The following is a 140,174-nucleotide window of genomic DNA, read 5'->3' as shown; positions in this document are numbered from 1 at the left end:
GGGCTTTAGTTACAGCTCACACCTTAACATTCACTGTAGAATCCACACGGGTGAAAAGCCCTATCAGTGTGAAGAGTGTGGGAAAGGCTTCAGCCAGGCCTCCAACCTCCTGGCCCATCAGCGCGGCCACACTGGCGAGAAGCCATACCAGTGCGATGCTTGTGGGAAGGGCTTCAGTCGTATCTCTGATTTTAACATTCACATTAGAGTCCACACGGGTGAGAAGCCTTATAAGTGTGAGGAGTGTGGGAAAGGCTTCAGCCAGGCCTCAAATCTTCTGGCCCATCAGAGAGGCCACACTGGAGAGAAACCCTACAAATGCAACACGTGTGGGAAGTCCTTCCGTAGGAGTTCAGACCTTAACGTTCATTGTAGAATCCACACAGGAGAGAAACCCTATAGATGTGAGAAATGTGACAAAGTCTTCAGCCAGTTCTCAAGTCTCCAAGTGCATCAGAGGGTCCACACAGGAGAGAAACCATATCAGTGCTCAGAGTGTGGGAAGGGCTTCAGTGTAGGTTCTCAACTTCAAGCCCACCAGAGGTGCCACACTGGAGAGAGACCCTATCAATGTGAGGAGTGTGGGAAGGGCTTCTGTCGGGCCTCCAACTTTCTAGCTCATCATGGGGTCCACACAGGAGAGAAACCATACCGATGTGACATGTGTGGGAAACACTTCCGGCAGAGGTCCTACCTCCAGGCCCACCATAGGGTCCACACGGGAGAGAAACAGTTCCGATGTGAGGAGTGCGGGAAGGGCTTCAGTTGGAGCTCATACCTCCAAGCCCACCAGAGAGTCCACATGGGAGAGAAACCATACAAGTGTGAGGAGTGTGGGAAGGGCTTCAGCTGGAGCTCAAGTCTCCTGACACACCAGCGAGTGCATGCCGAGGACGAGGGGCAGAAGGACCTTTCTTCATCAGGGGGTTCGTACAGGAAATAGGCTCTACAAACTTAGGTTTTGACATTTCAAGAGGGCGCCGAAATATCTAATCTGAGCTGTTGCGGGGCATGGAAAAGTTAACATAGCTGGGCTTGTGTGTTAGAGCTGTACTGGGCTGCTACATGGTTTGGGGCACCAGAGTGAACTGGGAAGAATGGATCTGTGATCATTTCATCCAGAAACCCGACCCTTATCAGACTGATGCAAATAAGGTGTCCAGGAAGTTGAACCTGGCCTGGAACCAATTCAGAGCATGGTCTACTCTGTGGAATTTAACCCCCCCTCAGAAGGAAGAAGGAAGACATCATCTGCAGCTCAATTTGCCTGCCTTCCCAGTGCCCGACACATCATACACCTTTGGCCATTGTTAAGTATCAAGAAAGGCAGTCACGGCAGCTCACGGTTGTTCTTGCAGCCCTCAGGAGGCTGAGGAAGGTTTTCTGTAGGATCAGCCTAGATTAAGCAGGGGAGCCCATCTCAGCACACCAATAGGGACAGGGAGCAGAGGAGGAGCAATCATTTGGAAGGTGGTTTGTTGTAAAAATATAAAAAAAAAAAAAGTATGGCGGTCTTTTACCTCACTAGGTCCAACACCGCGGTGCCCCAAGATATCTGCTAGATATCTTGCCAGAAGCACACATTCTTATTCCATGGCGGCCCAGACCAGCCGCCCCACACTCCATTACACTTAAATCTACACATGAAAGAACATACAACACAATAACCTTAGAGCCAATTGATAAGATATAATTGCCCACCTAAACATACAAAGCCCAATACACATCCATCCCTTAAAAACATTTTAACAACCTGTGAAGGCACAGCATGGAATCTTAACGTCACCGGCCATATTCTCCTGCCACGGCTTCTCTCCCCCTCCCTCCTGTCTCTTCCCTTTTCCATTCCCATTCCCGTCTTCTCTTCACCCTTCAAACTTCTCTCCTGCCCATTCTTCCTTCTCCTCCAATAACAGGCCTCCTTCTCTCCTGTACTTGCCCCTCACCTGTATTTACAAATTCAATGGGGAGAAGGTTCTGGTGAAGTCACCTGAGTCCTGAGTAGGCAGCTGTCTTTGGGGCAGTGGAATTAGCATCAAGATACAGATAATGCCGGGGCAAACCCCTACAGAAGGTTTTTATTTGGTTTTCTGTAAAAATGCCCTCAGAAGTGTTCCAGAGGCTTGAAGGGCTTATGAATTAGGTGTCTGTGTACATTTCTCAACCCTATAGGAAATATCTGTAAAATTCTATGCAGAATCTGTGCTTTGGACAGGACTTCAGTGTGCGTCATGCGCAAAAGTCATTTGTGCACTCTTGACAAGTATGTGACTCCCTCCAACACAAGGTCTGTAGGGATGCTCTCTTGTGCACTGTATGGAAGCGTCCTCTGTAGATAAAAAGCCTATGGCCAATGAGCTGAGGCAGGATTAGAAGGCAGGACATCTGGTGGGGAGAGGGGGATTCTGGGAAAGTCAGGCACAGCAGAGGGAGATTCGCCCCGAACCATGATGGAGACAGACACAGGAAGCTAAGAGGTAAGCAGGCATGTGACACTCATGGAATAAAATGAATGGCCTAGGCGTTTATCCATATATAATTTAGTCTCAGAGTCGTTATTTTGGGAACTTGGGCACTGGTAGTAAAGCTTGCAGTCAGAGGTCTGTGATGCTGCTACTAAGACAATGCTTCCAGCCTGTCTGCAGTGAGTCTGCCTCCCCCCCCACTCCTGTCAGTGCCAGCGAGTGCACTTCCTGTGTTGCACAGTGCTAACATTTGTGAGCTTCATGTGGATGTAAATATGGACCCTTGGTTCTTATATCAATAGATGCAGGAGACATTTAACAGAAATTTCCATCTAGTTTTTATAATAAAAGTTCTCAGAGAAACTTCTACATACGGTAAGTTCTACCCAAACATGGATGCCCACCTACCCTTATAATCTCAGCTCTCAGGAGGCAGGATCAGGGGTTCAAGACCAACACTGACTACATAGTGAATCTGAGGCCAGCCTGGGCCTTGTCTCACAGAAACCAAATGGGGCTGCTGAGATTGGCTTGGTGGGGAAGGAAAGGTTCCTGCTGCTGGATGACCTGAGTTCTGTCCGTCCCAGCACTCACATGGTGGAGAGGGTTGACTCCCCTAGGTTGTCCTCTGACCTGCGCCATGGCGCACGTAATCCAACCCCTTAAATGAAAAGGTAATTGAAGAATTGGGCGGGAGGTTGGGTCTCACTGTGTCTCTGGCTGGCCTGGAACTCGAATTTGTCTGCCTCCCAAATGTTGAGTAAAGAGGTGCACCACACCCCCTCACAATAAAGGACTCTTTTTGACAGACCAAGAGAACTTCTGCCATTTAAAATAACTCTAAATGAATAATTTATTTACAGTGGAATTGATTTTTTTAAATTTATTATATGTAAGTACACTGTAGCTGTTTTCAGACATACCAGAAGAGGGCATTGGATCCCAGTACAGATGGTTGTGAGCCACCATGTGGTTGCTGGGAATTGAACTCAGGACCTCTGGAAGAGCAGCCAGTACTCTTAACCACTGAGCCATCCTGCCAGCCCCAAACAATTATTTTTCTTTTTCTTTTTTTTTTTTTTTTTTTTTTTTTTCCGGAGCTGGGGCCCGAACCCAGGGACTCGCGCTTGCTAGGCAAGTGCTCTACCACTGAGCTAAATCCCCAACCCCGGAACTGATTTTTATATGTCATTCTAAGTTTTGAAAAATGCTGCCGGCCAGCCGGCACAGTTAGGCTTTTGAACAGCTCCAGGACTTTCTCCAGAGCCTCTCTAGTCCCCGTTCTTACCCATAGCAAACACTGATCTGGCTTCTTTCTAATAGTTTACCTCTTCCAAGATGTAAATGGAGTCCTGTAGTAAGTGGCCTTTTGAATCTAAGGTTTTCACTTTGTGGAGTTCTTTAGTTCATCTATGTTGTTGTTTATGTGTCTTTTGGGGGAGGGTAACTAGGGATGGAACCCCAAGTTTCACATACTAAGCAAACGTTCTACACTGAGTTCACCCCCTCTCATTCCTTTGCTGCTGAACAGCATTCCTTTGTGTGGCTATGCCACGACCATATACTCTTTCACTACTTGGGTAATGTTTGGATTTCTAGATTTGGTGATTTATGAAGAAGACGGCTATGAGTGTGTCATACTGTTTTCTATGTAATATAACAGTGCATTTAGATCCATAAATATCTATTCCTGGGTTATAGAGTAGGGCTATGCTTTGCAGAAAGCTTTACAAATTGAAGTTATGTATATGTGTCTGTCTCCATGCATATGATCGATCACGAGCAGGTGCCACACTGCCAGTCCTCGGGTCCTGTGGAGTTGTGGTTACAGATGGGTGTGAGTTGCTGGACATGGGGCTTGGCAGCTGATCTGGGTTTTGTTTGTCCATTTGTCCCTGCTGCCTTTGAAGTTTCTCATCGACGACTGGTCCGTTTCGGCTAACTTTGCATCAGTGTGAGGTCATACGGACATCCAGTTCACTGCCCTTTCAGTACTGAATTCTGTCACACTTGTATGACAAATCCGTGTGTTCATCTTTTCCTGGCCTCTGCGTCCCCAGATGCTCCTGTGGGTCATTCTGCCTGATACTGTGTGATCAGAGCTGTTCCAAAGGCGTAGCTTCATGATTGATGGGAGTCAGTGTGAGTCTTCCAGTTCCAGTCTTTCTCATGGAGTTCTCTTTGGTTTTGTTTTATTGGGTTTTGGTTTTAAACGGGATAGCTCTGTGTAACCCTGGCTGTCCTGGAATCCAGTCTTTCTCAAAATGAACTTGACCATTTTTTCTTTTCGTTTTTGGATAACAAAAAAATTTTTTTATTAAAACATAAGATTTACAGAAGTTTCCAGGCAAGCCATACAAAATGGTCACAAGCTAGCTTCCTTTCTCTTCCTCCTCTTCATCTTCTTCCTCCTCCTTCTTCTTGGGGTAGGGTGGGGGCAGTGAATCTGCACTTGACAGCAAAGCCACAGTGTTATTAGTGAAGGCTGTAATGTTTAATGTTCCCACTTTGATTCTGCTAATTAGGCTTGTCTATCTAGACTTGGCAGAGAACATATTCCAAACAAGCCGGCTAGCTGTGTTTAATCACTGCAGTTAGGTCTCATCATAGGAGGGCGGGGGGTGGGGGGGAGAAAGGAACCAATGAAATAAAACTACCCCCTCCCAAGAAAAGGTAAAACCACTCAAACCCTTGGCAGCTAACCTGCTTCCTTCTTGGTGCCTTGTACTTAAACTACAATGGGGAGAGTCAAAGCAGAGTCACTGCTTTCCAACATCTCAGAAGAACCGGGATGAGGTTTCCAGCCTCTGCTCATGCTCTGCAGTGGTGAACCAGGACAAGGCAGGTTTGCTAAAGACGCCAGGGCCTGGGCTTTTAATCTGGAATGAATCTAAGCCTGTGTTCACTGAATGTAAACAACAAAAGTAAGAACTGTTGGCAGAACAGGAGTGATGCACACTTGATGATCTCTCTGATCGACTTAAATGTCATTCGTGTCCATGCTCTCACTGTTTCACGGCTTGGGCTTTGTGGCTCTTCCATGGCTGCACCATCTGCTAATGGATCAGTTGGATTAGGAGAGCTTAGAGCCTGCATTGATGGCAGAACTGCGGATCTGCAATGCCAGGGACCACTTCTCTTTCAAAATATCCCGTCATATTCTTCCTCGTATTAGGGTGGTGAATATTGGTGCTTTAGGTGCTGCCATTGGGTGGCATTCTGGAAGGAATGGTTACATCTAAAAGTCCCTCCCTCAAAAGCAGAATCCTGGGGCCCCTGAAGTGCCCGCATGAAGACCACAGGTGCTGCTCTTACTCGGTTCTGCTTTAACGTCAGGAGCCGACCAGTTTTCGTGTTTGCGTTTCAGTGCCTTTTAGAATCAGTTTTTCGACTTTTAAAAAGGTAACTCTGGTTTTGTTTGGGACTGCACTGAATATATAACTCAGTTTCTGGGCAGTTGACATCTTGAAGCAGTCAGTGTGGGACGATTTCCCCAGGACTCCAGGTTTCCTTCCCAGAGATGTGAAGCTTTCAGCAGAGCTTCTGCACACATTATTCAAGTTAGACATAGACTCCCATGGGATTCTTCTATGATAAATAAGGGATGCCATTTCTCTAACTTCACTTTCCGGTTGTTCACTGCTGTAACGTCGAGCTCCACTGGACTGTAGTGAACTCATGTGCCACAGTCTCAGCTGACTTCATGGCTGAATTGTGGGGCCTTTCCCTATGGGCAACTGTAGCCGTCTTTTGCTACATTGTTGGTTCTTTTTTTTTTTTTTTTTTTTTTTTCTTTTCGGAGCTGGGGACCAAACCCAGGGCCTTGCACTTGCTAGGCAAGCGCTCTACCACTGAGCTAAATCCCCAACCCTTACATTGTTGGTTCTTTCCTCTACCCTTCTCCATCTTTTCAACCCCCTAATACTAGATAAGAGAGAAAAAAGGAGAGGAGAGATCCCTGAATAAGGTGTGTTGGGGTGTGTGTGTGAAAGAGTGGATGTTATTGATTGACTACTTTCTTCTGATCAGGGGCATCAAGTTTCTTGGGGGCAAGTTTGATCCTTGCTGTTCTCGCTGTTTCTTCTTTGCATGCGACCACTTAACAAACTGCAGCCAACAGCAATCAGCAACCACCAACCAACGAACCACCCACAGCCCCACTGAACAACCAGCAACCACCAACCAACGAACCACCCACAGCCCCACTGAACAACCAGCAACAACCAAACAACACCCACCCCTCTTGGGGCCCCAGCATTCTGAAAAGTCCCCAGAAGTCCAAATGTCAGGCCATCCACAAAGTCTCCGCAGCTGGTAAAATCACACCGATGCCGGAGCACGAGGCAAATCACAGCAGCTGTGGACAATCTGAAGCGGCCACAAATTCCACACCTGGGGTTAAAAAAAAAAACAAACCTATACTATTTCTGTGTTTTTCAAAGAAGCCAAAATTCCAAAATTGTCACGACAGTCATATATAAAAACTAGTCTTTTCCCCAGCTATTCCGTGCACCTGTTACAACATCTCCTCTGTGCCACACACATACACTGGAGATTTGGTTTGGATGAAAAAAACTTTTGACAGTGGTCCTTTGAGATAAATAAAAACAAAGAAAACCAAACTTGTTCATCCTGTGGATTAATTACCAGAAGATCTAGAAGGGAGCGAGGCAGGAGAGAGGCAGGGACAAGGAGGAGGAGAATATGAATTATCAGTGTAGCTGTGTTTTTAAAGCAGCAGCCCAGCAGAAGGCTTAAGGTGGCTGGATTGTATGGCTGTGATGTGCAATTTTGGTTTCTTTGAGAAACAAAGAAATATGTATAAATATACTTAAGTATATAAGGACAACAGTCAGGCCAAATTGCCGCCTATGGGGTGAGGGCTCTTAATTTTCCAGGGTCCTCTGGGACGTGTCACGTTCAGGGGCAGCGTGGTGTTATGACACACGTTAGCTCAGCATTTGAAGGTGAGGCAGGAGGACCAATCAGTATGGATTGTATAGTGCGCACCAGTATCTCGCAGATCACATAAAAAGTTCCGCAGGGGACTAGGAAATACATGCGTGGCACGCACCCACTCCACAGAGTTGCTATATACTAGATGAAACGAGTATAAGACCCACTTTTTCTCACCCACTACCAGAAGTGTTCTTCAACTGTTCCACAACATCTAGCACACAGGGATGCCGCGAGCTGACGCGGAGACTTCTGGGAAGTGTGGTCCAGGGTCTCTGTGCTATGAGCGTTCTTCAGTTGAGGCCGGCGGGAGCGGAGCATTCTGGGAAGTGTAGTTCAAATTCTCTGTGCGTTGCGCGTGATTCTGTTGTGTGGCTGATGCGAAGCATTCTGGGAAGTGTCTCCCAGGTGGTTTCTGTTAGCATCTGCTCCCCTGGTCCTCCCTTGAGTCTCTTCTCTCCCATACCTTCCTCGACTGATCCCTGGATCTGGAGGTTTGCCGGGTCGGCGGCGGGCGGCCATAGGGGAGTTGGTTCTAAGCTGGCGAAACGGAAGCACAGGGCTTCCAGTGAGCCTGCCTCCAATCCCACAGATACTATCGCACTGGTAGGGTCTCAGCGCGTAGCTCAGTCATCCTCCTGCCTCAGCCTCCGGTGTGTTGCGATAACAGGTGTGGGGCATCACACCTTGTTTCGCTGCTGTCTGGAATTGGGATAGGAGGACCATGCTGATAGAGTTGTTTTGGAGGATTGATGTAGCTAGTGTCACCCTGTCCCGAAGGTTCTATGTTCACACTGCAGGGAACTGGGATGGGTGGAGGAGATTTGCCGGGAGCCTGTCTTGTAGAAGGATAAATGGACACATCTGTGGCTTTCCACGATGTCAGATTTTACTGAACGATGAGAAAGTCATAAGCTGTGTCAGTTGGCTGCAATTTGCCAAGGAATCTCGATTTCCCTTGGTAGTTGGCCATTAACCACGGCTTCTTTTATTCCAAGCTTAATATAACTAATGATAAACCACGCGTCACTCTGCACACAGTTATACATGCACGCATGCGTACAGGTTATGGAGGTGCTTGGAGGGTTAAAGATGCTTTAGCATTCAGACATGTTCCCCGGAGTCGCAGGCAGAGAGCTGATACAGGTGCAGAGAAGAGCCCAGGAGAGGACTAGATACAGATCTTCAGGGGAAAATCCGATGATACGCACATCTGTGGGTAGGGGGTGTTGAGCGGGGTGGGGGTGGAGTGGGAATGGGGAGCGTGTCTTAACGGTGAGAAAGTCACAAGTGTGTCAGTTTCATTGGCTGCAACTTACCAAGGAATCTCGATTTTGCTTGGTATTGGCCATTAATCATGGGTTCTTTTATTCTAAGCTTAACATAACAGAGCACCTGTCACTCCGCATACAGTTATACACGCACATGACTTTATTGTCACAGGTTGGATCAGGGGAACTGGACTTGGGAACAAAGATAGGAGTCTGGAGTCCGTCACTGAACAAGGTTCCTGTCACGTGACCAGGCCACTGAGTAGTGTGCCTGCCACATACGGGTCCTTTGGTGAGGTAGTTACACGTGATATGGTGGATGAGCTTATGTTTTCTGTTCCAGGCTGGCTTTGTGAACTTACAGAGATCTGCTGGCCTCTGACTCCTGAGTGCTGGGACTAAAGGCCAGCCGATATCTTTTTTTTTCCTTTTCTTTTTTTTTTTTCGGAGCTGGGGACCGAACCCAGGGCCTTGCGCTTGCTAGGCAAGCGCCCTACCACTGAGCTAAATCCCCAACCCCAGCCGATATCTTTTAATAGCACTTAAAATAAGTTGCTTGGCTGTGGCTGTTTTGATGGAAACAAGACATAGGTTCCTTCTCTGCACTTTGATCCAAAATGGAGAAACTCAGATCAAGACTGTTACCCCATAAAATTCAAAACTACACAGCCTGAAAGCTGATAGCTGATAGTCCAAACAACAGAGCTCCCAGCCCCAGCCCAGCATGCTCTCAAGGTGGTTTGATCAAGTGCAGCCCCCCCCCCCCCCCCAACTCCTACCCCCTTTACAGATTCAGGGGAGGAAGGAGGAAGCAGTGGTGGTCTGTTGACCATGCATATGCAGGCACAGCAAGCCAAGTGTGTTTCCTCCTGTAAAGGTGTAGCCATTTAAAATACATGTTCGTTTATTCTTTCTCTTTCTATGACTTAGTGATGGGTCATAGATGTGTGCTAGTGCATGCATGTGCTGATATGTTCATGCTTATATGTATTTGTGTGAAGGCCAAAGGTCAATACCAAGTGTCTTCCATGATCACTCTCCACCTCTATCTATCATCTATATCTATCATCTATTATCTATCTATCATCTATCTATCTATCATATCTACCTATCATCTATCTATCATCTCTATCTATCATCTATTATCTATCTATCATCTATCTATCTATCATATCTATCTATCTATCATCTATTATCTATCTATCTATCTATCTATCTATCTACTATCTATCTTTCTTCTTTGAGGTATTGTCTCTCATGGACCCTGCAGACTTGCTGTGGAGGGAAGCTAGTGACCCTCCGGTCTCTGCCTCCTCAGTGCCAGGATTACAGGTGCAGAGGCCATGCCTAGCTTTGTACACAAGTACTGGGGATCCAAATTCAGGTTCTCAAGCTCCTCTTTAATAATTTTTTTCACAATGATAATTTGTGGTATGTGTGTGTTTGTGTTTGTGTGTACTCTCACACGACACATTGTGCATGTGCAGGGCAGAGGAAGACTCACAGGAAGAGTCAGTCCTAAGGACTGAACTCAGGTCATCACTTTGGTGACAAGCACCTTTCCCCAGAGGTCTGTCATCAGATGGGTTCTTTACCTCTTCCCCAACCACCAACCCCCTTCCCACCCACTTTGAGACAGTCTCCGTGTAATCCTGGCTGTCCTGGAATTTGCTATGTTAACCAGGCTGGCTTCAAACCCACAGCAATCCTCCTGCCTCCACTCCGCCTCCACCTCCTGAATTCTGGGTTAAAGGCCTGGGCCTCCACACTTGGCCCTCTCATTAGCTGTTGGGTCTTCTCTGTTAGAGTAGACACGGCAGCCTTGGACCACTCTTTTCAGGAGATCGCAATCTCTTCTTGTGGGTACTAATATCTCGCCAGCAGTCCAGCCTCTCACTGGGGGAAGCCAGGTGCTCCTGGCCTTCCTTTCTGTCCCCATCAATCCTGGTTAGCCCTGGACACCTTCTCTGTTCTCTTTAGGAAGGAGAAGATTGTCTCCAGCTTGGTGTCAAGGATGACTGTCCTATTTCATGGCTTCTCTCCTTCCACAGCCTGACCTCTCGACAAGGACTGAGTGGAAGGTGAGGTCGTGACTCCTTCATTCAGCAAGGCTCCTGGTGAGTGTGGCCTGGATGCTGCTGCTGCTGCTGTTGTTGTTGTTGTTGTTGTTGTTGTTGTTGTTTTGAGGTGGAGTCTCACCACATGGCCCTGGCTGTCCTGGAACTCCCTCTGTAGACCAGGCTGGCCTCAAACTCAGGGAGTCACTCTCCTCTCCTTCCTGTCAATCTCAGTGATGGGATTAAAGATGTCACCACATTTAGCATATTTTTCATATTTGAATGATGAAGTGTTAGTATCAGGGTCATGAGGGAACAATCAAAGAAAGAGGGCCACTCCAGGATAGAATAAGGCCTTGCCGCAGCAGGGAGGTCTGGCCTCTGATGGACGGAACCTCAGACAGCCACGCAGAAGCATATTTATTGACTGTCACACAACAGTTATTTTTAGAGTAAAGCAAGTTGATCATACTAAAACCCAGATCTGCTCTCCGTGTTTCCTGAAGGAACTCCTCACCCTGCAGTCTCAGTCAGTACTCAAGAGTGCAAGATGCTGAACTAGACTGTTGGGGGGAGGGCGGCAATGGGGGGAGGTTGGGAGGGGAACACCCATAAGGAAGGGGAGGGGGGGATGTTTGCCCGGAAACCGGGAAAGGGAATAACACTCGAAATGTATATAAGAAATACTCAAGTTAATAAAAAAAAAAAAAAAAAAAGAGTGCAAGATGCTCCAGGTTTGCCAGGACTGGCTTGTGACCTAAGTCATACAAAGGCTGTTAAGCTCCCTCAGAAAAACAACTTTAAAAAAAAAAAAAAAGATTTATTTGTTTATTTCATGTATATGAGTACACTGTTGCTGTCTTCAGACACACCAGAAGAAGGCTTCCGATCCCATTACAGGCGGTTGTGAGCCACCATGCGGTTGCTGGGAATTGAACTCAGGACCTCTGGAAGAGCAGTCCTTAACCGCTGAACCACCTCTCCAGCCCCAACAACTCTTATAGATAACAAAAAACATTCACTTTTTCCTACAATGATTTCTTCAAGGTCCAAGACCTTGTAAAATACAACCATTTCATTCTGATGTTTACCCTAGATACAATGACTCTGCTAATTTTTCCCTCTACAATGAAGGGCTTGAGGCAGGGTCGATTAATGTTTATAAGTTGGGTTAGAACTTATACAGCCCAGACCCATGGCCTCGAGTCATACCTTCCTGGATATAGTCTCACTAAGGTTCAGAACTGCCTGCAATTTAGAGCCAGAGTCCTCAGGAAACCCGAATAGACCTGGCTCAGTCACCTGTCCCAAACCGACCAGAGAAAAGAAATGGCTAGGAGAAAGGTGATCAAACCACGGTGGTTGCATTGGGACTTACTACACTTGATCTTAGCCAAAAGGCTGAGAAGCGATGCATTGGGACTTACAAAGGAAGGGATACAGTGAGTTCCTGCTCTGACTTTGTGGTACCAACTGAACTTTAGGTTCAAATAGAGGAACAGAGGCCTGCAAGATGCGGGACTTGTAGGAGTCCTTGCTGCCAAGCTTGGCGACCAGTGCTCCACCCCCAGAGTGTATGTGGCGAGAGGAACCAACTCCTGCTGCAGGTGGTCTTCTGGTGACCCCCACATGTGCCCTGCAAGCACACACTACAAAAGAAAGAAAGAAAGAAAGAAAGAAAGAAAGAAAGAAAGAAAGAAAGAAAGAAAGAAAGAGAAATAAGAGAGGAAGGAAGGAAATAAGGAAGAAAAGGAAGGAAGGGAGGAAGGAAGAAACCTTGTTAAGTCTTGCCATTCTTGTTTTGACCCAGATCCCTAAAAGTAACTTGATACATAGCTAATGCCTGGCATTGCCTGTGGGACCCCTAATTAGTTACAGGGTATCCCTTCTCTATCATAGCTAACTTCCTGTCTTAGAGGCGGTCTGTCTATCTACAGTCAAGGTGATGGCTGGTTTGGGATAGTGACTCATCTCGATGCCTTCAGATGAGAGTGCTGGCACCCAGTACCCTGTGTAGGTTTCCTCGGAGTATTTCCTTTAACTCTGACCTCTCTCTGCTCTGACCTGTATCTGCCTCTCACCACTTTCTGCCAGTGCCTGCTTCTTTCTCTGACTCCTGTCCGTCTCTTTTTGTCTTTAGAAGCAACAGAGAGATAAGGCTTGGGATGCCGGCTGTGGAATGAGTCTGGGTGCTGGGACCCCCACCTGCCTCTGCCCTCACCGGTGCGTGGGTACAACAGCTGCCATCTTTGTTGGTAAGAGTGCCCTAAAATACCAGGCACCTCACCGAGGGAGCCGCTTGCCTGTGTTCATTTGCTTCCCACCTTAATCGTGGGACCGGCATTCTATTCCTGTCCTTTCGATAGCCAAGGAAGCACACAGCAGGTTAGGTGTTGGGACCGAGGCCACACAGTAGCTTCTCCTTTGCAGGTACATGTGAGGAACCTTCATGGAGCAGTGTGCTAGCGTGCATGTGCTGCTCAGGGTCCCCGGTGTGCCAAACACTAGCCCATTTCTAGCTCTTATAATGATTTTTGAGATAGGGTCTCACTGTATAATCCAGGCCAACTTGAACTGATAGCAATCCTCCTGCCTCAGTCTCTCCTGAAGGCCAGAATTGCAGGTGTGTGACACCATAGCATCCCATTTCTGGTCCCGCAATGAAGACTCGTGTAGTCTGTTAATCCCAGTATCATTGATTATAGCACTGTGATTACCTACATCTCTCAGAGGCGGGGACTTCATTCAGTTGTCTCTGTTTCTACGGCAAAGTCTCTCATGGCTTTCCTCTTAGCTTGGCGAATGTGCAAATTCTTATGTCTTCGAGAAGCTGGCCACCCATGCAGCCTGCTTTTTAGAGTACCGATGTGAGCACCATTTTCTACTGTCCCAGGATGACAGGCAGATTCGGAGGCGAAAGGGAAGGGTGTCTGCTTGAAACACAGTAGTCGCGTGTGTAGCCAGGCAGGTCACTCGTGGCCAGGGGCTTGAAGCTGCAGGGTCGTGTACTGTTTGAGTCAGGCTCCCTGAGGAAGGGCACAGTTGCTGTCCATGGAGGGCAGCCACCTGAGCTAGTCACACCCCGGCCGGGCTCTCTTTTCCCCTCTTCTTTCATTGCACCTTCTTAAGACCCAGCCATTCCCCAGGAGGACAGTGACCAAGGTGAAGGGGAGTTGGGCTCCTACACTTCCATTTCCTGGTTCACTTGCTGAGTGGATGTGGCTGGTAGAGGCACACGCACGTGCGCCACAGCCTGGCGTGCGTGTGGGGCTCGGAGGACATCTTGTGAATCTTTCTTCTCCCACCCGGTGGGGCCTGGAGATGGAATCAGTTTATGAGGCTTTGTGGCAAGAGCACCTTCACCCCTAAGCTGGCTCACCGCCTCAGCTTCTCATCTCAAAGCCAGCGTGGCTCTCACCGTTCCTATCGCTGCCACCCTGTAATACAGCTCCTCACGCTGTGGTGACCCCATCCATAAAGTTACTCTCATCGCTGTTTTATTTTTTTATTTTTTGGTTCTTTTTTTCGGAGCTGGGGACCGAACCCAGGGCCTTGCGCTTCCTAGGTAAGCGCTCTAACCACTGAGCTAAATCCCCAGCCCCTCATCGCTGTTTTATAACTGTAATTTTGTCACTGTTATGAACCGCCATGTAAATATCTGATACGCAGGATATCTGATATGTGACCACTGTGAAAGGGCTGTTCAGTCCCCAAAGGGGTCGCGACCCACAGGTTGAGAACCACAGCCCAAAGGTTCCACTTCCCTTCTTTTAGGAAGAATTAAGGAGAGTTGTTGACATTTGAGAAATTCTTGGATGCCAGACATCAATCACCCCTGTTTTCATTGTTACTGTCACTTTATAATTGGATGAACGAAACAATAAAATCAAGGGCTGGTAAGATGGCTCGGTGCTTCAGAATACTTCAGAATATCGGCTGCCCTTCCAGAGGATCCATGTCGGATCCTAACACCTACATCAGATGGCTCAAGTGAGCCTGTGACTGCAGCTCCAGGGGATCTGACGTCCTCTTCTGGCCTCTGAGGACTCCAGCATCTACCTGTACATAACATAGCCACACATACAGATAATTAAAAATATTTAAAGATTTAAAAAAAATAACAAAAATGCTGGGCATTTTTAATCCTAGCACCTGGAAAGTAGAGGCAGGGGGATCTCTGTGAGTTCAAGGCCAGCCTGGTCTACATAGTGAGTTTCAGGACTGTCAAAGCTATACAGAGAAACCCTGTCTTAAAAAAATAAAACGGGGTTGGGGATTTAGCTCAGTGGTAGAGCGCTTGCCTAGCAAGCACAAGGCCCTGGGTATGGTCCCCAGCTCCGAAAAAAAGAAAAGAAAAAAAAAATAATACAAAATACAAACTATTCACTACATGGATGCTAAGGAGTGGAAATGCAGGCCAGCGATTACCTTGGGCAGAGCACTTGCCTCACTGATTCAGCTTTGGTCCCCAGCACTGCAGAACCAACACTTACGAAGCTAGTTAAAACATGAGAAAGGTACATAGAGTACCAAAGAGAAACAAACACAGGGCTGGGGACATAGCTTAACGGGTAGAGTGCTTGCCTTGCATGCATGAGGCCCCAGGTCCAATTCCCAGCCCCACACCCTTGTGATCCCTGCACCCAGGAAATGGAGGCAGGAAGATTAGAGAAGTGCAGGGTCATCCTTGGCTACCCAGCAAGTGTGAAGCTAGCCTAAGCTACGAGACCCTGTCTATTAGATAGATAGATAGATAGATAGATAGATAGATAGATAGATAGATAGATAGAAAATAAACATGGTTAGTAAATATTTGACAAATATTTTAGTGATCACAAAATATCAAGTTGTTTTCACTGATTTAGTTGTTTTTAACACTTAATTTCTTTAGCATTGGAGTGTACTTCGAGAACAGCCCATACAAGTCGGTTTTCTTCTTCCATCAGGTGGCCCCCAGGATTTGAACTTGGGATGTCTGGCTTGTCAGCAAACTCCTTCACCCACTGAGCTGCCTGTTACTAGCCCAGATTTATGTCATGGGTTCAGTGTTGTCTATGGCATGAAGAACCAAGAATCTTTGTGTTCATTTTGGGGAAAGAATACTGATAAAAGAAAAACACAGAAGAAAAATTGCGTATTTGTTGACGTGGCATTTTTAACATAAAAGAATAGGGACTTTATGTAAAAAGTGGTCTTTCTGTGACATTTCTTTTTTGTTTTATGCTTTTAAGACAGGGCTCCATCCTGTCCTGGAAGTCGATGTGACTTCCAACTGACAAGTCATCCTCCTGTCTCAGCCTCCCGTGTGCTGGAATTACAAGCATTGTACGGGGCAGGGGGGAGTATGTGTGGTCCAGTGTATGTGGCACTGGGGTGGGACTCAGGGCTTTGTGGATGCCGGGCAGATACTCCATGGCCCAAGCCCCACCTCAGCCATAGCTACCCTCAGTCGAAAGATTTAGATGTCATGTATTTGCTGTCACAGGAGATGGTGACCTTTAGGGACGTGGCCGTGGTCTTCAGCGAGGAGGAGCTGGGGCTGCTGGATGCTGCCCAGAGGAAGCTGTACGGAGAGGTGATGCTGGAGAACTTCAGGATGCTGCTCTCAGTGGGTGAGGATGGGTGCGTAGCAAGCGGTGGTTGCCATAAAGTCTCTGTGGCCCTGGCTGTGCACGCAGCTCTTGAAGGGCCTCAGGGTTTTAATCTTTGCGAGGCACAGAGCTGGGTCATTGTAGTGCCCCAGCCCCGCCCCCTCCGCTAATTCCTGTGGTTTGTACATGGACCACAGTGGGCAGTGTGCTTTCTCTGATCGTAATCCCCTCCACACATGTCGTGGATGTAGGAACAGTTTTTTTAACATTAAAAATCTTTACGTTGGGGTTGGGGATTTAGCTCAGTGGTAGAGCGCTTGCCTAGGAAGCACAAGGCCCTGGGTTTGGTCCCCAGCTCCGAGAAAAAAAAAAAAATCTTTACTTTGTAGGGCTAGAGGGATGGCTCAGGGTTAAGAGCTCTGGCTGCTCCTTCAGAGAAGCCAAGTTTGGTTCCTAGCACCCACATGGCAGCTCCCAGGTTCCTGTAACTCCAGTTCCATGGAGATCTGACTCCCTCGTCTTCCCCCTACAGGCACTGCATGCACACGGTGCATAGACATACATGCAGGCAAAACACTCATACACATAAAATAAATAAACCGTAAATTAAAACAATCACTGTGTGTGTGTGTGTGTTTGTATGTGCGTGGATGCATATGTGCTGTGGCATGCATAGGGAGGTCAGAGGTCAACTCGTGGGGTGGGTTCTCTCCTTCCACCATGTGGGTCCTGGGAATTGAACTCAGGTCTTTGGGCGTGGCAGCAGGAGCCTTTCCACTGAAAGCTGACTTGCTGGCATATGAACAATTTTTACCAAAATAAAGGGCAGAAAAGCCACGCATGGTGCTTCACAACTTTAATCCCAGCACTTGAGAGGCAGAGGCAGAGGCAGACAGGTTTCTGTGACTGTAAGGCTATCCTGGCCTATAACATAACAAGCTCCAAGACAGCCTGGGCTACACAGAGAGACCCTGTCTCAAAGGGTCAGTGGGAGGGGCAATAATCAGAGCCCTTGGTGGTAACTTCTCATTGCAGTAAAAAGTATAGCTTGTTGCCAAATGAAAATGGTATGTTTGTCTGCGAGTGTGTGTGAACATGTGTGTGAGTGTATGATGTGTGAGTGTGAATATGTATGTAAGTGTATATGTGAGAGTGTGTGACTGGGGGGGTTGGGTGAGTGTGTGTATGTGTGAGTGTGTATGTGCGTGAGTGTATATGAGTGTATGTGTGTGTGTGTATGTGTATATGTTTGTGTGTGTATATGTGTGAGTGTATGAATGTATGTGTGTGTACATATGTGTGATGTGTGAGTGTGTATGTATGTATATGTTTATGTGTGAGTGTGTATGTGTGTATATATGTGTATATGAGAGTGTGTGTATGTGCGTGTATATGTATTTGAGTATGTATATATGTGTGTATGTATGTATGTGTATGTGAGAGTGCATTTGTGTGTATATATACATGTGAGTGTATATATGTGTGAGTGTATGAATGTGTGTGTGTGTGTGTGTGTGTGTGTGTGTGTGTCTAGTGATGGAGATTGAATCTAGAGCCTTGTGTGTGCTTGGCAAGCACTCTGCCATGAAGATATATTCCTAAAACTGTTTTTACCTTTTTCTGGGACAAGGGCTCCATAGCAATCAATCAATCAGGCTGATCTAGAACTGTTTCCTGGGCAGGCTTTGAACCTGTAACCCTCCTACCTCAGTTTCCCCAATGCTGGGATTACAGGCCTGACCAGTCATGGTGAAAATGAACCTTTCTAACATTCATGCTAATGTCTGCATCTTTTGTGTCTTTTACATAAAACACATTTCTTATGACACAGAATATTAGAAAGCTGGGCAGAGATGGGTGGATCTCTGTGAGTTTGAGGCCAGCCTGGTCTACAGAGCGAGTTCCAGGGAAGCCAGCATACACACCCTGTTTTGTGAAACAGAACAGACAAAAACATCAAGTTTGGCAAACACACTGGTGTGTGTCTGTGCACACGAGTGTGCATGTGCAGTGTGTATGGTGTGTGGCGAGGGTGGGCACGTGTGCCACAATATGCTTGTTGAAGTCAGAGGACAACTTGTGGGTGTCGCTTCTCTGCTTCCCCCATGTAGGTCCCAGGGGTAGACTACCTGTGGCGAGCCACCCATGGCGGTGACCCTGCAGGTGCAGACATGGAGGCTCTGAGTCTGTCCTGTGTAGTTGTCATCTTGGGCACAGTGTTGGTGCCAAGGCCACAGAGAGACTTGTCCGGGTCTGTACTATTCTGGTGCTACTGTCCTGGGCTTTTATCGTCAGTTTTCCACTCTCACTGGCTCCTCTGCACGTCAGCCACATCACAGCTTCCTGTGACTGATGTACCTACTGACTTAGAACTCAGCGAAGTCAAATCTGGGGCTTACGGTGGCCCGTGTGTCTGTCCCTCCATCCTCCCACTATGTAGACATGGCCTGCGACTCCTTACCCTCCCAGCCTTACCCACACTGGTGTCCTTGCTGTATCCACACGTGCTCTTGCTTCCTCGCCTGCTTTTAAACTGGCAAGAGCGTTCTTAACCTGAGACCCTCCTGAGCCCTCCGGGATCATGATGGTCTCGTCTAAGCTCTTACATCACACCAGGGGCCTTTTCGTCCTCTTCCCTTCCCTTCCCCTGTTCTGTTGTCTGTCTGGCCGCTGATGGCTGTGTGCGCTCCTACCATGCCCTTATCTCACTGTATTCCCAGCGCAGTGCCGTCTGCTGTGGAGGGCAGCTGTGCTGTGAATCCCCACTGAGTGAACGGATGAGCTAATGAATGGGTGAGTTAATGGACGAATGAGTTAATGATGGCTGTGTTAGATGGGAAGATACATAATGGTTGGCAAATTTAAAATGACTAATCAAAGCACTGTGTAGAAAGGTTTTTTTTCTTTCGACAACTTATCATCAAGACATTTTTAAGATATCTAATTTAAATTTTCTAGGTGCCTTTACAGATAGATAAGTAGATAATCAGACAGACAGACAGACAGACAGACAGATAGAAGTTAATGTTCATTATCTGAACTCTGTAGCCTCTAGCACCTGTAACAAAAGATCGTGAGCACAAACTCTGTGTTTAGTTCCCTGCACTACCACCACCACCACCAATAATAATAATAATAATAATAATAATAATAATAATAATAATAATAGGGGGCTGGGGATTTAACTCAGTGGTAGAGCGCTTACCTAGGAAGCGCAAGGCCCTGGGTTCGGTCCCCAGCTCCGAAAAAAAGAACCAAAAAAAAAATAGTAATAATAGTAATAATAAACAACCCATGGGCTTAAGTGACCTATAAGCAACGGGGTCCTGGGTCTGGAGAAGTGATGAGCCCGGCTGCTCGTGCAGAAGACCGGAGTTTGGTTCCTACCCACATCGCGTGGCTCATGTCTGTACTTCAGGCTCCAAGGAATCCAGTGCTCTATTCTGATCTCAGGCACACGCACTTACATGTGCACACACTCACACACACACACACACACACACACGCAAGCACACGCACATACACATGTTCTTTTCTCAAAACAGCTGAGATGGAGAGGTGGCCCAGCGGTTAAGCGGCCTGGTTTTGTTCTCAGCACACACATGGCGACTCACCACTGACTGTAACTCCAGTTGTGGGGGACATGATGACAACTCTCTTCTGGCCTCTGTGGGTACTAGGGACATATGTGGTGGACAGACACGCATGCAGGCAGGCACTTACATACATAAAATAAAAAAGAAACACATGCAGAACTATGTCTCACTGTTGTAGAAGCATGGAAGTCCAAGTTCAAGGCATCAGGAGATCTGATGCCTGATAGGGACTGTTCCCAGGGTTACCCACACCTCTTTGCTGTGTCTCCTTGGGTTGAAGGTCAAGGAGCCTCTTTAATAGTCACTAACCTATTCTTGGGGTCTCCACCCACATGACCTAGTTGCCTCCCGGCAGCATTGACCTTTGCTTCTGGGCACATCATGAGATGACAAGATCCTGGATGTTAAAAAGAGGGGAGCCTTTCTCCAGCTCAGTGAAGCCTTAGGCTGTGATCTTTAAAAGAATTGTTTATCTTATGTATGCTATAGCTGTCTGCTGCACACTGTTGCTCTCTTCAGACACACCAGAAAAGGGCATTGCATCCCATTACAGATGATTGCTGGGAACTGAACTCAGGACCTCTGGAAGAGCAGTCAGTGCTCTTAACCACTGAGCCGTCTCTCCAGCCCCAGGCTGTGGTCTTAACTGTATCACTCCAGCATTAGACAACAGAGCATTCACACACCCTCCCTCTCTCTGAATTCTCTTTATGTTTTTAGGAGGCAAGAATCTAGAAGACACGGAGTCTCTCGAGGAGGTGGGACTGAGGCACCTGCCACACGAGGAACTTTTCTGCTCACAGATCTGGCAGCGAGTTATAAGGGAGTTAGCCAAGGCTCGAGATTGCAGAGTACGTGTCGGAGAACATGGCTCTCCGGTGAAACGAGACAATCGTGACGACGAGGAGTACAGCAAACATTCCAGTCAGAAATCACGGCTCCGACTCCACTGCGGACTAAATGGTGGTGAAGAACCTGACAGAGAGGAGAGGAGTGAGAAAGACTCCTGGGACTCTCGCCGTCAGGCCGATGGGCGATCCCCTGTGGGAGAGAAGAGGTATAGATGTGAAAAATGTGACCTGTCCTTCTGTCGGTTATCGGGTCTCCAAGCCCATCAGGTGAGGCACACTGGAGAGAAACCCTACAAATGTGAGGAGTGTGGCAAGGGCTTCACTCGGGCCTCCACTCTTCTGGACCATCAGAGAGGCCACACTGGAAACAAGCCCTATCAGTGTGGCGCTTGCTGGAAGAGTTTCTGTCACAGCTCGGAGTTTAACAATCACATACGAGTCCACACGGGAGAGAAACCCTATGTATGTGAGGAGTGTGGGAAAGGCTTCAGCCAGGCCTCCCATCTTCTGGCCCATCAGAGAGGCCACACGGGAGAGAAACCCTACAAATGTAGCACGTGTGGGAAGGGATTCAGCCGGAGTTCAGATCTTAACGTTCATTGTAGAATCCACACAGGAGAGAAACCCTATAAATGTGAGAGGTGTGGTAAAGCCTTCAGTCGAGTCTCAATTCTCCAAGTGCATCAGAGGGTCCACAGTGAAGACAAACCGTATCAGTGCTCAGAGTGTGGGAAGGGCTTCAGTGTAGAGTCTCACCTTCAAGCCCACCAGAGGTCCCACACTGGAGAGAGACCCTATCAGTGTGAGGAGTGTGGGAGAGGCTTCTGTCGGGCGTCCAACTTTCTAGCTCATCGTGGAGTTCACACAGGAGAGAAACCGTATCAATGTGACGTGTGTGGGAAACGCTTCCGGCAGAGGTCCTACCTCCACGACCACCACAGGATCCACACGGGAGAGAAACCGTACAGATGCGAGGAGTGTGGGAAAGTCTTCAGTTGGAGCTCATACCTCAAAGCCCACCAGAGAGTCCACACGGGAGAGAAACCGTACAAGTGTGAGGAGTGTGGGAAAGGCTTCAGCTGGAGCTCAAGCCTCCTGATTCACCAGCGAGTCCATGCTGAGGACGAGGGACGCAGAGATTTCCCTGCGTCAGAAGGCTCACAGGGGAAACAAACTCTATGATGTTTTATATTTTGGAATTTCAAATTGGAAGCTGAAAGGTCCCAATTCTTAGAGTTCTCAAGGCAGACAAAGGAGTTGTAGGATCCGTATTTGATTGGAATGGGAGGCTTGGGAGACCACACATAGAGAAGCCTTGTAAGTTGGAGCTATGTAGACTTTGGTCAGAACCTTGACCTTTAATCCACGGAGACAGGAACTGTGGGAAGGTGGAGTGTGACCTGCAGGTCCCTCAACGGAAGGGACCGGATCTGTTCCACAGGAGCAACGTTCTTACACTGCTGATTGCGGCCACACGTGGGGCTTCATAACTGTAAGCGACAGTCACGGGATATTTAGGGACGCTACAAGCTTTCTGCACATCCAGTGACCAAAACCTCAGAATTCATCAGGTAAGAAATCCGAGGGGCTTCTGGCAGCTCTTACCCATGCCGCACCTGTGTGACCTCACTGTAGCCTTCCTCAGAACACACGGTGTGAACCCTTACATGTCACAGTCGCCACACACAGGGCCCACGGGCGCTGCCTGAAGTCTCTCCGCTCAGGGCCAGCGTCGTCGCCTGTTCTAAACCGCACTGCTTTGCTCTTCCTGAAGCACAGCGCCGTACTTACGGTCCTTTCCCATTCTCGTTCTTCAGTGCTCACGCATCAAGCTAGTCTGCTGCGGATTGCGTTGCGTCTCGGCGTGATTTCACCCGTCCCCATTCCTCCCCTTAACACAACGTGTTCCACGGCACTACTATGCAAATTTGGTTTTGTGGTTAATAAATTATCACTTATTGAAATTGTTTCAAAATACATTTCTTTCTGATTAATAGTAAACGTTTGAGTTGTATATCTACACTGTGCACCTATACACCCAAGGACTACCTCCATACCGAAGCATCCCTTCCCCCTGAGGGACCAGCCACACAGTGGTATAGTATAGAATAGAGTTTATTCAGGGCACGGGGAGGGGAGTTAGGAGGTTAATAGAGGCAGAGAAAGGCAGAGAGACAGAGTAGAGAAGTAGAGGCTGGCCATGAGCACCTTGAGGGGTGGCGGGGGAGGATAAGAGGACAGAACAGTAGCAGGAAGGCAAGAACAAGAGAGAGAGGGTGGAGGAGGCAAGCAGCCCCTTTTATAGTGAGTCAGGCATACCTGGCTGTTACCAGGTAGCTGTGGGGTGGAGCATAGACAAAATGCTAACATTCCCCTGATCTGGTTTAATTAAAAAGGAAAAAGTTAGAAAGAGGTGGTGGTGAAAAGTTTATTCAATCTGTCTCTGACTAAAGTTCCTATAAATTGTTCCTACGGGGTTGGCAGACATTTAAGTCATCTAAACAGGCTAATTTCCCCACCGAGTGGAGCCTGTCTACTGATGTCTATTAGAGTCTTAGTGCACTGGTGGCTTCCGAGAGCAGTGGGTTGTGGCCGTCTTACTTGGATGCTCGCCCTGCACTGATTTACGTATATTTGTATGCAGTCAGACAGGCTCAGACCTCAGTTTTATTCCTGAATTGTGACTAATGCATACACTCCCGAGGTTCTCAGTGCCAGCTGCATACACTGCTTCTGACAAACAGAAGCACGACTTACGGCCATCTCCACTCGGTCTCACCTTCAGTGTCAGCATGGGTTACACAGACTTGTCACATCCATTCTCTGGAACTGTTCAGATGCAGGACGTTTGTGCACATGGAGTCTGACTGGTCCCTTTCTTTTTTTTTTTTTTTTTTTGGTTCTTTTTTTCGGAGCTGGGGACCGAACCCAGGGCCTTGCACTTCCTAGGCAAGCGCTCTACCACTGAGCTAAATCCCCAACCCCCTGACTGGTCCCTTTCAATTTCTTCAGAAAATATCTGACAAAATTCAACATTCACTTAAGACTAACATTCCCTCAGTGAGATCAGAGGTAAATATGGAATCATTTAAGCTAAGCTGATTTTAATGGGACTATATTCAGTAAGACTGACTTTGTTATACCTTTGTAGATTTGGCAGATGTTTACTTTGGGGTAGCTCCCACCAAGACATTTAAGGTTCAGCATCCTCGCTGCTGAATTCTTCTCCCCTTTCTGCCCTTGATAACTACTGACTTCCGTTCTGTTTGCATTGTTGAACTTTTCCAAAATGGTGTAAGTGCAACCCTATCCTATGTGGCCTGTTGCCTCTGACTTCTTTCACTTGGTATAATTTTAGTTTGTTTGTTCTTTGAGACAAGGTTTCTCCTGGCTGTTCTGGAACTTACTCTGTAGACCAGGCTGGCCTTAAACTCAGAGATCTACCTGCCTCTGCCTCCAGAATGCTGGAATCCAAGGTGTGTACCCACCCCTACAGTGGTATAATTCTTTAATTTATCCATTTTGTGTGTATCTTGTTGGGGAGTGCTTACTAGGTATTGAACACATGGCTCCATACATAAGCAAGTGTTCTACCATGGCCTTCAGTCCTTAGAACCACAGTCATTCTTTTTCATTGCCGAATACTATTCTTTTGAATGATATACCACATTTGTTTGGGTTTCAAGGTTTTGTAATTGTGGGGAAAAAAAACAGCTATAAACAAATGAAAACCATATTCTGTATCAACCTAAGGGTTCCTTTGCCTCCATACATATCTAGATGTAAAATTCCTACCTTTTTTAAAAACAATAGTAACCAGTCCTCTTAACTGTCTCCTAGTCCTCATCTCAGTTCCCAGCCCAGCCCCTTCAAACATTTCTCCTCAGCAAGCATTCTTCTCTCAGTTTCCCAACAGTGTGCTTAAATGGTCCCAATGCTAAGAGCTCCCAATTAAAACCGTTCTAGCCAACTTCTTCAGCTCAACTTCTAGCTCAACTGTCTCTAGCAATGTCTTCTGCCCTTTTCCTCTGCTCTGCTAGTCCGGCCCTTTTGTCATTTGGCTAGCCAGCCCTCATCCTCAGCTGGTGTTTTTATATCCTACCCTATTCCCAAAAATCCAAGAGACAACCAACACTGAAGGTCAAGGGTCAAGCAGTGTAACAGTTAAGAATTCTTTTTAGTTTTTTAAATTTCATGTGCATTAGTGTTTTGCCTGCATGTATATCTGAGTGTGAGGGTGTCAAATCTTGGAGTTACAGACAGTTGTGAGCCGCCATGTGGTTGCTGGGATTTGAACTCAGGACCTCTGGAAGAGCAGTTGGTGCTCTTAACCACTGAGCCATCTCTCCAGCCCCAGCTAAGAACTCTTAAAGGCCAGTTGACTAGCAACTCAGGTCCTTTAAAGGGCCAGGTGCACAAGACAATTCACAGTACATTTACCCCCATTTGTTTGAGCTCCTAATTATGAAGTTTCAAAGGGCGCTCCTGGAAGCCATGCTACTGTTGTGATTTTTGCTTCTCCACTCTTTCAATCTCTGTCCCCAGCTCTGTGAACCTTTGGCTTGCCGCTCTGACTTTGGGCTATGCAGGATGCAGTATTCATCATAGTCTATTAAAGTCCTGCTCATGGCCGGTTGTTGCTCTGCACTGTGAGTGGCAGGAGACCAAAGTCCTGCTCATTGGCCTGTCAGTGGTCAGGTGCTGAACATTTCTTGTCTGGGCTTCTCCATCTGGCAAGGAAGTCTCTCTTCTTCCCTCTTTTTGGGTCAGTGGCCAAGGTTCTCAGAAACCTCCCCTGCTCAACTCTGAGCTTTGTCAGTTTTGATGGGATCCATAGCTTTTTGTTTCCTGTGAAAATATAAACAAACCCTTGTCCCCAGTGCAAAACACATGCTGGCTTCCATTCAGATGTTGACACATTCTTTTAGTATACAGGATGACTTAACTCCACAGTTTTTCTATAGCCCTCGTCTCTCAGCCGCTGCAGTCCCTTTCTCATTAACATCCAGAACGGAGCCAGTTTAGTTTATCCCTGGGGTTTGGGGTGGGGTCTTCATTCTGTCTTTTTGTTTTATAAGCATTTCCTTTACTGTGCAATTGGATCCTTCTCCAACTGCTCAACCTGTAGGACTGTGTGGTATACCTGTAATGTGCTTTATAATATGCAAAGAATTGCCTCTTCTCACTGGAGACGCATGCAGCGGCACTGCGAGTCTTTTGTTCAGCATCTCCATAGTTGCCACCATTTCCAGTGCATGCGTCAGCACAGATGCAGCCTCTCAGAACTCAAAGCAGTTAGTTAGCTGCTCATCGAAACCCTGAGTATGTATCAGTGGCATGGCATACAGACTTCCAATTTTCCAAACTCTGAAAAAGGAAGCACATCCATCTGCCAGGTTTTGTTTCTTTTGGCACCGCTAGGGTTACTTACAGCAGGTAATGTCGTTTGTTTATACGAAGAACAGGTAGGACATTTTCTTGTAATTTCCTTGGCTTGTCGGCAAGGGATAGAAAAGCTTTTCTTTAAACCTTTAGCATTAACATGGTGTTTTCCATGAAATTTTGAGGCTTCTAACACATCTCCTATTAATATTTGGCTATTTCCTTCATTTCCTGGGGCTGAGGGACCTAGCAAGCCTGCATGAGACAGGCGTTAGTGACCGTTACACGTAGTTATTATTTCTGATTCTGTTGCAGTTGCACGATTGACATAGTTAATTCTGAATTACCTGGAATAATGTCAGCAGAGTGCGGAATAACCCTTTCTGCCTGTGAGACTCAGTAATTGTGTTAAGAGGTTCAGGATAATCGAATACCATGAGGATTGCATATAACTCTGATTTTGAAGCACACAGGCCATTCCCAACTTACTTACATCAGTACAAAATGTAGGTGTTTCAGGAACCGGTGTTCCTTTTATTATATAAGGGATCATCTGATTGGTTCTTTTTATAAACTGAAGTCACTTGCTTTCAAGATATTTGGTGTTAAAGTCTCTTCTCCAGTCTTCATTGAGAACCCATGATGACATAACCCCGGAATTATTATGAGGCACTATGATTCCTGCTGGGTTTATTCCTGACAATTGGTGTCGTCTTATTCTTTTTATAATTATATCAAAACCTTTTTCTATATGAGTCTTTAATTTGTGTGTGTGCTAAGAAGATACCGTCTTTCCATTGCACAATGAGCCCAGTAGGAAAATGTAGGCAAAATAACCAAAACACAGTCCAGTTGGATCTATGAGAGCCACATATGCAGCTTACGGGGTCTTTTCTACTAAAAGTTAACTCCCTGCTTCCTTTGTTAGCTGTTTGACTGTCTAAGACTGAATCTCCTTTGAACATTGGAAACAATTCTCTTAACTCTTGAGGAGTTAATCCAATGATGGGCCGTAGGCAACTAACGTCTCCCATTAACTTTTGAAAATCACGCAAGGGCTTACAATGGATCTCTTCTGATCTGTATCTTTTGTGACTGTACTATTTCTTGACTTAATTTATAACCTAGACAATGGATGGAATCTCCTCTCTGTATTTTTTTCCAGAAACAACATCACCGAATGGCAACCAGTGCCAAGGAGTGGTCTCTAGAAACTCTCCGTCTCACTGATGACTGTAGCCTGGGGAAGTGGTTTCCTGAGGAGAATTTGAATTCTAAGCTATAAGACTTAACCACGAGTGACCAAATCAAATTCATCTTGGAGATCCTCACTTAACAAGGACCCTTTTAAGAAGAACTATAGTCTAGTCACATGTGAGCCCCTGGGGTCAATGCAACTGTTTCAAGTTCTCAATGATGTTCTAGCTATCAGAGAGGAAATGCCAGAACAGACAGCCAACAGAATTTTGAAACTTTTTGGTATCCTCAAATACAGACCTTTGGGGAAAGGCTGCAAGCAAGAGGACCTTTCTAGGGTTTGATGATTGGAATAAACCTGTAATTTACCCATTGCGTCACTGGCTTCTTCAGATGAATGATGAACTTTAAAAAAAGGAGGGGACATACATATTTAGCTCATTTGAAAAATAAAACAGGAGGTGCCAAGTGAGTTCTTGAAGATGAGACTGCGGCTGATACCAATCAGCAATATGGAGAGCTGATGGGCGGGCGCCTTTAAAACGCTGCAGAAAGCATGTGAGCAGCTGGAAACATCTGGATTTTTTTTTTTTTTTACAGCAGATATATGAAGGGATGCAAGTGCAATGGAAGAACTAAAAGACCATCTCATTAAGAGAGTTGAATGTTTGAAGAAGAGGGCGAAGACTGTTCAGAATCGTCAGCCGATGCTTAAAATAGCAAGTCAGCTTTGAGTTGAGAAAGAGAAGAATTTCTTGCACAACAGAAACAGGAGAAAAGGAATCAGCCATTCGCGTGGTGTAGAGACTGTAAAGAGGTTGGAGCCAGCTGACAAGAATGTGGCGTGCGGCAGCGGGCAGAGGCTAGAGGAGACACAATTAGTTCATATGTGGTCACTGAAAAATTCCCCAAATAATTAGCAAGAAGCAAGAATTACATTTGTTTGTTTATTCATTCATTTATTTTTATGTCGAAAGTGGTCCACAGTGACTATCTCCAACTTAAGTCTGAAGTCAGTGAAATAAACACGGAGATCAGTTGCTTGAAAAGAAAACGATGAGAAGCGAGCCAATTAACTAAAGGCAAGCTCTCACTGTATAGGTAACAGGCATCCATCATTTCTTGTGAAGCAGCACAAGCTGAGGAACTTCAGGAGACCAATGAGAAGGAAGCTTTGGCATGGAAATGGGGCGGGGCTAGCAGAACAACAGGAGAGGGCAGTTGGGACAGAGGGTGCTAGGAGACAAGCGAGCCAGGAGCAGTTGAGCTGAGCAGATAGGGCTACAACAGTCGCTATAGTTTGGAACAGTTAGAATTGGGGAAACTGGGAGGAGGGACTGTTTACACCCTTGGGAAACAGAGAGGAATGGTTGGGAGAAATGTTTGAAGGGGCTGGGCTAGAAACACGAAGCGGGAGTTAGGAGAACTGGTTACTGTCGTGAAACAGCCATTTACCTCTAGGCTAACTGCTATGTTGATTAATGGCAATATGTTTAACTTTCCTAAGAACAACTTGAAACAAAGCACAGCTGTTCATTCTGTATTTTCCCCATCAGCATGTCAGGTACAGTTAGGTTCTCGCGTGTTAGCATTTTCTCTTGTTTTTATCTCGTTTTCCCCTCTCACAAGCTCATTTTGCTTACATCCATTTCTTTAAAAAAACCTATCTAAAGATAAACATCTTTGTTCGCTATTCATATTTCTATTTAAATTGCTGAACCGTGATTGAATCTTTGTTCCTTTTTAAAAGTTGGTCTTGTTCTGGGCCTTTAAGAGTTTTCAAGGACTGGCAAGGTGGCTCAGCAGGTAAAACACTCCTGTTGCCCAACCTAACAAGTGAGTGCAAGGAGAGAATTTACTCCTGTACGCTGTCCCCCACGCATACATGAACACACCAATAAATAGTTTATTTTTTGATTTTTCAAAAAAAGTTTTATGTGGATGTTTTCTCTGCGTGTTTTGTCTGTGGTGCGTCGTGGACATGCAGTACTCAGGAACGCCACGAGAGGTCGACGGACCCTCCCGAGCTGGAGTGACTACAGTTTTGAGCTCCCTAGTGCCTGGTACTCTGTACCAGCCGCGCTCTCCGCACTACGTCACCTCTCCAGCGCCAAAGCACATATATCCTACAGATGTATATCCCACAGACAGCCTACGATGTAAAGACATTGTTGCTCAAGGCTTTCTTAGGAACTATGAGAAATGAAAAAAGAAAAAAAACATACAAACAAAAAACAGGGAAATTCAATACGGGAGGGCGGTGCTCCTCCCCTAGCTTCATGGATGGGCCACCCACGCCTCTGCAGCCTCACTTCCGTTACCACGGAGCCGAGCGTCGTCACAGTTTCTCCACGCGGAATTCTGGGAACTCATCGGGTTCTGGTTGGCTTATTAGCCATCTGTGCCCCTGGGTTTGAGTTGTTTTAGTCAGGATGTCCCCTAGATGCTTCTGAGATCGACAGTAATTGTGTCTCCGGCGAGAAGGAAGGAGCGAGGTTTGAAAGGTAAGGAACAGCGCGAGCTCCGGAGGGAGCGTCCCCCAGTCTGCAGGCCCTCGGGGCAAGTTGATTCTGCAGTGATCCCGCGCTTCGTCCCCGCAGCCCCCACTCCCTGTCCGCTGCCCTCTCTAACGCCTGCAGTACCCCCTTCCTGCCTGTTGCACCCGGCCCCCGCCTGCTACCCCTTTCTTGGACTGCAGCCCCCTCTCTGTCTGCAGCCCCCTCTCCCTTCCCACAGCTCCCCTTCCAGCCTGTGGCCTCCTCTCCTGCCCGCAGCCCCCTTCTGCCTTCAACCTCTCTCTCTTTGGTCCTGCAACCTTTTCTAGCAACCCCCTTCTTCTGGCCCTCAGCACCCCTCCTGCCTGCATCACCCCTCCCCTTCTGCAGCTCCCCCCTCCCCTTCTTCAGCCCCCTTTCCTCCCTGTAGTCCCCCTCCCTCCTGCAACCCCTCCCTTCTGCAGCTCCCTCTCCCTCCCTGCAGTCTCCCTCACTCCTGCAGCCCCCTCTCTCTGCCTGCAGCCATCTCTTCCCTTCTGCAGCTCCCTCTTCTACCTGAAGCCCCCTCCCTCCTCCTGCGGCTCCCCTCCAGGCCTGCAGCTCACCTTCTCCACCCCATAGCTGGCTCTGCTTCTGCCCCAGCTGATTCCTCTGTGCATTTACTGGCTGTTCTGCAAAAGACAGAAATTAGACCTTCCTAGTAGCATACCTGGAGGGGAAAAAAAAAAAAAAAAAAACGGATAGTGAAATGCTCAAAATTTCCTAGCACATAGGTCACGGAGACCGCTGTAATACTCCGTCCACTTCTTGCCTCTGTGGATCAGCTAGCTACTCACAGCCATGACCCACCTATGACCTTTATAGGAAGGAGCTGGTTGCTTGCAGTAGGTACGGCGGCAGGAACTGTGTGGTTTAATGTAGGGAATTTTGTAATTTTACAATTTTTGGTTTCTCTGCAGCCCTGACTTCCCAAAAAGCAGTGCTGGAAGCCATAAAGCCACATGTGACTAAGACTGACTGAAGTCGGAGGTTATACACCTGGGAATGACCGTAATTAGAGGTTAGTTTATACAGAGTGTTGTGCCCAGATTGCAGAAACCCCAAAGAGACCACCAGGAGCCACAGCTCCCATGTAAGCACATGAGCATCTCGCTTCAAGTCGAGCTTGGGCCACACTACCTTCCTGACGGAAGAGAAAGGAGAGCGACCCCCAGCCCTAGGGGAAGGGGATTTATAAAGGAAAAAAGCCGAAAGCGGGGTTTCTAAGACTTGGCATTGCATGCGAGGGTAGAGGAATGTTGGTCTCTTTCCCAGAGCCCAAGGGTGTGGGTCATATCACTTCAAGGACCGCAGACACTAGCTTTCTAGATAGTAGCTTCCTCCAAGGACGGCATTTTAAAATTGTTTGGAGGACAAAATAGACTGAGTCTTAAGATCAAAATGGAGTTTGTTCTGCTACCTCAGTCCTTCAGAAGGAAGCCCCAAGAGTGGGGAGGCTGGCCTCAAAGCTAGGCTGTGGGAACCCACAGCCAAGGGCTCCATCTTACTGGTGCAAGCTCCCCGAGGAAGCCAGCCAGTATGGTGAACATAGTTAGCACCGGCCCACAGGGACCTGGAGAGCAGGCTTTGGATATTTTTTGCGACCTGAATGTGTGTACGGACGTACGTCAGAGGTCAACCCCGGGTTCGGGTAAGGGTGGAGCAAGCGAGTTGTGGTTTGGATGTAGAGATTAGAAGATCACGTTGGAGAGATGCTGCCCACCTTCCACCATGTGGATCCTGAGGACCAAACTCAGTCAGGCTTGGTGCTAAACGCCTTTACCCACCACATCCCCTCTGTGGACTTAGAGCTTGCCTGCTTAGGTGTGGCAGGCTGACGCAGAGGCAGGCAAGATAATACGTTGTCTGCCTTCCCAGCACTGGCATTACAGATGTGTGCCACTGGCATGCAGCCCCCAGTCCCCCCCTCCAGCTTTCCTTGAGAGGGAGCGCAGCTCCTCCCACTTGCCTCTTCACCAGCTAAGCCATCCCCTCAGTCCCTAGTATTAGAGTTTTAAAAAAGTTGTTTTCACCAATTCTGTTTTTTCCAAATAACTTTTTTTTTTTACATTATAGACATGGAGATTTCCAAAATGACAGGATCGTGTTTTTAAAAAAAATTGTTAGTACTTTAGCACGCAAATGGAACAGTGGTTCTTTTAGCGTGGTTCTGAGTACGGTTCTGTCAGGTTTTCTGGGTAAGTTTTTGTTAAATGGCAGCTGTGTGCCTTGGGACTGACTGTTCCCTGCAACCATTTAGAAACTCACCATGGGGCTGGAGAGATGGCTCAGCGGTTAAAGGCACTGGCTGCTCTTCCAGAGGTCCTGAGTTCAAATCCCAGCAACCAGATGGTGGCTCACAACCATCTGTAATGGGATCTGATGCCCTCTTCTGGTGTGTCTGAAGACAGTGACAGTGTACTTGGATTAAATAAATAAATAGATAAATCTTAAAAAATAAACAAACAAACAAAAATCAAAACAAAACTTTAGAAACATGAACCAGCAGAGAGAATTTTCTCTCCTGGGGATGTTGCCAAGGCTTAAACTCCACCCAGAATCAAGCCCTGCCCATCTAGCAAAATTTCTGCAGACACACCCCAGAAATCGGCATTCTAAGGAGAACCGGGTGACTCCCACACAGGTCCAGTGTAAATTGTTCATGGAGGTGTCTCATCTGAAGATTCAGGCCTACCAGGTTCGCTGTGCCACCTGACCCAGATAAAATGGAGCAGGGTACCCTGTAATCACAGCATTGTGATTCACACCCCCTCCCATGCTTAATGAATATTGTCAACAGTCACACCTGCTAAAAGTCCCAAGCAACGTGAGGCAGTGCTGTGTGCAGAGCCAAATCAGGATTCACGATGCGTCCCCTGTGGGCTCCAGGGAGGGATTTACTGCCTGCCTTGTGCTAGAGAACTTCCACCAGGAGAGGGACGCCGAGTACCAGTTACAGTGAATTAGCGTTAGATGCTGTTTCCACGTTTACCATCCTCACTGCCAACACTACCGATTACTGAAAGTTTCCTTAGAATTTAAAACCTAGAGAAAATCGCAAAAAATTAGTACAAGGAAATCTCATATGTTGTGGTTGGGCACAGTGTTCCGTGATTACTTCTGAATGGAATTGACATCATACGTGGTATCATTGTCATCCTCTGACCGTAGGCTACAAGGAACACAGACCTGACTATCTGACAAGGACTGGCCGTGTGGTCAGTGGTACCGTTGGGTCGTCTCTCTCTTTCGATTTCTGCCTTTTTCAGCTCTGCATCTCCCGGAAGGAAGGGTAAAAATGAGTGCGCCCATGGTAAGTAGAGCTCACCGTCCTCCCTGTCAGAATGTAATGGTTCTTCTCAAGCTAGAGGATTTTTCTCTTGTTAGGAGACTCAAAGCATTTGCAAGCAGACAAGATGGCTCAGGGGTTAAGGTCTATGCCTCCAGGCCGGATGACCTAAGTTTGATCCCCAAGATCTACATGGTGGAAGGAGAGAACCAGTTTCCACAAGTAGTCATCTGTCTTTCACACAGTACTATCATACACACACACACACACACACACACACACACACACACACACACACAACACACACACACACAATGAGTAAATGTAATTTTAAAACTAGAATGTGTAAAAGTACGTGAGGTCTTTAGGCTCTGCCAGGTGCTTGTTTGTCACTGTAAGTTTAACTGTCCCAGAGCTATTGCGCCTGTAAGCAGGTATTGTTGTTGATCCTTCTCTTAGGGAGACAGAGACAGACATCTGTTTACCCCAAGTAGGGAATCCACAACAGACTCAAGTAACAATATGACCCAAGTCCAAGTTGAGGAATTGGTGAGTTTATTGGGGTTACTCCCGGGAACAGAATGACTCCAAGGTATCTGCATCATGGAAAGGTTTCCCTAGAATTTTATGCACGACTTGCAGACATCTCAATAGGTAGGAGAGGCTGTTCTAGGAAACTCTGTTGACCGGAGTCCCCTCAGCAGTTCCTATTGCTCATATAACTCTATGGCCAGAGGGACCTTGGACATTGGTCAGTTTCAGGGAGTTCCCGTGACTTATGAGTTGTATAATTCCATAATCTCAAGGAACCTCCTTTTAGAACTTCTGAGTCTTTATAAGCTTCCTCCCCCTCGTCCCCAAGACTATTTTAAGTCTGACAGTGTCACTAACAGTAGTTATTTATAAGATTGAGGTCATATGTGCTTGTTGTAGGAGGCAGTAACATTCAAGGATGTGGCTGTGATCTTCACTAAGGAGGAGTTCAGGCTGCTGGACTCCACCCAGAGGAAGCTGTACCAAGATGTGATGGTGGAGAATTTTCGGAACCTGCTCTCAGTGGGTGAGGACAGGTGCCCTCTGGCACATACCTTGGAGTTGGAACATTTCTTGTCTTTTATGAACAGGATATTTCAGGACATTTTGTTTGTTTGTTTATATGTCTGTATAGGAGTATATTGCCTGGTACCTATTGAGGCCAGTGGAAGGTGTTAGATCCCTTGAAACTCAAGTTACAGATGGTTGTGAGCCATCCTAGTACTCAGGAGGCAGGTGAATCTCTGTGAGTGTGAAGCCAGCCTGGACTACAGGGCTACACAGCGAAACCTTGCCTTGAAAAACAAACAAACAAAAAACCCCGCAAAATCATATCTTATTTGGGGTATGTGTGTGTATGTGTGTGTAAACACACACACGTAGGTATGTGTACCCTCTGAGGCTAGAATTAGAGGAATTACAGATGGTCGTGAGCCACAGGATGTGGGTACTAGGGACTGAACTTGGGGTCCTGTGGAAGAGCAGCAAGCACTCTTAACCACTGGCCCATCTCTTTAGCCCCATACTGGTCATTTTTAAAAGATATTTATTTTTATTATTTTTATGCGTGTTGTGTGAGTGAGACACACCTTTGTGTAGGAGCCCTCAGAGGCCAGAGAAGGACATTGGACCCCCTGAAGCTGGGGCTAGGTGGTTGTAGGTGCTGGACACAGAATTCTGTTTGGGAGAGCAGCAAGTGATCTAAACCACTGGGCCGTCTCTCAACGCCTCTGCTGGCAATGTCTCCTGAAACACAATGGAGTGGAAAACACCAGATTCCTTAGAGAAAATAACCATGTTGTAGGAAAAGGAATGAGTGGATGCTGAGCGAGGGAGGATAGATCTGAAGACTGCAGGCGTGAACTCAAAGTGGGTCGCTCAGATTGTTTCTGACACGCGCATGTGTGTGGTAGAAGGGTCGCATCATAAACGGTGTGTCTTCCCTGGGCTACGTGTGTGCAAGCTCGATCACACTGTTTTGGTTGCGTTGGTGATGATCTCCGTGACATCCCCAGTGCATTTTCGCCCTTTGACATTTGTGATTCTTGCCTGTTCATAGAGTATCAACTTTTCAAACAAGAGAAACCACAGCTAGAAAGAGAAGAGAAGCCTAGGGAGCAAGGTTCAGGTGAGTCTTCCGTTATTCGTCCCTAGGACTTGCCATCCACGGTCCCTGTGGCCAGCACTGTGTGGGCCAAACAGCATGCTTTGAGCACTTGCAGCGTGTTATGCTGGACTGCGTGTCAGGCACCGTTCTGGGTAGCTGCGGGAAAGCTGAGCACCATAAAATGTTTCTTCCTGTGGACACCGTCCTGTGGTAGGAAAGATCCATAATTTCAAAAAGAAAAAAAAATCAATCAGTACTCGCTTTTAAGTGGCTTCATTGGTTCTGTCTTTAAATTTTTTCATAATTATTTTATGTGTATGGTGACTGCCTGCGTGTGTTTATGTGCACCACATGTGTGCCTGGGGGTCCACGGAGGCCAGAAGAGGGCGTCGGATTCCCCGGGAGTGGAGTTACAGCTGTGAGATGCTGTGAATGAACCCAGGTCCTCTAGAAGGGCGGCCAGTGCTCTTGACTGCTGAGCCATTTATCCAACCCTTATTGGTTCCTAACAGTCGGGACCTCAGTGGACTTTACAGTGGTTTCCGTTAGCAGTTACACCCGAAAGTTTCATCAATAGTGAAAAGGAATCATCTTGATTTGCATTCAAATCTGGTATTGTGAGCTAAGTGTGAAATCCAAGTGTAAACGCTTTTCACTTGTTCTTACCTCTGTCTCCATAGGAATGAACAACCAGAGTGAGAGAGGAGCTGTCCAAGGTGGAAGGTCACCGGAAGCCCTTTCCTGCTGGCAAATCTGGCAGTGGGTCACGGACGACTTAACCACATGTCGGGACTCTGTGGTAAATGCTCCTCAGTTACAGGACGATTCTCCCTGCTGGGTCAGGCTAAGGTCATCTCCTGACGTTTCTGAAGATGAGAACTATATAAAGAGTCATAAAGTAAACGTTCCCATCCATACGGGAAGGCTCCCGCTTTCCCAGAAAACTTTACTGACTGAGCCGCAGACTCGTAAGGAGCGATACCAGCAAGTCTCCAAGAGAGATGACCAGGGTCAGAGTAAACCGGATATACACTCTACAAGTAGGAGTTCACATCCCCACCCCGATCGTAGAGGACACAAGAGTAAACAGTCGTATAGCCCCGGCGATCGCGGGAGAGACAGTACAGAGGTGGCGCCATTTGACCAGAATGGAGTGAGTCACACTAGACAGAAAAGCTCCCCATACAAAGAAGCTGTTTCCGATCTCTGCAGCTCTGCTCCTCACCAAGTGTTGGACTCGGGAGAGAGGTCTCGTGCGTGTGCTGAATGTGGGAGAGGCTTCCCCTGTGGCACAGACGGCTGCGCTCATGAAGATCGCACAGGAGAAAAGCGTAAGGAGTCCGGTCATAATCTCCCCATCCACCAGGGGGACCAGACAGTAGCGAAACCACACACATGTGGGCAGTGCTGGAAAACCTTCAATTGCAGGTCCGCCCTTAACATCCATCTGAAGGTGCACACCAGGGAGAGACCTTACAACTGTGAGGCATGCGGGAGTGCCTTCAGTCAGGCCTCCCACCTCCAGGACCACCAGAGACTCCACACCGGGGAGAAACCGTTCAAGTGTGATGCCTGCGGCAAGAGTTTCAGTCGCAACTCCCACCTGCGGTCCCACCAGAGGGTCCACACGGGAGAGAAACCATACAAGTGCCAGGAGTGTGGGAAAAGCTTCATTTGTAGCTCAAATCTCTACATTCATCAGAGAGTCCACACGGGAGAGAAACCCTATAAATGCGTGGACTGCGGGAAAGAATTTAGTCGCCCTTCGAGTCTTCAGGCCCATCAGGGCATACACACCGGAGAGAAATCGTACGTGTGTACTGTGTGTGGTAAGGGCTACACTCTGAACTCGAACCTCCAGGTCCATTTGCGAGTCCACACTGGAGAGAAGCCGTACAGTTGCGATGCGTGCGGGAAAGGCTTCAGTCGCTCGTCACAGCTGCAGTCCCACCAGAGAGTCCACACGGGGGAGAAGCCCTACAAGTGTGAAGTTTGTGGTAAGAGCTTCGGTTGGCGGTCAAATCTTATAATTCACCACAGAATCCACAGCAGCGGTAAACCTTACAAGAGCAAGAGAGACAGTAAAAGCACTGGGGAACCCGTTCAGGAAAAATGTTCTATAAAATAGTGCTTGAACTGACTCGTGTCGTGTGAATTCTTTTTTTTTTCCCCTTTCGCTTCATTACATTTTTTTTTTTTTTGGTTCTTTTTTTCGGAGCTGGGGACCGAACCCAGGGCCTTGCGCTTCCTAGGTAAGCACTCTACCACTGAGCTAAATCCCCAGCCCTGCTTCATTACATTTTAAAACACTTTAGTATGGGGGCTGCAGGAGCGGCTTGGCAGTTAAGAGTAGAGAACCTGGGGTTGGGGATTTAGCTCAGTGGTAGAGCGCTTGCCTAGCAAGCGCAAGGCCCTGGGTTTGGTCCCCAGCTCCGAAAAAAAAAAAAAAGAGTAAAGAACCTAATAACCCATAACCTTGCGTTTCAGAAGATCCAGTATATGGCACTCATGCATGAATGTGGGCAAAACATTCACACACAGAACGTAAACGATCTTTTAAGAATATGACTTAGTGTATGTGGAGCACACACGTACTCGTGCAGACATATCATAGCATGTGTGTGGAGATCAGTGGGTACCTTTTGGGAGGCAGTTCCCTCTTTCTACCTTATGAGGAGCCAGGGATCAAACTGAGGCTGTCAGGCTTGGTGGCAGCACCTTTACCCACTGAGCATCTCACCGGCATGCTCCGTGAATTCTTTTAATCATTTTTCAAAAGAAAGATTATCTCGTTAAGGTCAGTGTTTCTGGTCCTCGTATTGCAGTGTTTCCGGGCACCATTAATTTCAAGGAAACTGTAGTTGCAACCGTGACCTTTTTCAAGTGTCACAAGGAGAACTGTGGGAAGGGTGCCTCATCGGGGCTTTTTGGAAGTTCTTTATAAAGGAAAGGCACTGCTGAACTGACATAATCCTAGTACCAAGCACTTAAAAGATAGTATTTGTTACTAAAACGCGGGCATGTACTTTTGAAACTGTTGAGCTGTAAGTTCCTGTTACAGGAACCACAATAGCCTTAGTAAGAACTCAGAAGCAACCGAAATATAAAAACTCACTTTCAACCTGGGGATGTAGCACAGTGTTAGAATAGTTTATCACGCACAGATCCTGGGTCCAGTCCCCAGAATAGACAAAACAGAAAGCCACTCGTTACTGTCATCTGCAGTATCAACATGGTATTGTCTTTTTATGATGAATATCTGTCCTTTGCCCCAACCTTCGTTGTCCACTGGGTCCTATCTTCTTGGGTTTTTGTCTCGTGTTTTGTAGAATCAATTATCCTTTCTGACCATATCGGCTGAAAACGGGTTTTGTAAGTCTGGCAGTAACAAGATAATACTCCACACCATGGATTCTTTGGCATTGTATGGGCTAGATGGGAAATGCCCCCAAGCCCCCGAGATTTGAAGACTTGACCCTCGATCGAGTTACTAAAACTTTGGAAATGGGGCCTCGAGGGACAGACCTTTGCTTTTGGTTCTGTCATGCCTTCTCTGCTTTTTGGACCAGCCACCAGATGTGAAACTGAATTTCTTTACTCCCAAGCCAGAGCCACCAGGCCTTTCCAGCTATGATGTACTGAAATCCCTTTAAAACTGGGCCGAAGAAAACTTTCAGGTTCTTTCTGTCTGGTATTTTCCCCCTAGTAACCCCAAAAGCAATAAAAGGAACTTAACACTCCAGGAATTAACAACCTAAGGACGCACGGACTCATTTTGTGAACTGGATGGAGTGGCCGGAAGAAGAAGGCGCTTCTGGAAGTTGTAGTTCGGAAGCTCACAGACTGCCCCTCCCCCCCCCCCCCCCCCCCCCCCATCTATGGGTCAGGATTTGGTTCTTCCAGTAGTGAGAATTCTGGGAAGTGTATTCCAAGACTATCCGGAGGGCGGGCGCTCCCGATGGCTTCTGGGAAGTGTAGTTCAGGAGCTAGAGCAAGCTAAGCTGCTCCCGCCCTCTGAAGAACTAAGCTGCCATCCTCTTTCGGATCAGGGAGTTGAGTCCACCCCACATCTGCCTGAGTCCCTTTCAGTCTTTTTATCCTGTCAGACGGTCGCTCCCAGAGACAGGACGTGAGGGCACAGGACCTCTAAGACCGGAGGTTCACAACCCCTAAACTTCAGCTCCGGTTTCCTCAGTCGGAAGTTGGCAGTAGCTGGGATGGTCCTCAGTTAAAAAGCAACGGGTGGGGATTTAGCTCAGTGGTAGAGCGCTTACCTAGGAAGCACAAGGCCCTGGGTTCGGTCCCCAGCTCCGAAAAAAAGAACCAAAAAAAAAAAAAAAAAAAAAAAAAAAAAAAAAAGCAACGGGTGATGGTGACAGCATAACTGGACGCCTTCTGCTGTGGGCCGATCCTATTCTCAGGCGTCTTTTTCCTTCCTGGAAGCCAGCCCCGGCTCTAGGAGAATGCTGGGCCCTTTCCCTCACATCCCTCAGGAAACAGTCTGCCCTCATTCTTGCTTTCAGTGTTCCCAAATCAGCAGGAAGGAGGGATGAAGCCCCAGGTACTGCATTCAAAGGTGCTTTCTTGTTGGGGTGTTCCTTCATATCACTGCAGCCCCTTGATCCCGGAAATTAGCCACCAGAAACATGATATCATTTTATCTGCTTTTAAAAAAAATCTTTTTTTTTAGTGTGTGTGTGTGTGTGTGTTTGTTTGTGTGTGTGTGTGAGAGAGAGAGAGAGAGACAGAGACAGAGAGAGAGAGAGAGTGTGTTTAGTGGAATGTTCACGTGTGCAAGAGAGAGGGAAAGGGAGGCAACGTGCACTTGTGTGTGGAGTGCCTGAGGAGGCCAGTTTAAGTCATCAGATCCCCTGGAGCATGGGTTCCAGGAGGTTGAGGGTCATCTGACATGGGTGCTGAGAGCTGAACTAGCTCCTCTGGAAGCTCTGCAAGTGCTCTTAATGGCTTGAGGCATCTCTCCACCTCCTCCTCCTCCCCCTCTTCCCCATCCTCCTCCTCCTCCTCCTTCTCTGCCTTCTCCTTCTCCTCCTCCTCCTTCTCCTCCTCCTCTGCCTTCTCCTTCTCCTCCTCCTCCTTCTCCTCCTCCTCCTTCATTTTTAATGGTACAGGGTCTAATATAGCCCAGGGTGGCCTCAAACTTACTGTGCAAAGATGACTTCTTACTCCCAATCTCTCTGCCTATACCTCCCAAGTGCTAGGATTACAACTGAGGGTCTCCACACCACATTTCACAGTATCTTGTGCCATTAGACTACAGTTGGAATTTTTGAATTTTTTTTATGTGGTCAGTCTGCTTGTTAATATGTATGCATATGGGAATTATTTGAGTTCAAGTACAATGACAGTTCCCAAATCTAATGACTAGGAAAATAACTCCCCTTTCTATATTACATATATCTCTTTTTATATACATGTATGTAAATGTGTGTGTGTGTGTGTGTGTGTGTGTGTGTGTGTGTGTTTAACTTAATGGCTCCTGCTGGGAGATTCCCAGCCTCAAGCAGATTGAAACTAGACAGAGTAGGACTCTAGTGTAGGTTTAAAGACTAAGGGTCTCTGGACATTCTAGCTCTCTAACTATATTGAATGCTGATGATAACATCAAAAAAGTCCTAAAAACTTTCTTGCTAATTTTGAGGGTTAAAAGCCACTGGCTGAGGCGATTAACATCTGTAGCCTAACCGAAAGGGATTAGTAAAGGATTGAGTTCTAGAGCCTTTTCCCCTTTATCCAGATGCCTCTCACTTGTCAGACTAGGGAGAAGTTTGGAGCAATAAATTTCTACTGAACCAGAAGAAGAAAATCACCCTTGCAGATGGAAAAACCTTTACATAAACAAGTATACATAAACTCACATAAATTCACATACAGATTCATGCATGCATGTTTATACATTTCCATTTAAACCAATTGGACTAAGCTTTCATACATTCTCACAATTACACACACACACACACACACACACACACACACAGAATGTTTGAGGGTGGTTGTGGGAAGGTGTTGAATGAACTCTATGAGTCTGTAACACCCGTGTGTCTGGGTCTGCAGTGCTGCCCCTCTTCCAAGGGAGCTGAATTTCTAGAGTGAAGACAGTTGCTGCAAAATAATAATTTATCATCCAGAGTGTCTATAATGCTGTCAGAGAGTTTCACATGAACTGAAAATGGGCAGCTTAACTTCAGTTCTTGGGATTTTGCTAAGACTAGAACCCCAGGCCTTGGGTATGCTAAGCAGGTGTCTACTGTGGAACTATGTTCCAACCCTTCTCTCAAGGATTCTAGGCAGGGGCTCTACCACTGAGCCACACCCCCAGCCCCTCACTGGGGGATTCTAGGCAGGGGCTCTACCACTGAGCCACGCCCCCAGCCCCTCACTGGGGGATTCTAGGAAGGGGCTCAGCCCCTCAGTCGGGGATTCTAGGCAGGGGCACTGAGCCACGTCCCTGAAAGATCCCACGCAGAGAGACCCTTACTCAAGTCTTGGGAAATCTCGGACCCCAGACACAGAGAGACCATTTTGGATGTAATAAGCAAAGGCGAGGTTTATTACAGAGACCTATTACAGAGATCTCCGGGCCGACACATATCCCACGCAGGAGACAGAGGTGTCGACCACGAAACTCAAAAGTCAGAGGGTTATATAGAGAAAGCTAGGGGGTTTTGGCGTGGTTACATACAATTGGCTCATTCAAACATAGCAGTGAGAACAAAGCAGAAAGAGTATGTGCTAGAAGTCAGGGGCTTATCAGGGGCCGGAGGACACCTAGTTGAAATATGGCCCTGAGTGAGCTAGGGGGAGATGTCTTCCTGCCAGACGTCCCATGAATCAGTCCCATTAACTCAGGCTGGTTCCTGCATTCCTTTTCCTTATCTTTATGGCTTGCCAGTCCTGCCTGGACAGTGTTTCCTGTGCTCCTTTATCTTTATGGCCTGCTAGTCCTGGCTGCAGGGCTTAGCCCTGCGTCTGTGGCCTTTTGGGGTTTATTCTTTTAATTTTGTATCTCTAAACCTAGAATTCGTATGATTCTCCTTTCAGTCCCCAGCCCTGTACTTTTGCCTTTCTAATTATGCTTATGACCTACAAATAGGTCAAGAAACAAACTTGATGCTCTGTAGTAATATTTTCTTTTGAGACAGGGTTTCTCTGTGTGGCCCTGACTGACCTGGAACTCTCTCTATAGACCAGGCTGACCCCACACTCACAGAGATCTACCTGCCTCTGCCTCCTGAGTGCTGGGATTAAAGGTGTGTATTCTGCCACTGCCTGGTGTAGTATTTTCTTCACAATAAAATAGATGAGGATGGGATGTGAGAACCCAGCTCAGCCGAGCTTGATGGTGGTTAGCGGAGGTGTGAGAGACAGGGAGAAAACATAGAAACAGCCCTGTCCTGCATGTGCAGCTGTCCCCTTGGCTTCTTCTATCTTACTTGTAGGCTTACATTGTTTCCAAACTTGTTTTTAATAAGGGTTCTTAAATGCTTTAACCTCCCTCTCTAGCCCACCACCCACCACAGGTAGTGGAAAGGAACAAAAGGAGACCGCGGAGCTGTTTAGAAATAGTTCTTTGGAAAGAGTCCAGTCTGCATTGTCTGGACATCAGCAGTTCAGTTCATAAGAATCGGCAAAGCAGCTCGATCCAGAAGAACATTCAAGGCTCTGGCAGTTGGCTCAATTCACCAGAAGTGGCAAGAAGCCACTAGAAATTCTTTGGTGGCTTTTCTCTCCGTGAGGTCACGGCCAATGATGACCGGCAGAGTGGCAAGGCGAACCAATGCCACAGCATCGTCACTGTCTGTTGAGTTATCCTTAGACCCTTTCCATGCATCACGCATTCTCATGCATCTGCTCCAGCAAAGCACCACGTGCCCTTTGCCAGGCGGCTTCCAGAAAAACACCATGTGTCTGATCTCCCCAAAACATCCTCCCAGCCTGCAAAAACATCCGCTCATGAGAGAGTTTCATCAGGCATCTTCCTTTATCATTATCTGTCTGCCTTGTTTCGTTGAAGCACAGTCCCTTCCCGGACATGTGGTTGGTAGCCAGCAAGCCCTAGTGATAAACCTGTTTTTCCCACAGCACTGGAGTGAGACCGTGCCTGGTGTGTTACATAGGTGCAGGGATTCAATCCCTGTCCTCGTGACTGTGTAGCACACACCAGTCACCACCAAGCTGTCCCCCCAGCCCCTTGACTTTTCAGTGCAATTCACGATCAATTCATGCCACAGGTTCTGAGGATTATGTAATTCAGGCAAAAAAAATGTGCTTTATCTTGCGTTTATCTTAAATGCATGTGCCTTGTCTTTTCTTAGGTTGCCTTCCCCTCAAAGCAAATACTGAGTCCTTATTGGAAGCAGAAGAAAGGCTTTGGCTGTAGGAAACAGAGGTCCAGAGAAGTAGGTATCATGGCACAGTCCACTCAGCAGTACATCCATGGTTGCTACTCCTCCCACTGACTTAGCTAAGCTTGAAGCTTTTCTAACTGAAATCCCATTTGCCATAAGTACTGAGGGAAAAAAATGACTATGTTCTTAATTGATGTTATTATGTGTTAGAGCATGGATAGTCATCGAGCCACCAGATCTCATGGTTGCTTTGTTTGGTCCATTGGTTTTGGTTTTTCAAGGCAGGGTTTCTCTGTGTAGCCCTGGAACTTGCTCAGTAGACTATGGTGGCCTTGAACCCAAAGATCCTCCCTCTTATACCTCCTGAGTGCTGGGATTAAAGGTGTGTGTTAGGGGTTGGGGATTTAGCTCAGTGGTAGAGCGCTTACCTAGGAAGCACAAGGCCCTGGGTTCGGTCCCCAGCTCCGAAAAAAGAAAAAAGAAAAAAAAGAAAAGGTGTGTGATACCACTGCCCAGCTGGTTTTTCATTTTTAAATTTAAAAGTGTGTGTGTGTGTGTGTGTGTGTGTGTGTGTGTGTGTGTGTGTGTGTGTGCAGGCCATATGTGTGTGGGCATTCACTGAGTTAAAGACCTGTAGCTGGAGTTAGAGGGAGTTGTAAAACCTTTGCAAGTGTTTTTAACCACTGAGCCATCTCTCCAGGCCCCATAGCACTCCCGGTATCCATTAGATACATGCCTGTACACTTGGGAGTCAGGAACCTGCTGACCTCCACCTCAATGAAAACCTGATAATATGATAAACAATGTAAGGCCTGGTGACCTATATACTGGCTTGATTAGGTCTCACCCCATGTCCTTAGTGTGGAGTTTCCTCATTACCTGTGTTTCATAACACATGGGTACGTGCTGGGTCATGAGGGCAGAGATGGGGAGGGTTGCGGAAAAGGACATAAAAGGGAAAGAGAGAAAGAGACCGGCAAGGAACACGTGGGAACAGGTGGAAACAGCGCGTGTGCAGTGGCGGGCAGTACAGCAGCGATGGCGCCGGGTGATGACGTCAGCTGTTGCTAGGTCCCTGGCAGGACCCTGGTGGAGTCACCTGTACACTCACATTCTACCTCTTTTCTCACTACGGCTCACTACGGGGAACAAATGAGATGGCGACTCGTGGGAGATTTGCACTAAGGTACCTTTCCCAGGAGGAGCTGTCTTGCTGGCAAATCTGGAGACAGTCTGCCTGGGAATAGACCAGGTATCTTCCAAGGAAGGGTTTTCAACTGCTGCAAGATGATTGCATCTGGGTTTCTGAAAATGGGAGCAATGCAAAGAATCACAAAGGAGACAGCTCCAGCCACATCGAACACGAAGACTTTTTAATCTCAGAATTATTGTCAAAATAGGCGCCTGTAAGAGTCACACATCCAGAGCAGAAACAAGCCAGCCGATGAGAAACATGACCTGTGTGCGTTTGTAGGTTCAACGAGGAAAGCATCGTTAAAACTTACAAAGAGCAGAAACCCCACCGGCGTGATGAATGTGACAGGTGCATCAATGGCGCTGTTGGCCAGGGATTGCCTGGAGGACAGAGACTGCAGCTGCACAGCCTGTGGCTCAGGGTTTCCCATTCACCACACCGCCTACCCAGCAGAGGGCTGCTTTAGTCAGCTTTCACATCCAGGGGAGGAACTGGAGAAGTGAGACCAATCCAGTGACCACTTCAACAAGAGTCCCTTTGACTATCAGACCAGTGACACAGAGGGCAAGTCCTACAGCCGTGACAGTTGTGGGAAGAGCCATTGCCTGTGACAACAGGACTCACACCAGAGAGAAACTTTATAGATAGATGTGAAGAGTGTGGCAAACGCTTTAGTCAGAGCTCAAATTTCCAGTGCTACCAGAGGGCGCGTACACTGGGTCCATCCGAGGGTCCACAGGAGTAAAGTCCTCCATAAATGTGAAGAATGTGGTAAGGGCTTCAGTCAGGCCACGCATGTTCACATACCTCAGAGGATCCACACTGGGGAGAAACCCCACAAGTGTGATGTGTGTGGCAAGGGCTTCAGCCATAATTCACCATGAACATGCCACCCAAGAGTCCCCACTGGAGAGAGACCATATACATGTGAGGTATGCAGGAAAGGCTTTTCCAAAGTACAGATGTTCACACGGGGGAGAATCCCTATACATGTGAAGAATACGGGACAGGTTGCAGTCAAGCTTCCAACCTTCAAGTACTTCTGAGTGTCCATACTGGAGAGAAGCGATTCATGTGTGAAATGTGGGAAGGGCTACAGTCACTCCTCACATCTTCAAGCCCAACGGAGAGTCCATACTGGAGAGAGACCATACAAATGTGATGTGTGGGAAGGGCTTCAGTTTGGGGTCAGATCTTCATGCTCATCAGAGTCCTCTCAGGAGAGAAACCTACAAGTGTGAAGGGAGTGACAAGAGCGCTAGTCAGCCCATTGACTATCGGGTGTGTCAGCAAGTTCACACTGGAGAAAAGCCATACGAGTGTGATGCGTGTGGGAAAGGCTTCTCACCCAGGCCTCTGACTGCCATTCCCATCAAGAGTCCATGCTGGGGAGAAACCATACATGTGTGGGGGAAGAGCTTTATGTACTGTTCTCAGTTTGTCATCAGAGAGGCCACACTGGAGAGAAACTTTACAGATATTCGGAATCTTTGGCAGGGGCCTAGACCTTCCCTACCATCAGAGGGTCCACATGGGAGAGAGACCTCACAAGGGTGAGGAGTGTGGAAAGTCCTTCAGTCTCCCCTTTAACCTGAGTGTATCTGAATATTCACAGCAGAGTGAAACTCTTCAAGTGTGAGGAGTGTGGGAAGGGTTTCAGTCAGAACTCACGTCTTCAAGCTCACCAGAGTTCATACTGGAGAAAAACCATATGTGATGTGTGTCGTGAGGGCTTTAGTCACCATTCCCATCTTCCACACCTCATGAAAATCCATACCCAAAATAACACCAGAGTGGGTATGGTGGCATTTGTCTGTAATCCCAGCATTCGGAAGGCTGAAGTTGGAAGATCATAGGTTTATGGTCAGCCTTGGCTCCAAAGCACGATACTCTCTCTTGTGAAGATGTCCGCCTTCAAGTTTTCAAAGAGTTCATCCTGGTGCTAAACCCTATAAAACCACTACAAGTGGTACCAGACTTCTTCAGACTCAAGATCTAGTGCACCCTTTAAAATCACAATATACTGGGGTTGGGGATTTAGCTCAGTGGTAGAGCGCTTGCCTAGCAAGCGCAAGGCCCTGGGTTCGGTCCCCAGCTCTGAAAAAAAGAACCAAAAAAAAAATCACAATATACTGGGGTTGGGGATTTAGCTCAGTGGTAGAGCGCTTGCCTAGCAAGCACAAGGTCCTGGATTCGGTCCCCAGCTCCGAAAAAAAGAAAAAAAAATCACAATATACCAGAGTGGCAGAGCTAGAATGTTTTTAAGGAAGCAGTACAGGCTGTGGTCCTCTTGGCAAGATAGTATCTGCAGTCATGGACTATAATGGCGGAAAGTGACAGGTGAACAGGTGCTGACCATCTGAAAACTAGTTGTATGTGCTTATCTTTCTCTTTATACGTAACAGTGGCCACTATTCTTAGTAAAGCCCAAAGCTATGGAAAATAGAAGTGCTGACTAAAATGTTCTGGTAACCAAGGACCGATACTGTGCTTCTTTAGTGTCTTGGAGGGTTGCAGTGAAAGGTTGTACCCACAATGCATCTCTGACTGTCAAAGGTAAGTTTGGGTCAGCTGTAACTGTGTAAAAGGCTGTCCACTGCACCTTTGTTTATAGTTGGTTGGTTCACCAAGGAGCTCTCTGCTCTGCAGCCCAATGTCTCTGCAAGCATCCGGTGAGAAGCGGTGGCATTAGCTCCAGTGACTGAGAGATGCGCAGAGTACATTAACCTGGAAAGCCACACAATGTAAAAGTTAGATGCATTGTTAAGAGAGATAAACGGGGCTGGAGAAGATGGCTCAGTGGGTGAGAGCACCTAACAAGGGAATCTGAGTTTGAATCCCTAATAGCCATGTAAAAAGCTGGGTGTGACCAGATCTATAATCCTACTGCTGGGGTTGGGGATTTAGCCCAGTGGTAGAGCGCTTGCCTAGCAAGCGCAAGGCCCTGGGTTCGGTCCCCAGCTCCGGAAAAAAAAAAAAAAAAGAAAGAAAGAAAGAAAAAAAAATCCTACTGCTGTGGCTGCAGAGAGAGTCCAATCCTTGGGACTTGCTGACAGCCTATGTTTCCAGACAACAGGGGAGTGTGACAGAGCAAAACCCTTAAATCATCCTTTGGTCTCCAAACACATGCACATGGCATACATACCTGACCATGTATGCAAAAACTGTAGCATACACAATATACACAAAATACTGTTGTGGGGGTGGAAAGACTGCTCAGGAGTTAAAGAGTGTGTGCTCTTCTAGGGAACCTGAGTTTTGTTAACCTGTACCCACATCTGATGGCTCACAATCTGATGGCTGTGAAAGGGCCATCAGAATTGTTTTCAACATTCCTTCACCGTTTTTTACAGTCCGTCATCTCTAAGGGAGAGTGTCCCTCTGTTCTTCTGTTCATGTGCCTTTCACAGGTTAACATTGCCTCACTTGGGCATATTGTGGGATTTCGAACACATTTTGTGCTCTCTCTCTTCCTCTCCGTTTCTCCCTCAGAAGAGAGCCATGGTGTGGCATGGGTATGCTGGGTTGTCTGTCTGTGGGTGACTGCTGAGGTATTGTGGTTGTCTGTCTGTCTGTGGATGACTGCTGAGGTATTGTGGTTGTCTGTCTGTCTGTGGGTGACTGCTGAGGTATTGTGGTTGTCTATCTATCTGTGGGTGACTGCTGAGGGACCTCGGTTGTCTGTCTGTCTGTGGGTGACTGCTGATGTGTGTGCTCTCCAGAAAGCCTCTGGGCAGACAGGACATTCTCAGACTGCAGCTGGGAAGAATTGAATCTGGCTCCAGGGCTACTCATGGCTCCACCCTTGCCTTAGCCTCCACATACTGGGACTATAGGTGGATTCCATCACACCTGTCTTTCCCTACCGATTCATTTGCCTGTCTGTGCTGGGGCAGGGGTAAGCTTGTGGAGATCAGAGCACCGGTTTGCAACATGGACTCCTGGGATTGAGCTCAGGCCAGCAGGTTTGCAGAGCAAGTACCTCGCCTGCCCGAGCCCTTCATTGGCCTCTCAGTCCTCTCTCATGGCTTTCACTCTTGTTATGTTCTTCCAGACAGGGTTTCTCGGTATAGTCCTGGCTGTCATGGAACTCAGTGGGTTTCTCTCTGTAGGGTGTCACAGAACTTGATCTGTAGAGCAGGCTGGCCTTGAACTCACAGAGATCTGCCTGCTTCTGCCTCTTAAGTGCTGGGGTTAAAGGAGTGCACCGCCTCTGGTGTGGTAACAATGTTTCAGTCTAAACTTTAGATTTAGTGATTTCTATCACACTGTTTGGTAGTTCATCTGTTTTTCTCTTCCATTGCCAATACATTGTTGAGCACACTTAGTGTTTAACTTTTTTCAGTTATTGTAATGTTTAGCTCTAGAATTTCCATCAAAAGATACTGACCTCCCACCCACAGCTACAGAGAGTCATTCTGTTTCTAAAACTCAGACTTTAACTTACAACCTCCCTAAGGCCAGTAGAAACCAAGGGAGATTTTTATTTTTTTTCTCTTTTTCCTTTTTCTTTTTTTCGGAGCTGGGGACTGAACCGAGGGCCTTGCGCTTGCTAGGCAACTGCTCTACCACTGAGCTAAATCCCCAACCCCGAGATTTTTATTTTTAAAGATGTACTTTCATGCAGTACCTTCACAGGCCAGAAGGGGGAGAGGATCCTGGAACTGGACATAGGGGTGGTTGTGAGCCACTCATTGTGGGCCCCTTGGAACCCAACCTGGGTCCTCTGTGAGAGCAGCAAGAACTCTTAACCACTAAGCCTTCTCTCGAGTCCTAGAACTTTCTTTTTGAGATGATGTTGGCTTTGAACCCAGAGCCTTTCAGATGTTAGACACGCCCCCAGCCATCCCTGGTGGACTCTAAGTAAGGACCCTATCATTGAGCCCTGTGCCCTGTTCAAGGGTGTGTTCCTAAACATGTGAGATCCATCCATGAAATAAAAATAAACCCTGTGGACCAGCCATGGTGATGCACGCCTTGATCCCGGAATTCAGGAGGTGGAGTTAGGTACATCTGTGATTTTAGGTCAGGTTGTCTACACAGCAAGGTCCAGGACAGAAGGCTGCACAGTGAGACCTGACTGTACCAAACAGAACAGAAGCACCCTCAGGGAGGTCAGGGATAGATAAACCTCATCCAGAAATCAGTCCTGCAGTGAAGTGAACTCTCGTAGCACTGGTGTGGCGTTAACAGCTGAAACCGGGAGGGGCTTTGAAAATACATTGGCAAGATAATAAATAAGAAACTAGGATGTATTCACAAAAGAGCCTGTGAAGAGATCTGTAAGCCACAGGCTTTTCCACCCACGCCCCAGTTCCTGAATGATGGCTCGGAGACTTAGGTCTGAATAAATGCCTAGGCCAGACGCTGTGACTTGTCCCCCATCTGGCTTCTACACCTAAACAACACATTCTTCAATTCTGAGTCTGCCACAAGTCTGGTTCCCTCTCCTCCACTTTAAACGTCTGACTTCCTCAGAGTCCAGGGAGAAACTCCCACCTCTGACTCCTTCCCAGAGTCCCAATCTCTCTACAGGAGCCTCCCATATTCCATGTCCTGCGCTTTGCTAATAGGCCATCGGTTTTGTTTTGTTTTTTTAATTTGACAGGTGATGCTTTCACACAGTATACAGGAGATTATCCTGTGTCTCCTCCTTTTAGTCCAGTGAAAGGCTCTTTTTCTTACAACAATAAACTATATACAATAAGATCATTTTCTGGAACAATTATGGGAACGACATAATTCCTTCCTAGGCAAGCGCTCTACCACTGAGCCAAATCCCCAACCCCCAGAACCTGTGTCACAGTGTCCAGTCCGTTTGCATTTGGCAACATTGGGGAAAGCGCTCCACCACGGATCCCATCTTGGTGAGTTCAGAGTCTGCACTTAAATCACTTTTTATCACAGCTTGCATTTATCAACCAAAAAAAAAAAAAACCTGCTTAGACCTAAAGACATTTTTTGAATCCTAAACACACTAAGCTCAGGTGTGAGACTATAACTATCTAGTCTTCAACTCCATCAGAGATCCGTGAAGCAATAAATGTCGCCAGAGCATGCAGGAACTGCTGAGCAGGCAGCTTCCCAAACTGTAGGAATGGTGGAGACAGCCGGCTGCCTGGTCATTTCCTCAGCAGTGCTGGAAGACCTTCTGGCCCAGTCTGTCTGACATGCTTTCCTGTGAAGCAGGAATTATGAAGGGCTGCTTACCTTGTCTTGGCAAAGCTCGGCAGTTGACGTCCCTACATCCCACCCTACATCCCATTTATCCAGCTTGGACAGAGTTTTTTCTGCCTGCCGTTGACCAAAGGGCAGTTTACTGTGCAGAGCCTTCTTGGCCACATAAGAAGCAAACTCCATGTGGAAGCTCTTCCATACCCATCACCTCTGAAGTAGAGTGAGGGGTTCTGCCACTGACTGTATCAAAAAGACCCTTTTATTGGCAAACCATCTTTAAATGTCATATGTTGTACAATTATAAAAAAAATGGCTGTCTTTTACCCCCACTAGGTCAGGCATCACAGTGCCCCAAGATATCTGATAGATATCTTAATTTCAGTCAGCAAAGCCTCCTACCTGCTTTGCTCCATCCCATATCACACTGCCGATGGCCTCTCTCTGAGCTTGGCAACAATCTCTCTATCCATCCAGTTCCCACCATGCCAGAAATATACATCTCAATTCCGTGGCGACTTGGTGTCCCAGCTGCCACATACTCTCTTAAACTTAATTCACCACAAGAAAGAACACACAACACAATAACCTCTAATTGCCCACCTAAACATAGAAAGCCCTGTACACATCCGTCCCTTAAGAACATTCACGGGGGGGGGGGGGGCTGGGGATTTATCTCAGTGGTAGAGCGCTTGCCTAGGAAGCGCAAGGCCCTGGGTTCGGTCCCCAGCTCTGAAAAAAAGAAAAAAAGTAAAAGAACATTCATAACAGCCTGTAAAGGGGCAGAGTGGAATCTTAACATCAGCCTCCATGTTCTCTCAGCGGCTTCTTCTTCCCGTCTCCTTCTGTTCCAGTCTCCTCCTCTTCCCTCAAACTTTTCTCCCACCCATCCTTCCTTCCTGTCCAATGACAGGTCTCGTTTTATCTTGTACCTGTCTTCACTTGTATGACATCCTACAGTCATTTTCTGTAGATCTCTGAAGTTTTTGAAGACAATTTATCCATTGTCTGGGGTCACCCGGCCGGCTTATGCCTTTCTTTCCTGAGCTGGGTGTTTTCCCACTTCAAGAGCCCTTGTTTCCAAGTAACATACATGGGGGTTACCACCAGCCAAGAATACTGGAGACTTCCTGGTAGCTTGCTTCTACACAAGAATGAGTTTCACTCTATTGTTAGTTAGAAACTTCAGGAAATTGAAACTTATTTTAGGTAAGAAGTTTATGGGAAATCAAAACTTATGCCATTGGTTTCTGATGTGATGTATGTTTATCGTTACCCTGACAAACAGTTTGTGTTGTGTGATTTTTCTGCTTATAAGCAAGTGCTTTTTGCTTGATTAAACGAGACTTGATCAGAATACTGTCTTGTCTCCATTTCTCACGCCTCTTGTCCTATCCATCCCACTCCCCTCTCCAGGGTCTCCGTTCGTGTTCCTGCGGGCTGGGAGAATCCACAGTATATCTGAATTGCTTTTTTCTAGCTACTTACTATCTGTTTAACCTAGGAAGAATTCCTGTAATTAACAAAACTAGTATCTAACATGACCATATGTTTGACTGTCTCACTACTAATGCACACTTCTAAATTATCCTGAACAGTTTGTAATAGCAGCTTTCAAGGAGTAGAAATTCACATTGCGTTTTTTAAAATGAACTGCATAGGAACAATACCTTAAGTTGAAACATATATACACAGCATGTTGGAACCTTAAACTTGCATCAGTGTACAAAGATCTATACCAATGTAGGATTTTTGGCTAGTAGTAGCACTATAGTTTAAGAATAGATTTAATAGGGGTTGGGGATTTAGCTCAGTGGTAGAGCGCTTGCCTAGATTGTAAGTTGTAATTGAAACGTTTTCTATACCGTAATATCTGAAACATGGTTGTATTTAATGTATACAGATGGTGAAACATCCTCAGTGTAAATCCATAAAGGCATTTGTCAGCCATCACCTTTAAATAATGTTTAATCTGGGAATCGCTCTTTTCAGAATTCAAAGCAAAAACACCTTGGAATTCTGAATGTGAATCTGTGGTATTGTGCATGTTAAAAAAAAATCCAAACTTTGCAAAATGAAACACATAAGTATGACACTGCTCTAAGGCGACACTGAACAGAACCTGTGTTTTTCTTTTCTTTTCTTTTCTTTTTTTTTTTTTTTTTTTCGGGGCTGGGGATTGAACCCAGGACCTTGCGCTTCCTAGGCAAGCGCTCTACCACTGAGCCAAATCCCCAACCCCCAGAACCTGTGTTTTTGATTCAGCAAATAGACTTTCACCTAGTAATCGATCATTGACAATATGTGGTACCCGTCTATCCGATGTGGTTTACAGCTGAGGCTTTCTTACCCAGCATCTCTACAGGCTGCCGTTCTGTTCTCCCTAAGCCTCTCTGAGCTTCTCTCACCTGAAGCTGCCTTGTTTGCTGTCACTGTAGGTTCCAGACTGGCATTTTCTGAAGGTTCTTTATTCTAATTTAATGAGTCCTCTACTCTCCATTATATGGCCTTTAATTCAGAAATCTATTCTTCAGTCCTTTCTTTACCTAAGTCTGTTTTATTCTGATCTTTCTTTTCTTTTCTTTCTTTCTTTTTTTTTTTTTTTTTGGAGCTGGGGACCGAACCCAGGGCCTTGTGCTTCCTAGGCAAGCGCTCTACCACTGAGCTAAATCCCCAACCCCTATTCTGATCTTTCTTAAAGAGGATATATAGAGCTATAGGCATTGCTGTTCAATAAGATTATTTTGTGTGTTGACAGTCAAAATAAAATATGGGGTTCAAATGCCCTCTTTTACAGTATCTACCATTTTAAACATGGAAAGTATTTTCTTTTTAAAATCTCTCTAACTCTGCTTCCCATGGAGACTTTACTATTTAAACTCTGTAATTTTTTTCCTATGTTCAGTTTGTTTACTTTCTCTAGCATCTATCTACCTCTGAAAACATTTTATGTACTATTTATTTTCTCTCCTTTTTTAAACTTTTTCTTTCTCTTTCTTTTCCCGGGAGACTTAAATTGCCTATGTACATTTGTTTATCCCTCTTTTACCGCCTTTTAAATTTTAATATCTTTTTCTGTATTTAATTTTCTCTAAGTTCTTTCCATCTTCACATGGCTTCTTCCTTTTGGTTTTACTTTCCACTCTCTTTGTTGACTTTTATTATTTTCAAATTACTTAATTTTCGTCTGTAATGTTTTTGTTTTTGGGGGGGTTGTTTTTTTTTTTAAAGATTTATTCATTTATTATATATGAGTACACTGTAGCAGTTTTCAGACACACCAGAAGAGGGCATCGGATCTCTTTTCAGATGGTTGTGAGCCACCATGTGGTTGCTGGGAATTGAACTCAGGACCTCTGGAAGAGCAGTCAGTGCTCTTAACCGCTGAGTCATCTCTCCAGCCCGTCTGTAATTTTTAGACTTAGCTTCTTTCCCTCTTTAGCGTTAAAGCATAATTTTAAACACATTTTACCTGGCCAGAAGTTCTAGTAAGCTCAGATTTCTTCTGTGTCTGTTTTCCTCTGTAGTTTAACTCGGACATCTCCCTGTGGCTGGCTCCACCCCCAACCCCCACCCCACCCCAACCTCCACCCGCCAGTTCTTCTCTGACCTGGAAGAGGCAGAAATGGTGGTGGTCACTGAAAAGAAAATTATACGAATTCTAGGTTTAGAAATATAAAAATTAAAAGAATAAACCCCAAAAGGCCACAGACCCAGGGCTAAGCCCTGCAGCCAGGACTAGCAGGCCATAAAGATAAAGGAGCACAGGAAACACTGTCCAGGCAGGACTGGCAAGCCATAAAGAAAAGGAATGCAGGAACCAGCTCAGGCTATCGAGGACTGACCCATAAACCATCCAAAGACGTCCCCCCAGCTTACTCAGAGTCATACTTTAACCAGATGTCCTCCAGACCCTGATAAGCCCCTACTTGTGCTTTTCAGCCATTGTGTCCTGCAGAGAGCACTCCAAGAAACCGGGCAGCCCAAGCCTAACCAGAGGTGTTTCAAATACCAATGCTCCATCAATTTTGACAAACGTTTAAAAATAATGAGGACCTGAAGACCCTACCCTTCTCCTGATTTAGTAGCTCTGTTCCAGGAACCAGGGGGCCATAAAACCTTCTGGCGCCCCCTTATCTCAGAGCCATAAAACAATCCTGTAACTTGTGGTGCCTTCCCCTTTGACATCCCCCATCCCCTGGTGCTCACAGCCTCTGCCTTTAAATACTCTTTTTCCCAGCCTCTCGGGGCCCACACCTCTGTCTCCTGCGCGGGATACGTGTCGGCCCGGAGATCTCTGTAATAGGTCTCTGTAATAAACCTCACCTTTGCTTATTACATCCAAAATGGTCTCTCTGTGTCTGGGGTCTGCGATTTCCCAAGACTTGAGTAAGGGTCTCTCTGCGTGGGATTTTTCAGTCACCAGTCTGCAGTTCTGGGCCCACATGCTATGCCACACCGGGCTGGCCCTGTCCTCTGACGTCTGTCCACTCTGGTTAGGTGGCTCTGGGCTGCCGTTAACAGAGTAGTGTTACACACAAGCCTCATTGTTCCATGAAAGCTCTTAACCTCCCTGCCCTGGGCAGCTGCAGGCTTTTAACACGTGGACTGCGGTGCAGTTTCCCCTCTGCCTGCCTAGCTACTTCTAGTCCCTGTCGTCCCCTCTCTGGAGCTTGCCACGCTTGGGAGAAGCCACTGCTACTGTGCCCTTAGGCACTGGTAGAAGAGCTGGCTTTTCTACTCAGCAGGGGACAGTTCCCTTCCACACTGCCGCCCTGGGGTTTCCCCGGTAAAAGCTGTCTTCCACCTGGGCGTTCTCAGGCTCTAAACCTGGATTCTGAGAGCCCTTATGTTGGACGCCACATGTAACTACACTTTTTTTTCCTCCCACACCCCAGTCCCTAGCTTATTTAGTTATTAATTGATGCTGAGGCCAAAAAAAAAAGCTTTGGCTTGTTCCCTGACCAGCTCAAATAAGCAAATAACCCATTTATTCTAGTCTATCTCTGCCACAAGGTTAGTTACCGCTCCTCAGTTCCATGCCTCTGTCCAGGGGGAATCTTCCCACATCTAACTCTTCCAGTCTCTCTCTCTCTCTCTCTCTCTCTCTCTCTCTCTCTCTCTCTCTCTCTCCCTCCCTCCCCCCCTCCCTCCCTCTCTGCAGGATGCCCTACCTTCTATTCTACCCCTGCCTATAGGTCATGGGCCTTTTATTGACAGGTGATGGATGAACATAGCACACAGAGATTATCCCTACACCATGGGTGAGCCTCTGCAAACTCAGACCTTCTCTGAGGTGTCTGAAGATGCTCATGAATTCCGATGAAATGCTGAGAATAATCCAGAAAATGAAGCTCCCGCTCTTCGAGACCATTGCCCGAGGAATCCGAGGCAGGCAAGTCTGCTGTGCAGGCCATGGATTTGGACCTAACTCTTTCCCAGGGGTGAGGGGGTGGGATAGGGAGCTGGGGGGGGGTGCTACGGGTGAGGGAGCAGAGCAAAGCCTAAACTGGGCTGTTCTGAGATTTCCTTTCCCAGTACAATTAAGTGAAATTTCTTCATCTTAGCTTCCGGTAGACTCTTCAGACAAGGGCAACCAGGAGCCACATTCTTCACCAAAATATCACAACAGTGTCTAGTGCACACACTGAAATCCTCTGAAACCTCTGGAGCCCCCACAGTTCAAATCACCCTCAGCATCACTGTCTTTCATGCTTCTACTGGTGTAGGCCATTGAGTCCCACGTAGAGCATTCAGCTGCTTTCCAAAATCCCCATGTCCACATTCCTCCAAATGCATGGTCAGGCCTATCACAATAACACCAGTGTGTGGTACCAACTTCTTAGTGTGGCTTTTATTGCTCTGAAGAGGCACCATGACCAAGGCAACTCTCATAAAGGTAAATATTTGATTTGGGGTGGCTTACAGTTTCAGAGGTTCAGTCCATTGTCATCTGCCACACCCACTCCAGTGGCGTCTGTGTGACACGGAGCTCTTGTGCTTCGTTTCTATCCAGAACAGAGGCCTGTGCCTGGAATGGCTCGGCCTCCTGGAGGGCCCTGGCCGTCTCCCTACAAATAGATGATGACTGGGGTCTATGCTTGCGGTGGAGGTGCCTTCTGTGTTCTAGCCTTGGTGATCTTAGCAACTTTAAGCCTGTCAACAATATCTGATTTTAAGAACATAGCAGTGTGGGAAGATGGTCATGGACCTTTAGATGTCTCAGAAACTGAAAGTTCAGAGACGGAAACGTCTCACACCATCATGATCCTGATAAACTCAATGGCTGCGATGAATTCAATTGCTGCACCCATTCATATCCAGCAAATAGGAGAGAAATTAATTGCAGTTACTAACAACATGACTGTTCCAGAATAGCCTTTCCCCCCCTTTGGGAAAGTTTTGTTTAGCATGATTCAAAACAGTAATGATTCTTTTAAAAACATCATAGACAAGTTCCAATAAGTTGAACAAACTTATCAAGAGTTAACTATGGTTACAAAAGTTTCCTTACTAATATGAGGGGCCATAAATATAGAGTTTAAACTTTATTATGACAAAGATAGATGATGAATGCATACCTGGTGCCCACAAATCTGGCAGTATAACTGCAGTTTTTTAAACTATTGTTAGCAGTTGAGAACTGTTTCCTAGACTGTATGTTCAGCTTTTCTCTTTGCAAGGGACATTGGTGGGGTAATGAATAAGAGCTGGATGACTGCCAATTATGATGGACCTGTTCTAACTGCTTAAATCTACGCCAAGAAGTAAAGCTTTTTGCAGCAACACACACCTCGACTTTGTGTCTGTTTGTCGTGCCGAATCTGTTCTCTACCTGAAATCCAAGCCTTAGTTCCTCTGCTGACACACTCCCCTGGGTAGTCTGCGGCGGTCATCATGGCAGGAAGCACGGCAGCATGCAGGCAGACATGGCGCTGGAGAAGGAGCTGAGAGTTCTACATCTTGACCCAAAGGTAGCTGAAGGGCACTGTCATTGGCAAGCAACCAGGAGGCTCTCATCTACACTGGGAAAAGTCTGAGCATAGGAGGACACTTCAAAGACCCCCCTCCCCCAGCGACACCCCTCCTCCTAGAGGCCACGCCTCCTTATGCCATTCCCCAAAGGCCAAGCATTCAAACACACGAGTCTATGGGGGCCAAACCTATTCAAACCACCACAATAAGCAAAGTGTAATAAATTCTCATCCATGTCATATGGACGGACGGCACGACGAGTCCTGAGGATTTAGTAGCCAACAAGGTTGGTAAGTTATGCATTGCTCAAGATCAGGCAGGAGACATTTCTAGGTCTCAGTCACCCTCAGAGCCGTTCCCTTGCAGAGGGATCAGCAGTTATGTGTTACCTGTTACTGATCCTTTTGACTTTTCTTTCTGTCTGCCACCAAGATCTACAGGGGATGTTCCCCTGTCGAATCTGATTTTTATAAATTTCAATGGAATCCACCACTCTTTTTTCTCCTGTTGAATCAAACACAAAACCTCTTCCCAGTGAAACACATTTCCTGTCTTTCATTCTCAAGCAGGCTAATTTAATTCAGCACTTTTCTTTCTACAATCCATCCTCTCTCAACTGCTCTTGGTTTTTGATCATTAGCGTTTAAAGAATTTAGAGTTAATAAAGCACTACGTAATCTATCTCTGGGAGTCTTTGCTACCCATTTCTGTTCAGCGTCTCTTTTAAAAGCACAATTAGATCCCTCTACAACTGCTTTGTCATATAGTATTGTATGGTTTTCCTGTAATACACTTCATGTTAGGATATACAAAAACAATTACTTCATTTCACTAGAGACATATGCTGGAGTACTGTCAGTTTTAATCTACCCAGGTATTTTCATAATTGCCATAACTTCAAATAAATGTGCAATTACAGAATCAAGTTTTTGGAACTTAAAGCAGTTGCCCATTGAAATCCTGAATATGGTATATTATGCATATTTTAATTTTTCAAATTCTGCAAGACACATACATTTGCCAAATTTAATTTCTTTTGGTACCTTCTGGGTTACTCCCTGCAGGTAACAGAGTTTGGTTATATAAAGTACAAATAGGACATTTTCTCATAATTTCCTTGGCTTTTGCCAAGTGATAGAAAAATCCCCCTTTAGACCTTTACTCTTTTTTTTTTTTAATTTTCTTTTTTCTTTTTTTCGGAGCTGGGGACCAAACCCAGGCCCTTGCGCTTGCTAGGCAAGCGCTCTACCACTGAGCTAAATCCCCAACCCTAGACCTTTACTCTTAATACGGTGTTTCTTACGAAAATTGGAAGCTTCCAGCACAGTTCCTACCATTAGGTGAACAATTTCACTATTGCCTTGCGCTAGAGGGCCTGAACAGAATCTGACATGTGCGATATACAATGGATGGTTTCTCCATGATTACATTTTGTAGTTGAATAGACAGTTAATTTTGGTCATACTGAGTAAGCTGAGCATTTTCTATATACAAGAAAATCTAAAAGTACCACAGGATGTCACAGAGCTCTGAACTTTGAACCGAAGCACATGGGCTTTGAGTGACTGTGATTATCTTTTTCTGACTTATAACCAGCCATCCCAGCTCATCTGCACTGGTATAAAATGTGAGGACTTCAGGAATTGGTGTTCTTTCCCTAACCTGGGGGCGAATCCAGTTACTTTGTATAAACTGAAATCACTTGCTCTTAGGATACTTGTTGCTAATTTCTCCCAAAGCATTGCTACAAGCTCCTTGCCAATCTTTTGATTACCCATAATGATATGACCTCAGCATTAGTGCGATGCGCTACAATTCCTGTTGGGTCCCTTCCTCACAATTGACAATTCCTCCTTTTATAATCAAATCAGAACGCTTTTCTATATACGTTTTTTGATTCTTTTCTTTATTCGTACGCTAAGAAGATCCTTTCTAAAACACTATCTTCCCTTTGCATAATGAGTACAGTAGGATAATAAGTTGGGGGCAAAATAGCCCAAATGAAGCCCCTATGGAGTCTCCTGAAGTCTGTGTGGGGGCTTTTAACCATCAGCAGCATAGAGTCCACCTGACGGCAGAAACTAAAGATTCCCTGCACTGTGGACCCTATGGTGGAAGACAAGATGTGACTGAAGCTCTTACAGCAGATGCTGCAGCTTTAGGGTCTCTGTCCGGTGTGGACCCTCTGGTGCGTGTGGAAATGTGAGGCCTGACTGAAGCGCTTCCCACACTGCTGACACATGTAGGGTTTCTCTCCCGTGTGGACCCTCTGGTGCGTGTGGAAATAGGAGGCCTGACTGAAGCCCTTCCCACACTGCTGACACGTGTAGGGTTTCTCTCCCGTGTGGACCCTCTGGTGAGCAGTAAGCCCCGCACTCCAGCTGAATCCCTTCCCACACTCCTCACACTTGAACGGCTTCTCCCCAGTGTGAATTCTCTGATGAACTTGGAGACTGGACCTCTGGCTGAAGGCCTTCCCACACGTGTCGCATTTGTAGGGCTTCTCCCCTGTGTGCACTCTCTGGTGGGCCTGGAGGTTGGAGGCCTTGCTGAACTGCTTCTGGCAAACATTGCATTTGAACGGCTTCTCGCCGGTGTGGACACTCTGATGAGCCTGCAGACTCGAGGCATGACTGAAGCCTTTCCCACACTCCTCACATTTATACGGTTTCTCTCCTGTGTGGACTCTCTGGTGACTGTGTAGGCTCAAGCTCCAGGGGAAGCGCTTCCCACACACATCACACCTGTATGGTTTCTCCCCAGTGTGAATTCTTTGGTGATCTAGAAAATGTGAGCTCCGACTGAAGGTCTTCCCACACACACTGCAGTGAAACGGCTTCTCTCCTGTATGGACCCTCTGGTGGCCTCGGAAGCTTGAGGCTGAACTGAAACCCTTCCCGCACTCTTCACATTTATACGGTTTCTCTCCCGTGTGGACCCGCTGATGGATGTCTAGGTTGCCACTTAAGCTGAAGCGCTTCCCACACTCGTCACACTTGTACGGTTTCTCCTCAGTGTGGACTCTCTGGTGGGTGTGAAGGTTCGAGCTACAGCTGAAGCGTTTGCCACAGTCTCCACACTTGTATGGCTTCTCTCCTGTGTGAATTCTCTCGTGGGCCTGGAGGTGTGCCCACTGCGTGAAGCCCTTCCCACACACCTCACACTTGTAAGGTCTCTCCCCGGTGTGCACGCGGCGGTGGATGTTGAGATCCGAGCTGCGGCTGAAGGCCTTCCCGCAGCTGTCGCAGCAGTAGGGCTTCTCTCCCGTGTGCACTCTCTGGTGAGTCTGTAGAGTTGAGCTGTGACTGAAACCTTTGCCACACTCTTGACACCAGTAGCGTTTTTCCCCTGGATGAATGCTTTGTTGAATGGGGACACTGGAGCTACGCCTGCTGTCCTTGTGAGTACTAAGGACAGAAGATTTCTTTCCTAAGGGGGTCTGTTGATGGAGTTCCAGACTAGGGCTGTCATTGAAGGCTTCTTGGCCCTGGCTGCACTGGTAGGCCTTCCGTTCTGTGTAATCACAATCCTGGGTGAGGTGTGACATGGGACAGATGACTTCGTCACAGTCACTGCTGCTGTGGACTTTGTCTCTTTCATGCAGTGTATCGTTATCTTGATGGGAAATGAAACTCAGAATGTCAACACCCAGAGCCAACGGCTGTGGCTTGGTTTTCACCGGAGTCTGAGGACAGTGTTTCCCACGGTCACGTCTCTCACTGAGATGTGTTTCACTCAAAGAACTCTGAGCTCTCCCAGACAGAAATTCCTGATTTTCACTAATGCTGGAATGGTTGCTTGCGAGACTCTTAACAGAGTCATCATCCTCAGGGACCTGAGAAGGCTCTTCTGCTCCCCCACGGCAGGGCGAGTGGATTCGCTCCAGGAAGTGAGAACCCTGTTCTTGAGTGTTTATTACATCTTCTGGAGCTCTGGCCAGGTTGTTGGCATCATGGCCTGTCATGTGCCAACATGGAAGCTTCCCCAGTGAAAGGCACCTTACTCCTGGCGTGTCGACTGTCTTCATTGTACTTGGACTCTGGCCTCCTGAAAGAACTCAGAATAGAAGGTGATATCAGCAAGGATGGGGACATCAGAGGTCTGAGTCCTCATTTCTGTCTGGAAATACTGACTAGAGATCAGTGTCAAAAGTGAGTCTGAGAGTGCTGAGGAACACATGTCTAAAGGGAAGACCAGTCTACACTTGGCCACAGCGGGAAACTCGGGGTGAGCCCAGGAGTGAGGGCTCAAGGTCACCTCAGCCTGTGCTGAGCACCTGACTCGCAGGGCCTGCGTGTAGATGTGCAGACGGAAAATGGGAAGGAAGCACTAACTCTGTGGTACCAGGTCTGGAGATGCTCAGACACCACTGGAGGCAAATGCAGAACGGGAGAGCGAGGGGGAGACACACATACAGCAGGGCCTGTGAGGACTCCCAAGCAGATGAATGAAGAGAGAGAGAGGCGGAGAGAGGGAGGGGGGATGGGAGAGACAGACAGACAGACAGACAGACAGACAGAAACACACATACATACATACACACACAGAGAGACAGAGACAGAGAGAGGGAGGGAGAGAAAGAGAGGGACAGACACAGAGAGAGAGAGAGAGAGAGAGAGAGCAGACAGACAGAAACACACATACATACATACACACAGAGAGACAGAGAGAGAGAGGGAGGGAGAGAAAGAGAGGGACAGACACAGAGAGAGAGACAGAGAGAGACAGAGAGAGAGACAGAGAGAGAGAGACAGCAGACAGACAGAAACACACATACATATATACATACACACACAGAGAGACAGAGAGAGGGAGGGAGAGAAAGAGAGGGACAGACAGAGAGAGAGAGAGAGAGAGAGAGAGAGAGAGAGCAGACAGACAGAAACACACATACATACATACATACACACACAGAGAGACAGAGAGAGGGACAGATACACAGAGAGAGACAGAGACACACAGACAGAAACACACATACACATACAGAGAGAGAGAGAGAGAGAGAGAGAGAGAGAGAGAGAGAGAGAGAGAGAGACGCACACAGACACACACGCAGACAGAGGCAGAGAGACAGAGACAGGAGTTCCAGCAGGGAAGAGCACTGTGGCCAGGGAGATGCAAAGGACAGCACCTGAGACACTAAGTAGAAGCAGGAAAAGAAGTGGAGATCAGAGGGCTGGAGTGTGAGGCCCTAGGAGCATGCGGTTGTCAGGCACAGTGGACAAAGCCTGACACTCTCATGGTTGGGAGGCTGAGGCAGGAGAATTACAAATTTCTGGCAACCCTAGGCTACATAGCAAGACCTTGCCACAAAACAAAAAATAGAGTGGAGGCTGGAGAGATGGCTCAGCCATACAGAGCACTGGGTGTTTTTCCAGAGGACCCAGGCTGGGCTCACAGCACCCGCAGGTTGGCTCACAACCATCTGTAACTCCAGATCCAGGGGATCAGTGCCCTCTTCTGGCCTCTATGAGCATCACGAGTGAGTGTGGCACAGACACACATGCAAACACTCAAATAGACATAAAATACAAACTAAGTAAACCTGAAAGGAAAGCAGTGGAGTGCAACACACACACGGGATGTGAACTTCTGACATCACCAAGGACACAGGGCCCCATCCTCACCCACTGCCAGGAGGTTCCTGAGGTTCTCCACCATCACATCGTGGTACAGCTTCCTCTGGGCAGCGTCCAGCAACCCCATCTCCTCCTTACTGAAGACCACGGCCACATCCCTGAACGTCACTGCCTCCTGTGACAGCAAACACATGACACCACAGTTTCATATCCAATGCCACTAGGACCTAAGCATGTGTTCACACAGCATCTATTGTCTTAGTTAGGGTTTCTGTTGCTGGGACAAATCACCATGAAGAAAAAGGCAAGTTGGGGAGAAAAGGGTTTATTAGGCTTATACTTCCATATTCCTGTTTATTATTAAAGGAAATCAGGACAGGAACTCCAACAGGGTTGGATCCTGGAGGCAGGAACTGATGCACATGTCTTGGAGGGATGGTGCTTACTGGCTTGCTTAGCCTGCTTTCTTATAGAACTCAGGACCATCAGCCTAGGGATGGCACCACCCACAGTGGGCTGGGCCCTGCAACAATGGTGATTAATTAAGAAAATGCCTTACAGCTGGACCTTATGGACACATTTCCTCAACTGTGGTTCCTTCCTCTCTCAATGTCCCTGAAGGGATCAAATGAGACCACAGAAAGGACCTAGAACACTGTATGATGTGCACATATGCATTAAGTAGCCAATACATGTCCAACAACACTATCATCATTGTCTGAATTATGATGCTCATGGTCACATAGTGTTCTGTAAAGGTTGCAATATATATATAATGTATCTATATTGAATATAATGTATGGTCTATATACAAACAATAAGTTTGAAACAAAAATTTAATTAAGTGAATGTTTCAGACAAACTGCTATTTTGAACCACTTACCAAAGTACTAAAGATTTTTTAAAATACTGAAGATTTCTTTAAAGTACCCAGTTTAGGCTAGACTATAGATAAATCAGGATACTTACTGTCTATCAACTAACAGAGAATATAGCCACCGACATTAGCAAAACAATCATCTACTCCCTGGAGCTGGTGGTCCTGGGCGGCTGGAGACTTGGCTGAACACCATGTAAACACACCCTTTGCCTTAGCAGTCATGTTTCAGTTTCACGAATCAGGACTCCTGGTGCTCAGTGGTGTCTAATAAATGTGCTGAGTTCCCAGGCTGCTGGTGTGTCTCCATCAGAGCACACAGCTCACTCGATCCCAGCTTGTCTGTGCACGTGTCTGTGAGTCTGTCCCTTCTTCATTCCTTCATCACCAGACTTGTGTCAACCACGGAAGCTGTGTAGTTGGTGGCAGCCAGATGCTCCCTGATGGCTCAGGAAATGACTGCTCAGGATGCCCACTGCAGGAAATGAAGGTGACCAGTGATCTGTGCATGTGTGTACACATGTGTGCATGCATGTATGTGTATGTATGGAACTGAGGGTGCACATGCATGTAGAGGTTAGAGGACATCCTTTGGTCTCCTTCCTCAGGTCCTGGCCACCTTTTTGTTTTGTTTTTGAGTCAGTGTCTTTCCCTGGCCTGGCACTTGCCAAATATGGTAGGATGGTTGCCACTGTGCACTAGGGATCTGCCTGTCTCCAGGGAATCCCAGAAATAGGAGAACATGCTGGAGCAAGGCGGAAGAAGGAAGTCAGGCTCCCCAAAGCTGTCCTTTGAGACACACATGATTTTGCTTGTTTATAACCAACCCTCTCACACAATAGTAATACAAAATTTTAAAATGATAAAAATTCATAAACTATACAAGTATGGGGAATTCATACTGATCTGAAAAATAAAATTTGGCGAACCATGGAAAATGATGTCACTTTTAAAATGTTGGTGAACGTAAGAGGTTTTTTTATGTATGTGCATACCCTGTGTCTTTCTGTGTGTACATGTGTGTGCAGGTGCCCTGGGAGGCCAGAAGGGGGCGCTGAGTCCCCTGGAGTTGGAGTTACAGGCAGTTGTGAGCTATCAGGTGTGCGTCTGGGAATCAAACCCAGCCAGTGCCCTTAACTACTGAGCGGTCTCTCCAGTCACTTCTCTAATTCTTTTTATTCTTCCTTTTAACACTTTCCTGTGCACAGTGCACTTTGAGCACATGTCCCCACTGTCCTCTCTCATCCCTCCTCCTCCAGACCTCTCTTCTCACCAATTCCCCTCTTACTCCATGCAGTTCAGAGAGGCTCGGCTGCAGAGCACTGGCCCAACATGCAGGGGTCCTGTTCCCAATCCTAGCCGTGTGGGGAACAGGGAAGCAGCCCGACCTACCTGTAACTTGGTCATCGTTCTCTTCTCTTTGAGACAAGGCAGGGCTCTGGGAAGCAAGCTGGGGGAGGAAGGGCTTCGTGAGCACATTGCTAGGACAGTCGGTCCACATGGCTTCCTCAGCTTCTCCATCAGCCCCAAGTGCTGTGCGGCTGAGCAGGCTTTCCTACCTACTTCCTGCTGATCGCTAGTGTAAGGCTCCGGGGTACCGGACCATGGGTGCCTCACCTCACTCACAGCAAAGGGTTAGGAAAGCCACATTCTCTATTTCCAGGAGCTTCAGGGGTGCTGGGTGCTCCTACCTTCACAAGGCTGCCTGTGGTGATGGGTTTCCCAGAAAAACAAATGTTTAAGAAGCCCCGAACTCTGATGATTGCTGTGTCATGACTCTGAGAAGGGTCTGTCAATGTGACGGCTATCTTACATATTATCGTTTCCATACATGGGAGTGATATTGTCCTCTTCTGTGTCTTTCTCTAATAGACTTAATTACTAGCAAATGTTGTTCATTTGCAAGAGTCTTCACAAGGTCTCTTTTCCCACAGGCATGAAGAAAATGATCAATTTAAAAAAAAAAAAAAAAACCTAAACCCTCACTAAGGAAAGGGGAGTTTGGGCCTATGAGATGGCTCAGCGGTAAAGGAAACTGCCAGTGAGTCTAAAATGCTGAGTTTGAGTCTCTGGGCACCACTGGGAGGAACGAGAGACCTGACTCCAACAAGTTGTCTTTTGACCTCTTCCTTTATTTATTTATTCATTTGCAATTATTAAACAAAGTTATTTAATAAATTTAAGAAAATAAAAATATTACTTGTTTATTTTAATAAACAAATGGAGAAAATCACATAAAAAGTAGAATTGCATACCACTTAACGATTCAGGACACTGACCATCTCTCATCACAGCTCCTTCTCAAGGCTCCCCAGAGAAACTAGACTCTCCTGGGACCTCTGCAAGCTGCTGAGGTGGGTCAGTGTAGGGCAGCCTCGCCTCAGGCAGAGCCCAGCTAGAGAGGACTTGAATGCCTCACTTCTCCTCGGGCTGCAGACGCGGTCACTGAGAGGATACATCAGGAGCACAGGCGCACAGGAAGAGCCAGAAGACTCTCCAGGTTTTCACCTCACAGGAAGCACTCACATGTCGCTTCGCACCCCGGGAGCGGAAACGATTGTGACCGCCGCTGGCGTCAAAACTACAATTCCCAGAATTCCTCAGCGGCTGCACCATCCAAGGACTACATTTCCCAGAATGGCAAAGCCTCGGTGAACCTTTTTAAGGCTCACCTTTGGGAACTTGGTTTTTTCATTTCTGAAATTCCATGAAAGACAACTATGGATACTTCTTTGTTTTTTTTTGTTTTTTTTTATTGTTTTGTTTTTCTGAGACAGGGTTTCTCTGTGTAGCCCTGGCTGTCCTGGAACTCCTTCTGTAGTCCAGGCTGGCCTCAAACTGACAGATGAGCTTGCCTCTGCCTCCCCCGAGGTGGGATTCAAGCCGAGGCCCATCAGGACTGGCTGTGGATATTTAACAAAACAAAACAAAAACCCATTGAAGACCCAATGTAAAATTGTAATGAATTTTACATTGCATTATAAAAGCTAACAAGTAAACTGCACAGCTGCACTTACCTAATACAGGAGCCAAGTCAGAGTCCCGGCCTAGAATCCCCCTGTGATGGGTGGGGAACTGGCTCAATTGTAGAGCACCTGCCCAGAATCCCTTAGGAGCTGGGGGTGTGACCTGGTGGTAGAAAATAGGCTATCTGAGTCACTGTTCTATTGTTGTGAAGAGACACTATGACCAAGACAAATCTTATAAAAGGAAACGTTTAATTAGGGGTTTGCTTACAGTTTCAGAAGTTTAGTACATCATCATGGCGGGAGCAGGCATTGTAGCTGAGAGTTACATCCATCCATACTTGAGAGACAAAGAAAGAGACACGGGGCCTGGCATGTGCACTTAAAATCTCAAAGCCAGCCCCAGTGACATACTTTCCCCAACAAGGCCATATCTCCTTATCCTTCAAATTCTTTCAAAGAGTTCTACTCCTGGTGACTAAGCATGTTAACATATGAGCCTATGGGGGTGTTCTCACTCAAACCACAACCTGCCCAGAATCCTCCAGTGGGGGCTTAACCTTTGCTTGACCTTCAGAGCCCTGAGCTGTAAGAAATAACTCTGTTCTTCATCTGAGACACAGCCTTGGAGAATCTGTGGGAGCAGCACAAATCAGTCTGAACTGCAATGCAGAGTCTCAGATCGATCTTAGTCCTGGAGGACAGTCTGACCTAAAACTAGAAGGAAAAAAGGAGAAGGAAGACCTTGACAACCCAAGTTTAGTAAAAACCTTTCATCAACACCAAATACTTTGTAAAAACATTTGGAATATTGGTTACAGTAAAAACAAACACACACAATAAAAACAAAAACAACAAAACCCTGTTGGCTGTGGAATTCTGGGCCCATAATTCCAATTGCACACATTTCAGTTCACCTTACTAGGCCGATAAATACGGGACGCTGACTGAAGATCGCTTACAGGAATACTGAGGAATCACAAATCAATATGAACGCAGGATGGAGACGGGTGAGCATTTTCACAAGAGTCTTATTTACAGGGCCCTTCTCCAGTTGCACCAGGAATGACTGGGCCCTGAGCCACATGCAGCTCTGCCCAGCAAATACAGAGGGCGCTTCCTATGAGGAAAGGATGCTTCAGCCAATGCTCGTTCTGCCAATCACCAGCTTTAGTTAGATTCCTTCCTGCAGCCTTTCTGTGTAGACCTGGATGGATGCTGAGATTTCCCTGCCCTGTCATATACATGGCAACCACACATTTAGAGAACAATTTTCCATTCATCTGTTATTTCTGACATTTGTAAAGAATCTCCCAGCCACAAGCCTTTAATCCCAGCACCCGGGACGAAGAGGCAGGTAGATTTCTGAGTTCAAGGCCAGCCTGGCGTATAGAGCACATTCCGGGACAGCCAGATCTACACAGAGAATCTCTGTCTTGAGAAAATAAAATAAAGAAAAAGAAAATAATTGCTCTCCCAAAGAGAAGCTCCTCTATAGGACGAAACTTAAAACTGTCGGGGTTTTTTCCCTAACCCTGCTACCTCCCAAAACAATTGAGACAGAGCCCTATAGGTTTATTCAAGCTTGAAGCACAACAACCGAGTGCATATTCCTACCCTCTACGCTCTTAGCTGCTTCCCAGCCACCCCCACAAGTTACTTGTGTTTAGTCTCCCTTTAGTTTCCTCTTCTGTAGCTGTCCATCCTCAAGGAGCCCCCCTTGGCAGATCTGCCCCATGCCTGACGCTTTGGTGATTCTGTTGTTCTTCTTCCCCTCACCTGTGGTCCTCTTCTCCCTCCTCCTCTCGCAGGCCCCTGGCCTGGATTGGAAGTTCAGCCTCCCTGTGTCCTCTGCCCAATCACTGGCTGTTCTGCATTTCCTTAGCCAAGCAGAGATAGCTGGGGGAGCATTCCTTATACCACATTGATACAGGAGATCTTTCTCATTATTTATTAAAATCCCTGTGTCCACACTGTAACCAGTTCTGAGGCACAGAAATCAGCATCTGAACATAGTGCACAAGGCCCTCCTCCACCATCTCCCCTTGCAGTCTAATGAGAGGCTTTTCCTTATAACAAGAAACTATGGACAGAAAGAACAATTATGCGACAATTATGAGAACCATCCGGTGAGAATTACACTCACTTTGGCAACTTTGGAGAAAGCATTGTACTATCGATCCCATCTTGTTGAGCTCCGAGTTCTGTTCTTAAGTCACTTTCCACCATAACTTGAATGTATCAACCTTAAAAATATCTACTTACACATAAAAACATCTTTTCAAAATGTTTTCTTAATTTTTTAAAAAAAAATCTCATTTATTTTACATATATGAGTACACTGTAGCTGTCTCAGACACACCAGAAGAGGGCATCAGATCCCATTACAGATGGTCGTGAGCCACCATGTGGTCGCTGGGAATTGAACTCATGACCTCTGGAAGAGCAGTCGGTGCTCTTAGCCACTGAGCCATCTCTTCAGCCCCTGTCTTTTTTTTTTTTTTTTAAAGATTTATTTATTTATTATATATAAGTACACTGTAGCTGTCTTCAGATACACCAGAAGAGGGCATCAGATCTCTTTACAGATGGTTGTGAGCCACCATGTGGTTGCTGGGAATTGAACTCATGACCTCTGGAAGAGCAGTCGGGTGCTCTTAACCGCTGAGCCATCTCTCCAGCCCCAGCCCCTGTCTTCTTAATTCTTAGACAACTTAAGCTTAATCGTAAGATGATAAAGGGCAGACGCCATGCAGGAAGAGCTGCAGTGCACCAGCGAGCTTCCTGAAGACTGCACACAATTCTTCTGTGATGGGTGAATCCTGGAGAAGCTCGGTCCCACAGGCTTTGCCCCAGGATTGCTTCTTGCTACTGATGTGCCTTCTCGTGTTTCTCCTTGCTACCTCCCTCATATGTCTGGCCTGGTGCGATTGGGTACGAAGAGACCCTCATTGCTTCTAGCCTGGTGTGATTACTTCTTGGGGGACAGCCCATTCTGTTGGGCACGCTTCCTGTAGATCAACATGAAGATGAACTTTCATGAGAGAGTGCTGTTTGGAAGAATTCATGATTTGATGGGATTCCTGACGTAAGTAGTTTTAGGGAGTTAATTTGAATTACTTTGGAAAGTTATGGGTAGTTGACAGAAAGTCTAATGTTAGAATCAAGAATAGAATGTCCCCATTTCCTTAAGGAATGGGAAGAGCTGCATAGGTTAGAGAGACTACAGGGGTCTTTCATGTGTTATGACCACTTAATTGCAGGAGAAAGAAAAACAGGCTTAGGGTTGGTAGGGCTGGGGATTTAGCTCAGTGGTAGAGCGCTTGCCTAGCAAGCGCAAGGCCCTGAGTCCGGTCCCCAGCTCCGAAAAAAAAAAAAAAAAAAAAAAAAAAAAGAAAGAAAAGAAAAAGAAAAAAAAAAGAAAAAGAAAAACAACCATCTGTAATGAGATCTGATGCCCTCTTCTGGTGTGTCTGAAGACAGCGACAGTGTACTTTTTTTTTTTTTAATAAAAAAAATTGTATTTACTTAGAAGCATTCAGAATGTCAACAAAACAGCCGCCATTTTTTTTGCAATTACAGAGTGGTATTCAGTTAACAGAACAACAATTACCTTCGTATAAGCTGCATCAGAGACAACTGAAGATGGAAAAAAAAAAAACCAAAAGGAAAAAAAAACAAAAACAAAAAAAAAGAAACCAAAAACCAAACTACTGTCCCCATATATAACTAATTTGTGCTGTGCACCAACAAGAACCTGCTTTAATTTCCATGCCAATTTACAACCCCCAGACTGTACCAGGCAAGGTTAGTGGCTATTGAAAATACCACCAGGACAGGGCTAGCTAAAGACACACTCGGTAGTGTGTTAACTATACAAAAAAAGACACTGTACAGTTTAAAAACAAATCTTACACAGCCTTACATTTCAATTTTTTTCTTTAAAAGGAGTGAGTTGTGTACAGGGGGGTTAAATGCTTTATAGACAAGAAAAAAAACTGCGCTAGAACCAACTTATTCATCATCATCTTCTTCTTCTTCATCTTCGTCTTCCTTTTCTTCCTCCTCTTCCTCATCCTCTTCATCCTCCTCGTCGTCTTCCTCTTCCTTCTTTTTCTTGCTCTTCTCAGCCTTGACCACCCCCTTTTTCGCTGCATCAGGTTTTCCTTTAGCTCTGTAGGCAGCAATATCCTTCTCATACTTCTCCTTCAGCTTGGCGGCCATCTTCCCATAGGGCTGCTTGTCATCCGCGGCAGTGTTGGTCCACATCTCTCCTAGTTTCTTCGCAACATCACCAATGGATAAGCCAGGATGCTCGCCTTTGATTTTTGGGCGGTACTCAGAACAGAACAAGAAGAAGGCCGAAGGAGGCCTCTTGGGGGCATTGGGGTCCTTGAACTTCTTTTTGGTCTCCCCTTTGTGGGGGATGTAGGTTTTCATTTCTCTTTCATAACGAGCCTTGTCAGCCTTTGCCATATCTTCACATTTCCCCTTTTCTTTAGCAGACATGGTCTTCCACCTCTCTGAGCACTTCTTGGAGAACTCTGAGAAGTTGACAGAAGCATCCGGGTGCTTCTTCTTGTGCTCCTCCCGGCAGGTTTGCACAAAGAATGCATATGAGGACATTTTGCCTCTCGGCTTCTTAGGATCTCCTTTGCCCATGTTTAGTTGATTTTCCTTCGCGAGGCACAGAGTCGCCCAGTGCCCGTCCGGCTCTCGCTTGCCCCGGCGCTGTCTCTATGGAGCTCAATGTACTGCAATGGCTCGACAGTGTACTTATATATAATAAATAAATATTATTTTAAAAAAAAGTCATTCTAGGTTGGATTGGAGTTCCTTGATCTTCTTCTTTTTTTTTTTTAATCTTTTTTTTTTTTTAAGACTTTATTACAGATGGTTGTGAGCCACCATGTGGTTGCTGGGATTTGAACTCAGGACCTCTGGAAGAGCAGTCAGTGCTCTTAACCACTGAGCCATCTCTCCAGCCCTTTTCTTTTTTTAAATCTTTTTTTTTTTTTTTGTTCCTTGATCTTCTGATCTAGGCATGTGGTCATAGGTTTCAGTGTGCACCATGGAAAGGAAGGTCACCACAATTTCGTAGTGAATGTATGAACACAGAACGGATAATTAGCCAGTTTTACTGATGAAGACTTCAAAAATGAGACAAACATGAAATACAAATAAAACAGACCTAGATGATCTGTTTCATGGTAAATACAAATTGCTAGCTATGAAAAAACTTGCTTTCCTAGAGTGGCTCGCTTAAACTTTGTTAATCTGCGACAGAAGAATTACTGCTTTGGGATTACAGCAAACTTGTGGAGAGAAAGATAGATGGGAAATGTTTAGTTCATTATCAGTTTTGAAAGAAAAATACAGTCAATAACCCTTTTGTGGGGGTTGGGTACTTAGCTCAGTGGTAGAGCACTTGCCTAGTAAGCGCAAGGCCCTGGGTTCAGTCCCCAGCTCAAAAAAAAAAAAAAAATCCTTTTGTGATTTCCTTTCTGTAATGATTTTAATCTGTTTCTGAAGAATATGTTTTTGTGGTGATTATTTTTAGAGAATATATAACTTGTGGCTATGAAGTAATTTTATTCTTTTTTTTTCTTTTCTTTTTTTTTTTCGGAGCTGGGGACCGAACCCAGGGCCTTGTGCTTGCTAGGCTCTACCACTGAGCTAAATCCCCAACCCCAGTAATTTTATTCTTACATAAAAACTTTGTCTTAGTGGGTATAAAAGGGATAAGGGAGAAAACGAAGTTGTTGGAGCTTTGCTCCATTCATCCAATACGTTTGTCTGTCTGTGCATATGTACGTATGTCTATATTTATGTATGTATATGTATGTATGTGTGAAGGTTTTGAACCTTGTTGGAACTTGCTTCATCTACCAGGTGGGGCGTGTGTGTGTGTGTGTGTGTGTGTGTGTGTGTGTGTGTGTGTGTATCTCCTTTACGCTGGACCTAGAGAATTAAGTTTTGCTTCCTCAGAATAAGTCTGCTGAGTGACTAATGGCTGACTGCACACTCTGCCCTCCTGTGGTATTAAAGCTGGCCATTGAATTTAAATTATGTAGCCTTGATAAGGAATAACTATTAACTGAATATGCAGGAAGTGTAGAGCAAGCAGCTTCCAAAACTGTAGAAATCATCCAGACAGCTGGCTTCCTGGACAGCTACCCAAAATTTGTCTAGAACTTCAGACTGCCCTGTTGTGGTTTGCCCTGGAGTTATCTGTATTTCAATGCTAATCCCGCTGCCCCAAGGACAGCTGCCTAGTCAGGTACTCAGGAATCAGGTGACTTCACCAGAACCTTCTCCCCATTGAATTTGTAAAGTACAGGTGAGGGGCAGGTACAGGATAGAAGGACACCTGTCATTGGAGGAGGAGGAAGGATGGGCGGGAGAGAAGTTTGAAGGAAGAGGAGGAGACCAGAACAAAAAGGAGGAGACAGGACGGAGGAGAGGGTGAGAAGCCATGGCAGGTGATGTTAAGATTCTGCTCTGTGTATTTACAGGTTGTTATCAATGTTCCTAAGGGATGGATGGTACCGGGCTTTGTATGTTTAAGTGGGCAATTATATCTTATCAATTGGATCTAAGATTATTGTGTTGTGTGTTCTTTTACGTGACGGTTTGAGTGTAGGAAAAGGAGCGCGGGGCTGTTCTGGGCTGCCACGTAATTGGGATGTGTTTCCGCCAATATATCTAGCAGATTTCTTGGGGCACTGCGGCGTGACCAAGCGGGGTAAAAGACAACAATTACTTTTTTAATTTTTATATTTTTACAACAACACTGCCCATCTTAAGCCTTCTGGCCCAGGATATGACAGACTTTTTTTTTTGAAGCAGGAATTATGGAGGGCTTGCCTATCTTGTCCTATCAAAGCTTGGCAGTCAACTCCTCTGAGTCTAGTTTGTCCTGTTGGTCAGCATTTTGTCTCCAGTTGAAGTATAAACAACCTTCTTGCCCAGTAGTGAGCTTGCCACTTTTGAGGCAAACTCTATATGGAGGCTCTTCAATGTTCACCATCTTCTTCGAATTAGAATGGGGGTGCTGCCAGGAGCAGACAGGTCTCACTGCCAGAAAAGCCATTTTTATATATAAAACATCATTAAACACTGTAGAGCCATGAGGTGTTTGAAGACCAACTATCTATCTATGGCATATCTAAAAATGTGAGCATGGCCTGTATCACCTCCTTAGGTAACTTCATCTTTCTGTAATTAACAGGACTGGTATCTAACACGACCATGAATTTCACTGACGATTTACTTGCGTTTCTTAATTATCCTAGACAGTCTGTAATGGCAGCTTCCAACAGATAGAACTTCATGTTGTATTTTTCAATGAATTGCATTGCTTCAATATTTCAAGAGTTGAAACACACATACATAGTATGTTTTAAACAATTATAACCTTAATTTTCTGTCAGTATACAAAGATCTATACCAGTGTAAAATTGTTGGCAAGAAGCAGCCCTATAGATTAAGAGCAGACCCAATAATCTACCCTTATTTCTATTACATGATTCCTATATCCTCCCCCTTTTCCTTTTCAACCAGTCTTCTCATAACATTAGATACGAAAGAAAGAAGGATGGAGAAGAGAAAAAGAGTTAGATTCCTTAATATAATCTTCTAGACCTGGTTTCCTCCCTGATCAAGACCATAAACAACTTGTAACAAATCCCCCTTTAACAATGATCATCACTCAATGAATGACCAAGAGCCATTAAACCCATGTTTTAGGAAATGGGGTGCTGTTCTCTTAATACTGCTTCCTGGTGTCTGGGGCATCTTTTTACTTTTTTTTTTTTTGGGGTGCTCAAAACAATTGAGATATTGGCCGATCTTTAAAAATCTATCTGTAACATTTGCTGTCTGGTCTGTATGTGTTGTGAAATGCAGGCTCAAACAAGGTCCTGAGCCAGTGATACCATGGTAAAGCTAACAGAAACTATGGCTCTGGAATCATGTCTACGAGAATATCGGGATAATGATAAAATGTGGGCATCTTTGTTCAAAGAAGAAAGTCCAAGTGGGCTTAAATGTGGGTTTGACTACTGGGCTTCAGTACATGATCCATGGAAAACTCAAGAAAAAAAAAATCATGACTATTCTATGGTTACACCATTTACTAATTATAGGCATATTTAACCCAAGAGCAATTGCTTTCTCATGGATATAAGCCTGAAATATTTTCAACCAAGCCTAATAATAGATGGTTCACTCCAGGATGGGGGGAACCTATTTATGTTAGTCACTCTCCCTCAGGTAAAGTTTCTAATGTTTTTCCAGGATTATTTAGACTTTTTGCTGGAACTAGTGTGGCTTATTATAAAAATCCTCAAGAATCTAAGAGCATTCTTTTTTTTTTTTTTTTTTTTTTTTTTTTGGTTCTTTTTTTCGGAGCTGGGGACCGAACCCAGGGCCTTGCGCTTCCTAGGCAAGCGCTCTACCATCTAAGAGCATTCCTTTGGCAATTAGATCTTGCCTAGGCTCTCTCCTTCTGGCATACTCGCTGGACGGTCTTCAGATTTAGTTCTTTTTTTTTTTTTTTTTTTTTTTTTTTTTCGGAGCTGGGGACCGAACCCAGGGCCTTGCGCTTCCTAGGTAAGCACTCTACCACTGAGCTAAATCCCCAGCCCCTGGTCTTCAGATTTAAAAATCATTAAACTAGAACAATCTTATCAGGCTAGCTGTTCCAGATGTATTTCAACTAATTGTGTAGATCCTAGTTTAACTAAATCCTATTCAGTTATTCTGATATTACAAAGACCTTCCTTTGTCATGCTTCCTGTAGACTTAAAAGACGATGTTCGGTTTGATAATGAAGCCTTACAAATGCTTAAAGGGGATAATGCACCGATCAGACCAAAGCGTTTGGTTGTGGCTTTAATTTTAGGTATTAGTGCTTTCCTAGCCATCCTTACCTCACTCACGGCCTCAACAGTCGCTCGAGTCTCAGAGATGAAGACTGCACATTTCATTAATGATGTAAATAAAAATGTCTCTAGCACGTGCAAGGCAACAAATTGTAGATAAAAATCTTAAAAGTAAAGCATGATGCTTCAGAGGACGCAGTGTTACAATTAGGACAAGAGGTGGAAAATATTAAAGTTCAGCTTTCTACCAGGTGCCATGACAGCTTTCCATACATGTGCGTAACGCCATTATCTTACCATGGGAATCATAATTGCAATCTTACTAAAAATCACTTGTTGGGGATTTGGGAAGACAATGATTTTACTCACGATATGGCTCAATTACAAGCTCAGATCTCTGCTCTGAGCAAAGCGCATGATCAATTCACTGGTTTAGGGGATTTGGCTCAGACTATTAGCTCTGGTTTACGGTCATCAAGCCCTGTAAGTTGGCTACAGAGGATTATTGATGTCGCCGTGGCTACAGGAATAATTCTCCTTCTTATTTTTCCAGTCATCTTCCAACTAGTCTTTTCCTCTATCTCTACTGCCAAAAGAGATATTATGAGCTTCAATTAAAAAATTAAAAAGGGAGATACGCGACACCGACCCCAGTAGATTCTGCATGACAAGTTCCACAGACTGAGGTGAAAACTTCAAAGGAAGGAGGCCTCCTGGAACCGGTTATGGAACTCTTGGCTCTAGAAAAACATTGAGCCGTGGTTCTCATGGCAATTCGTCTGTTCTATCTTTTTCTATTTCTCTTTCTTATTCGCGAGATGTTCCTGATAGCCTAGACTGGGATTTTATGACCTTATCTCCAGGGAAGTAGGTGTTTTACTTCACAAATAATTTTTTAAAAATCACATAATAGTGGTAAGACAGAAAAAAAATCTTTTCCAACAATAAATGATCTTGTATGGCTATTTGTGTGTTGTTGGAGGTGGGCTTTGGCATATCAGTAAAGAAAGCATCACTTTAAGAGAAGGATTAAAAATAGTTTTTTGTTTTTTTGTTTTTTTTTTTTTTGGTTCTTTTTTTCGGAGCTGAGGACTGAACCCAGGGCCTTGCGCTTCCTAGGCAAGCGCTCTACCACTGAGCTAAATCCCCAACCCCTAAAAATAGTTTTAAATTATACTTTGAAGATTTATAAATGCAGGAACTAGATGTTAGATAATGCTTGCACATAAAAATTTATTAACTTGTTTAGGAATTACACATTACTAATTAAGTGCCCGTAAAGATCTTATGGACCTACTCTTGGAAGTATGCCATCCATGTCAAATGATTTTTGTGCTTTTTTAAATATCTTTTTTTTTTTTGTTTCTTTTTTTCCGGAGCTGGGGACCGAACCCAGGTTAAATATCTTTTTTTAAAAAGATTTATTCATTTATTATATATAAGTACACTGTAGCTGTCTTCAGATACACCAGCAGAGGGCATCGGATCCCATTACAGATGGTTGTGAGCCACCATGTGGTTGCTGGGAATTGAACTCAGGACCTCTGGAAGAGCAGTCAGTGTTCCTAACCGCTGAGCCATCTCTCCAGCCCATTTTGTGCTTTTTTATAACAAGTGATAATGGTGTTACTTGTTCCATCCGCGACTGCTTCATTGGACATTCTTTTCAGAAGTTGTAATACTTGAATAATTTTGTATTTTCTTGTACCAAATGATTATGATAATTGTTCTATTTGACTGCTTCACTGAACACACTTTTTAGAGCTGTAATAACTGTTTCTCTATGCATAAAAACCCTTGCTTGAGAGCTGCAAAATACACTGAGATTCAAACTGCTTCTGTGTTTGTTTCTGAATGTCACCGCCAAATCCTTACCCACCTAGTCTTCAAGGATCCTTGTTCCAAGGAGTTTGTGACTCTGCCAGTGAAACCCATCCACTTGCCAAGTGTCATTTCTGTGGGTACGTTTGTGGTTACTTCCTACAGGCAATCGAGTTTGATTATATAAAGAACACATTAGACAATTTCTTATAATTTCCTTACTTTTCTTGCCAGGTGGCAGAAAACACCTTTTAAACCCTTGTAGTTAACATGGTATTTCTCACAGAACTCTGAAGCTTCTAGCACATATTTTTTTTTTCTTTTCTTTTTTTTTCGGAGCTGGGGACCGAACCCAGGGCCTTGCACTTGCTAGGCAAGCGCTCTACCACTGAGCTAAATCCCCAACCCCTCTAGCACATATCTTATCAACAGCTGATCAATTTCGTCATTACCATGTACTAGGTACATGGTATACACATTTGGGATCTGCTACACTGGGTGATTTCTAGTTCTGATCAACTGTTGTAGCTCCATAAAACAGGGAAGTTAACTTTGAACCATCCTGAATCAGTTCATCGGTTTCTGTATGCAAAACAACTCTTCCTGCATACTGACAGTAACTGTAGTCAGAGATTCCGGAAAAATCTAACAATACCCTGAGAACAGTACTCAGCTCTGAGGTCTGAACTGAAGTCTATGTGGCTTTGCTTACTTCTTTTTCTGACTTATAACCAGCCAATCCCATCTCACTTGCATCGGTAGAAGATGTAAACATTTCAGGATTATCAGTGTTCTTTTTATTATATGGGGGGAGCATCGAATTAAACCTTGGTATAAACCGAAGTCACTTGCTCTTAGAATGTTTATTGATAATTTCTCCCATACAGTTGCTACAAGCTCTTTGCCAATGGGTTACCCATAATTGAACAATCTCAGCGTTAGTGTGAGTCACGATGGCTTTCTGTTGGTTTTATTCCTGACAATTGACAATTCTTCCTCTTATAATTAAGTCAGAACCCTTTTCTATATAAGTCTCTAGTCTTGTCTGTGACCCAAGAAGGTCCACTCTAAAATACTATTTCCTTTTTCATAGTGAGCTTGGTAAAAGAATGAGTTGAGGGCAAAATACCAAGATAATGCCTCTCCTGAAGCCTCTGGGTTTGGTGGCACTTTTTAACAACCAGCAGCATGGAGCCCACCTGAGTGCAGAACAAACTAGGGGTTCCTTGCATTGTGGACCCTCTATTAGATGTGATCTCTGATGTGGATTCTCATCTGTGTGTGGAAGTGTGAGGCCTGACTGAAGTCCTCCCGCTTCCCACACTGCTGACCGGGTAGGGTTCCTCTCCTGTGTGGACCCTCAGGTGAGAGCGAAGCCCTGAGCTCCACCTGAATTCTTTCCCACACTCCGCACACTTATACGGCATCTCCCCAGTGTGAATTCTCCGATGGACTTGGAGACCGGATCTCTGGCTGAAGGCCTTCCCACACGTGTCGCATTTGTAGGGCTTCTCCCCCGTGTGCACCCTCTCGTGGTCCTGGAGGATTGAGGCCTGATTGAACCTCTTCTGGCACACATTGCATTTGAACGGTTTCTCGCCGGTGTGGAGACTCTGATGAACCTGCAGACTCCAGGCATGACTGAAGCCTTTGCCGCACTCCTCACATTTATACGGTTTCTCTCCCGTGTGGACTCTCTGGTGACTGTGAAGGCTCCAGGTGGAATGCTTCCCACACACATCACACCTGTACGGTTTCTCCCTGGTGTGAACTCTCTGGTGGGCTTGAAAATTCGAACTCTGACTGAAGCTCTTTCCACACACATTACAGACAAACGGCTTCTCTCCTGTATGGACCCTCTGGTGTCTTTGGAAGCTTGAGGCTGAACTGAAACCCTTCCCGCACTCTTCACATTTATACGGCTTCTCTCCCGTGTGGATCCGCTGATGGCTGTGGAGGTTGAAGCTCAAGCTGAAGCGCTTCCCACACTCGTCACACTTGTACGGTTTCTCCTCCGTGTGGACCCTCTGGTGGGTGTGAAGGTTCCAGCTACAGCTGAAGCGTTTGCCACAGTCTCCACACTTATACGGCTTCTCTCCCGTGTGAATTCTCTGGTGTATCTGGAGGTGGTCCCACTTTGTGAAGCCCTTCCCACACACCTCACACTTGTGAAGGTTCTCCCCGGTGTGCACGCGGCGGTGGATGTTGAGGTCTGAGTTGCGGCTGAAGCCCCTCCCACAGCTGTCGCACTGATAGGGCTTCTCCCCCGTGTGCACTCTCCGGTGAGTCTGGAGAGCTGAGCTCTGACTGAAACCTTTGCCACACTCTTGACACCAGTAGCGTTTTTCCCCTGGATGAATGCTTTGTTGAATGGGGACACTGGAGCTACGCCTGGTGTCCTCGTGTGCAGTATGTCCAGAGGACTTCATTTCTAAGAGGACCTGCTGATGGAGTTCCAGAAACGAGCTGTCAATGAAGGCGTTCTGGCCCTGGCTGCACTGGTAGGCCTTCCGTTCTGTGTAATCGCAATCCTGGGTGAGTTGTGACAGGGGACAGATGACTTCGTCACAGTCACCGCTGCTGTGGACTTTGTCTCTTTCATGCAGTATATCGTTATCTTGATGGGAAATGAAACTCAGAATGTCAACACCCAGAGCCAACGGCTGTGGCTTGGTTTTCACCGGAGTCTGAGGACAGTGTTTCCCACTGTCACGTCTCTCACTGAGATGTGTTTCACTCAAAGAACTCTGAGCTCTCCCAGACAGAAATTCCTGATTTTCACTAATGCTGGAATGGTTGCTTGTGAGACTCTCAGCAGAGTCATCATCCGCAGAGACCTGAGAAGGCTCTTCTGCGCCCCTGTGGCATCGCTCCAGGAAGTGAGAACCCTGTTCTTGAGTGTTTATTACGTCTTCTGGAGCTCTGGCCAGTTTGTTGGCATCATGGCCTGTGATTTGCCAGCATGAAAGCTTCCCCAGTGAAAGGCACCTTACTCCTGTTTTGTGAAGTGTCTCTATCTTGCTTGGACTCTGGCCTCCTGAAAAAAGAGAGAATAAAAGGTGGTATCAGTAAGGAATATGGACATTGAGGCCTTAGTTCTCCTGTCTCTGTAGAAACATTAACTAGAGAACAGAGTCAAAGGTGAATGTCTGAGAGCTCTGAGGAACAATGAGCTACAACTGGGAGTATGTGCCCTTGAACAAGCCTCATTTGAGCATCCTGGAGAATCTGGGGTGAGCCCAGGAGGGAAGGCTCAAGGGCATCTTCAGCCTCTGCTGAACACCTTCCTGAACACACACACACACACACACACACACACACACACACACACACACACAGCCCGTGGGTAGCTGTGGAAACAGAATGGGAAGAGTGCACTAAATCCATGCTAAGAGGTCTGGTGGTGCTCAGAGAGCCTGTAGCTGGCGTCCTGCTCACACAAATCCCTGTCTTTGAGAGCACACATACGTCGGCACACAAGTTCTCTTGGAAACTACGAGAAGAGAGCTGAGGCATTAAGATGGCGAGACTCAAACCACTCAAAACACGGTTGCTGATGAGGGAAAGGCTTGGGAGGTGCAGAATACAAGGGCATGGGTGAGTGGGTTTCTGTCAAATACCTGCTCTCCCATCTAAGATCATCAGGCTCACAAAGGAGCAGGGGAAAGGGCTCAAAAGGGGAGGTAGATCTCAGCTGCCAACTGAAGGCCTCAGACGCCTAGAGGAATAACAAAATCACAACAGTATCTGACAAGTCCCCCAAGGAAATCAGAAAATGACCTGAGGGGGGAAAATTATCAGGATGGGAAATGACCAAGAGGGGCTGGACAACTTCTGAAACAAGACAAGTAGAAGGTCCGTGTTCCTGGGTGCAGCTCGGAGGCGTGCATGACACATGGGAAACAGTTAGTGTCAGAGGGAGAAAGAAGCAGGGATGGGGTTACAGGTTGGGAGAGGGATGCTATGTGAGGGACACAGAAGGCTTTATGGGGATGGATGTGGCCGCAGCTGTAGGAGGGGTAACTGGAGCTTCATGGAGCCCTCACTCACAGTGCGCAAACACTGGGGATTTTGGACTGTGTCGCTACAACTAAATCAATGGGAACATGTCTGATGGTGCTCAGACAGCAGCAGAAGCAAGTGCAGAATGTGGAGAGTGGGCAGGAGACAAGGACTGCTGAGCACAGGAAAACACACACACGCACACGCACACGCACACGCACACACGGGTTGGGGTGGGGTGAGGATCACGACTCAGCAGGGAAGAGCATTCCAGGCGGAGAGAAGGAAACCGCTGGGACACAGAGAAAGGAGCAGGAAGACCTAGGTTGATGTCTATATGCAGGTGGGGGCTGGCACAAGTTACGCCGAGGCCTGTAATTGGACAGTAGGAAAGTGGGGTGGGCACAGAGTTTCAGTAGGGGAGATAGAAAAGGAGAAGAACCAAGATTGAGGCAGAAGAGGTCGACCCAAACCCATGTGGCCTTAAATGGCCCAGGCAGTTATGAATATTTCTTAAGGGGTGGATTTTTATACATCAATTTATCTTATCTAGTTGGGCGGTTTATATCATTATCAATTGGTTGTGAGTAAATTGTGCAGATACTTTTGGGGGTTGAGTTTACTGTTATAAATCCGATAGCTATACCTTGCCAGAAAACAACGTGATTTTACTGAGCGAAATGGGAGGCCACAAATGGAACTCTTTGGTTGTAGGGGGGCAGGACGCACCCTACACAGGAGCAGAAGCAGTACTGCGGCACTTGGAGGCTGTCCTTACCTGACTTGTTCAAGGACACAAGCTTGTGGAAACTCCCTGCAGCTAAGGAAAGCCATGGAGGCCATGGAAAGACAGCTTAGTGATTCAGACCACTGGCTGCTCTTCCAAAGGACCCAGACTGGGTTTGCTAGGTCCAGGGTATCTAGTGCCCTCTTCTTTCCTCTGCGAACACCACAGACGAAGGTGATGCACAGACATAAAGACAGACTCAGATACATATCATAAAAACAAAAGAAAGAGACCTAGAATGAAAGCAGTGGAGCGTAACTAGGACACAGGATGTGACACAGGGGACGTCCTCACCCACTGCCAGGAGGTTCCTGAGGTTCTCCAGCATCACATCGTGGTACAGCTTCCTCTGGGCAGCGTCCAGCAGCCCCATCTCCTCCTTACTGAAGACCACAGCCACGTCCCTGAACGTCACTGCCTCCTGTGACAGCAAACGCATGATACCTCAGTTCCATTCTCGATGTCACTAGGGCCGGAGTGACTGTTTACACAGAGCCCATGGTCTTAGTTAGGGTTTCTATTGCTAGGACAAATCACCATGAATAAAAAGGCAGGTAGGGGACAAAGAGTTTATTAGACTTGCACTTCCATATTCCGTTCACTACTGAAGGAAGTCAGGACAGGAACTCCAACAGTGCTGGATCCTGGAGGCAGAAACTAATGCACATTTCGTGGAGGGGTGGTGCTCACTGGCTTGGTAATTAAGGCCTTTGCATCAGCTCCTGCCTCCAGGTCCCTTCTCCGAGTTTCTGTCCTGACTTGCTTCAGTGATGTATGGCAATATGGAAGTGTGAGGCTAATGAACTCCTTCCTCCCCAACTTGCTTTCTGGCCGTGGTGTTTTGTTGCGTCAACAGAAATTCTAAGGCAAGCAGTGGTAGCACATGGCTTCAGCCCCAGCACTCTAAGGCAGGGAGCCACAATAAGCTCTGAGTTCGAGGCCAGCCTGGTCTACAGAGTGAATGGCAGGACAGATAGGGCTACACCGAGAAAGTCTGTCTCAAGGGTGGAGGAAAAGAAAGAAGTAAGAAACCCTAACTAAGACACAGGCCTTGGGGAACCTTCTAGAACAGACAAGCAGCTCATTCTGTGTTCTCAGGAACACACTTCTGTCGATGGTAGTCTTGTTTCAGGTCATGGATGAGAGCACTGGCTCTGGAAACCTTAGGGACCTCAGTTCACACTTCGAGGCTCTGTGCTGATGAGCTTAGGCCATTCTCAGTGCCTCAGTTTTCCCATCTGTATAACAGCACCTCCATCCCAATATCCCTGGAGGGATTAATTTAAAATGTACCATCCATATTCATACAATAAATATAAAACAAAACTTAATTAAGTGAAAGTTTCAGACAAGCTGCTTTTTTTTTTTAGTATATGTGCTGCCGAAGCGAGCACCTGATTTTTTTTTTTAAAGATGTCCTTATTTATTCTACATAAGCACACTGCCACTGTCTTCAGACATACCAGAAGAAGGCATCAGATCCCATCACAGATGGTTGTGAGCCACCATGTGGTTGCTGGGAATTGAACTCAGGACCTCTGGAAGAGCAGCCAGTGCTCTTAACTACTGAGCCATCTCCCCAGCCCCAAGCTGCTATTTTTAATCACTGAAGTACCCAAGATTTTTAAAGTGTCCAGTTTAGGGATTCTGTATTCTACTGCCTACAAGTTAACAGAGAATATAGCCACCATTGTCAGCAAAACAAGCATCTACTCCCTGGAGCTGCTGGTCCTGGGCGGCTGGAGACTTGGCTGAACACCATGTAAAACACACCCTTTGCCTTAGCAGTCATGTTTCAGCTCCCGAATCAGGACTCCTGGTGCTCAGTGGTGTCTAATACATGCACTGAGTTCCCAGGCTGCTGGTGCCGTCTCCATCAGAGCACCCGGATCATTCGATCCTAGCTTGTCTGTACACATGTATGTGAGTCTGTCCTTCCTTCATTCCTTCATCACCAGAGTTGTGTCAACCACGGAAGCTGTGCAGTTGGTGGCAGCCAGACGCTCCCTGGTGGCTCAGGAAATGACTGCTCAGGATGCCCAATGCAGGAAATGAGGGTGACCAGTGATCTGTGTGCATGTGTGCACACATGTATGCACGCATGCACGTGAATGTACTTATGTACATAAACATGCATACATATGAACAGGCTACAGTACAACCTCTGGTGTCCTTCCTCAGGTGCTGTCCAGGGTATTTTGTTTGTTTTGGGGACAGGGTCCTTCAGTGGCCTGGAATTTGCCAATTAGGCTGGGGTGGCTGTTACTGAGCACCAGAGATCTGCCTGTCTCCACAGAGTCCCCAAACCAGGAGACGCTACTTCAACAAGATTGGAGAAGAGAGACTCCTGAAAGCTGTCCTCTGATGCCTACATGCTTACAAGCCTCACACATGATAAGAATGCAAAACTCATAAACATGAATATGGAGAACTCACACTTAATTGTAAAATAAAATTAGGCAAACTGTGGAAAATGATGTCGCTTTTAAAACGTAAGTGAACTTAATTTTTTCTTTTTTGATATATGTGCATGCCCTGTGTCTTTCTGTGTGTACATGTGTGTGCAGGTGCCCTGGGAGGCCAGAAGGGGGCGCTGGGTGCCCTGGAGTTGGAGTTACAGGCAGTTGTGAGCTATCAGATGTGCGTCTGGGAATCAAACCAAGCCAGTGCCCTTAACTACTGAGCGGTCTCTCCAGTCACTTCTCTAATTCTTTTTATTCTTCCTTTTAACACTTTCCCGTGTACAGTGCACTTTGAGCACATGTCCCCACTGTCCTCTGTCATCCCTTCTCCTCCAGACCTCTCTTCTCAGCAACTTCCCCCTTACTCCATGCAGTTCAGAGAGGCTCGGCTGCAGAGCACTGGCCCAGCATGCAGGGGTCCTGTTTCCAATCCTAGCCCCGTGGGGAACGGGGAAGCAGCCCGACCTACCTGTAACTTGGTCATCGTTCTCTTCTCTTTGAGACAAGGCAGGGCTCTGGGAAGCAAGCTGGGGGAGGAAGGGCTTCGTGAGCACATTGCTAGGACAGTCGGTCCACATGGCTTCCTCAGCTTCTCCATCAGCCCCGAGTGCTGTGCAGCTGAGCAGGCTTTCCTACCTACTTCCTGCTGATCGCTAGTGTAAGGCTCCAGGGTACCGGACCATGGGTGCCTCACCTCACTCACGGCAAAGGGTTAGGAAAGCCACATTCTCTGTTTCCGGGAGCTTCCGGGGTGCTGGGCGCCCCTACCTTCACAATGCTGCCTGTGGTGATAGGTTTTCCAGAAAAACAAATGTTTAAGAAGCCCCAAACTCTGATGATTGCTGTCATGACTGACTACCACTCTCAGAAGGATCTGTCAATTGTGACAGCTATCTTACATATTATTGTTTCCATACATGGGAGTGAAATTTCCCCTCTGTGTCTTGCCCTAAAAGGTTTTTAATTATTAGCAAACTTATTGATCTGCAAGAGTCTTCACAAAGTCTCTTTTCCCACAGGCATGAAGATAATGACCAATAAAACCTAAGCCCTGGTGGCGGGATCACGGGCGCCGGGAGGCCTAGCTGTCCTGGTGCCCACCGCGGCGCTCGGGTCAGCGGTTCTCTTGGGTCTCGCGACAGGTGAGCAGCCTGATGAAGGCCAGGGTCCTCATGCGGCAGCCCGGACGGGTGCAGGAAATCGTGGGCGCCCTTCGCAGGGGCGGAGGAGACCGCCTGCAGGTGATTTCTGATTTTGACATGACCTTGAACAGATTTGCTTACAATGGACAGCGATGCCCCTCTTCCAACAATATTCTGGATAACAGCAAAATTATCAGTGAGGATTGTCGCAAAGAGGGTTCCTCTGTGTAGCCCTAGCTGTCCTGGAACTCACTCTATAGACCGGGCTGGCCTCGGACTTGCAGAGATTCACCTGCTGGGATTAAAGGCATGCAGTGCCCCCTCCCGGCCCTTCCAAGACTCTTAACCTGATTGCTTGTGAAGATGGGCAGGGACGAGAGGCTGCACTCTACCAAGTGAGCTGCACCCCTGACCAACACTGAGGCTCTTAAGACATGTCAAGAATACCATGCTTAAGGCCGTGTAACCCCTACATTGACTTCTCTTTTTGGACAGATGGACAGGGACTCCATATGAGCTCCTAATAGTCCCAAGACTACATGCGTCCATTAAAATTCTTTACTCTGTCAAAAACAAAACAAAACAAAACAAAAAACCTAAGCCCTTTCTAAGGAAAGAGGAGTTTGGCCCTGCAAGATGGCTTAGCCGGTAGAGGTGACTTCAGCTGAGCCTGATGACGGATTGAGTTCGAGTCTCTGGGCACCACATGGTGCAAGGAAAGACCCAACTCCCATAAGTTTTCTTCTGACCCCAATACATAAGCTGTGACACGCCCCTTCCCTCTTAAATAAATAAATGTTTAAAAAAACCAAAAAAGAAAAGAAAAGTCAGAGTTACCACTTAAGGCTTTCTGATACTGGCCATCGCAGCTCCTCTGCCAGACTCACGTGGGAACCTGGACTCTCCCTCTCCTGGGGCTCCACAAACAGCTGAGATGGGTCCAGGAATCCCGGGTGGTGCGGCTTTAGGCAAAGCCCAGTTAGAGAGGTCGAGCCGCCGCCACCGCTGCCCGCTTTTCCCTGGAATGCAGACTCGTCCCTAAGAGGACACGCCGGGGAACCAGAGGACAGAAGGCTGCGGGATGCCCCAAACTCTCACCTCACTGGAAGCACTGCCAGGTAGCCTAGACTTCCGGAGCTAAAGCAAACTCGTCTGCGGATGGCTCCAGAACTACAATTCCCAGAATGCCTCAGCGGGTGCTCAGCAATAAGCTCTGGTGCTTTTCTGGGACTACATTTCCCAGAATGAGAAAGTTCCAAGCTAATTTAACTAGAGTGAGGTCAGTGGAAATTGCTTTTTGGAAGATGTTTAAATGCCACCCTTAGTAAGGAGGTCGTGGGTCCAGACAAAGTCAACAGTCTTTAGTTATATTTGGCCTTGTTTCGTTGAGAAATTTAAAGATAGCCTGTATGGTGTCTACCAGCTAAGTGTCAGGAAGCAAAGGTGGTTTAGAAATCTCAAAGGGTAGATCTCAGCACTAGAGGGCGTTATCCTGGATCCAGTTTTCAACACTTTAGCCAGGTGACTTAATGGGGTCTCAGGCCAGCTTCCCGGTCAGATCAGCATAGGTAAACTCTGGATACCCAAGTGAGTCCCACTTCCCAGTCTGCATAAGGGGGGAAGGGTTTCCCAGGATTTGACTATAATGACCGTGGCGGGGAGGGGCGGGGGGGCGAGGGGGAGGGGCGGAGGGACGAGGGGGAGGGGCGGGGGGCGAGGCGGCGGGGGGCGTGGGGGGCGTGGGGGGCGTGGGAACTCTTACAGTGTGGGTTGCAGGTAAGCTCTATTTTAATGTAGGGGTCCCTATCTATCTGTCTTCCATCCTGTTCCCTCAGTTTTATATCCTCAGTGCTGGCAAGAAATTCAGCGGGCCAGGCACTATTTTTTCCTTAATGTCCTGGGGCCAACATCCTGTACCAGAGAGTTTGATCATTGTTTTGGGCGGGTGATTAGTACAGAGGGTTTTGAATAGTCAGACTGAGAGAAGTCAATAATTACCCTGCCTGACTGGGTATCTGATAACCTTCATAACCAAGTCTTGGCCTATATGTCCCTGGTTTGGGTCTTCTGGGTGTTGCCTGGTAAGCCGTTGATGTTCTGGGTCCTGATGCTTTCAAAGGGCAAATTTCAGATGAGAATGGTGGATCCAAGCTCAGATCCCATTCACCATCATAGCCGCTGAGGTGGTTAGGATCACTAAGTGTGGTCCCAAACTCTCAATCAGGATTAGGTCTCCAGGCTGGAATCAATGAAGGATGACAGGGTGGGGTGGGGGGTGGGGGCTTAGATTGGTTGTGGTCCAGGAAGGTATTAGTCAAGGATCTCTAGAGTCACAGAACTTATGGATGCTTCTATATATTAAGGGAATTTCTTGTAATGACTTACATACAGTCTGTAGTCCAACTAACCCAACAATGGGCAGTTGTGAATGGGAAGTCCAAGAATCTAGTAGTAGCTTAGTCCCACAAGGCTAGCTGTTTCCGCTGGCCTTCTGTAGAAGTAGGTTCCAACAGAGGTGCTGGCTGTAAGTGCAAGAAGTTGAAGAAGAATGAGCCTTCCTTCTTAAAAGGTCCTTATGTAGGCCTCCAGGAGAAGGTGTGGCTCAGATTAAAGGTGTTTACAACCATACCTGGATCTGTGACTTGCTTTGTCCCAGGCTGATCTTGAACTCAGAAATCCCCTTGCCTTAGTCTCCTGGGATTAAAGTTGTGTACTACCTTGCCTGGGCCTAAGCTTTTCACTCCCCAGGGAGTGGCACTATTAGAAGGTGTGGCCTTGTTGGAGGAAGTGTGTCAATGTGGGGATGGGCTTGGAGACCCTCCTCTTAGCTGTCTGAGGATGCTCAGTCTGTTCCTGGCTTCCTTCAGGTGAAGCTCCTTCTGCACTATGCCTGCCTGGATGCTGCCATGCTCCCACCTTGATGATAATAGACTGAACCTCTGAACCCATAAGCCCATGAATATTGTCCCTTATAAGACTTGTATTGATCACGGTGTCTGTTCACAGCAGTAACACCCTAACTAAGACAGAAGTTGGTACCAGGGACTGGGGTATTGCTGTGATAGGCCTGACCATACTTTTGTATGGAAGAATGTGGATTTGGGGACTTTGGATTTGGAAAGCAGTGGAATGTTTTAAATGGGGCTTAATCAGCTATCTTAGTAGGAATGTGGAAGGAAGTCTTCGTTACTGAGAGTAAATTGAGTTGTGCAGGCCTGGCCCAAGAGGTTTCAGAGAAGAATTTCGGTATGTGCTGTAAAGACTGCCTTTGTGGTATTTTGGTGAAGAGTGGGGCTGCTGTTTGTCCTTGTCTGAAGAGTCTAAGGTAAAAAGACTCAGATTAATTGTGTTGACAGAGGAAGTCTCAGAAACACCTATCATAGATTTCATTCTCTGGTTAGGTCTCATGAAGGGCATTTTAATGGGAAAAAAAGAAGTTGAGAAAGGAAAAATACAAATATATGGTTCGAGTATTAAAGGGAAACACGGAAGCGAAATGGAGCTGAATCCTGTGTTCAGTTAAGGGAGTAATGGCCTCGGGGCAAGATACCAGCCAGCTAAATTAGCTCCAGGCAATTTTGTACAAACCTTTAATCCCAGGAGACAGGCATACAGATCTCTAAATTCAAGGTCAATCTACAGAGCAAGACCCAGGACAGCCAATCTTGGGCAGTGAAAGAGTTAGAAAAGAGGAAGCTAGTGATAATATAATAGAATAAGGGGGCCATGTTCCAGCTCCTGCCAGCAGCAGAACTCAGCAGCTTCAGCCATGTGTCTCTGGCTTTGTATTCAAGAGGAGAAGGAGACTACTGAGACAATTGATGCTGGTTCCCTGGAGCTAAGAAAGAGACCAGTGTCACTGAGGTGGAATCTTCTGGGAAGTGTTTTCTGAGAGCACAAAGAAGCTGTGTTCCAGAGACAGCCAAGGTTGTACCTCATGCTGCAGCTGTACTTGTGAGAGATAGAATTTTAAATTAGCTCAAAACACAGCAACAAGATCTGACTCAGGAAGACAGATGGTTAAAATTGCAGAAGAATTGACACTGACACACTGACACTTGTGTATCACTGGTGTGAGTAGCTGTTCTGCCCCGTGATGTTTGTTTAAGCCCCCACTGTGCCTTGCAGAGAGAATTCCAGGAAACCTTCGGGCTGAAGCCTAACCAGATGTGTTTCAGATGCAGATGGTTCATCAACTCTGGCAAACATTTACTCTGACAGAGGACAAGAGATAAGATCTGCTCTCGGAATAATGAGGACCTGAGGACCCGACCCTTCTCCTGATTTAGTACCTATGTTCCAGGAACCAGGGGACCATAAAACCTTTTGGCATCCCCTCATCTCCTGGGGCCATAAAACCTTTTGGCGTAAAACAATCGGACAGTCCTGTAACTCGTGGTATCTTTGGCATTCCCCTTTGACATCCCCTGATCCCCTGGGGCTCACAGCCTCTCCCTTTAAAAAGCCCCTCTCCCAGCCACTCCGGGTCGACAACTCTGTCTCCTGCTTGAGATACATGTCGGTCCGGAATTCTCTGTAATAAACCTCACCTTTTGCGTATTACATTCAAGATCGGTCTCTCGTGTGTCTGGGGTCCGAGACTTCTCGATACTTGAGGGAGGGTCTCCCTACAGAGATCTTTCACTTGGTAATGTGTAAGAGTTGCCCAGGTGATACTGGTTTTGAAGACATGAAGGGGTCATGAAGAGAAGTTGAGGCTTAGCACCGTGAAGAGAGCCTATGAGAGGATACTGGTGAAGCCGAGATCCAGCAGAAGACCCAGTGTATTGGAGATGCCAGTACCATGGGTTGATCACCAAGAACAGCAGCAGCAGTGGAGTGGATCAACCTGAGTGTTACAGAGGGCAGAGCTGGAGAAGTGAAGCCAGTACTTTGGAGGATCATGTGTGGATCCCAGACATTGAAACAAGCTGTAACATTGAAGCTGCCTTGGAGACCCAAAGATGATAAAGCCGCCAGAGCTGCCAGCTATCTGCTGAGGAAATCTGCTAACAGGGAGTGGAACCAGCTCAGGAGAAAGAAGTTTGTTGCAGACAACAAAGATGAAAATGGAGTTGAAGATCTGAAGACCGCGTGACATCAGACATGGAGATGGCGGAGTTTGAAGTTTGCCCAGCTGGTTGCCTGCCTTAATTCGGGGATTACAGTTAAGTGATTGGGTGGATCTCGAAAAGACTTCGAATGTTGGACTTTTAACATTGTTGATATTGCTATTGACTTTGAACGTTGGACTAAATGTACTTTTTATTATACTATGTTTAGGTATGGCCTTCACAGACTCATGTGTTTAAACAAGCCTATGGAGGCCAGGGAGTAGAATGTGATGGTTTGCATATGCTTGGCCCAGGGATTGGCACTATTGGAAAGTGTGGACTTGTTGGAGGAAGTGTGTCACTGTGGGGATGGGCTTGGAGACCCTCCTCCTAGCTGCCTGGGGATACTCAGTCTGTTCCTGGCTTCCTTCGGGTGAAGATGTAGAGCTCAGCTCCTCCTGCACCATGCCCGCCTGGACGCTGTGGTGCTGCTGAAGAAATAGTTTCATAGATGTGGAAAACAAAGCTGTAAGCACAAGGTTCTGAGAAATACATCTGACGTCAGGATGCCTCGTGATATGACAAACTTGTGACCTTTCTTCTTAAGTCTAAACAAGTTTTCTAATTTTCCTACCCCTCCCCACCCTTTAAAATTTTTTCATTGTCCCTATTCAACAGTCAGAAGTTGTGAAGAGTCATCATCCCTCAGGTTTGGGTGTCTGGTTATGGTTATTTTTATAAATTATCGATAGGCTGTCATTTTAAGGGATAATTTGGAAATGGTCATAATTTTGAACAGGGAGGGAGTAGATGGGATGATGTCGGACCTCCTGGGTCCCATTAGTGTTTGACCCCTGCTGATCCTTGCTGATGCATGCAGAAGCCTTTTGTTCCTAACAAAGGAACATCCTGACCTTTCTGTTTATCCTGGGTGGTAACACTGTTAAGTCGGTTCCTGCTTTTTGTACCTTTTTTTTGTCCCTGAGGACACAAGTCTGTTTTTCCACTGTGCTTCCTGGAATTTTCCACCTGTGAACTTGGGGTATATATTTGGTGAATCAAATAAAAGATTTGGCATTCTTGTAACACAAATGACCCGAGTATGTGTTTTTGTTTTTTTTTTTTCTTAAACCTCGAAGGCCTACACCCAGCTTTTGGTACCATGTCAGTGTGGGCGCAGACAAATGGAGGTCCCACCAAGATCGGGAAAGTGAAGAATTTTTCTGACGAGGTCATCCCATGGCACCATGAAGCGGGAGACAGTGAAGGACACTGCGGGAATTGAAAGCATGTGCAAAGAAAAATAAAGATGGGTTAGTGGTGAGTAAAACTTGTAAAAAAAAAAAAAGGACAAGGTAATGGTAAAATGTTTTTGTGTATGTGTTCTTTTAGAGTTATGCTAAAATCTAGAGAAGCAAAGTGAATCCTCATCGATACTTTTAGTCTTTGGACCCTGACTAGAGATAGTTTCCACCCTAGACATGAGAGAGAATGGGTTTGAGAAATACAGTCCCCCTGGACTCTCCAAGGATGCTTTGGCAAAAGAGAAGGAAAATGAGCTTAAGCTTTTTTGGAGTTCTCCTAGGGACAGAAAAAAGGCGGGAGACATCCTGCCTCCTTGCTGGCTCCTATTAGAGAAATGCTTATTTCTAGTTCTGGGATCCTTTAGGTAGGATATCTGGGTCCCTTTGGTGGGACACAATCTAGTTCTTTCCCTCCATGTCTATTGTCTGTCCTTGATGCACCAAGCTGTCCATGTCTGTCAGTTTATGTTTTTTGTTTCGTTGCTTGAATGTTGTTCTGTGTTTCATGTTCAAAAGAAAAAATGGTAAAAGCCTTAAATGCTGGTTGTTCACCCCTTGATTTTAGTTTTGACTTGTTTCAAAAAAGGAACAAATAAATAAAAAGCAGTTTCAACTGTCCTTTGGACCCCTGCACCTGTAGCGAGGAGTCTCTTAGAAAAATCCCTGACTCTGATTATTGGATTTAGCTGGTGACAAGGTGCTTCTCTTAAAATTAGAGCTAGAAAATGTATAAATTGTGTTTGGTCTAGATATTAAAGATATCTGTAGCCACTTCATTGCTTTTTCATTTCTGATTGGTTTTAAATGTATTAAAACACTCTATAGATTATTGGCTTTTAAGTTATTGAGTATGGTTAAAAGGTTGTAACATTGGTAACAGAAAGTTGGTTTAAAACTGATAATCCGGATGGAGTCGTTCTAGACAACACGTGGCATGAGCCAACCCAGGGAAACAGGTCTAAATTGGGATAATATTTTTATGGAATTCTTATTCTAGAAACCAGACTTATAAAAGAATTTGAGGTAATGTCTCTTTGTTGAGGTATCAGAGCCTGCACTATCGCACGTTCGTGCGCAGGAATTGGCAGCCAAACTTTATAACATGAGAGATGGACTCGGTGTTTTGGAGAGACTGGATTTTGGAGACTGGATGGTTTGTTGGAGTTTGAGTTTTGCTTTCCAAAGTTGTGGTCGTGCTTTGGTGTTACAAGGAAAACTTGAAGATTGTAGTTAAAGATTGCCAGTGTTACATTGGCTACGGTTTGCAGTTCGATCACAGACAGGCTCAGGATGCTAACTCATGCCTATTTGTAATTAAGAAAAAAATCAAACAGGTAGAGATTGTTACAGGATTTGCGAAGGGTTGGTGAGGCTATGGAACTTGTGAGAGCATTACAGCCTGTTTGCTTACTCCAACTGCCATTTCGAGAAATACATTTAAATCATTATGGATTTAGAGGATTTTTTCTATGCTGTTGCTTTACATCCTGGTGATTGTGAAATGTTTTAATTTAGTGAGCTTGCTTATAACTTTGGAGAGCCCATGAAGTGACATCGTTGGAAAGTTTTTCCTCAGTTACTTATGGCCCTTTTGTCACTGCTTCAGTACAAGAAGTTAGGACTTTGACTCTTCCAGTATATATTATTCATTATACAGGCATTTTATTAGCTGATCCCTCTGAAGGAATTTTACTACAAGCCTTTGCTCTTACAACATGTTTTAAATTTTGGGGAAGTAGCTGTCGCTCCAGAAAAGATTCAATATTCCTTTTCAATATCTGAGACATTGATTATATCCTAAAAAAAAAATTGTGGCACAGAAAATTCAAGATAGTTTACTTTAAATTATTTTTTAAAGGCTTCTAAAGATATGTAAATTGGCTAAGACCTCACCTTAAGCTTACCACGGAGGACTTAAGCCTTTGATATCCACAAGGCAGATGCAGATCCTAATTCCTCTAGACAATTAACTGATGAGGAAGGAATAGCTTTGCAGAAAACAGAGAAAGCTATGTGTCATCAACAGATACATTAATTATACAGACTATGATCAATTGTTGTTATTTATACCCACAGTAGTCCTTTGACAAAAGAGACCGTTAATATGGACTTATTTTTCCTCTCCAAGTAAAAGTTTTAACACTCTATTATGAAGCTGTTACTGTGTTAATACAGAATTGTAGGATTGAGTCGTAGAAGTATTTTGAAAAAGAACCTGATGAAACATACCTTATTCCAAACAGCAATTAAATTGGTTATTACAGAATACCAATATTTGGCCTATTACATATACAAACTTTTCAGACAAAATTGATAGTTTTCCTCTATGTGTGCTTTTGTATTTCCTGTAAATTTGTGCATGCAGCTCATAGAAAATGTGCTTACTGTATGTATAGAAGGTTCATCTAATGAGAAGGCAACATCTGTAATTGGATCACATGTTTATTCTCTTGCGTTTCCCCCTGCTTCAGCACAGATTATTGAATTATGTGCTGTAGCCACTGTTTTTGAAATGTTGAAAAAAATCAAGCTTTCAATTCATATACTGATAGCCAATATGTAGTTTATGGTTTGCAATTGATTAAATTTTTTCCTTTTTTAGATACTGCTAACCCTCAAATTTTACAATTACTTATGCTATACAACTGATTTAAGAGAATGTACTGTTCCTTTATAGGCCATTTAAGAACTCAGACTGGATTGCCTGGACTCCTTAGCAAGGGAGGGAATGCCACAATAGATTTATGTACAGGCAGATTATAGGCCTTACATAGGAACAATTAGCCAAACAATCTTATTCTTTATATCATCAGAACAGTAATAGCTAGAGACACTGATTTGGTACACAAACCAAATTGTAAATACAAGTCCTCAGTGTCCTCAGCTTCTTCCTGTATCACACAATGGTGTTAATCCTTGAGGACGTATACCTTATAAGTTATGGCAAATAGATGTTACCCATATTACTGAGATTCCTTATAATTCTCAAGGACTAGACATTATAAAACAGGTGTTTTAAAACTTTAAAACAATAAAAAAGGGGGAGTTATATCCCTGTATGCCATACAATTATTTAAATAATGCTCTTTTTATTTTAAATTTTAAAATTTGGATGCCAACGAACTCTTGAGTGTTTACGGCACCCTACAACTGGGCATACTTCTGCCTAGGTGAAATGGAAGGATCCACATACTGGCTTATGGCATGATCCTGTTCAGCTATTTAATATGGGGAAGAGGGCATGTTTGTGTTTTTTCTGCAGGATGCTGCAGGTGTATGCTAGCTGCCAGAGTGTCTAGTGAGACATGTTGATCCTGGGACAAAGAATGATGCTGACCATGAGCTTGCTGAGTGACTGGAAAGCTGTTTTTGACATATGCTCCTGACCCATCTTTACTTTCCTATATCCCAGATTGGACAACCTGACTTGCTTTAAGCTTTTAGACCTTGTGGGACAGAGAACATGGAGACTATAGGAAATGCCTTCAGAAAATCAAAGAGAAGTTATGACTCTTCTCTTTCCTTTAACATGAAAAGTTATTCTGACTCAACCATAGGCTGGTCAATCCAATATTGGAAATAACAGTTTTCATTTGGAAGATTGGTTCTGGACATTTTTAGAGACATTTCAAAGTTCACAATTGTCTTGTATGAAGTCACATTGGCAGTGAAAAAAGACTGGTACAGGAGCTGGACTTTAAACAAATGTTAGCACATGTGCTAAAACTGCTAATCTTTTATTTATTGGTCATGTTAAAGTTACTTTTGTTTCTTCTACAATATTTAATGTAAGTTACATTGATTGTACACTGTCTAATTTTGTTACTATTGAAGCCTGGCATATACCAGCTTTTGTTTCATTGCTTGTGAGTATTATAGGACCTTGATATTCTGAAAGGCTTACAAATATTGGAAGAAGTGAGTCAGGCTTTAAACAGAAGCAATAGGATAGTGGGTTTGATTATTGCTGGTATAGTGGTATAGCTATTTAATTAATAACACTATTGCTTAGACCCAAGAAGTTATGTTACTTTTGTTATTCATTTAACAAAAATGTTAATGTTAATATTTTGAGTATTCAAGAGGATTTATACGTTTGGAACAATGGATTGATGATCTTGGTTTTACCCCAATGCTGGAGATTCTTCGCTGGAGCCATCTTCGTGAGGCTGCTGGGGACCAGGGAATTCTGCCCTGGTTATGTGGATCTCGGGCATGGTTCCATTGCCTCTTGGTCATTCTGGAGAGAAAATCAGCTGATCCTGAACCTTCATGGGAAAGACTTTGGAATCTTTGCTGCTATTGTAGCAGCCACTGTGGCTGCAGTGTCTGGGATTGCCCTCCCCCACGATGATGTTAAGGCAAGCACAGTATATAAACTTTCAGGAGAAGTTGCTGACAATTGGGAATTCTAAATTTAAATCAACAGTCAATGCTCTTACAGGAACAGCTTGACAATGGCCCTCAGTATTATGGCCCTCTGGCGATGCAGTAGTCAGCCTTGTTCTTCTTATCACATGTGTAGACAGCACTCCTAGTCCCAGGCAGCGACTAAGTGGGTGTTGCTCTCCTTGGCAGGAGACAATCCCTCTGCCCAAATCTGGCTCAGTCTTTATGAGAAGCAGTTAGCCAATGACGGGCAACTCTTTGGGGCCAATCCTCACCTAAGACAGGGGCTCTACGACTGGCAGAGAGTCCCAGAGATGGGCAAGAGGTTTTCACCGCAAAGTGTCCTAAGACAGGCACTGCTTAATAAAAAAATGAAAAGGGGGGATTTGTTGGACCCTCCTGGGCCCCTGTCAGTGTTTGACCCCTGCTGAAGCCTCACTGATGCTTGTGGAAACTTTTTGTTCCTAACAAAGGAACACCCTGGCCCTGAACGGCATGCCTAGGTAGCACACCTGGGCAATAACACTGCTAATCGGTTCCTGTCTTTTGTTCCTCTTTCTTGTCCCTGAGGGTGTAAGCTGGTTTTTCCATTGTGCTTCCTGGAATTTTCCATCCGGTGAACTTTGGGTATATATTTGGTGAATCAAGTAAAATATTTGGCATTCTCGTAACATAAATGACCCGAGTTTGTGTTTTTTTCTTAAACCTCACAGGCCTATGCCCGGCTCTCGGTACCGTGTCAGTGCCTGCACCGACAATGAAGGACTTTGTTTCCCTAATTTCTTTTCCAGCCTGTTTATTTTTTTGTATAAAGGAGGGTTACTGAGATTTGTTTTGTTTGAGTTAATTTTGTATCAAGCCACTTTGCTGAACGTGTTTATCAACTGATGGCATTCTATGGTAGGATTTCTGGGATTGCTTATGTATAACTATCATAGTATCCACAAATAGTGATGCTTTGACTTCTTTCCAATTTGTATCCTCTTGATCTTCTTTTGCTGTCTTATGGCTCTAGCTAGAATTTCAATTACTATATTGGGTAGAGAGCAAGAATAAAGGGCAGCCTTGCCTTGTCCCTGACTTTACTGGAATTACTTTTAGTTTATTTCCATTTCATTTGATGCTGGCTCCTGGCTTGTTGTATATTGGTAGTAGAATGGATAAAGAAATTTGGTACATCTATACAATGAAATACTATTCAGCTATTAAAACGAACTCTGCGGCCAAATGGATGGAACTTGAGAATATCATCCTGAGTTAGGTAACCCCGAGCCAGAAAGACACATGTGGTATGTACTAACTTCTAAGTGGACGTTAGCCAGGTGCAGAACAAGCATGTTCCAATCCAGAGACACTGGGTAATAAGGAGGTCCCATGGGAGGATGTGTGACTCTCGCTCAGAAGGGGAAACTAGTCATCAGAGGTAGCTGGTGAGAGGGAACTGAGAGGAGAGGAGGTAAGGAGGGGAACAGGGATGATATCCAGTGTGGGGATGACCAAGCCAGCTCAGTCAGTCAACAGGTTCTACACAGCAGGGGTGAGGATTGAAAAGAAAAAAGACAGTTAGACAACATTTGACATGACTGCAGCCAGTTCTGAGGCTGAAACAGATGTTTTATTTTCCAATTTGCTTTTATACTACTTTAATTACATGTAGAATAATAAGAACAAGCAAGGCTTCTGTAAATACCTTTCTAGGGGTTAGTCAGGATGACCTAGACAAAAGGACTGCCACACATGCTTCTGCTGAGCCTGCTCTGAGCTTTACATTAGCTCAAATGCAAAGGATCTTAATTAGGGCCATTTCCTGAGCCCAAGCCTAAAGCCAGACTCGTGCCCTAGGCTTATTCCTTTGTCCTGATAAGGTCAGATTCCTGCCAAGTGTCTAGAGGTGAAGCAAGAGGCCCCAAAAGGCTCTCTGCATGGGGAGAAGATGGGAATGGAAAGGACTAGAAGCAAGAATGGAAATTGGTAGGGGAATTTGGTGACTGACTGGAAGCCTGGGGTCGGCAACAATATGGAGAGTCTAGGGGTGACCCTACCTGAGAGAGTGGGATTAGAGACTGAATCAGACACCTCCTGTAGACAGGCAGGACTTCCAGAGGAGAGAGGCAGACGTCCACCCACCCACAAAACCTTCAACCCAAAATTTGTTTTGCCTACAAGACGTGCAGGGACAAAAATGGAGCAGAGACTGGGGGAACAGATAGCCAGTGGCTGCCCCAGCCTGAGACCCATCTGTCTTAGCTAGGGTCTTACTGCTGTGAACAGACACCATGATCAATGTAGTTTTATAAAGAACAACATTTAATTGGAGCTGGCTTACAGGTTCAGAGGTTCAGTCCATTATCATCATAGCAGGGAGCATGGCATCAACACGGCATCCAGGCAGGCCTGGTGCAGGAGTGTTGTCGTAAAAATATAAAAATAAAAAAAAGTACGGTTGTCTTTTACCCCACTAGGTCCAGCACCGCAGTGCCCCAAGATATCTGCTAGATATCTTGGCAGAAACACATCCCAACCCCGCGGCAGCCCAGTGTCTCCTGCCACCACACACTTTCCTACACTCAAACTGTCACATAAAAGAACACACAACACAATAACCTTTGACTGAAATGGTAAGATATAATTGCCCACTTAAACATACAAAGCCCGGTACCGTCCATCTCTTAGGAACATTAATAACAACCTGTAAATACACAGAGCAGAATCTTAACGTCACCTGCCATGGCTTCTCACCCTCTCCCCGTCTCTCCCTTTCTGTTCCAGTCTCCTCCTCTTCCTTCAAGCTTCTCTCCCGCCCATCCTTCCTTCTCATCCAATGACAGGCCTCCTTCTATCTTGTGCCTGCCTCACCTATGACATCATCCTACACAGGAGGAGCTGAGTTCTACATCTTCACCTGAAGGAAGTCAGGAACAGAATGAGCATCCCTAGGAGGAGGATCTCCAAGCCCACCCCCACAGTGACACACTTCCTCCAACAGAGCCACACCTTCTAATAGTGCCACTCCTGGACCAAGCATATGCAAACCATCACACCATCCTATGTCAGAGAGCCAACCCCTGATACTGTTAATGATGCTCTGCTATGCTTACAGACAGGAACCTAGCATAACTGTCTCCTGAGAGGCTTCATCCAGCAGAGGAAGGAGGAAGATGCAGAGACCCATAGGTAAACATTAGGCAAAAAGCCCTGGGGGTCTTATGGAAGAGTTGGGGACAGATGTTAGCAAGCTCTGGGGTCAGCGACACCACAAGAAAACCCACAGAGTCAATTTACCTGGGTCCATGGGGACTCACAGAGCCTGGGCCACCAACCAGGGAGCATGCAGGAGTTGGATCTAGACCCCTACACATTTGTAGTCAATGTGCAGTTTGGTCTTCATGTGGGTCTTGTAACAGGGCTGTCTCTGACTCTGCTCCCTGACATTGGATTACCTTCCCTCTACCTGGACTGTCTGGTTGGGTTGCACTGGGAGAGGATGTGCCTAGTTCTGCCAGGATTAGACATCTCAGAGTGGGGTAGTACAAAAGGGGGCAGTGGGGAGAGGCATTGGTAAGGGTAGGACCAGACAAGGGAGGGTGCTGTGATTGGGATGTAAAGTGAATAAAAAAAATAACAAATTATTGAAAGGGTATGGAGAGCTTTTGGGGCCACTTCTAGTAATTTGGCAGGAATTTGATATCAGGCTGGGACAATGAAGCAGGTGCAAAGCAAATACAACTGAGGAATGTATTGTATCCCTTGTGTCTGGAGCATCCTGAGAAACCCCTAGACATGGTGACCACGGACTTTGTTTATTGCCTTGATTTTTGCCCTGCTTGTTCCTTGACTACTTTGTTTGTGCTTTGCTTGTTCCTTGCCCACTTTGTTTGTGCATTAAGGACTGACCATATTCTTTGCCTGTACCCAGAGTGATATAAAAGTGGACTGGAAAAAATTAAACTTGCCTCAGCCTCAGAACCGGCTGGGGTCATGCTACAGTGCCATCTAATTGTCTTTTTTCTTTTTAATCCTTGCTCTTGCTGGGGAGAACCTGTTGACTGAGCTGGCTTGGTCAAGAGCCGGGGGTGGGGGTAGGGGGGCGGGGGTAGAGGATGGGGGAGGGTTGGCGGGGAGGGGGGTTAGGGAAGGCAAAGGAGGGAGGGGTAAATAGGGAGGGAGGCAGAGAGAGATGCCTAGGTGGTGACTCTTTACAGCAACAGAATGTTGACTCAGTCTGTTTGACTAGGTCACTCCTCCAGGCAGGGGCTCTTACCACTAAGCCACACCCCCAGCCCCTCACTAGGGGATTCTAGGCAGGGCTCTTACCACTAAGCCACACCCCCACCCCTCACAGAAGGATTTTATGCAGGGGCTCTGACTGCTGTGGAATTGAGCGCCTATAGTTGTGAGGTAAGTTTTAGCTTTTATAGTACAATAGAATATGGGACTTCAATGTTTTTAAAAAATATCCACAGCCTGTTGTGGTGGCCCACTCCTTCAATTCCAGCACTTGGGAGGCAGAGGCAGACAGATCTATGAGTTGAGGGTAGCTGGTCTATAGAGGGAGTTCAGGATAGCCAGGGCTACACAGAGAAACCGTCTAGGAAAAAAACAAAAGAAGGAAAGAAAGAAAAAGAAAAAAGTATTCATAGTTGTCGTTCATGGCATTTCAGAAATGAATAAACTGGAAAGGAATGCGAGCTCCCAGAAAGCAATTTCCACTGACCTCAATCTAGTTTAACCAGTGTAATCTTTCAAAGGAATGATGTCCTGGAGGTGCTCCAGAGCCAGGAATTTCTGCTGATGCATTCTGGGAAATGTAGTTCTAGCGCCTATGACCGTCGAGGTCGCTTTGGCTCCCTAGGGCAAGGCGTCCTTGCTGGGTACCCGTGAGAGAAGATGTGGAGAGTCCTGCAGCCCTTCTCTGCGTGTCCTTTGGGGACAGAGTCTGCAGTCCGGGGAGAGCAGGTGGCAGTGGTGGCTGCGGTCGCCACAAGTCCTCTTATGTTGGGCACTGCTTGACACCACGCTGCCTGAGATTTCTGGACCCATCTCAGCTGCTTGTGGAGCCCCTGGGAGACTCTAGCTTCCTATAGGAGTCTGGCAGAGGAGTTGTGATGACAGATGGCCAGTGTTCTGAAGCCTTGAGTGCTATACAACTCTGGTTTTTATTTTTTTGCATTTATTTACTTGTTTATTTATTTAAAGAGTGGGACATGCCACAGCTTATAAACGGTGGGAGTAGAGTCACTCCTCTACCATGTGGGGTCCAGAGATTCGAACTCAGGTGGTCAGGCTCTGCGGCAGTTACTTGTACTCGTTGAGCCATATCGCATGGCCAAAAACTCCCTTTTTAAGAAAGTGTTCAGGTCCTTATTTCATGCACGTGGGAATAGAGACTTTTTGGAGGCTTTTTCAAATGAGCAATCTTTACTAGAATATAAAATTTTTAGGGGTAGAGACAGAGGGCGGGGAAGCGAGATTTCACTCCTATACAGAAATAAGTATGTGTAAGGTAGCCATCAAATTAACAGGCCCTTCTAAGAGTGGTGACAGAGTTCATTGTAGAGTTAGGGGATTCTTAAACATTTGTTTTTCTGGGAAACCCATCACCACAGGCAGCATTGTGAAGGTGGGGGCACCCAGCACCCCCGAAGCTCTCAGAGATAGAGAATGTGGCTTTCCTAACCCTTTGCTGTGAGTGAGGTGAGGCACCCATGGTCCGGTACCCCGGAGCCTTACACTAGCGATCAGCAGGAAGTAGGTAGGAAAGCCTGCTCAGCCACACAGCACTTGGGGCTGATGGAGAAGCTGAGGAAGCCATGTGGACCGACTGTCTTAGCAATGTGCTCACGAATCCCTTCCTCCCCCAGCTTGCTTCCCTGAGCCCTGCCTTGTCTCAAAGAGAAGAGAACGATGACCAAGTTACGAGCAGTTACGGGTAGCTGCTTCCCCGTTCCCCACAGGGCTAGGATTGGAAAGGGGATCCCTGCGTGCTGGGCCAGTGCTCTGCAGCTGCCCTAGCGTATTTGGCAAGTTCCAGGCCACTAAAAGACCCTGTTCCCGAAACAAACAAAATAACCTAGACAGCAACTAAGGAAGGACACCAGGTTGGGCTGTAGCCTCTACTTACATGTATACCCTATGTATATATGTACACTCACATGTAGGCATACATGTGTGCACACATGCACACAGATCACTGATCACCCTCATTTCCTGCATTGGGCATCCTGAGCAGTCATTTCCTGAACAACCAGGGAGCGTCTGGCTGCCACCAACTGCACAGCTTCCGTGGTTGACCCAACTCTGGTGATGAAGGAATGAAGAAAGGACAGACTCACAGACACGTGTACAGACAAGCTGGGAATGAATGATCCGGGTGCTCTGATACGGACACGCCAGCAGCCTGGAAACTCAGCGCATGTATTAGACAGCACTGAGCACCAGGAGTCCTGATTTGAGAACTGAAACATGACTGCTAAGGCAAAGGGTGTGTTTACATGGTGATCAGCCAAGCCTCCAGCCACCCAGGACCAGCTGGGGAGTAGATGCTTGTTTTGCTAATAACAGTGCTTTATTCCCAGTTAGTTGATAGGCAGCAAGTATTCCTGATTCTCTGTATTCTGGCCTAAAATGGACACTTTAAAAAAATTATTGGGTACTTTGGTAAGTGATTAAAAATAGTTTTTTAATCTTTCACTTAATTGAATGTTTTGTCTTAAAGTTATGCATATGTGGATGGAACACTTAACATTTTATATATATATAGTGTGTATATGAGTGGAACATTTAACATATATAATATATAATAAATAATACATTATATAACAACACAATGTAACCTTTATGGAACACTGTGTGGCCATGATTGCACAATGCAGACATTGATGATAGTTTTATTGGACATGTATTGGCTGCTTAATGAATGTCCTACTGTGTCCTGGGTCCCTCTGTGGTCTCATTTAGTCCCTCCAGGGATATTGGGATGGAGATACTGTTATACACACGGGGAAACCGAGGCACGGAGAAATTGCCCAAGCTCATCAGGGCAGACCCTTGAAGTGTGAACTGGGGTGCTTAAGGTTTGCAGAGCCTGTGCCGGAACCCATGACCCTGAACACTGCTGCTGTTGGCAGAGGTGTGTCCCTGAGGGCACAGAATGAGAGCTGGATGTCTGGTTCCTGAAGGTTCCTGAAGCCTGTGTCTTAGGTAGGGTTTCATCCCCTGCATCAGGCTGGCCTGGAACTCGGACATCCTCCTTCCTGTGTGACACCATGGCCCGCCCTAGTTAGGGTTACTATTTATTCAACAAAACACCATGACCAAAAAGCCAAGTTGGGAACCATTGAAGGAAGCCAGGGCAGGAACTCAAGCAGAGAAGAAACCCCTGGAGGCAGGAGCTGATACAGAGGCATCGAGGGTGCTGCTTACTGGCTTGTTCTCCATGGCTTGCTCAGTCTCCTCTCTTATAGCACCAAGAGCTGTCAGCCTAGTCAGCACCTTATCCTGACAGGTTGGCGCCCTCTAACTCTGAAATCCGTGACTTCCCATTTAACAGCGATGGACCTACTGACCCAGCTGTGGAAATGACATCAAGTTCCTTGCACAGTTTTCTCTCTTTGCCCCTTACCCCACCCCTGTAGCCATGGACAGGTGAATAGGTGTGCTGGCTGGTGATGTGTGTCAAGTTGACACCAACTAGAGTCGGAAGGGAAGCAGGAGCCTCAGTTGAGGAAATGCCTCCTTAGGATCCAGCTGTAAGGCCTTGTCTCAATTAGTGGTCAGTGTGGGAGAGCCCAGCCCACTGCAGGTGGGGCCATCCCTGGGCTGATGGTCCTGGGTTCTATAAGAAAGCAGGCTGAGCAACCCATGATGAGCAAGCCAGTGAGTAGCACCTCCCCGTGATCTCTGCATCAGCTCTTCCCTCCAGGGCCCAGCCCTGTTTCAGTAACCATTCTGACTTCATTCAATAATAAACAGGAATATGGAAGTGTGAGCCTAATAAACCCTTTTCTCCCCAACTTGCCCTTTTGGCCATGGTGATTTGTCCCAGCAATAGAAGCCATAACTAGGACAATAGACGCTGTGTGAACAGATGCTTGGGTCCTAGTGGCACTGGGTGTGAAACTGTGGTGTCATGTGTTTGCTGTCACAGGAGGCAGTGACGTTCAGGGATGTGGCCGTGGTCTTCAGTAAGGAGGAGATGGGGCTGCTGGACGCTGCCCAGAGGAAGCTGTACCACGATGTGGGCTGAAGAACCTCAGGAACCTCCTGGCAGTGGGTGAGGATGCGGCCCTGTGTCCTTGGCGATGTCAGAAGTTCACATCCCGTGTGTGTGTGTTGCTCTCCACTGCTTTCCTTTCAGGTTTACTTAGTTTGTATTTCATGTCTATTTGAGTGTTTGTCTGCATGTGTGTCTGTGCCACACTCACTCGTGATGCCCACAGAGGCCAGAAGAGGGCACTAGATCGCCTGGATCTGGAATAGCAGATGGTTGTGACCTACCATGTGGGTGCTGCAAACTAACCGTGGGTCCTCTGAAAGAGCAGCCAATGCTCTGAGTCACTAAACCATCTCTCCAGCCTCCACTTTATTCTTTAAAACTGAATTTTACACATAGATGTTGTACTTTAAAATAAAACATTTGAAACATTTCTTTGTGAGAAAGTGTGTGTGTGTGTGTGTGTGTGTGTGTGTGTGAGAGAGAGAGAGAGAGAGAGAGAGAGAGAGAGAGAGAGAGTGTTAGTCAATGCCGTGACCATAGCAACTCTTACAAAGGAAAGCCTTTAAGCCTTTAACTGGACTTGTTTGCTGTTCCTGAGGTTTAGTCTGTTATTATCATGGGGAGCGCAGCAGCATCCAGGTCAGCATGGTAGCAAAGATTTGTTCATTCAGATCTTCAGGCAGCAGGAAGCGAGAGACGGTGGGCTTGGCGTGAGTATTTGAACCTCCAAAAACCACCCACTCAAAAGAGCACATAACTCAAACTCCACCTCTCTCTATTCCCCCCAGTAACTGGCTGTCACCAGTTTTATTTAACCAACAGTTTTAAGCCATGGAGCAAGGTTTACACCACAAGGGCTGGTATCCATGAGCATCTATCTGCTCACCTTGGAGAAACCAGATCTTGGAGTACAGAATTCAGCATTTGAATGCAAGCAACACCAGACCAACCTCCTACGTGAGATAGCTGGAGAATGTATAAGAGAACTTCACATTAGGTCAGTGGAAATAACCCAAACTACCTAGTGCTTGAGAGGTGGAACCAGAAGTATTAGGAATTCAGAGCTTTTCTTCACGACAGAGCAACTTTGAGGCTAGCCTGGGCTACATGTCATCTTGCTGTAATTTTTCTTAAAAAAGGAAAACAGAAAAATACATCCAAAAGTACGCATCCAAGCATAGGATAACATGGAAGCTAATATTTGGATGGTTAGAAACTCATGGTGGAAAGGGGAGGTGGGGTGGGGAGAGAACTTCCCAAAAGCAATAAAAGACCTTGCCAGCAATACTCAAATAGGACACAAGCATAACATCAGGGCATGGTGGTATCAGCATTGAGGAGATGGGGCGGGATCATCAGGAGCCCAAGGTCATCTCTAGATATACGATGAGTTCTAGTCGTTTGCTCCTTTTCATCAAAACACTCTTCATGAGAGTGAACTTTAGTAACCATGTAACAGAATTTATACCAGGCCATTTTGAGGCTTCCTTTGCTAGCACAATTAATCCATATCTCTTCACCTTAGCCTGAGGTAGACTCTCTGGACAAGTGCAAAGAACAGCCACATTCATCACCAAAATAGCACACAAGTCTCTAGGCCACACACTAGCATTCTTCTCTGAAACCTCTCGAATCTGGCCCTCGGCACCAATAGTGTTCACATAACTACTTGGATGGCACCACTGTCCACTGTCTTCCATATTCCTACTAGGATGACCCATTAAGCCCAACTTAAAGCATCCCAAAGTCCCCAAATCCACATTGCTCAAAAAAAAAAAAAAAAAAAAAAAAAAAAAAAAAAAAAAAGCATGGCCAGGCCTATCACAGCAATACCCCACTCCTTGTACCAACTTCTGCCTTAGGGATTCATTGCTGTGAACAGACACCATGGGATTAAAGCTATGTGCTACTACTATCTGCCTTAGTTAGGGTTTCTACTGTTGCAACAAAAGACCATGACCAAAAAAGCAAGTTGGAGACAAAAGAGGTTGATTCCCACACACTCTAAGGAACTACTTCTAAACAGATTCACAACTCCCTTTTCCTATCAACCATTTTTCTCCCCTACCTCTGGTCAGTGGGCTAGAAGGGAGGTTGAAGCATTTAAGAACCCTAAAGTAGGTTCTGAAAAATCTAAGCCTGCAAGTGGCACCCACCATGGCTTAGGCACAGTGAGTCACTCTGAACCTGAAGTAGAGGACTTGGCAGATTTTGGTGGAATGATGATATTCTTTAAGGAGGTTGGCAAAATGGCAGCTATTGCCACAGGGTGGTCTCCTCCCTTTCTCCTGGAGGGCTTTTTCTGGTTTTGCTTCATATTCTTAATGTATACCATTTTGAAAAATGTTGGGGAGAAAGCTGAAAACTCAGAAGGTTCAGTCAATTCCAGTGTGTTAGAAAGGATATCAGAGTTGGCTATGTACTTAGAGAGTTTTGCGGATAGCGGTTAAAGTGCTTAGAAAGCAAAAGAGCCAGTTGGCAGAGAATAACAGGGTTCATTCAGGCTTGGTGGCTGAGGCCAGGAATTTACCACAGGATAGAAGAGAGAAGCAAACTAGGCTGGAAAGCAAACTGCCACTCCAACCGGCTTCCTGCGCTTTCACTGCTGGGTGCCCAGAACACCTCTGTGAGACAAGGTTCCCGGAAGAGCAGGAGGTGGAACAGGAACAACTGGTTCAGCCAGGGGCACCACCAGAGGATTTGGTTGGGGGCTACATAGGCACCTTGGGCCTCCCCGGTCTTTGTACAGCATATGCCTGCCAAAGATGGTGGTTATGTTCACAATGAGTTGGATCTAAAGCATTTTAAAGAGGCTATTGCATTGTATGGCTTGCATTCTCCATTTATTAAGCAATTGTTAAGTAACTGGCTATGCAGCATAGTTATTCCCCAAGACTGGAAGGGATTGCTGTCAGCTGTGCTAGAAGCTAGTCAACAATGACAGTGTTTATCCTGGTGGGGGGACGGTGTCACAAAAATAGGACAAGATAATATAACAGAGGGAATAAATGCTGGTAAAGACCAAAAGCAAGGTGATGGGCAGTATGGATAACTGACAATAACAGATCCAATCTGAAGATGTCATACTTGAACAATGCTGTCTTGCAGCTTTCAAAGCTTGAGCTATGATTGAGGAACCAGGGAAAATCCACCCCCCTTACTAAACAGGGTCAGCATTTACTGACTTCTTACAGAGCTTGGGTTCAGCTGAAATCAGACAGTCTGTGATAGAGATCTTAGCATTTGAAAATGCAAACACTGAATGAAAGAGAGCAACCAGACCATTGAAAGCATGAGGAGCCCTGATCAATGCACCCTTAAGTGAGACAACTGGTGTTGGCTTTCAGGAGCATCTTGCCAATATCAAAGGGCGAGCCATAGCTAGAAGTCTCCAGAGTCAAAATGCCTGATGCCTTAATTGTGGTGAATTGTAAGAAATTATACAGCTAGAAGATTTGGAGCACAACACACACATGCATTGACTCTGGAGAATATGGTATTTGTAGAAGAGAACAACAGGTTCCGCTTGCTATGAAAAGCTTCCAGTGAATTGTTACCACTCTGGAAAGGGCAAAGATTGGGCTAAGGACTTGAGGTTCAAGAGAGACATAAAAGGTGACCTCTTGCTATCAGGAAATGAACAGAGGGGCCTGTCAGCTCTCAAGGTTCCACGGCAAAAAAAAAAAAAAAAAAAAAAAAAGAGTCATCTTCTTTTGTGTGTGTGTGTGTGTGTGTGTGTGTGTGTGTGTGTGTGTGTGTGTGTGTGTGTGTATGCATGGCCCAGAAAGTGGCACTATTAAGAAATGTGGCCTTGTTGGAGTAGGTGTGTCACTGTGGCCATGAGCTTTGAAACCCTTGTCCTAGATGCCTGAGAGTCAATCTTTTCCTAGCAGCCTCCAGATGAAGATGTAGAACTCTCAGCTGCACCATGCCTCCCTGGATGCTGCCATGCTTCTGCCTTGATGATAATGGTCTGAACCTCTGAGCCTATCAGCCAGCCTCAATTAAATGTTGTCCTTATAAGAATTGCCTTGGTCATGGTGTCTGTTCACAGCAGTAAATCTCTAAGACAGAGAAGTTAGTACCAGGGACTGGAGTATTGCTGTGGTAGGCCTGACCATGCTTTGTTTGGAAGAATGTGGATTTGGGGACTTTGGATTTGGAAAGCAGTGGAATCCTTAATGGGCTTTTCTAGTAGGAAGCTATGTTTGGTACTACTTATATACCCAGGTAATATTTAATTTGTTCTAGGATCTCTGATGGGGTTGAAGACTAATTATAGTCCCATAAGCAAACTTAAGTTGTTTAACATTAAAAGATATGATATAGAGTTAAAATATGGTTTTCAGATGGTGTTACAGGCTAAAATCAAGACACAGTTCAGGTGTCGATCATAAACTCTTTAAGTTAGGAATGATGGTAGAGTACTTTAACTGACAAATATGATGGACTAGATGCTAATGTATATCATATTCTATGATTTGCATAATTGTGGTTGTAGTCAATTTATGTCTGAGAGTTTTTTTTTTTTTTAATTTGGACAGAAAAAGTGAGGTGTTAGAGATTGGTTCTAATGCTTTGATTCAATCAGGAATATGTGTGTCCAAATGATAAAAGTCCTTGTTCTCAATTGGTTTTTGATCACTCAAAACCAAAAGATGCCAATGGCCAATGGCTGAACCTGGGGCGGGACCCTGTGAGTTGAGGAATGGAAAGAATCCCCATGACTTGATGTAGAAGGATGGGGCACAGGAATGGGAGGAAATAAACCAACCAGCCATGTGAGACTTCAGGTAAGAGGCCACAGGCCACTTCCCCAATTGGGCCTGGGAAAGCAGGGGAAGATTTAGGGGTACCCAGCCTTCGAGGTAGCCAAGGCATTTTAAAAATAAGCTAATGCACACGTGTGTGTGTGTGTGTGTGTGTGTGTGTGTGTGTGTGTGTGTGTTTCATTCATGAAACCAAAGATAGCTCCTGGGTGGGTACATGGGTATGATCCACCAGGAGCCAAAACAATGTAACAAAAACACAGCTACGCTGAAAACATTTCCAAAAGCAGGAGAAAACTCCTTGTTCTAGATTGGTTTCTGTAACTGTGACAAAACAATGAGCAAAAATCAACATGGGGAAGAAAGGTATATTCGGATTGCACATGCCAATCACAGTTAGTCACTGAGGGAAGCCAGAGTAGCACTTGAAGCAGGAACCATGGGGGAACACTGCCCCACAGGCTTGCTGTCCATGGCTTGGTAGGCCGGCCTTCCTTCCTTCCTTCCTTCTTTGTTTTTTGATGTGGGATCACAATGGCTGTCCTGGAACTCACCTTGTAGTCCAAGCAGGACTCAAATTCACCAAGATCTTCCTACCTCCACCTCCTGAGAGATGAGATCAAAGGCCACAGGCCTGGCTGCTAAGCTTGCTTTTTTATACAACCTAGGAGCATTTCCTCGGGGATGGCACCATTCACAGTGAGTGGGGCTCTCCTACACCAATCATGAATAAAGAAAAGGCCTCATAAAGTTCCCTACAGACCAGTCTCATGGAGGCATCTTTGTAGTTGAGGCTTCCTCTTCCCTCTCAGCGTCAAGTTGACAAACAGCCTGTAATTCCAGCCCCAGGGAACTTGACACCCTCTTGTGTGCGCTCTCTCTCTCTCTCTCTCTCTCTCTCTCTCTCTCTCTCTCTCTCTCTCTCTCTCTTTCTCTCTCACATACACACACACACACGTAAAAATAAATCTGGTTTTTAAGGAAATGAATGGGTGTATACCAGTGGATTAGAGTCTATATTCTTCTCTCTGTGACACACTGTTCTATACACACACCGATAACCTGAACTACAGTTTACAGCAGATTCATTCTGAGACTCAGGGCTCCTGCAGCCATGCATGGTGAATGGTCATGTTTTTGTTATGATTTGGGAGAGAGTGGGAATGAGAGTGTAACACTGAGTTGAACTGTCCTTCGGGCAAGAGTCATAATAACATAGTTGCTGTGGCATGGTGGGGTCTGAAGTGGATTTTCAGTGAAACAGAGACAAAGAAGCTGTCTTCTTATAATTTGTAGGTGTTTTTTTTTTCTCTCTTTTCTTTTTTTCGGAGCTGGGGACCGAACCCAGGGCCTTGCGCTTGCTAGGCAAGTGCTCTAACCCCTTGTAGTGAAAGACCCCCGGAGCGGGGAGACCCTCACTCAAGTCTCGGGATGATGCGACCCCCCAAGAACTCACGTGAGACCGTCCTTGCTGTAATAAACATGAGGTTTATTGATAGGAACCAGTGCACTGGGGTCGAGACTCATATCCCACACAGGGGCAGTGGAGTTCGACCCTGAAAGGCTGGGAGAAACCACAACCCGAGGGGGCAGGGATGGTGTCATTGGAAAGTGTCGAGAATACCAGTGAAAAATCACAAGGAGGAACTTCCTGTTTCTCAAGATTGTTTACTTTATGGTCCATCAGTTCCTGGGAGAAGCTTCCTGTTTCTCAAGATTATTCTCTAAGATTTTAATCTAACTTTATGGTCAGCTAGTACAGGTAGAGGGCAGGGTCTGGAATTTGAGATATTTGGGGCTTTTTTAAACTTCTGACTTCTTAGCTGCATTTTTTATTCTTTCATTAGTTTATTTTTATAAGTTAATTAAGTGTGTGTGTGTATGTGTGTGTGTGTGCATCAGTGTGCTACAACAATTTTGGTGGAGGTCAAAGGAAATATACAGGGGTCAGTTCTCTCCTCCCACTCTTCGTGTTTCAAGGATTGAACTCGAGTCCTTGAGCTGGGTTGGGTAAGTGCCTTTACCTGCCAAGCAATTTTGCTGGTCATGGGCATTATGTTGTACCTATAACCCTATGGGGATGAGGGAGTGGGTAGAGTGTGGTGATTTAGATAAGAGTAGCCCAACGTTCAAATATTTGAATGGCTCTTCATAGCTGGCTGCCACACTTCCTGCTATGATGATAATGGACTAAGGTGTGAAAGGGTTAAAAAGTCCCCATATAAAAGCTCTCTATTTTAAGAATTGCCTTGGTGATGGTGTCTCTTCACAGCAACCTAACACTGACAAAAATAGTCTGTGTTCTATCACCAGGTCACTTTTCCCAGCCCCTCTCTAGAAGATTCTAGGCAGGTGCTGTACCCTCACTCCTCACCGGGATTCTGTGAAGGGACTCTGATTCTACTGCTGAATCAAGCTCCTATAGCTTCAAAATTGAAGTTTTAGCTTTTATAATGCAATGTAATATAGGACTTCAATGTTTAAAAAACATTGCATGGTGGACATTATTATTAAAAACAGCAGGACACGGTGGCCCATGCCCTTAATCCCAGCACTTGGGAGGCAGAGGCAGGTAGGTCTAAGACTTCCATGCTACCCTGGATATACAGGGAGTTCCAGGGCAGCCAGGGCTACACAGAGAAACTCTGTCTTGCGCACCTGGGGTGGGGGAAACGGACAGAACAGGGACGCGGACTGATGGGGTGCGGACAGGACACGACCATCACCACTACCACCCAAAAAATGTATCTACAATTGTTTTTCGTGGCATTTTACAAATGGAAAACAAAACAGAAACAAAAAAAAAGCAACTCAGGAGAACAAGCTCCCAAAAAGCTATTTCTAGGGACCTAACTACCTAACTATAGTTAAAACAGCCTGGAGTATAACCAAACGTTAGCATTCTGGGAAATGTAGTCCCAGAATGTCTTCTGGGGAAGAGCACCAGAGCTAGGCGCTTCCACTGAGGCATTCTGGGAATAGGCATTCCCGCTCCCGCAGCTGCCAAAGTCGCTTCCATTTCCTCAAGCCAAGGCGGCCTGGTGGCACTTTAAGTGAAGTGAGAACCTGGATTATTCTGTGGCCCTGTGCGCTTGTCCTCCCGGTGTGTCTCCTCGGGGACGGATCTGCGCCGGGGAGAAGTGGGCGACGGTGGAAGCGGCGGCGGAGGCGGCGGCCGGTCCTTTCTAGCTGGGCTCTGCCTGAGGTGGCGCTGCTCGGGATTCCTGGACCCATCTCAGCTGCTTGTGGAGCCCCAGAAGAGTCTAGCTTCCCATGAGAGCCTGGCAGAGGAGCTGTAATTAGAGATGTCCAGTGTCCTGAAGCCTTAAATGGTATGCAACTCTGGTTTTGATGTAATTTTTGTATTTATTTACTTTCTTACTTACTTTCTTTCGTACTTACTTACTTACTGTCTCAGTAAGTTGGGGAGGAAAGGATTTATTCAGCTCACACTTCCACACTGCTGTTCATCACCAAAGGAAGTCAGGACTGGAACTCAAGCAAGACAGGAAGCAGGAGCTGATGCAGAGGCCATGGAGGATGTTACTTACTGGCTTGCTTTCCCTGGCTTGCTCAGGTTTTTGTTTTTTTGTTTTTTTGTTTTTTTTGTTTTTTTTTTTTTTGTTTTGTTTATTTGTTTGTTTTTTGTTTTTTTTGTTTTTGGGTTCTTTTTTTCGGAGCTGGGGACCGAACCCAGGGCCTTGCGCTTCCTAACCAAGGGCTCTACCACTGAGCTAAATCCCCAACCCCTGCCTTTTTTTTTTTTTTTTTTTTTTTTTTTTTATAGAACCCAAGACTACAGCCCAGGGATGGCACCACCCACAATGGGCTGGGTCCTCCCCCCTTGCTATCTAAGTGAGAAAATGCCTTACAGCTGGAAATCGTGGAGGCATTTCCTCAACAGAGGCTCCTTTCTCTGTGATAACTACAGCTTGTGTCAAGTTGACATGCAAAACCAGTCAGTACAATTGACCCCTTGTCACTTTGTGTGTCCAGTTGACACACAAATACATCACTATTAAGCCTCAACCCTTACTTTCTTATTCATCTGCAAGATCTAAATGACTTTAAGAGTCCCACAGTCTTTACAAATTCTTACATATTAAAATTTCAATCCGGGTTGGTGATTTAGCTCAGTGGTAGAGCACTTGCCTAGCAAGCGCAAGGCCCTGGGTTCGGTCCCCAGCTCCGAAAAAAAGAAAAAAGAAAAAAAAATTCAATCCTTTTAAATTTCTTTTAAAATTCAAAATCTTTTTACAATTCAAAGTCTCTAAACTGTGGGATCCACTAAAATACTTTATTCCTTCAAGAGGGAAAAATATCAGGACACTGTCATGATCAAAAGTGAAATCAACCTCTTAACTGTCCAATGTCTGGGATCCACTCACAATCTTCTGAGCTCCCAAGAGCTTGGGTCACTTTTCCAGCTCTTCCCTTTATAGCACACACTTTGTCTTCTAGGCTCCAGCTGTCTGTTCTCCACTGCTGCTGCTGTTCTTGGTGGTCATCTCATGGTACTGGCATCTCCAAAACACTGCTGTCTTCCGCTGCAACTAGGCTTCACCAATCGCCTCTCACAGGCTCTCTTCATGGTGCCAGGCCTCAGCTCCTTTGCATGACCCCTTCAGTCCTGGGCCATCAGTTGCAGCTGAGGGTGCACCTTCACCAATGGCCTCTCCTGGCCTCTCACAGTGCCCAGCCTCAGCTGCATTTCATGACCCCTTCATGCCTTCAAAACCAGTACCACCTGGGTGACTCTTACACACTACCAAGTCCAGCTACAGCACGAGATACAACCTTGGCTTTCTCTGGAACACAGGCTCTTTGTGCTCTCAGAAAACACTTCCCAGAAGATTTCACCTCAATGATGCTAGTCTCTTCTTTTTTTTTTGTGGTTCTTTTTTTCGGAGCTGGGGACCGAACCCAGGGCCTTGCGCTTCCTAGGCAAGCGCTCTACCACTGAGCTAAATCCCCAGCCCCGATGCTAGTCTCTTCTTAATCACCACTAATTCCTTAGCTCCAGCTGACCAGCATCAATAGTCCCAGTAATGCAAGGTTTCACTTTAGTAGTTCTGGTATCTTGTTAATCACAGCTGATTCTTCAGCCCCAGCTAACCAAAACCACAGAATCTTCACAATCAAAACAGCAACAGCCCTGATAAGAGTCTTTGATCTTCCCTCTGAAATTTCACAACCCAGGCCTCCATCTTCTGCGCTATTCTCAACATTACCTTCCAAGCTCCTACAGAGCATCCCACAGAGCTCTCAACATCCCGATGGCTCTTCTAGCCCAAAGTCCCAAAGTCCTTCCACAGTCCTCCCCAAAACATGGCCACGTTTTCACAGGAATATCCCATACCTGGTACCAATTTGTCTCAGTCAGGGTTTCTATTCCTGCACGAACATCATGACCAAGAAGCAGGTTGGGGAGGAAAGGGTTTATTCAGCTTACACTTCCACACTGCTGTTCATCACCAAAGGAAGTCAGGACTGGAAGTCAGACAGGGCGGGAAGCAGGAGCTGATGAAAAGGCCATTGAGGGATGTTACTTACTGGCTTGCTTGCTCAGCTTGCTCTCTTATCCCAAGACTACCAGCACGGGATAGCACCACCCACAGTGGGTTGGGTCCTCCCACTTTGATCACTAGTTAGAAATGCCTTACAGCTGGATCTCATGAAGACATTTCCTCAACTGAGGCTCCTTTCTCTGTGATAACTCTAGCTTGTGTTAAGTTGACACACAAAACCAGCCAGTACACTTATTTACTTACTTAATAACTTGCTTAGAGATGTAGACATGCCACAGCTTATATACCGAGATCAGAAGACGACTTTTAGAAGCCCAGTCTCTCCTTCCACTGTGTGGGGTCCAGAGACTAGAACTCAGCAGATCAGTTTCAGTGACAGTTACCTTTACCTGCTGAGCAATCTCCCAGGGCCAAACTCCCCTTACCTCACAGCTTTAGGTTTTTATTAGTTGTTATCTTTATGAGCATGGGAGAAGAGACTTTGTAGAGGCTATTTCAAGTAAACAATGTTATTAAAACTTTTACGTGAGACACAGGGGGATAATTTCACTCCCATGTTTGGAAACGATAATACGTAAGATAGCTGTCACATTGACAGACCTTTCTGAGAGTGGTGGTCAGTCATGACACAGCAATCATCAGAGTTCGGGCTTCTTTTTTTTTTTTTTTTTTCTTTTTTTCTTTTCTTTTTTTCGGAGCTGGGGACCGAACCCAGGGCCTTGCGCTTGCTAGGCAAGCGCTCTACCACTGAGCTAAATCCCCAACCCCAGAGTTCGGGCTTCTTAAACATTTGTTTTTCTGGAAAACCTATCACCACAGGCAGCCTTGTGAAGGTAGGGGCGCCCCACATCTCTGAAGCTCCTCCTGGAAACAGAGAATGTGGCTTTCCTAACCCTTTGCTGTGAGTGAGGTGAGGCACCCGTGGTCCGGTACCCCGGTGCCTTACACTAGCGATCAGCAGGAAGTAGGTAGGAAAGCCAGCTCAGCCGCACAGCACTTGGGGCTGATGGAGAAGCTGAGGAAGCCATGTGGACCGACTGTCCTAGCAATGTGCTCACAAAGCCCTTCCTCCCCCAGCTTGCTTCCCAGAGCCCTGCCTGAAAGAGAAGAGAACGATGACCAAGTTACAGGTAAGTCGGGCTGCTTCCCAGTTCCCCACGAGGCTAGGATTGGAAACAGGACCCCTGCATGCTGGGTAAGTGCTCTGCAGCTGAGCCTCTCTGAACTGCATGGAGTAAGAGGGGAATTGGTGAGAAGAGAGGTCTGGAGGAGGAGGGATGAGAGGGGACAGTGGGGACATGTGCTCAACGTGCACTGTGCATGGGAAAGTGTAAAAGGAAGAAAAAAAAGAATTAGAGAAGTGGACTGGGCATCATAGGTGTAGGAGGAGCTGGGCATCATGGGTATAGGAGTAGCCGGGCATTGCCAGCTGTCTCCAGTACAAAGTCAGCACATTACCCCTGACAGTGGTTGACGCTAATTCTGAAATCCATGACTTTACAGTTAATGTCCTGGACCTAGAGACCCAGCTGTGGAAATGACATCAAGTTCCTTGCACAGCATTTTCTCTCTTTGTCCCTTAGCACCCCCCCTGTAGCCATGGACAGGTGAATAGGTGTGCTGGCTGGTGATGTGTGTCAAGTTGACACCAACTAGAGTCGGAAGGGAAGCAGGAGCCTCAGTTGAGGAAATGCCTCCTTAGGATCCAGCTGTAAGGCCTTGTCTCAATTAGTGGTCAGTGTGGGAGGGCCCAGCCCACTGCAGGTGGGGCCATCCCTGGGCTGATGGTCCTGGGTTCTATAAGAAAGCAGGCTGAGCAACCCATGATGAGCAAGCCAGTGAGTAGCACCTCCCCGTGATCTCTGCATCAGCTCTTCCCTCCAGGGCCCAGGCCTGTCTCAGTAACCATTCTGACTTCCTTCAGTAATAAACAGGAATATGGAAGTGTGAGCCTAATAAACCCTTTTCTCCCCAACTTGCCCTTTTGGCCATGGTGATTTGTCCCAGCAATAGAAGCCATAACTAGGACAATAGATGCTGTGTGAACAGACGCTCGGGTCCTAGTGGCACTGGATATGAATCTGTGGTGTCATGTGTTTGCTGTCACAGGAGGCAGTGACGTTCAGGGACGTGGCCGTGGTCTTCAGTAAGGAGGAGATGGGGCTGCTGGACGCTGCCCAGAGGAAGCTGTACCACGATGTGATGCTGGAGAACCTCAGGAACCTCCTGGCAGTGGGTGAGGATGGGGCCCTGTGTCCTTGGCGATGTCAGAAGTTCACATCCCGTGTGTGTGTGTTGCTCTCCACTGCTCTCCTTTCAGGTTTACTTAGTTTGTATTTCATGTCTATTTGAGTGTTTGTCTGCATGTGTGTCTGTGCCACACTCACTCGTGATGTCGTGATGCCCACAGAGGCCAGAAGATCCAGGCTGTAACCCCTGGATCTGGAGTTACAGATGGTTGTGAGCCCACCCTGGGTCCTCTGCAAAAGCACCCAGTGCTCTGTATGGCGAGCCACCTCTCCGGCCTCCACTTTATTCTTTAAAACTGCATTTTGTACATAGATGTTGTGCTTTAAATACTATTTTTTTTAACATTTCTTGTGTGTGTGTGTGTGTGTGTATGTGTGTGTGTGTGTGTGTGTGCGTGCGTGTGTGTATGTGCACTTGCGTATTTATGTTTGTCTTAGTCAATGCCATGACCGTAAAGGAAAGCATTTAGTGGTGCTTGTTTGCCGTTTCCGAGGTTTACTCCACTGTTATCACGGCGGGGAGCGTAGCAGCGTTCAGGCAGACGTGGTAGCAGAGAATTCTACATCCAGATATGTAGGCAGCATCAAGGGAGAGATACTGGGCCTGGCTAGAGTCCTCAAAACTATAAAGCCCACACCGCACAGTCTTCCTCCAACAAGGCCACACCTTCTGATACCTTCGAGACTTGCTACTTCCTAACACATGAGGCTGTGGCGGCCATACCTATTCTGTCCACCATATTCCGTCCCTGGCCCCCATGGACTTGTACCCATAGCAGAATGCACAATGCACTCAGTCCAACCACAAAAGTCCCCAGAGCCTACCACAGTCTCAACAATGATTTCACAGTTCAAAGTTCAGTGTCTCCTGAGTCTCATACGATCTCTTCACTGTAACCCCCTATAAAATCTAAATCAAAGAGCAGATCACAGAATCCCACACACAGGGGCACAGGCTCTCCCAGTGTAGAAGGGGGGGAGCACAGTGAGGAGACACTGAACCAAAGCAAGAAGAGAAACCAGGAGAGCAAACTCCAGACTCTGCACCTCTGTCCGATGTCACAGCGCCCGCAGCTCTCCAGCTCCTTTCAGCGCCGTTGACTGCAGCACACTTCCTCTCTCGGGCTGGCTCCACTCCCTGTTAGTAGCTCTCCTCGACAGGCATCCCACGTCTGTCGCACTTCTGACTTACTGGGGTCTCCAAGGCAATCTTCACCTTCCCAGCTTTACGAAATGGCCTCTCTGGGCCTCCATGCAGGGACACCCTGAACACATGCTTGGCCTTGGAGGCTTTCCTTAGTTTCAGGGATTTTCCACAACTCCTTTCTTATGTGCTTGACCCAGACAAGTAAATACAGTCCCTCAACCCCCAGGACTGCTTCTGGTCCTGTGTCGGGTGCTTCCTCCTCCCCACAACTGAAGAATCCCATTGTATCGCTCCCTGTCTCAGACTGTTGGGCACCCGTTTCACTCTGTAGAATCAGGTTGTTGGTAAGTTATTGTTTTGTGGAATAGTCTTGCTATGTAGACCAGTCTTGGCCAGAAACTTGTGATCCTCCTGCCTCAGCTTCCCAAGCACGAGTATTACAGGTTTATTTAGTCCACTGGGCCTGACTGGAAATCCATCTTCCTAGTCCCTCACACTCCAGCTCTACTGATCTCCTTCCCCACACCCCCTGCTTTCATGTTGAGGTTTGGTCTTGCTGCCTACTGCAGTGTGGGCCCCCAAGAGCTGGAGTCTTCACTTAGACCCCAGTGGCCCAGCTCCCGAGTTATCTCTGTTTGATAAATAAAGATGCCAACAGCCAATAGCTGAGCAGGAAAGACATAGGTGGGGTTTAAGATGCTCAGGCATGGGCTGGAGAGATGGCTCAGTGGTTAAGAGCACTGACTGCTCTTCCAGAGGTGCTGAGTTCAATTCCCAGCAACCACATGGTGGCTCACAACCATCTGTAATGGGATCCAATGCCCTCTTCTGGTGTGTCTGAAGATGACAGCTACAGTGTACTCATATATAATAAATAAATCTTAAAAAAAAAAAAGATGCTCAGGCTTGGGGCTGGGAAGACAACGATGAGGGGGAAGAGAAGGTGAAGGATGAAGGAGAAGCAGCCATGGGTTAGGTGAGCTCAAGAGAACATGGCCCTGGGGGCTGGCCAACTGGACTTAAGAGCAGTCCAGATGAAACACAGTAAGTAATAACTCAGGGTTGTTGATAGGAAAGTAGGACCTAATAACATAAAGGGTTACTATGCCCAGCTCTTGTGCTTTACAAGGCTTATTGTAAATATAAAGGTTCTGTGTCTTTTTTTTTTTTTTAAAGATTTATTTTGTTTATTTTATGTACAGCATTCTGCCTGCATATGTGACTGCAGGCCAGAAGAGGGCACCAGATCTCATTACAGATGGTTGTGAGCCACCATGTGGTTGCTGGGATTTGAACTCAGGACCTCTGGAAGAGCAGTCAGTGCTCTTTTTCTATTTTTCGGAGCTGGGGACCGAACCCAGGGCCTTGCGCTTGCTAGGCAAGCGCTCTACCACTGAGCTAAATCCCCAACCCCGCAGTCAGTGCTCTTAACCGCTGAGCCATCTCTCCAGCCCAGGTTCTGTGTCTTTTATCCGAGAACTAAATAGCCAAGGCAGGGTAGAAACCCTGGGTCAGTATTAAATAATTTCTACAACGGTTTTGGTCTTTGTGTCTCAGCTATTGTCGCTTACTTCTCTCTGCTCAGAATGCTCTTCCCTGTCGGAGTGCAGTGACCTCCTCCCCCTTAACACCCCCCCTCATCTGTCTTCTCAGCAGTCCTCACAGGCCCTTCTCTGAGAGGCAGCGTTACACGCGCCTCCCGCTCACTCTCCCTATTCCGCACTTGCCTCTGCTGGTGTCTAAGCACCACCACACCTGGTACCACAGAGTTAGATTTAGTTGTGGTGACGTACACCAAAATCGGAATGGTTGCACATTTTAGGCAACAGCTCCATGAAGCCTGTGCCCGTTGTGCAGCTGCAGTAGCATCTTTCCCTGTCGCTCACAAGAGCATCCCTCTCCCAACCTGTAGCCCCATCCCTCTGCTTCCTTTTCTCTCTCACACTAACCATGCCAGCCGGATGTGTTGTACAAGCCGCTGAGCTAACTGCATCCCGGGAACAGGGATCTTCTAAGGCACCTGTTTCTGTTTTCAGCTTCAGCAGTTGTCCCGTTCATCGTAGCTGTTTCCTGTCCTTATAGTTTGGTCTTGGTTTATCTTCTTGTTTCTTTGGTGTACCTCTCAAGTAGTGTTATAAGCTTTGTTATTCTGTCAGGACGTCTGTGTTAGGTTGGCAGCTGAGGTCTGCCCTTTTTTTTTTTTTTTTTTTTTTTTGGTTCTTTTTTTTTTGGAGCTGGGGACCGAACCCAGGGCCTTGCGCTTGCTAGGCAAGCGCTCGCTCTACCACTGAGCTAAATCCCCAACCCCCGAGGTCTGCCTTCTTTATTGAGCCCCTTCCCCTGCTCCTTTGTGAGTCTGGCCTTCTTGGGTTGGAAAACAGGCATTTAAAGAAACCCATTCCGGGGTTGGGGATTTAGCTCAGTGGTAGAGCGCTTGCTAAGGCCCTGGGTTTGGTCCTCAGCTCCTGGGGAAAAAAAAAAAAAGAAACCCATTCGCTCCTGCCCTTCTAGGCTGCCTCCCCCTCCCCGCAGCCACCCTTCCCACTCCCTCCCGCCTCCAGAAAAATCCCTTCCCCAATCAGTGTAGCTGTAGCTCTCTCCTCATAGTTTCCAAGCACGCTTGTGAGATGAAGTTATTCCAGTCCCCTCCTACTTGTGTTCTCTGAAACACAGTAACTTCCTCAAACTGGACATCATCATTTGGGCCTTTGCTGTTTATCTCTTCCTCAGCCTCCAAAGCTCCCCACGCCTTCCCATTACACTCTCATAATTTGGATGAGTCAGGTTCGGACCAGGCAGGTCTGGTTTTCTCTGCTCCCGACAGTCTCATGGTCAGTTGTGGCTGGTTCTTGAATGTGCGTCCTGTTTGTTCTAGATCTTTCTTCCTCAGAACCCTTGTATGTTCATCTTGGATGCTGGTCTCCAGTTAATGTTTCCAGGGAGAAATAACGTCCCCGTCCTTGCTGATATCACCTTCTATTCTCTGTTCTTTCAGGAGGCCAGAGTCCAAATAAGATGAAGACCGTTGATGCAACAGGAATAAGGTGCCTTTTACTGGGGCAGCTTCTGTACTGGGAAATAACAGGCCACGATGCCAACAAACTGGCCAGAGCTCCGGAAGCTGTAGTCAACACTCAAGGAAAGGGTTCTCACTTCCTGGAGCAAGGCCACTCCTCCTGCCACAGGGAAGCAGAGGAGCCTCCCCGGGCTTCTGAGGATGACAGTTCTCTCGACAGTCTGACACGTGACCATTCCAGCACTACTGAAAATCAGGAATTTCTGTCTGGGAGAGCCCAGGGGTCTTGGTGTAAAACACATCTTAGGAAAAGACAGAACCATCAGAAACACTGTCTGCAGACTCTGATGAAAAACAAGCCAGAGCTGTTGACTCAGCATTCCCCTGTACAAAGAACACAGGAGGACAGCAGGCATAGCTCTAGCGTCCCCATTCAACAAAGTGTTCATCCAGGAAGAAAGCGCTACTGGTGTCATGAGTGTGGCAAGGGTTTCAGTCAGAGCTCAGCTCTCCAGACTCACCGGAGAGTGCACACGGGGGAGAAGCCCTGCAGGGACAACAGCTGTAGGAAAAGCTTCAGTCGTAGCTCTGGTCTTAGCATCCACCGCCAAGTACACACTGGAGAGAGACCTTACCGGTGTAAAGTGTGTGGGAAGGGTTTCTTGCGGTGGTCACACCTCCAGGCCCACGAGAGAATTCACACAGGAGAGAAGCCATATAAGTGTGGAGAGTGCGGTAAACGCTTCAGCTGTATTTCAAACCTTCACACCCACCAGAGATTCCACAGCAAGGAGAAACCATACAAGTGTGACAAGTGTGGGAAGTGCTTCAGCTTGAACTTCAACCTTCACATTCATCAGCGGGTCCACACAGGAGAGAAACCATATAAATGTGAAGAGTGTGGGAAGTGTTTCAGCTTGAGCTTCAACCTCCACAGCCATCAGCGGGTCCACACAGGAGAGAAGCCATATAAATGTGAAGAGTGTGGGAAGTGTTTCAGTTCAGCCTCAAGTTTCCAAAGACACCGGCAGATCCATATAAAAGAGAAGACACTTCATCGCGATGTGTGTGGAAAGGGCAGCAGCCGGGACTCGAATCTTCAGACTCACCAGAGAGTGCACATACAGGAGAAGCCCTATCGGTGCAACAGCTGTGGGAAGAGCTTCCGCTGTAGCATGGATCTCAACATCCACCGCCGAGTACATACTGGAGAGAAACCTTACAAGTGTGAGGTGTGTGGGAAGGGCTTCAATTATTTGTCACACCTCCAGGCCCACGAAAAAATTCATGCAGATCAGAAGCCATATAAGTGTGAATACTGTGGCAGACGCTTCAGCTATAGTTCAAACCTTCACACCCACCAGAGAGTTCACACGGGAGAGAAACCCTATAAATGTGAGGAGTGTGGGAAAAGCTTCAGTCTAGCGTCTAGTCTACAGGCTCATCAAAGAGTCCAAACTGGCAAGAAGCCATTCAAATGCAATGCATGCCAAAAGCGATTCAGTCAGGCCTGGAACCTCCAGGCCCACCAGAGAGTGCACACTGGGGAGAAGCCCTACAAGTGTGACACGTGTGGGAAAGCCTTCGGCCAGAGGTCCAGTCTTCAAATCCATCAGAGAATTCACACTGGGGAGAAGCCATTCAAATGTGAGGAGTGTGGGAAGGAGTTCAGCTTGAATTCAGGGCTTACTGCTCACCGGAGGGTCCACACGGGAGAGAAGCCCTATGAATGCACAGAGTGTGGGAAAGGCTTCAGTCTTGCCTCAAGTCTACGAACTCATCAGCGAATTCACACCGGCGAGAAACCCTTCCAATGCAATGAGTGCCAGAAGAGGTTCAGTCAGGTCTCACACCTCCAGTCCCACCAGAGGGTTCACACAGGGGAGAAGCCTTACAAATGTGACACCTGTGGGAAGGCCTTTAGTCAAAAGTCTGGTCTCCAAGTCCATCGGAGAATTCACACTGGGGAGAAGCCGTTCAAGTGTGAGGAGTGTGGGAAGGAATTCATCTGGAGCTCAGGGCTTAGTGCTCACCGGAGGGTCCACACAGGAGAAAAAACCCTGCACGGTTAGCAGTGTGGGAAGGGCTTCAGTCAGACCTCACACTTCCGATTAACAGTCTGATCCAATGTAAACACAGCAGGATCATTATATCAAGGCTGTTACAAAATAATTGAAAACAAAGTGTAAGGTAGCTAGTATACAATGAGAAAAAGCAGTATGACACATGGTGAAATTATACAATTAGTCAGATAGCATCCTGGTAGGAAATGACACATATAGATTTATATTTAACAATTTTGCATCCCCTGTATCCCCTGGATATAGAATTAAAAGCTCAATCAGATGCAATCAGGAACTGTGTCTTCAGTATCTTCTTTTGATGGGGTCTGTAGCTCGGGTGGGGAGTCTCCAGATGATGATGGCTGAAGTGGTCTACTCCTGAATAAACATCCAGTCTCTTTTATTGTCCAATTAGTAGGTCTTTATCTTGCTAGAGGCTTGAGATTTTAATGGGGAACTTATTTTTTTGTTCTATAACATATGATAAGGGGATGCGTGTAGCATGAATTAGTTAAACTGCTCTCTGTGTCCAACAGGTTGCACGCACACCTGCCCAACAGCTCTCTGGATTCAAAAATGAAAGACATGTGCACGAGCTGGCATCTTTATTTACCAATCAGAATCAACTGAGGTGCAGTCCCTCGGTGTCTTACCTGCAGTTTTGGGGACTGAAATTAACACAACACACGCAGCATTAAGCCAAACCCACTTCCAGGATGAGTAATTATCTTATTTTCTTTCTTTTTTTTTCTTTTTTTTCTCTTTTTCGGAGCTGGGGACCGAACCCAGGGCCTTGCGTTTGCTAGGCAAGCGCTCTACCACTGAGCTAAATCCCCAACCCCATGATCTTATTTTCTAATTGAGAGGTCTGTCTTTTAAGGTCTAATGAGTTTGTTTCATAATAGCGTGCCCCTGTGAACTGTAGGGAATGTCAGGAGTATGAGAAAAAGTCAAACACCAATTTTCTAAAAAAGCTCTTCAGCTTCAAACAAGGGTATTGTCTGATTTTTAAAAGCCCTTGGTCTATCCAAGATTATAAAATAATGAAACATACTGTATCATGTCCTTGAAAGTTTTCCCAGGTTAGGCAAAGGTATAAATAACAATGAGAATTAAGTGTCCATTTGTACAGGAATAAAGGCTAACTTTCCAAAAGACAGGGCATGTGTAACATCTGTCTGTTTTAAGTCACAAGGATACAGGCTCGTGTGAGGGGTTAACTCCCAGGAAAAGCTACAGCTCTGTAGGGATGCAGGAACAATTTAACTGAGTGCTGTAAGATTTTTGCAAAGTTAGGGTTGGGGATTTAGCTCAGTGGTAGAGCGCTTGCCTAGCAAGCGCAAGGCCCTGGGTTCGGTCCCCAGCTCCGGAAAAAAAGGAAGAAAAAAAGATTTTTTGCAAAGTTGCCTTTGTAGGAAAAGCAACAACTTTTTTTTTTATCAAGGAATTAATTTAATCTTTACCTTCATGCGTAGGACCAGAAAGCATAGAATGAACTTGAACATGTCCAATAGAGAAAAGGCAATTTCTAAATGAAGGCGAGACTTGTAATTCTGAAAGTTGGGGCTAGAATCATGAAATAGCTATAAAATACTGGAGCAGGTTTTACAAGGGCTCATCTTTAGTATTTAAGACAGTAACTATTGTCATTAGCTCTGCTTATTATGCAAAGGTTTCTTTTTTTTTTTTTTTTTTTTTTTGGTTCTTTTTTTCAGAGCTGGGGACCGAACCCAGGGCCTTGCACTTCCTAGGTAAGCACTCTACCACTGAGCTAAATCCCCAGCCCCTATGCAAAGGTTTCTTGTGTGAGGAAAAGTTAAGATCTTTAGTGGTTGATCTCTCCCTCCCTCTCTTCCTCCTTCCCTCCCTCCCTATATCTGTCTCGTTTCTTTCCTTCTTTCTGTCCATCATGTCTGTCACTATATCTGCCCACTGGCTTGCCTTCCTTCCTTCCTTCCTTCTTTCCTTTCTTCTTTCCTTCCTTCCTTCCTTTCCTCCATTTTTTCTTTTGGTTATTTGGGCCCAAATCTTGTTGATGTTTACTATAGCAAAGAACAGTTGTTAAAGCCATTGATTATTTTTCTCTGCTTCAATTTTATCAATTTCTGCTTTGAATTTTTGTTTAATTCTTTTTTGCTGTCTACTGAATTTGGGTTTGGATTGTTCTTGTTATTCAAAACTCCTGGATTACATTTTGAAGTCATTTACTTATGCTCTTTCTGGTTTTTAAATCTACATATTTAGAGCTTTAGATTTCCCTTCTAGGATTGCTATTAATGTGTCTCTTGGGATTTGTATTAGAGTTGTATTTAAATCTAATTCCAGCAGGGCAAACAATTTTGATTTCTTGATTTTTTTAAAATCATCCATCATTAGTAATATGTTCTTTAGTTTTCATGAGATGGTTTAATTACTAGAGATTTGTTTGTTGTTGATTTTAAGTTTTATAATACTGTGATCAGAGAAGATACCTGGAGATATTTTAAATTTTGGAAATTGAAAGGTTGCAAAAGTTCATGCCTGACCTGTTGCCAAGTGTCTCTCCCTGTGTTATTTTTTTTGTCGAGTTGTTTCTTCAAACCATTCCCCAATACCCATTTCATATAACCCTTTCTTTCTTTTGTTTTGTTTTTTGGTTTTTTTTTTTTTTTGGTTCTTTTTTTCGGAGCTGGGGACCAAACCCAGGGCCTTGCGCTTCCTAGGTAAGTGCTCTACCACTGAGCTAAATCCCCAACCCCCATATAACCCTTTCATTCCCCTCTTTTTTTTCAGACATCTTAGATAACTCTTTTTGAGCCAAGTTCATATATATATCCATCCACAGTAAAAATTTATCTTTAGTTAGGCTCTGGCTATTTTAAGGTGATCATGAGAAGTCACAAGCAATTTCAATGAAGAGGAATAAACATTATTTAGATCCTGAGCGAAACTGTAGTAATGGAGTCCCCTCACAAGGTTCCCATAATGGATCCATATCCTCTTTGTTATTTTCCATACTCACGGAGAAGCAGCCTAAAGACTCCCCCTGTTGCTGAGCTTGGTGTGCAGCAGCAGCAGATCCAATAGACCCCTTCTGTTCCTTTTTACGTTTTTCAGGGGGCTTTGTGGAATCCCTTATACTTAAATGCTGCATTGTAGACCAGCAGTTGTATTTATGATATTTTGTTAATTTCTTTTCTGAGTCAGAGTCCTCCTCTGATGTTGATTATTCTTCTTCTCTATCCTCTCCCGAGCTCTTTTCTCAGACTTTTCTGAAGAGGAATAAACATTGCTTTTAGATCCTGATCCCCTCACAAGGAGGTGAATCTAATGTCTCCTGAGCACCTATGGCTTTTTTGTCATCTGCCAATGCCTTTCTAAGCACATTCCAAATAGCAAATGCTCTAAGGGGCATGCCTAATCCTCCATTCCACTTTTTAATATCTAACCCTACTTTCTCCCATGTACCCACATCTACAGTTACCCCTTCTAAAAACCTGTACAAACTGAAGAAAGCCAGTGCTAATCTTAATGCCTTTTTCTTTAGAGTATGCTTAATGCTTAATAACATCTATAAAGAACTCTGTAGATTTCACTTTGTCCCATCCTGATTCAATTCAGTGCTAGCAGTAGTTGGTGGAATCTCTGCTGGTCCTTACAAACTATTTATACTTATGGGATCAGTCCCAGATAGCAGGCCAGTGCTTAATACTAGCCAATAAGACTCCCACTAAAAGTGACAGGCAGCACCAGTGGAAGGGGAAGCCCTTGGTCCTGCCAAGACTGAACCCCCAGTGAACGTGATTGTTGGGGGGAGGGCGGTAATGGGGGGAGGATGGGGAGGAGAACACCCATATAGAGGGGGGGGGAGGGGTTAGGGAGATGTTGGCCCAGAAACCGGGATGGGGAATAACAATCAAAATGTAAATAAGAAATACTCAAGTTAATAAAGATAAAATTTTTTTTAAAAAGTGACAGGCAGCTATGCATTTAGCAGTAACGTATTAGATGCCTTCTTTCAGGGTGAACGCACAGATTCCATTTTAGAACTTTATATTTAGCAGCAATCAATCGGGGTGGCTTCTTTTCAGGCAGGGGTGCCTCTTTTCAGGCCACATAGATTCCAATTGCTCACCTGTACTATACTGATTTTCACTAATCAGTGGGCTAGTTAGGCCCTAGATGATATCCTAGTTCTTCTGAGACATACACAGAATTTTAGGGTTCACATCAAGAAGTCCCTGTTCAAGGTGTCATTACTAATGCCGGGGGCCATCCCTGGCTGTTCTTCTTTCTTGTTGGTTCTTATTGAGGCAGTGGAAGGGGAAGAGCATCAGTGGGGGTAAGACTTGGTCTTATGAGGTATTTAGGGTTGCTGTATGATAATAAAAACTTTTACCTATCTTAAGTATAAGTCACTTGGCTTTAGTAACTGGCCTGCCTTCTGTGTTCCTCGGAAGGAAGAAACTGCTTAAAACATCATTGAAAAACAGCAGGGGATTAAGTAAAGTAGCCTTTGTTTTATCTCCACAGGAATGTGCAACTCTAATACCCGGCCTGCTAGTTAAAATTGCAGGAAGAAAAAGGGGACACTTTGAGAAGTGATTTTAGCCTTAATTTCTAAGTTCTAAAAGGTTTTCTATGAAAGTTCTCTAAGAAAAAAGGGGGAAAGGGGATTTTCTCTGCTCTTTGTCCTCAGCATTCATACATCACTCAGAATACATGATCACATGGTAAAAAGTTCATCACAAGTTTACGCATAAATTCAAACCATAAATCAAATAAGTTTACAACAGAGAATATTTGCATGCATATCCATTAGGAGTAATTATCTGGCTAAACATCTATCATCTGTCACACCTCTGCAGGCTCATGGAGAGTTAAAAACCATAGCTTTTGTGACTAAGTTATGGTGAAATTCTGTATAGGTAAACCCATTCAATATTTTATCTTCTGTTCTTGCACCTATAGTTGTCCCATCCTGCAGGACAGTCAACAAGGGTCCAGAGGGTACCTGGAAGAGAATGGGGGACAAGAGTCATGAAGAAAGATGCCAAGACAAGAGTCTGATCAAGGCGACAAGTTTAATGCTTGTAGGCTTTGGTTATATACAGTAGAAAGGCAGGGGGTAGATGAAGTCTTCAGGGGGTGGGAGACCTTGATGTAGTAGCCAATAGGGTAGTTGGCTCACTCCTGCAGGATGTTGGCCTAGGTCTTGTAGGAAGTTGGCCCCTAGCAAAAGGTCACAATCCATGGGTCTGTAGAAAATTGGCTCTCAGCAAAAGGTCACAAGCCCTAGGTCTGTAGGGCTCTGTAGGAAGCTGGCACTTTTGCAAAGGTCATGAGCCCCAGGTCCGTATGAAGTTAGCTCCTAACAAAAGGTCAGGAGCCTCCACAAGGTCTGTTGGACCAGATTCGTATCGGCACTTCTGGCAAGCCTTGTTACTGAGCAACACTGACCACCAGATTGGTATCAGCACTTCTGTAAGTTTAGGTAGAACATTGGGTTTTTTCCACTGAGCTTGTCCTTTAGGTGAACTTTCATATGTTCTTCTTCTCTCCTAACTAGCTCAATGTCAGGGTCTCAGGCAAGTCAGCTCCCCACACCTCCCCCCTCCCTTTAATAAAGGATGAAAGGTCCCTGATATTAGCGCTCCAGGGTGGCAAATAGCTCGGGAATGAAGTTCCTCTTATCCTTTTGGGGTAGCAACTGTCTTAGGATCGATCGAGGAGCCAACTAATCTTACCCGTCAATGGATACACTGTCAGCCTTCAGGGCTCCTGTCTTAGGTGAATGAGGAGGCTCTCGAAAGTCTGGTCTATGACATTCTACCCAGCATGGACTGACTGGGGGACAGAGAATCATGATCAATGTCAGTGCCAAGGCTAAAAGGTAAAGGAGGCTAAGTAGGGCCAATGTTTAGGCAGTCAAAGGACAATATCACCCAGATCGGGGTTGGGTGGAGATGGGAACTAAAGCCAAGCCTTCTTCACTTAAATCATCTAAAGCCAATCTATGATAATGTACTTGAATAGGTTTCACTGCCAAATTATCTACTTGTTGTTTAATAAAGCCAGCTAAGTGATTAAAGGTCCAGGGGCCAAAAGATATGAGCAAAAGAAGGCCAACCAAGGGCCCCAACAAAGTTAGAAGAAGGGTGGTCAGCCAAGGGGAGATGGAAAACCAATTTTGATACCAGCTCTCACCTCTCTCTCTCTCTCTCTCTCTCTCTCTCTCTCTCTCTCTCTCTCTCTCTCTCTGTCTGTCTGTCTTTTTTTCTAGGCCCTCTCTCACTTTCTTCATGCTTTCTTTGACTAGACCTGTCTTGTTCACATAGAAACTGCATTCTTCTTTCAGGGCTGTGCACAGTCCCCCTTGTTGAAGGAAAAGCAGGTCAAGACCTCTACGATTCTGAAGGACCACTTCAGCAAGGGAGGAGAGGGAATCAGTAAGGTCATCCACCCCCTGTTGAAGGCGTTGAACATCAGCATCAATGGTAGTACTCAATTCTTGGTGGTGGCTGTTTGAAAGAATAAGTGATGAAACTCCTGTCCCAGCACCCACAGCTCCCAGTCCCAATAAAACAGAAATAGTGATGGCAGAGATGGCTCACGCCACTGTCGAGAGAGGCCAAGGGAAGAGTCATGAGACTGATCCCAAAGATGAAAAAATTCCTCAGAGGGATAATAAACTAATCGAGGAACAATTTGGACCAAAACACAAAAGTCAGAACTATCAGTAGAAAGTGCTTTGGTGGCCAAACAAGGGGTAAGCCCATCAAGGCATATTCACCATGTATCATTTTGTGGCAGAAGGTAACTAGAATCTTTATCTGGGGAGATGGTTTGATTACAAAGATGGGTATATTGGGTGGGAGTGTTGCTTCCAGTAAAACACAATCCCGAACCAGATACTTGTGAAAGTGAGAGGCCACTCCATTCCTCTGCCTGCCAATGACACAAACGGGAATTATTGGTAGGGATAATATCAGCATCAACAGCAAAACCTTCATAAAAAGGAGGCTGGGAATTGATAGCACAGCCAACAATTCTTTACCACAGAGGGAGAAGTAGCATTGATTGTAAGAAAAGTCTGATTAATCAAGGTAAGAATCAGGCTTCAGGCTTTTAGTCTCTGGAGAAGAATATGAGGAACTAAGGGGGTGGCCGCAAATGAAGGAAAAGTAATTTTTTGAGAAGAAGTAGGGGATCCAGGCAGAGTGGGAGAGGGTCCAGGAGGGATCCAAGGAACCAAAACAGGATTAGGACCCATGGGAATGGGAACAGAAGAGTGTACTGGCTCTTTAAGTAATTTTATAGTAAAGGTAAGACCATAATTAGTCTCAGCTTGATAAATTCTTAGGCCCCAGGTATACCCTCGTGACCAGTCTTTGGACTTTCCTTGTTCGGTGAACTGAATTTTGAGAGGGATGCAGCACCCTCATGTGGTGGTATCTGAGGCCCTATATCGGAAATTGGGATAGGTTATAGAGGCATGGCATGCCCCATTATAAAGGACTCTTTTTTTTTTAAGATTTATTCATTTATTATATATAAGTACACTGTAGCTGTCTTCAGACACACCAGAAGAGGGCATCAGATCTCTTCACAGATGGTTGTGAGCCACAATGTGGTTGCCGGGAATTGAACTCATGACCTCTGGAAGAGCAGTCGTGTGCTCTTAACCGCTGAGCCATCTCTCCAGCCCTATAAAGGACTCTTGACCAGATAGAAGAGAGCATCTGTGAAAATTGTCACATCCAGGAGTTTGTTCTTCATGGATTTGTCCGCTGTTGCCCTCAGCCAGAAGACCTATCTCTGGAGCCTTGTCTGAATCAAAGGACTCTTCCAGCCCCCAGGAGACTGAAGCACCTAGGGCAGGCTTACACAATCTGAAGTCAAGCTAGGGGGCCACCATGGTGTAGTAGTGATCTTGGAGGTGGGCCAAACTGGGTCATGTCTATCAGAAGGAACTGCCCATGTTTAATTCCAGAGGAAATGTCTGCTATTAGGAGGTTGGGGCTGAGGTAGATTAGGTTGTGTCACTACCATCCAGAACCAAGGCAGGATCAGCAGGATCTTTGTGACGAGCAGCATCTGAAAAAGAGAGAAAGAAGTCTCAGGAGGAGACGATTGCTTCATTCTGGACAGTGATGAATGTCCTAATAAGTCTTCCTGGCAGCCATCATGAGCCAGCATTTTCCTTGTCATAAATACAAGCAGAGCCTCGGCCCCATATGAGTCAGCCTTCATGGCAGCCATCATGAGCCAGCATTTTCCTTGTCATAAATACAAGCAGAGCCTCGGCCCCATATGAGGACCAGATCACGACGTTTCCATTGTCCTGTGAGAGGATCCTTCTGCTGCACCAACGATGTGAATCTTGCGACTTAGGATGCCAAAAACGGTCCATTGCTGATCGACCCTCAACATCCAATGAGAGAAAATTAAGCACAGAAAAGACACGATTGAGTCTATTTTGAGGAGTAAGGGTGGAAGGGAATAGGCATCTGTGGTAGCACTTAAATGATGAAGCATGTTTTTTAGGGTCTGATGGGTACATTCTACTATATCTTGTCCTTAAGAGTAATAGGGAATGCCCATTGAAAGACCTCTGGAGTGGGGAGATCCTCACTCAAGTCTCAGGATGACTCGACCCCCCAAGAACTCACGAGAGACCGATCTTGATGCAATCAACAAGAGTTTTATTGATAGGGATGACAGAAACCAGTGCACTGGGGTCAAGACTCATATCTCACGCAGGAGTAGAGGAGTTCGACCTCAAATGGTTGGAAGAAGGGGTATTTAAAGGAAAAACCATACCGAATCACAAGGAAGAACCTCTTGTTTCTCATAAAATTTTTACCGAATCACAAGAAAGAACCTCCTGTTTCTCATGATTGTTCTTTAAGATTTTAATCTAACTTTATGGTTAACCAGTTCTTGCTATTATGGTCAGCTGCTGTTATGGTTAGCTAGTTCCTGGAACAAAGTGGCTGAACCAGCTGGTGCAATTACTCTTTCTGTCATCAGCTAGTTTCTGGAACAGGCAGTTCCAGGGTCCACTTTTGGCTTCAACTTTTGTCTAGGGGGCAATTTAAAACTTTTTCCTTTCATTTCCCACTTCTTCTAATGGCTAGTTCTAATCATAGAACTAAACTTCAGTATCTTCATAATATTGATTTTCTTGTCCTTCTAAAGCATGATATTGTTGGCGTAACAACAAAATCTGTACATCACTCACTCTTTCCCTAACAAAAGTTACTAACTTATTATGGATACATGGCAAGGAGCAAGAGTAAAATTAAGAGAGACCCTATTAATGAGGAGATTAAAATAGTCAACCAGGGAGATCTATTGAACCATCCTTCCTTGTCGTTCTTCTATGTCTCTTAAAAGCAACGTTCCTCTCTTAAGGTAACACATAGCCCTTCATCTTTGAGGAAGAGTAAATCTAGCCCCGTCCTGTTTTGTAAGACCACATCCAAGAGGGAGGTCAGGGATTCCTCGAGCTTAGATATTTATCTGCTATTTGTAAGACACTTGCAGCGTAGATGCAACTTAAGAGGATCAATAGTCGTTTCCAATTTCCACTCATCTTTAGATGGTTCTGGTGCTCTCTTGACGTGTTGTGAGGTGTGAATCCAAGCCAAAAAGCCTTTTACCATTACTGCTGTAGGAGTTGTCAGAAGTACCAGGTACGGCCCCTTGCAGCAAGGTTCTAAATTCCCAACTCAATAGTGTTGAACCAGGACAGTGTCTCCAACCTGGAACTGGTGAGATGTCTCAGATCTCCGGGCTCGTAGGCCTCCCTTAGTCGTTCCCAGGCCTCACGCCAGACCACCTCGAGAGCTTTCATGCGGGTAAGCAGGGATTGAGAAAGAACAGCATCAGAGTCAAACACCCCACCTGCCTCTGTAAGGGGCGGTGGTCCTCCACACAGAATCTAATAGGGGGTCAGCTTAAAGTGCTCTGGGGTATTCCTAACTCGGAACAAAGCATAGGGCAGGACGGCTGTCCAGTCTCCTCTGATGGTCTCCAAGGCTAATTTTTATCAAGGACTCTTTTAAGGTTCTATTCATCCTTTCTACCTGTCCTGACCTCTGGGGTCTATAACTTCCAATTAATCCCCAGTTGGGTGGCTAGTCCATGACTTACCTGGGCAACGAAAATAGGTCCATTGTCGGACCCCATTACATTCGGAATTCTGATTGGCAGTCTCTGTCCGGGTGGGAAAGGCCTCTACCCATCCTGAAAAAGTATCTCTTACACAGCTGAGCCTTTTTCACAGGTTCTCTTCATGGTGCCAAGCCTCAACTCCTTTACATGACCCCTTCAGTCCTGGGCCATCAATTGCAACTGAGGCTGCACCTTCACCAATGGCCTTCCATGGGCTCTCTTGTCCAGCCTCAGGTGCTCTTCATGACCGCTTCATGCCTTCAAAACCAGTACCACCTGGGTGACAATACCAAGTCCAGCCATAGCATGAGGTTTAATCTTGGCTTTCTCTGGAACACAGCCTCTTTGTGCTCTCAGAAAACACTTCCCAGAAGATTTCACATCAATGATGCTAGTCTCTTCTTACTGACCACTAATTTCTTCCAGCTGACCAACATCAATAGTCCCAGTAATGCAAAGGTCATACTTTAATAGTTCTGGTATCTTGTTAACCAACAGCTGACTCTTAGCCCCAGCTAACCAAAACCACAGAATCTTCACATTCAAAACAGCAACAGCTCTGATAAAAGTCTTTCTAGGCTCCAGATGCCTGTTCTCTACTGCTGCTGCTGCTCTTGGTGGTCATCTCATGGTACTGGCATTCTCTGGTCTCCCGACTCATCGGGTACTGGCTTTCAGTCCACCCACAATGGGAGGGACCCTCTCCACCATCCCCATGCCACCAGTCTCCGCCCAGGCTTTTGGAAATTCTTTTAGCCATTTGCTAATGTCTGGGGCTTCTTGTTGTCTAGTTTTAAAGTCAGTATCATGGAAGTGGGAGTGCCCCACTTTACTCCGGGTCCTGTCTGAGTAAACTGAATCTGTTCCTTCAACTTTGTCAACAAGTCTCTTCCTAACAAAGGCACAGGACATTCAGGAATAACCAGAAAGGAATGGGACACCCATCTTTTTCCCTGGTCAAACGTTTGAGATGTGGTCCAATGATATTGTTTCTGCCCAGTTGCCCCCACAACTATAGTCTTTTTGTCTTTTAATTTTCCCAATGATTGTTTTAGGACTGAATACTCTGCTCTGGTATCCACCAGAAAGTCTATAGGGGTCCCTTCCACATTTAGGGTTACCCTAGGCTTGGGGAGGGGGTCCAAGCCCTGTCTCCCCTAATCATCTTCAAGAGCCAGGTCCTTAGGGGTCTTGCCTTTCTTCTTTGGGCAATCTCTGGCCCAATGTCCTTTTTCTTTGCAATACTGATCTTTCTCCAACGAACATCTCTGCATCTCTCCACTCCCATTCGGTCTTGGTCTTCTATTGCCCAGGTTCCCTGTCTGTCTAGATCCCACCCTCTCTCTATCTCTATCTCCTACTACTGTGTCCAGTATTCTAGTCAAGTTTCTCTCTTGCTTAGAATCCAGTCTATCCTCTCTCTCTCTCTTCCCTTTCTCTCTTTTCTCTTTCCTGCTTTTTTGCCTTCTTTCCTCTTTCTCTCAACTTCACTTTCTCTACAACTTACACTAACTCTAGCCAAATTGGTGGGGCATTTTCCAGCCCCTAAGAGACCCACCACTGGTGCCTGGTGGTAGACCAGGCCCTCCCTACCATCAGTCACACAGAAAGACAATCAAAAGATTAACAGACAAAAACAGAAGTGTGCACAAAAACAAAAAACAAGCGGCTGCCGCAAGATAACCACAAAACTGAACTGATTCAGACGGGAGCTTCCATGAGCTCACCACAGACAGATGAAAGGGGGAGTGGATTCCACATCACTCCTTCTTCCCAAGGGGAGCAGATCAAAAATAATGGTTAAGTTAAAGGTGCCCTCTGGAGGCCAGCTGACATCAAATGCTGGCCACTACAAGGAGCAAAAAGTCTGCCATGGTCCTTTCTTAATCTTTTTTTTTTTCCTTTTTCTTTTTTTCGGAGCTGGGGACCGAACCCAGGGCCTTGCGCTTGCTAGGCAAGCGCTCTACCACTGATCTAAATCCCCAACCCCGTCCTTTCTTAATCTCAACTGACAGGTTGTGTGCTCTAGCCCTTATTTCAGTTCAATGGTCTAAAGTCAAACTAAGAGGAGTCGTCACAGTTTGTCCCATCATCAAAGTCACAAGTAACACAGAACAGAGATTTAAGACACACAGACAAAGACTAACAGATGCCCATCCCCACCTAGATAGGAAAGACCACTCTGGAAAAACAGACAACTGGGAGGACATTTCGCTTCTCCAGTCCAGGAGAACTACTGTGTCTTCTCCAGCACCCAGATGGCTGGGAGGGCAGGTCTTTTCTCCAACTCTAGGAGGATCACCGAATCCTCACCAGCACCCAGACAGGAATCTCTCAGGCATCCCTGGGGTCCCTACAGACCTCCCGGGACGTCTCCCAGGGTGACGCAGTCAGTGAGCCTCTGGCACATCTACCAATACTCACACTCCTCACCTCTACTCGAGAATGCGAGCAACTGCAAAACCAGAACTCACGAGCAAATACAGACCCAGAGTTCAGCCAGCACAGAAACACAAAGACACAGACAATATCTCACCTCCAAGTGGTTCTCCGGACAAGCCCCCAAATGAAAGACCCCCGGAGTGGGGAGACCCTCACTCAAGTCTCCAGATGATGCAACCCCCCAAGAACTCACGAGAGACCGATCTTGATGCAATCAACAAGAGTTTTATTGATAGGGACGACAGAAACCAGTGCACTGGGGTCAAGACTCATATCTCACGCAGGAGTAGAGGAGTTCGACCTCAAATGGTTGGAAGAAGGGGTATTTAAAGGAAAAACCATACCGAATCACAAGGAAGAACCTCCTGTTTCTCATAATTGTTACCTAATCACAAGAAAGAACCACCTGTTTCTCATGATTGTTCTTTAAGATTTTAATCTAACTTTATGGTTAACCAGTTCTTGCTATTATGGTCAGCTGCTGTTATGGTTAGCTAGTTCCTGGAACAAAGTGGCTGAACCAGCTGGTGCAATTACTCTTTCTGTGATCAGCTAGTTTCTGGAACAGGCAGTTCCAGGGTCCACTTTTGGCTTCAACTTTTGTCTAGGGGACACAGGACTTTGCTATTTCTCTGGCTTGTTCCCTAGCAATTTTAAACATTTGGCAAAATGTGGTGGCATTTAAATGATGTAGGGAGTGAGCCCACCTTGCCTGGTCTGTAGGGCTCAGGAAGGTGGGGAGCACAACACAGGTAGCCTCATCTGCCAGGGCATTACCTTTTGACAAGGGGCCATCTAGACCTGAATGGGCTCTCAAATGTGCAATAAAAAAATGGCTCTGTCCTCTTTATAATAAGGGACAGAATTTCTGTAAATAATTTGAAAGCTGTGGAAGCAGGTTTAATATATGGAACTGTCTCTAGCATGGGGATGGAATGGTCCACGTATGTACTATCAGTATAAAGATTAAAGGGGGTAGTTGCCAAAAGCTTAAAAACTTGTAATATTGCAAATAATTCAACCAATTGGGCAGAGATGTAAGGGGACTGAATGGTGGTGGCCTGATCCTGTTTAACATAGGCAGCCTTAACAGCTGAAGAACCATCTGTAAAGACTAAAATGCCTTCCTTTAGAGGAACCCTAGAGGTAACCTTAGGGAAGGTTAATGAATGTATCTTATCAAATTGTATGAGGGGATCACTAGGCTAATGATTATCTATAACACCTGCAAAGGAGGCACAGTCTATGGACCAATCATTATTTTTTTGGAATAACCGATCAACCTGCTCAGAGGTATAAGGTACTATAATAATATCTGGATCTTTTCCAAAATATTGTCTAGCTATCTTTCTCCCCTTAAGTATAAGGGCAGCAGCTAATGAATAATAAGTAACCAGAACCTTACTAGGATTGGAGGGTAAATAAACTCAAAATAGTGGGCGACCCTTCTCTCTGGGTGCCTGGGGTTGTTGCCAAAAAACTCCCACCAGAGTATGGGTGGTGGCACAAATTATAAAACATAAAATATAAAGGGAAAGGATAGGATATCTGAAATGAGGTCTGAGAGGAAATGGCTTCACCTATCTGTTGTAAGGCCAAAATAGCCTGAGGAGTAAGGCTCCGAGGTGACAAGGGATGAGAGTCACCTGAAAGAAGTTAGTTAAGAGGAACTAAAGCTTCAGGAGGAATCTTAAGATAAGGGCGAATGAACTGAAGGTTTCCTAACAACCGTTGGAAATCATGTAAGGTTTTAAGAGATGACAGCTGCAGTTCTATCTTAGGAGTATGAATTTGTCCTAAAGCCAGCTCGTAGCCCAAATAAGAATAGGGTTCATGCATCTGAATTTTTTTCAGGAGTAATCTTACGACCCCAAGACTCAAGTGCTTCTCGAAGTTGTTGAACGCAAGCAAAGGCATGTGATTTCTCAGGGGCACTTAATAGAATATCATCCATATAATGTAGAAAATAAACCTGTGGCCAGGTTTTCTTTACAGGCAATATCACCTGGGCTACAACCTTTTGAGCCAGGGTGAGACTATTAGCCATAGCCTGAGGTAAAACCTTCCAATGAAAATGATCCATGGGTCCTTAAAAATTGATCTGGGTGAACACTAAAGGCAAAATGATAACCATCATCTGGATATAGGGGAATAGTAAAATAGCAATCTTTTAAATCAATAGTAATTTTAGCAAATTCAGCTGGAATAGCTATAGGGGAAGGGAGACCAGGTTGTAAGGCCCCCATTGTGACCATCACCTTATTTACTGCTCTGAGGCCTTGTAATAGTCTCCATTTATCATTTATCAGACTTTTTCTTAATCACAAATATGGCTGTATTCCATGGAGACGAGGAAGGCCTAATATGTCCTGCTAACAGTCGTTCCTGCACTAACTGTCTGGTGGCAGTCAATTTCTCCTGAGATAGCAGCCACTGATCAACCCAAACGGACTCTGTTTTCCAAGAAATCTTTTCTGCATAGTAAGGGATCTGGGAAGCAGGCATGATTGTGGCCGCTAGGGAAAATGTGGAGGTAAGACCCCAAGCCTCTTTGGTCTAATTTTTGTGATACAAACAATGGTTCTTTAATGCCTTGGGCCTGCCTGCCTAATCCTTGGCCTGGTAAAAATGCCTGGGCTAACATCTGTTTGGTAACTGCCTCATTGGGGCTGCACATAATCACATTCATCTGGGAAAGAACATCGCTCCCCCAGAGATTAATAGGTAAATCTGGTATAACATAAGAAATGACAGTTCCTGAACTGCCTTCAGAATCTGTCCAATTTAGTGTCTGAGCACGGACCTGAGGAGTCTTAGAATGTCCTATGCCCTGAAGATGGGTGGCAGAATCAGTCAACAGCCATGTAGCTGGCCAAGATTTGCTTGAAATGACCGTGGCATCGGCCCCAGAGTCTAACAGACCTTGAAAAGACTTTCCATTTAACTTAAGAATAAGCATGGTGCGAGAGGCAGAAATCCTTTGGGCCCAAAATACCTCAAATATTCCACATTCTTTTGGTTTTCTGGGATCTTTGTAATAGGGATTGGTAATTGACATTTTGGTAAGTAAAACTAACTGAGCAATGGCTTGTTGAGTAGATATAAACATGGGGTCGTTGGAGGCCCGGGCCAGGATCTGGATTTCCTCATTTTGTTCTGTGTCTATTATTCCTGGAGTAATCTGAAGTCCTTTAATGGAAGAAGCAGCACGGCCCAATATCAGGCCCAAAGTCCCTGGAGGCAAGGGACCGTAAACTCCTATAGGCAGAGCCCGGTGCCT

The 140,174-nt window shown here is 45.9% G+C and overlaps 6 protein-coding genes, 4 long non-coding RNA genes and 2 pseudogenes across 77 annotated transcripts in view; 7 read left to right on the top strand and 5 right to left on the bottom strand.

Moving 5' to 3' along the window:
• Nucleotides 1-2,534, top strand: part of Zfp94l1 (zinc finger protein 94 like 1) — a 15,224-nt gene extending 12,690 nt beyond the window's left edge. Inside the window, 1 exon segment of the mRNA XM_087606822.1 lies at nucleotides 1-2,534. This exon segment is cut by the window's left edge and continues 751 nt beyond it. Within this exon segment, the coding sequence (XP_087462948.1) occupies nucleotides 1-943 (943 nt within the window). The 3' untranslated portion in view covers nucleotides 944-2,534.
• A 759-nt stretch (nucleotides 2,535-3,293) lies between these two features.
• LOC103691053 (uncharacterized) lies at nucleotides 3,294-7,675 on the bottom strand. 2 transcript variants are annotated; one of them, XR_015649862.1, is made up of 4 exons: nucleotides 7,599-7,675; nucleotides 6,704-6,857; nucleotides 3,641-4,911; nucleotides 3,294-3,565 (listed from the first exon to the last, which is right to left on the bottom strand). It is a non-coding gene; the product is annotated as an uncharacterized LOC103691053 (long non-coding RNA). The 2 variants fall into 2 exon arrangements; XR_015649868.1 differs by lacking the exon at nucleotides 3,294-3,565 and having other exon boundaries at nucleotides 4,743-4,911; nucleotides 7,589-7,675.
• A 133-nt stretch (nucleotides 7,676-7,808) lies between these two features.
• On the top strand, nucleotides 7,809-29,296 carry Zfp94 (zinc finger protein 94). 50 transcript variants are annotated; one of them, XR_015635366.1, is made up of 6 exons: nucleotides 7,809-7,915; nucleotides 10,744-10,809; nucleotides 12,890-12,972; nucleotides 16,235-16,361; nucleotides 20,657-22,358; nucleotides 27,335-29,296. XR_015635366.1 is itself a non-coding variant. In XM_087581482.1 (5 exons), exons 4-5 carry the CDS (start codon nucleotides 16,238-16,240, stop codon nucleotides 21,967-21,969), a joined length of 1,437 nt encoding a protein of 478 aa, XP_087437608.1. In that variant the 5' UTR covers nucleotides 7,809-7,915; nucleotides 10,744-10,773; nucleotides 12,890-13,004; nucleotides 16,235-16,237; the 3' UTR covers nucleotides 21,970-22,751. The 50 variants fall into 50 exon arrangements, 21 of the variants coding, with proteins under 21 accessions (XP_087437608.1, XP_087437585.1, XP_087437543.1 ...); XR_015635360.1 differs by having other exon boundaries at nucleotides 12,890-13,004; XR_015635386.1 differs by having other exon boundaries at nucleotides 12,890-13,004; nucleotides 16,235-16,371.
• On the top strand, nucleotides 27,350-28,198 carry LOC134484465 (intraflagellar transport protein 81 homolog; annotated as a pseudogene).
• A 410-nt stretch (nucleotides 29,297-29,706) lies between the features above and the next one.
• Zfp61 (zinc finger protein 61) lies at nucleotides 29,707-37,469 on the top strand. 2 transcript variants are annotated; one of them, XM_087581373.1, is made up of 7 exons: nucleotides 29,707-29,870; nucleotides 30,821-30,921; nucleotides 33,072-33,213; nucleotides 33,649-33,738; nucleotides 34,123-34,249; nucleotides 35,282-35,350; nucleotides 36,010-37,469. In XM_087581373.1, exons 3-7 carry the CDS (start codon nucleotides 33,199-33,201, stop codon nucleotides 37,455-37,457), a joined length of 1,749 nt encoding a protein of 582 aa, XP_087437499.1. In that variant the 5' UTR covers nucleotides 29,707-29,870; nucleotides 30,821-30,921; nucleotides 33,072-33,198; the 3' UTR covers nucleotides 37,458-37,469. The 2 variants fall into 2 exon arrangements, with proteins under 2 accessions (XP_087437499.1, NP_001017512.2); NM_001017512.2 differs by lacking the exon at nucleotides 33,649-33,738 and having other exon boundaries at nucleotides 29,731-29,870.
• Nucleotides 37,470-45,051: 7,582 nt separating this feature from the next.
• Nucleotides 45,052-55,572, bottom strand: LOC148007279 (uncharacterized). The gene is made up of 3 exons (XR_015649870.1): nucleotides 55,391-55,572; nucleotides 47,493-47,617; nucleotides 45,052-46,119 (listed from the first exon to the last, which is right to left on the bottom strand). It is a non-coding gene; the product is annotated as an uncharacterized LOC148007279 (long non-coding RNA).
• Nucleotides 55,573-56,903: 1,331 nt separating this feature from the next.
• Zfp108 (zinc finger protein 108) lies at nucleotides 56,904-67,026 on the bottom strand. 11 transcript variants are annotated; one of them, NM_001432841.1, is made up of 5 exons: nucleotides 66,775-67,008; nucleotides 65,888-65,945; nucleotides 64,588-64,970; nucleotides 63,667-63,793; nucleotides 56,904-62,086 (listed from the first exon to the last, which is right to left on the bottom strand). In NM_001432841.1, the coding sequence occupies exons 4-5, from the start codon at nucleotides 63,743-63,745 to the stop codon at nucleotides 60,198-60,200; spliced, it is 1,968 nt and encodes a 655-aa protein (NP_001419770.1). In that variant the 5' UTR covers nucleotides 63,746-63,793; nucleotides 64,588-64,970; nucleotides 65,888-65,945; nucleotides 66,775-67,008; the 3' UTR covers nucleotides 56,904-60,197. The 11 variants fall into 11 exon arrangements, with proteins under 11 accessions (NP_001419770.1, NP_001419765.1, NP_001419766.1 ...); XM_087551552.1 differs by having other exon boundaries at nucleotides 59,005-62,095; nucleotides 66,751-67,026; XM_087551576.1 differs by having other exon boundaries at nucleotides 59,005-62,086; nucleotides 66,751-67,026.
• A 4,019-nt stretch (nucleotides 67,027-71,045) lies between these two features.
• Hmgb1l1 (high mobility group box 1 like 1) lies at nucleotides 71,046-72,222 on the bottom strand (annotated as a pseudogene). Its single transcript, XR_015649830.1, has one exon. The product of XR_015649830.1 is annotated as a high mobility group box 1 like 1 (transcript).
• A 6,719-nt stretch (nucleotides 72,223-78,941) lies between these two features.
• Nucleotides 78,942-87,709, bottom strand: Znf235-ps1 (zinc finger protein 235, pseudogene 1). Of its 2 annotated transcripts, none has more exons than NM_001447555.1 (4): nucleotides 87,398-87,709; nucleotides 85,888-85,945; nucleotides 83,251-83,377; nucleotides 78,942-81,204 (listed from the first exon to the last, which is right to left on the bottom strand). In NM_001447555.1, exons 2-4 carry the CDS (start codon nucleotides 85,900-85,902, stop codon nucleotides 79,439-79,441), a joined length of 1,908 nt encoding a protein of 635 aa, NP_001434484.1. In that variant the 5' UTR covers nucleotides 85,903-85,945; nucleotides 87,398-87,709; the 3' UTR covers nucleotides 78,942-79,438. The 2 variants fall into 2 exon arrangements, with proteins under 2 accessions (NP_001434484.1, NP_001434483.1); NM_001447554.1 differs by having other exon boundaries at nucleotides 87,659-87,709.
• Nucleotides 87,710-87,801: 92 nt separating this feature from the next.
• LOC108348999 (uncharacterized) lies at nucleotides 87,802-98,387 on the top strand. 2 transcript variants are annotated; one of them, XR_015649875.1, is made up of 4 exons: nucleotides 87,853-88,147; nucleotides 92,754-92,934; nucleotides 96,331-97,279; nucleotides 98,021-98,387. It is a non-coding gene; the product is annotated as an uncharacterized LOC108348999 (long non-coding RNA). The 2 variants fall into 2 exon arrangements; XR_015649879.1 differs by lacking the exons at nucleotides 87,853-88,147; nucleotides 98,021-98,387 and adding an exon at nucleotides 87,802-87,839 and having other exon boundaries at nucleotides 96,331-97,979.
• Nucleotides 98,388-101,645: 3,258 nt separating this feature from the next.
• Nucleotides 101,646-109,548, top strand: LOC148007278 (uncharacterized). The gene is made up of 3 exons (XR_015649853.1): nucleotides 101,646-101,705; nucleotides 105,454-105,579; nucleotides 109,416-109,548. It is a non-coding gene; the product is annotated as an uncharacterized LOC148007278 (long non-coding RNA).
• A 3,712-nt stretch (nucleotides 109,549-113,260) lies between these two features.
• Zfp111 (zinc finger protein 111) lies at nucleotides 113,261-124,589 on the top strand. 4 transcript variants are annotated; one of them, XM_087602900.1, is made up of 4 exons: nucleotides 113,261-113,623; nucleotides 116,897-117,014; nucleotides 117,929-118,055; nucleotides 122,211-124,589. In XM_087602900.1, the coding sequence occupies exons 3-4, from the start codon at nucleotides 117,977-117,979 to the stop codon at nucleotides 124,301-124,303; spliced, it is 2,172 nt and encodes a 723-aa protein (XP_087459026.1). In that variant the 5' UTR covers nucleotides 113,261-113,623; nucleotides 116,897-117,014; nucleotides 117,929-117,976; the 3' UTR covers nucleotides 124,304-124,589.
• The last annotated feature ends 15,585 nt before the right edge of the window (nucleotides 124,590-140,174 follow it).

This window comes from Rattus norvegicus, chromosome 1 (assembly GCF_021556685.1).
Source record: "Rattus norvegicus strain SHRSP/BbbUtx chromosome 1, alternate assembly SHRSP_T2T, whole genome shotgun sequence".
Classification (NCBI taxonomy): Eukaryota; Metazoa; Chordata; class Mammalia; order Rodentia; family Muridae; genus Rattus; species Rattus norvegicus.
This window is presented reverse-complemented; position numbering and strand designations above follow the sequence as displayed.

What these genes read in the sequence shown, in the direction of transcription:
- Zfp94 (XM_087581417.1), top strand. Translation starts at nt 16,094, where the DNA reads ATGTGTGGTCCAGTGTATGTGGCACTGGGGTGGGACTCAGGGCTTTGT. An exon ending in CAGGATGCTGCTCTCAGTGG is followed by an intron (nt 16,362 to 20,656) that starts GTGAGGATGGGT and finishes TTATGTTTTTAG; the next exon opens with GAGGCAAGAATCTAGAAGAC.
- Zfp61 (XM_087581373.1), top strand. An exon ending in AAGTCCAAGTTGAGGAATTG is followed by an intron (nt 33,739 to 34,122) that starts GTGAGTTTATTG and finishes TGCTTGTTGTAG; the next exon opens with GAGGCAGTAACATTCAAGGA. An exon ending in GCCTAGGGAGCAAGGTTCAG is followed by an intron (nt 35,351 to 36,009) that starts GTGAGTCTTCCG and finishes CTGTCTCCATAG; the next exon opens with GAATGAACAACCAGAGTGAG.
- Zfp108 (XM_087551540.1), bottom strand. An exon ending in CAGGAACCTCCTGGCAGTGG is followed by an intron (nt 62,096 to 63,666) that starts GTGAGGATGGGG and finishes TTCTATTCTGAG; the next exon opens with TTCTTTCAGGAGGCCAGAGT.
- Znf235-ps1 (NM_001447555.1), bottom strand. An exon ending in CAGGAACCTCCTGGCAGTGG is followed by an intron (nt 81,205 to 83,250) that starts GTGAGGACGTCC and finishes CTCTTTTTTCAG; the next exon opens with GAGGCCAGAGTCCAAGCAAG.
- Zfp111 (XM_087602803.1), top strand. Translation starts at nt 117,911, where the DNA reads ATGTGTTTGCTGTCACAGGAGGCAGTGACGTTCAGGGACGTGGCCGTG. An exon ending in CAGGAACCTCCTGGCAGTGG is followed by an intron (nt 118,056 to 122,210) that starts GTGAGGATGGGG and finishes CTGTTCTTTCAG; the next exon opens with GAGGCCAGAGTCCAAATAAG.